Source organism: Cheilinus undulatus, linkage group 18 (assembly GCF_018320785.1).
Source record: "Cheilinus undulatus linkage group 18, ASM1832078v1, whole genome shotgun sequence".
In the NCBI taxonomy this organism is placed as follows: domain Eukaryota; kingdom Metazoa; phylum Chordata; class Actinopteri; order Labriformes; family Labridae; genus Cheilinus; species Cheilinus undulatus.
Window position 1 is genome coordinate 6,359,957 of NC_054882.1, and position 144,179 is coordinate 6,504,135.

At 38.9% G+C, this 144,179-nt stretch overlaps 4 protein-coding genes across 5 annotated transcripts; 2 read left to right on the forward strand and 2 right to left on the reverse strand.

Annotated features, from left to right (window-relative positions):
- The first annotated feature begins 283 nt into the window (after window positions 1–283).
- On the forward strand, window positions 284–54,047 carry rab11fip5a (RAB11 family interacting protein 5a (class I)). Of its 2 annotated transcripts, none has more exons than XM_041813491.1 (6): window positions 284–1,004; window positions 29,820–30,331; window positions 31,121–31,724; window positions 37,887–41,351; window positions 46,902–47,046; window positions 48,480–54,047. In XM_041813491.1, exons 1-6 carry the CDS (start codon window positions 628–630, stop codon window positions 48,735–48,737), a joined length of 5,361 nt encoding a protein of 1,786 aa, XP_041669425.1. In that variant the 5' UTR covers window positions 284–627; the 3' UTR covers window positions 48,738–54,047. The 2 variants fall into 2 exon arrangements, with proteins under 2 accessions (XP_041669425.1, XP_041669427.1); XM_041813493.1 differs by having other exon boundaries at window positions 38,160–41,351.
- Window positions 54,048–57,961: 3,914 nt separating this feature from the next.
- Window positions 57,962–87,295, forward strand: sfxn5a (sideroflexin 5a). The gene is made up of 14 exons (XM_041812993.1): window positions 57,962–58,116; window positions 62,624–62,692; window positions 65,661–65,738; window positions 67,422–67,448; window positions 68,440–68,494; window positions 68,971–68,996; window positions 69,187–69,240; window positions 70,178–70,234; window positions 71,123–71,188; window positions 72,092–72,182; window positions 76,526–76,641; window positions 76,775–76,860; window positions 81,962–82,079; window positions 84,176–87,295. The coding sequence occupies exons 1-14, from the start codon at window positions 58,069–58,071 to the stop codon at window positions 84,251–84,253; spliced, it is 969 nt and encodes a 322-aa protein (XP_041668927.1). The 5' UTR covers window positions 57,962–58,068; the 3' UTR covers window positions 84,254–87,295.
- A 6,383-nt stretch (window positions 87,296–93,678) lies between these two features.
- emx1 (empty spiracles homeobox 1) lies at window positions 93,679–104,993 on the reverse strand. Its single transcript, XM_041812178.1, has 4 exons — window positions 104,815–104,993; window positions 100,351–100,680; window positions 98,244–98,428; window positions 93,679–95,184 (listed from the first exon to the last, which is right to left on the reverse strand). The coding sequence occupies exons 1-4, from the start codon at window positions 104,864–104,866 to the stop codon at window positions 95,017–95,019; spliced, it is 735 nt and encodes a 244-aa protein (XP_041668112.1). The 5' UTR covers window positions 104,867–104,993; the 3' UTR covers window positions 93,679–95,016.
- Window positions 104,994–119,011: 14,018 nt separating this feature from the next.
- On the reverse strand, window positions 119,012–120,014 carry noto (notochord homeobox). The gene is made up of 3 exons (XM_041813518.1): window positions 119,624–120,014; window positions 119,332–119,519; window positions 119,012–119,218 (listed from the first exon to the last, which is right to left on the reverse strand). The coding sequence occupies exons 1-3, from the start codon at window positions 120,012–120,014 to the stop codon at window positions 119,012–119,014; spliced, it is 786 nt and encodes a 261-aa protein (XP_041669452.1).
- Window positions 120,015–144,179: the final 24,165 nt, after the last annotated feature.

A 144,179-nucleotide genomic window follows, 5' to 3' on the forward strand; every position in this document is an offset into this window, starting at 1 on the left:
GTCACTTGCTGTAATTGTTTTAGTTAAATATAGAAGGGCCTCATTTTAGTCTTTGCCTGGGGCCTCAAAATGACTAAAACCACCCCTGCAGGCTACATGGCTTTCTCCAAGGCTGTGTTTGTGGCTGGTAGTATTACAGAGGCCTTCATCAGGGTATCTGCAGTGTAGACGGTCACAGCAGCCGAAATAGACGAGTTTGACATTCTTTCAGAGGAGTGGAGTTATTTGTATGAGTAATAACAGCAGGAGGAGTATCACACCCCACATTCCTGCACACTCGTGCTGTGGTGTTTGCGCGGACTGCCCATGTGTTGTGTCGGATCTGAACTTCCTCGTCCTGCAGAAGAAGGAGGATAGAGGCGTGACGTCGCTGCCCGCAGAGAGGCCCGTAGCACGGCGGGAGGAGAGAGGCAGAGAGAGGCTGCTGCAGAGCGCAGGAGCAAGCCAGGACAACGAGCCACCGGCAGACAGGGAAACTTTACCGAGACGGAGCACACAGCCATAATGCGGAGCTGATGTGACCGAACAACAGCCAGAGGAAGCAGGGAGGAAGCGGCGGACACCAGCACTACCTCTCCACGGTAGCCTCGCCTCGTCGCGGCAGTCTGTCTGTCTGGAGGTGGGGACATGTCCTCGCTAACCGTGGAGGAGGACCAGAAATGGTTACCGACACACGTCCAGGTGACGGTGATGAGAGGCAGAGGCTTACGGGGCAAGGGCAAACACGGCACCAGCGACGTGTACACCATCATCCAGCTGGGGAAGGAGAAATACTCGACCGGCGTGGTGGAGAAGACCACCGAGCCGGAGTGGAGGGAGGAGTGCTCGTTTGAGCTGCAGCCCGGCGTGCTGGAGAGCGGCGGGCGGTGCGACTATCCATCCGGGAGCAACGAGCTGGTCCTCACCGTCATGCACCGAGCACTTATCGGGCCGGACGTGTTCCTCGGACAGGCGGTCATCCATCTGGATAAGCTGTTTCATGAGACCAGATGTGTGAAGAACGAGTAAGTTCATCTCCATAAACATGTCAAATGTGTTTGTGTGACTGGCGTCACTCTGCAGATCTCCTAAAATCTGCACGCACATGCCTCATCTTCCACTACTTTCTCAGTTTTCCCATGCTCATTGAACTCATCAGGGTGTTTCTCCGCTATGCAGCCTGCTTTTGTCCAGTCTGAGTTTGTTCCTCAGATATAAACACAGCTGTCAAATCTGTAGTGCTACATCAGGGCCCTGCAGACACACCCTCCCTCCTCCCTCAGACACCAAACTAGGGCTGGGTAGTCCACTTTTTAGGATGCATCTGGATGTTTTTATAGGAGACGTAGTAGGGCTGGGACAATATGCTCCATTAAGATTCTTAGGGTGACGATTCAATTTATGTTACAGCTTCAAGTGCAACGATTCAAAAGTACCAACCTCCGTTTAAAACCAGAAATTAGTCAAATCAAACAAAAAGAGAGAGTTTACCATGAGAGATATTTCCATAAACAATGCACATCACTTCAAAGTTGGTCTTTCTTAGCATCTATCAACACTCAGCTGTGACATCCAGTAATCTTCTTCTGGAAATTCACTTCCTTTTTGATTGTCTGACAGGCATCTGTAATCTCTGTTACCTGCATGACAAATCCCATCCCCTCTAGGATATGATTGGTTGCCAGGAGCGATGACATCACTATAAAACAAATATGTCAGACAAACCAGCTGAATAAACTAGGGATCTGGGCTGATCCCGATTACAAATAATTCATGAGACTGATATTTTATATTTAGAAACAATTTGGTATAATTTACTATGATAAACAATATGTGCCAAATATGACACATGCATGATCAGAAAATTAAAGCAGAATAAAGAGTGTAGCACTACCTCTGTCGACACAAGAAATGGCAGAGTAGCAGCAAGAAAACAAATGCCATACAGTCATTGTGTCTGTAGCACTCAGTTCTCAGTGTTGATTGGCTACCTGTGAACTGCTTTGCCAATTAGTAAGCATTGTAGGCGGGGCAATAGTAAAAACAAAGCCAGAGAAGAAGACTTACCTCATAGCATAGCCAAAGTAGCTCACTTTAAAAAAAAATTTTTTCAGCAATAGTTAAAATGTTGATACAGGTTATGAGCCAAACACTCAAGGCCTCAATAATCAGTTGAACCTTTGAATAAACATTAAAAAATGCTTTAAATAAGACTTGTGGTGTAGTAGTTTTCTTTTAAGGTCCCATATGCTGCTGATTTCAATTTTCCCTCACCAGAAACAACTATGCTAGTTAGCTATCAAACAGGGATTTACTCAGTAGCTCTCTGCTATAAACACTAGGGCTGGACTGATCATCAGCCTGACTGATTATTGAGGCCGATGTTTGGCATTTGGCCAATTATCTAACCTGACACGCCAGATGGATTTGTTTCACACATCCATCTGGGAAAGCTTCAGTATGAAACGTTTGAGAAAAGGCAGAGGCTTTGAAAAAAACTTGGAGTGTGATTGGATGAACGTTCTATCTGTCACATCTCTACGGGCCAATCAGAGCAACAAAACACGTGACATAGCTGCCATCGAGTTCCACGTGCGCGGCTAGTGAGGAATAACGCGAAACATGGCAACTATAGACATGTAAGTACTCGACTTCTGTCATTTTTGAAAAGAAAACAACCCACTTTTGTTCCTTGTTCTTCTTTTAATGTCCTTTCTCCAAATGAAAGGCACCAAATGTGTCATGCCTCTTATTTAAAGTTACACCTTAACTCCTAAGTTTTATTCACATCTTTTTAAGCTATTAGGCTTTTTAAGACCCTGTAAAGTGAAAATAAATCCGTATTTATGTTTGTTGTATGATAGATCACTGTGTTATGAACCCCTAGGTCAAATTTCAGTCACATAAAGCATCTCCAAGTTTATAAAATTAAGCTTCAAATCCTGAAAAATGCAGTAAAATCTGCTCCAGGCTGGTGTGGGCGTGTCTGTTGAATGAGCTGAAACCACGCTCACTCAGGACACGGGTAGTCTGCAGCATTAACCCCCTCACTTATGGTGTCATACTTGGAAAAATATTTTCCCCTAAAAACATGAACCGATAAACAAAACATGCATAACTATAACTTTGCAATGAAACATTAACATTATAGAATGGTACAAGAGTACAGGACTGAATTCCTTTGCACAAAATGAACCAGAAGTCCCTGCTTCCTTCCACAATATTGTAGTGTTAGAGGGGCGGGGTCATTCTCTACTTTGGGCTCATGACATTGTGAGTCCACATATTGGCCCCGCCCACATGAAACCAAGCCAGGAAAGAGATGAAATGGCCTGAATCCAGAATTCAGTGTCATGTAGATCCCAGAGTTTTCACATGTTTACAGCCACCACATTCCAACATTTCTGAAGTGTTAAGACAAAAACTTTGGATCTCACAGGGTCTTTAAGATTACAAGACAATATATTTTACCTACTGCCTTTTACCAGTTTTTCTCTCTAAAAAGTATTGATGCAGGCACTGTCTAGGCACCTAAATAGACAAAAAAATATTGATTTAGTACCAGTATTGGAAAAAAACCCAAACAATACCCACTTGTACTAATAACAACATGTACTGATAAAAATATACCTGCAGTTGGCTGGATTCAAACATCATAATTCACTTTCTGTGGATGGTTGCTGATGATTTAGTCTTTCCTTCAAAACCTAATGATCATCATATAAGCTTATAAGTCAGGTCCCTTTACTTACAGTAAGACAGTTCTATAAAGTGGGATGTGTACAGATATGATATCAGGATGCACAGTGTTGGATTTTTGGGCAATATTTGATATTTTGATGTAAAAGTCCATCAACTTGCTGATGGCTTTATAAGCTGAAGCAAAGCAAGAGCAAAGCCTTTTGTATAGTCAGTCACTTATCCAATATTTCATGCCACTTTTATTTCAATATAGAAATATTGGCCTCCTTATTATTTTTTGCCAGCATCTGGTTTTAATGTGATACTACTAGCAAACAGTGACTGTATCACATCAGACAGCTGCTGGTTAAATGAACTATGACCAGAAACAGCAGTCATGTCTGACGACTGCTGAGGCGCTAAGAAATTTCACTTCCTTTAACTTTAGAATTTATAACTTTTACCAAACATTTTTATGTAAATGAACAGTTAAATTATCTATTAAACTGTGTATTGCCAAATAAGATAGGTAGCATGAAGCAATGCTAAATCTATCAGCCTGTTAATGGCATTTTCCATGTTGTATTAGCATTCAGCTAACAAGCGAAGATGTACATCCTGTTCCCTCCTTGCATTTCCTTTAAATAATTTCCAGTGACTCTGGAAAAGTATTTTTTTCTTGAAGTGTTCAACCCTTACTGCTGATATATACAGCCGATATACTGGCTTTTAATAAAGATATACGTTTTTATATTTGCCTAAATCAGTTATTAACTTTTTAAGCTATTATCTGCTGAAACAATATCACACTTACGATATCATGCACCCTTAAAAACAACTCAGTACTGGTTATTTTCCTTCAGCCCTGGATGGACCAAGTCATTTATTTATTATGTGGTTTAGTCCGAGACACTGATCAGAGAGAATGCAGAGTTGTAGCTTTATTTAAGACCCGAAAGACTCAGAGCTTTGAGAAGACAAGGTGTGCATTGTGTCCTTTACTGCCATTTGGTCAACCAATATCACATCACACTTATTTCCTCTATAAAAATACTGATTTTAAAATAATCCAGTCAATATATGCAGTACCTTGCTGCCTTTTCCTACCACTCTAACAGCTCACCACCATACACACCAGTGAAGCTGAAGGCTCCCCCCTTCTAGAAACTTCCTCCACTCCTACAGAGCCGCCTCCACTCTAGATGCTTGTTGTGTTTCTGTTGTTGTAGGTATGTGAATGTTGTTGCCCACTCTGAGGCCTGACGTATGGACAAGAGGGGGGGGATTAATGCCTGTCCCAATTCCAGGGATTATCTAACGGATTCATGATCCCAGAGCTCGGAAGTATTTTTAGCATAACATGTTGTTTTAAAAACCCCACCCATAGGAGAACAATCTTGATATGAGGACGTGATTGAAAGTTTGATGTTGTATATCAAACAGCTTAAGCATTAGCAAAGCCTAAAGGACTCTACCATCCTCACTTTTCTGTTATTTTTAATCAGAATATCATTTTTATGATGCTAGGAGAGGAGTGTGTTGATGCTCTGACTTTCCCTTGTTGATTCAGAGCTCTGTTGTTCATGATGTCCTACATTCACTACAATAACTCTGAGACAACAAGTCTGAAAATGTTAGCTTTCAAAATAAACAATATAAACTATGATTTTACTGCTGTTAACTCAAACATCTCCCCTGGCAGCAATGCATCATAGTTAAATGAGGCACCTAACAGTGGAGATACTAGACTTTTGTTCCTGACACATGCTTCAGCAAATTAAATTACCCTGTTTTATTTTCAATATCTGCAGAATTTAGCACATGCAAAAATAGTTTTGGATTCATAGATGCAAACAGCATCATGTAGATGTTATAGGAAGCTTTCATCAACCTGTCATGAGTTGTGATGATTCATTGTTTACATCCTCCCACATAGACATTAGTTACTGTATTAAAGGACAACAGTCTAGTAGAGAATTACTTAAATGCTCAATCAAAAATAGGGATGTGCCCATCCTATTCTGACTCGGATAGCTACATCAGGCATCAGTGACAATGGACCGTCCATGTGGATGGTCTGTACAGCTCAGTTCTGTGCTGTTCTGTGTTTATAGTAGACATGTGAGTGTGCTACGTCTTAGTTTTCTGTGCACATTTATATGGCCAGTGGTTCCCAAATGATGTGCCTTGAGGCAATTGTAGGTGTGCTATGGTTGTTTTTACAGCCATACTTTATTACTACAACCACTCAAAAACTTTGACAAATGTTTAAGAGGCTATTTTGCATTGATATGAACATGGCTTGATCTCAAGTTGCCTTGGGCAAAGAAACTTTGAAAACCTCTGAGTTTGGCAGAGCAAACATAGCATAGAGGATGCTAACAACAGAGGCTAAGCAGTCTGTGAATATTTCACACTTGATAATACCGCAAACAATATCTGCAAAACTAATATTTTTAAACAAACAATAAAGAAACGCAGTAGCGACCTTTTTTGGCTCTACAGCAAATACAAGGGAAACTTCCAGTGATAGTTTGACAGAAACATCCGGAACTATGGGGGAGTTTGTCAGCATGTAAATACTTTCTAAGGTTACTCTATCTGGCTTCAGTAAAAACGTCTCAACAGCGTACATTTAGAACCTATAACCTTTATGCATGCCTGGAGTGTAGTGAAGGGCTACAAGGTAGAAACTGTGATAGACCACTCAGCAGCAACCTTATTTTCCTACTGCCATTAAATGCCCCCATGTGATGCAAGCAAGCGTCAGCAGCAGAAGCAGCTTAATTACACTGATTCCTTTCATTGACCTTACACATATTTGAAGGCCAAAAGTCTATGTGAAAAGGCATGGCAAAGGTAATTTTTTTTTTTGGTTGCCATGAAACAGGAAGTAGTTTATGGCCTCTTTCACTTGCATTGGACTGGGCGAGGAACAACGAAAGAGGTAGATGACAAGGTACCAGGAGAGTTGGTACACTTGCTGACTCTGAATTGTGTTTCTCTGTAAAGTGAGTCATGACTGACCATTTGTTGACTTGATTCTGATGATTTCCACCATTTGTTGGGGGACAGAAGTTTAGTTTTTACGATGAAGTCATATAGCTGACATGACTCTCTGTCCCATATCCAGGTGGGGTTGCATTCACATCTCATCCCAACCATTTCGGAGTCCACTTGAACCACGCCTGAGACCACCTCCCCAAGAGGTCCTAGTGCCATGGTGCAGTTCATTTGCATTCACATTGACCAAAACAAACTGGACTTCAGGCTGAAGTGTACTCGGATCCAGGACTGGGCCCCTAGTGTAAAATCCACCTTAATATACATAGGCAAATTGGCAAAAATCTAACACTGGGCATTCCTAGAATTAAATATTAAATGGAGTCAGGATGAAGTCAGAGATACGATGCAATGTCTATTGCTCATATGCAGTTACGACATGGTGCAGCATATACAGTACATAATTCTTGGTCTCATCCTTACAGTAAGGAATGGATTTTTGCTGATACCGGACATACCAATGTTTGCAAATTGTTGATTTTAGTACCAGTATTTGTTGTTGTTCAGACCTAAAACTTTAGTACTTAAAACAAACTTAAAAGTTCAAGGAAGAACAAAGAGAAAGTTGGCTTAAGTTGACAAAGATCTGCTGGTCCTAATGAAAACTTAAAGACCCTGTAAAGTAAAATCCAAACTTTATGTCTTAACACTCTAAATATGTTGGAATATGGTTGCTGTAAACATGTGAAAACACTGAGATCTACATGTGACTGAATTTTGGATTTAGACCCTTAGAAAGTTTTCACCTCTCCTGGCTTGGTTTAATTTTAGCGGGGCAAATATGTGGACTGGTGATGTCATCAGCCCACAGTAGGGAATGACCCCGCCCCTCTAACACATCAATATAAAATCACAGAGCAGTTCATCTCTTTACAGTCTGTTGTTAGCTGATGTACCTGTCTTTACTGAAAGTTAACAGTCAGTTAAATGCTGTTTTCCTGTTCATTGTGAGGTAAATTTGCCAAATCTATCAGCCAGAAAACTGACTTTGTCTCTTCTTTGGCACAGAGCCAGGCAGCTGCCCTCCGATCATAAGGTCACCGTAAGATCAAGGGGCGGGTTGAGTGTTTTCCTCCATTCAGATTGTAGCATTTTTTAAATCTGAGAGGATCGTATTTCTCTAAGTGGGCGTGGCTTCAGCTCATTCAACAGACATGCCCACACCATCCTGGAGCAGATTTTACTGCCTCATTTTTCATGATTTTGAAGCTTAATTTTATAAACCAAGTGATTTTTTAATTTGACTGAAATTTGGCTTGGGGGTTCATAACACAGTGGTCAGCCATACAGCAAACCTAAATACAGATTTATTTTCACTTTACAGGCTCTTTAATAAACTTACTGCCAAGATATTGGTTTTAAATATCAGCAGAAATTTTCATATTGCTGATACAATAATGAACCTTTTCAGCTAATATCTGCTGATGCAGGTATCATGCTGATAATTTTGTGCATCCCTACTAAAAAAATTCAACTCACAATGATGTGACCTCCTGCTGTAGCAGCCTTAAACTCCTCTGGGATCACACACCAGACAAAGGCAGCAACTTTCCGAGGTTTACACTTGATCTGCAGACGTACAACAACCCATATTTTTATTCTTTTAACGTTTCAATGTAAATACAGTTTCTTAATTCAAGTATCACCTTACTTCTGCTGAAGCAAATAAATTAAATCTAAAAGCCTTCAAGTGAAGTCATTAACATTTATAAACATGCCTTTAAAAGCAGGACCTAATTTTTCACTACTAGATGATTCATGCAGAAACTCTGGTTGTTAACTTACCAGACTCTGTCATGCATGTGTAAGCAGCTGGCTAGGTTAAGCTTATAGAAAACTCAGTGCATAAGCATTTTGTGCATGTGCTCAGGTAAGCCGTCTAATCACCTTGATTATTCCAGGCATGCAGCCGCACAGCTACGGGATTTTTCCCTTTCCATCAGAGAGTTTAATTTATTGATCACTGCTGGGATTTGAGGGGAATTTAAACAAAAACAACAAAATAATCTCTTAAAATAAATCACCAAGCTCAGGTTGAATACAAGCAGCAATTATCAGATTTGGCTGAGTAATTAAAAATGCATTACTTGTGTTTATATTAGGTTTCTATTGTGTTTTCATGTGGATGTTTCCTTATGTAAAACCAGTCTAGTATACTCAGAGCCTCCCTCTTTATTCTGACTCCCTGTTGACTGAGCACACGTTGAATATTTTGACCTGATAATGAGCTCAAATCTTCCTCCTTTTATGTTTCTGTTTAGGTTCTTTATTATAAAAGACAGCCAGCGGCCCTGCCTCAGTCTCACCCTCAGACAGAGCTGTGAGTGTGAGTTGAAAGGAGAACCAGCCTCCTCCTGTTGGAGCTGGTCACTTGAAGGTTAGAGTCGGCTAGTGATGTTGACGTGTCAGCAGTTTGGTATCTTGGTACATTCAGTGTGTCTGTGTGGTATTTGGTGGATCTGGGCTGGTCAATAGCAACATGTCTCACGGTCAACTCTGCTTACACATGTTGACCTTTAAAGAAGAAGACTAGGGGAGCTTGTGTTCAGTTTACCTCGGATAGTTCTGGCATTATGTTGAATAATCAAATCCACTATGATTTTAATGCATTTGGCTTGGATATGACTCTAAAACTACTTTTTAAGGTTTATTTAAAGATCACATCTTTTAGTTTCACTTTCACAGTCCTGCATTAGACTTACTTATCCTCATATCCAGTCACAGTCTGTATTTGATTGAGGTTTAGGCTTTGACTTGGTCACTCCAGAACACTCCCCTTGTTTTCTTTTAACCATTTCTGGCTCGCTTTGGCTGTATGCTTTGTTTCATCTTCTTGCTGAAAAATTAATCTTCTCCCGTAGTAGTTCTATTGCAGACTGAATAAGATTTACCCCCACAATTTTCCTGTATTTTGCCACATTCATTTTACCCTCTACCTTCACAAGCCTCCCAGGGTCAGCTGCTGAGAAGCATCCCCACAGCATGATGCTGCCACCACCGTGCTTCACAGTGGGGATGGTGTGGGGAACATTCTTCTGCTTGACCATGGAGTCTCCCACGGTCCTTTTGGTGAACTCTAGTCCAGATTTAATCTGAGTTTTCTCTTTGCCACTCTCCCATAAAGCTCTGACTGGTAAAGAACCTGGCCAACAGTTGTTGTCTGCAGAGTCTCTCTCATCTCAGCTGCTGAAGCTTGGTACTCCTTCAGAGTAGTCATAGTTGTCTTAGTGTCCTCTCTCACTTGTCTCCTTGCACGCTCACTCAGTTTGTGAGGACGGTCTGATCTAGGCAGATTTACACATGTGCCATATTCCTTCATTTGTTGATGATGGATTTAACTGAACTCTGGGGGATGTTCAGTGCCTTGAAATTTTTTGTATCCATCCCATGAATTATACTTTTCAATTACCTTTTCTTGGAGTTGCTTGGAGTGTTCTTTTGTTTTCATGGTGTAATGGTAGCCAGGAAAACTGATAACAAGTGACTGGACTTTCCAGACTCAGGTGTCTTTATACTGCAGTCACTGAGACACATTCACTGCACTCAGGTGATCCCTATTTCACTAATTGTGAGACTAATAGCTCCAATTTGCTGGATCTCTGTTGAATTAGGTCAGTCACTTTAAAGCTGGTGAGTATTTATGCAGTCACTTGTTTTAACATGCATATTTGTACATAATTGATTAATAATACTTTTGTAAAAATCTCTTTACATTTTGACATAGAATGTTTTTTGGTCTAAAAGCCAAATTATACTGACCATGATGGATTTATAAAATGAGTAAATCATCTGACGGGGTGAATACTTTTTATAGGCGCTTTAGGTCTGTCCCAAATGCATAAGCCCTTTAAGCGCTGATATACACGTCCTCTGGTTGATTTCTAGATTTGTGCAGGGTTGCAGTCCTTGGTCAAGTTCAGGATGATTCATACTTTTGGGTCCTTCCAGGTAGCACCCTTGAATTTAAAGCTGTTCATCCAAGGTTGTTGTTTTGTCTAAGGTCAGCTCCATTTGCATGCTGATAAGGCCCAGAGGTAGAGATGAATGTTGGCTGTAAAATCTGATAATTAGGTCGCACAAAAAAAGAGTGAATGCAATCAATAAGCTTCTCAGATAAGATGGAAGGAAGTAAAAAAAAAACAGGTGCCATTTTCAACTAATCACAAGCAAGGCATGGAAAAGGAAATTATGTTTTATGTATTTTTGCAGAGGTGGAGGGCCAAGGAAAGTGCTAGAGCTCCGTTTCTTTACAGTTTCTGATATTTATTAAGGGGAGGTGGAGGTTTCACAGTGATGTAGTGCACTGGGTCATTACAGTAAATGGAGATGTGCAAGGTCAAAACAAGCTCTTTTCTTCTGGACCTTTGACTGGTTTTATTCTCTCTTGGACTCATAAGTCTCCATACAGCATTCCTCTGAATCATCATGTTCCAGTCACACTCAGTAGAACTAGAGGAAGAAGTTTAAATTAGATAGAAGATGAGCTGTTATATTCAGAAGATGATTTTTTTCCACATACTCGACAAACAATAATGATTCAACTAGAGAGGCAACGATAGAGGTGCAGACTGAAGTAACAACACTTTAGCACAGGTTTTTTTGTATCTTTAAAGATATTTTTTGTTTTTTCTGTATGCCTTAAAGAGGAGGAAAACAGACAGAGTCAGAAACAGGGATGAGGGAGCCACAGGCTTGACCCAACGGGCATGACCCAACCACCAGGCCATCTGTGCCGAAGATTTTTTGTCTTTTTTTGAATTGAGTACTCCACTCAATTAAACGACACTCTTCGGGCATTTTTTACTAAACAGATGACAGACGTTTTGCTTCATTCAAAAATTTCTTATAAAAAGGGAGACATCCACTTAAAAACCACTTCCGTGTTCATGCTGGAAGCGGTCCGAGAATGTGCATGTGCTCTTTAATTCTTGGATGCATATGCGCTCTGTCATTGCTTCCAACGTGAACATGGAAGTGCACTTTGAAATGCTTTTCTTCGTCATTATGAGAAATGAATGAATGAGAACAGAACGTTGGTTTTCTGTTTGGTAAATATGCCATATGATGTGTAGTTTTTATTCAACAAAGTCCTCTGATTCAAAACTAGAAGTAGTTTTGAGGAGGAGGCTGTGGAGGTGGGCGGTGCTGAGCAGCACTGGTGCCTGTTTGCTGGAAATGCCAAGTGTCGGGGGTTTCCAGGTTACAGAGGTGAGTTTTGGCAATTGAACTCGCAACCTATGGCAGCCTCAATGAGAAGACACGTCCCAGCTTCTGTAAACCTAAATGACCACATTAGATCTAATATAGAAATGGTCACTTTTTATATTGATATAGATACGTTATGTGGACAAAAGTATCCGGACACCTGACCATTATGCCATCCAGTCCATGCACTTTAATATGGAGTTGTGCCCCCCCCCGCTTTTGCAGATATAACAGCCTCCACAATCTCTCACACATCTCATAATCTCTGTTCCAGTTCATCCCTAAGGTGCTGGAGGTTGAGGTCAGGGCTCCATGTGGGCCTGTCACCACACCAAACTCATCAACCATGTCTTTATAGTCTTATTTTTATGCACTGGGGCAGTCATGTTGGATTAGAAAAATGACCATCCCCAAACTGTTGCCACAAAGTTGGAACACAGCACCATGTGACTGAGTTGCAGTTGTTCCTAATCTCTTCCACTTTCTAATATCACTTACAGTTGGCTGTGGAATATCCAGCTGGGATAAAATTTTACGAACTGTCAAATTGCAAAGGTGACATCCATCACAGCACAATGCTTGAAGTCTCTGAGCTCTTCAGAACAACCAAGTTAGGATCACAGATGTTTGTAAATGGAGACTGCATGGCTAGGTGATGATCTGATCCACCTGTGGCAGCAGGTCTGTTTGAAACACCTGAATTCAATAATCAACAGGAGTGGCCAAATACTTTTGTCCATATAAGTTTTTCACTACAGCTAACAAAGCTGTCTTTGATTATGTGAGTGGCTTTTTTTCTGGTGACTGGTGGTCCAAACAAACAGTCAGTTTCCAGAAATTGAATCTTCTTACAAACACAGGAAACAAATAAAACCCTGCAAAGAACCATTTTAAGCATATTTATCACAGTTAAGCTGGAACAACAGCAGTGCAAAAACAACATTATAAAAGCTTCACTGTAAACATCCAAACCTTTATTTATTCTCTAAAGAACAGTGATGTTTCCCTCATTTCCATTGCCATCTGCACACATTTCTAATCTGTATTTATTCAGCAGTTTTGTTATTAAATAAAGGCAGATAAAACATTAACTGACAGGATGGCATGATGTTGTGGTTTTGCGTGTTGAGCTATCAGGGCCGAGCAGATTCCTGGAAAGGTGGGCGTCTGGTGAATTCCCCTGCAGGGTCTTTCAGGCGGAAACTACAGAAACCCTGCCAGATTATCACACCATGGACAAAAAAGGAAGACACCCACATTATCCACTAAAGACATTAATTTGTGAAGCTTTTACTGAATGTTACAGCTTGTCATGCACATTTTCCCCTCATAATGAACTTCCTCCCTGAGAGAGTGTTGGAATTCTCTGCAGATCAGGATTCTGGTTTTATGATTCACGTGTGTCATCTTTGGTATTTTCTGACCACTCCTTTGTGCTCCACAGCTGTCAGTGTTAGCTCTCTTTGTTGTGTTGTGTATCTGTAGGAGGAGAAGCTCTGATGCCGTTTCAGTGTTTCTGAAGCAGGCTGAAGAGCTGAACCTCCATCTGCTGAATAAGGCAGAAAGAGTGAGTGTGATGTACATCCAGAAAAATCCTCCTAAGAGCTGACAGAAGCTGCTGCTGCAGAGAGAGCATATAGTCTAATGGACATTTGATGTTACGTAACAGTGCGACCTGATAAGTCATCCTGGATAATGCAAACGCACGTCAGCTGGTTGGTTGGAGACTTTTTCACTGGAGATTTATCAGATTAACTTCAGGGAAACAAACAAAGCAGGACCCCTGTCTTTTACTCACATAGATTCTCTTTTACTTTAGAGGCTTTGCAGTTGCAGCATAATCTCCCATCATGCAGGATCAGTAAAGCTAAGGCGTGAAGACACTCAGATGACTTTATGTTCAAGGTAAGGAAACCTAATAGGTGTTATCACCTGAGGAGAAGACAAAGAAGGATCTAGGTCACTGTGACAACCTCATAAAGTCTCTTTTGTTTCTGTAGGAGTTCAGGTCAGGTCAGAGCTGAGAGTGAGGGAAATAGCAAACATGCTAATGTAAACAGAGAGACAAGGCTAAGTAAGAAAAAATACTTTCCTTTACATTGGTACATTCTGTGGTAATTCAACCAAGACTGTAACAGTCGCCTATTTCTAAATCTCAGTTACGAGTAAAATAAACAATAATGATTACAGGGAGCCAATATCTGCACATGCATCGCTTTAAACCCTTAGAGGTCCACGGCTATTTTGCCAATTTTGTTAATACTTTTGTTTGGACACTCAGGAATGTGCACAATGCTTTTTAAAGAAATTACAAAATGCTTCAATAAATTATAAAAAATTACAGTACCAATCCTGTACAGTATGGTCCACTGTCCCCTATGTATCAAATACATTTTTATATATCAAATGCAAATGATCATATTTCCTGTTTTACTTGGCCTATTGACATCTATGGAAGCCCATTGCTGGCACTTAAAAAAGAAAAATGTGAAAGTTAGGGGAAAAAAAAGAATCATGAGTTATTATTAGGTGAAATTATGAGATAAAAAGTCATAAGTATAAAATACAAATAATATAAAAATATATATATACGAGATAAAAAGTCAAAATTATGAGACTAAAAATCATAAATATGAAATAAAAATTCAAAATTATGAGATAAAAAAATCATACATATGGGATAAAAAGTCATAAATATAAGATAAACAGTAAAAGTTATGAGTTAAAAAAATTATAAATGTGAAATAAAGAGTCAAAATTATGAGTTAAAAAGTAAAAAAAGTAAAAATCATGGATTCAAAACTCCCATCAAAACGTGCCAGCAGTCTCCTGTATCTCCAACATGCATGGCAGCTTTGAAAGCCATGGATTTGGAGCTTACTTTATTATCACTATTTTAACAGTTCTTTTGCATAATCAGCCCTAGAGTCTTTTGAAAACTATTCTAGAAAATCAATCAGGATTTGTTAAAGTAGGGCCATCAAATTATCACATTTTTTAACCATGGTTCCTCTCAGAATTTCTATAGTTAATTGTGATTAATCTGCCTTCTTTGTTGTGGTTTGAGATTTAACCATGAAGGGGAACTTGTTCTGGATTGAAAAGGAAATATGGGAATTAGTGCTGCACAGTTTGGTGATAATGTGCAATTAGGATATAATCCATAAATCGTGTCAGGAGTTTACTTTTGTGGTTTCCAAGGAACATGCAGAGAATAATAGTCGTTTTGAAGGGTGTACTTCTCAACTCTCAACATACTACTAGTAGTAGCATAAAATATACAGTAGGTTTTTACTGTACTGCCTTCAAAATAAAGTAGTAGTATAAAAATACAAGTTTTTTTTCTTTTTAAAGAAATAAAGATAGGTCTACAAAGTACAATAGCAGAATTGTTGTAAACTTTTTCTGCTGGCATTTTAGTAAACCTTTTAAATACTTAATACTGACATAATTGCAGCCTTTTATACAGTTATGTAATGACACAGCCTGACATTGCAGTTGCAGTTAGTTTAATTGTCCAGCACTAAAGGGAACAGTTAGATGTTTGATAACATGAGGCTCAGATGACTCCTGACTCGTCCACTGAGCTTTCTGTGAGTTCCTTAAGTGAAATGAGTCATGGAGGAGCAGTGGTGACTTATTTTACATCACTGTGGCTGCAGGGAGACACTGACACACTAAGACAAAGTGTGCTGAAAGGGACTATAGAGCGTGCAATTAATGCAATTTAAAAAATAATGCACCAGTTATGAGTCTAAACTGTATCACAATTAATGCACTAATTCTGACAGCTCTATTTCAAGAATACAAGTCATCTAATACAGAAGTAGATCTGATGTGACAGAGCTGAAGGAAGCATGAATACAGAGTTCAAAAATAATCTTTTGCAGAGCTGAAACTGTCCTTGACATTCACTCTGTGTTACAATAACTCAGTCCTGCAGAACTCATTTTAAAGTTGCAGCTTTGTAGCCGACAGCATTCTCAGGATGTTTGTAGCTGCTGCAACAGCTTCACTCTGTGGCGATTCTTTAACTCATTAACTCAGGTTTACTTTTAAATTAAAGGTAAACCGCACACTCCAGTAGCTTTTAAATGAGGAGGATGTTTTCATAAATGAGCAGTCAGGTATTTTAATGAGGATATTCATTTTCTTACACATAGAAGACACCTTTTAAGTGATTCATTTATACTGCACTTTTTTGAGTTAAGCTCTTCTTTGCATGAAGCTAAATCAGCACTTGCTTGTGTTTTAAAGTGGTGTTTTACATTTGAATACTTCTATTTCCAGCTGTCAGTCAAGTGTGTGTAAAGTTGACTGAGTCTTAATTTTCTATTATTGTTCTCTGATGTTTCTCTCATCAGTCCTGTGTGTCTCCAGGATACGGAACTGAGCTGTGTGAAAGTATTGGCAGAAAAGTTGGTTTTGAGGTTAGGGCTCATCTCGTCCAGATGTGGAATGTGGTCTGAGACTCACAGCCAGTCTGCTACGACTGCTGATGAGGCAGAAATCCAGACCATGTCACCGGCCAAACCCACAGAGCTCCTGAAGGGTCTGTGGACTGCTGTCGATAAGAGATGAAACGAAAAGTTTGTGTTTGATGATTGAAACAAAGTTACAGCACTAACAAGCCGTAAATCCTCCCAGAGCTGTCAGCTGACTGTGGACTCGAGGTTTTACAGTTCGCTCAGTAATATTTGCTCTGATTGGACACTATTAGTGACTGTAGGATTGATGATGAAAGAATCAGTAGTTAGTGAGAGACCACTCTCAGATTTTTCAGTATGGTTTTTAAGATTGATCATGGGGTTTTGGCCTTTATTCAAGGGAAAAATCAGAGGATGGAGGGAGCCTGGGCTGCTTGCTTTGGGGACTACAGCCTCTGTACATGGGCCATGTGAACTAACCCCTAGACCATTAGTTCTCAACCTTGGGGTCGGGACCCCATTGGGGGTCGCGAGAGACTGAGAGGGAGTGACCAGATGCCTTAAAAAAAAATCTAAGAGGATTTTATAAATTACACTGTTGCCACTTTACACCAATTTTCCCAAATTTTAACCCTTTTTCATCACTTTACAACACAAATTTTGCCAATTTTAGCACATTTTTGCCACTTAAAACCCATTTGTGTCAATTTTATTCCCTTTCCACCACCTTTTTCTGCCTGTTTTTGTCACTTCTAAACCAGTTCTTGCCACTTCATTTCTATTGTTGCCTAATTTTTGACACTATTAACCCCTTTTTACACCCCTTTTTGCCTATTTCAACCACAGTCATCCCATTTTTCATCTGTTAATATCAATTTTTCATCCCAGTCCACCTAATTTCCCCCTATTTTTTGAACTTTAAAGCCTTTCAGTCACAATTTAATCCCCTTTTACCACTTTATGTGCCATATTTACCATTTTAATCAATTTTTGGTTATTTTTTTTTACCACTTTTATCTAATTTTTGCCACTTTTAACCCATTTATGTCCTTTTAAAATCAAATTTCAACACCTTTTCCACAATTTTTTGCCATTATTAACTAATTTAAGCAATTTTTCACCCACTTTAAATGTTAGTAACAAAAATTATTTTCATTTTAAGAAGGCCATTTACTACACAAATGAATAGATAGAGATACTTGTTTCCTTAAGAAGAGTGGTTATTATTTAGGTCAAATATAAAACATGGTTTTCACAGCTTAGCTTCACAATAATCCATGATTTTGCTGACCTCCATGGGCCCCCAGTTTGGTTCCAGAAACCTTCCCTTTTATCCCTCCTAATGGGCAGCCTTGTTTCCATATGACTATTCTTGATTGTGCATGGCTGTTCAACAACCTTCAGGTACAGTGGGGGTCCCTGGTCTGTGGCACCTTTATTTTGGGGGTTAAAAAGGTTGAGAACCCCTACCCTAGACCACCAGTGCCCCGGCTCTCTGAATTTTGATATCTGTTCAGTAAGAATTCAAACTTCAGGAGAACAAATGTCATTGTTTTTCCTAAATTGAATGTACTATGGACTGTTTCTTTGGTGTGATATTTGCTCTGAATATTTACTCTGCAGAATAGCACGCCAAAAAAATTGCAAGAATTATTTTTTAACTTTTTTATTGCATCAGCTGTAAGAACCTGCGTGCTTAAAAAGGAACTTTTATTGCTGGCAACACTCACCCTCAGCCAATGATAGTTTGCGTAGACTTTAGGTTTTTTTTTCAATAGCTTAAATTTTCCTTAATTCAAGGAAATATCACCAAGAGACATGAAAATAAAGTCAAGGAATCCTGTCTCAGAGCACAGGAGCTCTAGGCCTCAAAAGTGTATCCTAGAAAGGTGAGTCGGGTTTAGAGATGAGTATCAAAAAATAGTGATGACGTAGAATGCATGCGACACCTACAGATCGAATTTTAACACAGGTATTGATGCTTCATTTTGATGCCCTGCCACCCAAAAAAAGGCAAGAAATACGTTATGGAATTTTAAGATTTATGTGTCAAGTTCCACTGGTTTCCTTTTTATATCCCATCTTTTACTGGCACCTTATAAAAGTATTTTTGGTGCCCAGACCGCTTTTGTGTTCCCACTGACTTTCAACACACCTTTTTTCCCCCTCAGCATTGGCAGCATTGAGTAAGGTGGGCACTACAGATAGACATTGGTTGCTGATATCTGTTAAAGGTCACATATTTTACGCCTTATGAAAAGTTTATATTGATCTCAGAGGTCTCCAAAACATGCCTGTGAAGTTTGTTGCTGAAGAAACACTCCACTTTTGGATTTTTGCATGTCTAAAAGCCCCTCTGTTTCAGCCCTGCTCAGTTAGCTGTTTCTGTGTCTGTGGCTTTAAATGTTAATGAGCTGTCTGACTGCCAGTTGGACGTTATTGTGGAGTATGCTTGGCCCGGTTTAGCTGGTTACCGGTATACAGAAGTACGTCATACCCTGGTCAGTTGCAAATGACAGTACAGTGTTTTCCATCCATTTACATACAGAAAAAATCTGGAAAGTGTTTTTATTTGATGTTTAGGGATTTTTATAGCTAACTACCCACATGACATCATGAGGGGACAAAAACTGTTTTTTTTTCTGGGGGGGGGGGGTCTGATTTTTGTGGTGATTGTGGACAGGCCAGGGGCACATATTTTTGTCAGAAAAGCATTAAAGAGTAACCTGACAAGTCCGATTGATTTGTTTCACACATCCATCTGGAAAACCTTCAATACTAAGCATTTGGGAAAGGGCAGAGGATTTGAAAAAAACTCAGAGTGTGATTGGATGAACGTTTTGTCTGTCACATCTTTACGGGCCAATCATGGCAACAAAACACGTGACATAGCCACAACCGAGGTGCGTGTGCACAGCTACCGGGGAATAACGCGAACCATGGTAACTGTGGACATGTCAGTACACGACTTTTGTCTTTTTTGAAAAGAAAACAACTCACTGTTGTTCTTTGTTCTTCATTTAACAAAGAAATTTTGTCAAGGTCTGATAAAATTGGCGCTTTAGCAGCATCCATGCTAATCTCTTCCGCCATAGTTGCACCGGCCTCTTGTTGCTGCTCAAGACTTCGCCGCACCTGAAAGTACTGCCCCTTGTTGCTGATTGGTCCTGTCACTTTCTAACCGGGCCCAAATGGTTGGGAGCCTTGCAAGAAGGATTCACCAGTGAGAAACAAGGAAACGGGCGTATCCATCTGCTTTGCAAGGTTAATGAAAAAGTGTGTTTTGCATAATATGTGACCCTTCATGCAACATCATCTGCTGATGGCTGATGTTTGTCAGCAGGGCAGATATCAAATAATGTTAAACTGATGCATCAATGCGTACCTAAATATTTAGGTAGCATTATTAAATTTGAAGTAAACACAGGATACTTGAGCCCTACCGAAAGGATAAGTGCTCTGAAATCCCTAAGCCATTAATAACCCCCCAGAAGTCAACTTTGCAGACCAAAAACACAGTCAAGTGTGTTAGAATTGCTGTGCTTCTTTATTTTCCTGAAAATATTAGCTGAGAGGTTCTTGACTACTTGATTGTTTAGTGGTGCTGTTATGCTGGAGCTATTAATTTTACTTGGATCGCAACTTTTAAACGATAAAAACAGGACTGGCTGAATTCTGCAACTGCAATCCTCCCAAATGTCATCTTTGTGACCGTACACTACTGGAGTGTTGTCCGACTGATTCTGACAGTGAGCCATGAAACCCCTGACCAGTAAATCCTTGAATTACAAATCATCTCATGGTGTTAGCGGTCTGGTGGATTACAGTTGCATTGTTGCTCGGAGGATAAATCCTTTTTACTTGGGCGACCCTCTGGTTCTTCCTTTACAACCACCATCCTTTTAAATGTTTATTAAACTGTATTAAACCACTTTTTAGTGCCAGTCAGCAGCTGTAGGCGTGCTCTAACAATGATAGTAAAAGATTACACCAGCTGAAATCCACATATTAGCATTGTTATGTTAGCTTTAGGCTCACTGCTCTGCTCTACAGCCTCAGCTTTTCTGTTTTCACTGTTTTAAGCCTGTTGAAGATGTTTCTAAAGTCAAAGCTGTCGAGCCTCACAGCTATGTTTGGCTCCTCTGGTAGAATAAAAGAAATATCTCAGCCCGATTGAACTTTAAATACAATAGCCTGTGTTCAATGCATCGAGTGCCCTGCTAAGTCCCACGGTCGACACAGATCCTTTGCCCTTGGCTCCATTTTTATTTCAGAGAGTCTCTTCTGTCTGGCTGTGATACCACCGAGCACACAGAGCTCCACAGAGACCCAGCACAGGCAGGAGAAAATGGGTTGATAGCCTACTTGTCTTGTAATTTCAGGCCTGTCCTGCCTTGCAGGGAGGTTTCTGGGGATTGATTTGTTCCAAGTTGAAGCCTGGAGTAAGACGACGGCTCTTCTGTCTTCCCCTCCGTGGATGGGGGGGGAAGAGGCGGGGGCGATGGTGTCACGCTGGGACGGGTGGAGTGTTGTGATTTCCTGTTTTTGTAAGATGGGGAAGCTGATAGGTTTGGTGTTATGCTCTGCAGCTCAGGAATGGGACTGTTTACAAAAAAATGACTCCTACGAAGACCAAAACACAGGCCGAACTTTGGGATATGAGGACTGTTGTTGCACACAAGTGTTTTAGGTATTTATAACCCAAAAAAGCCTCCCAATATCAGAGCAGTGGTGTTGAACTATCAGTGTGGGCTGATGCTGTAGGGAAACTGGGTCCTCTTCTCTAACAGACTGCTCTGCCTGACTGCGTGGGTTTAATATGTAGGCTGCTGTGTTGCAATTTCTGTATTTAGGCCTCATGTCCGTAACATTTAGATTTTGTTGCTGTCAGGCTTTTTAAAGAGTCACATGACCAACGATCGCAGGTGCATCCATGTAAAGAGGAACTTTTTGGCATAGTCTTTAAAACAAAAATGAGTTTCAGCACAACAGAAATAGCTTTACAGATGGTTTTAGTCAGCAGAAGATTGTTTTCTCCTTCAAAAAGTTAATTTAGTCAAGAATCAAGTCATGCAAATGTAAATATAGATGCAGATCTGCAGGTTTTCTCTTCGAGTAAATGCTTTGGAGAAGCTTGTTTCTCATAAATAGCATCCTAAATTATAAACTTAGTGTGTTCCACACTATGGTAATAATAGTAGCCGATGGTGTTTTGCAGAAGAAAGCCCTGGTTCTGTGTTGGAATGTGAACCCCACCTTGGCTGAAGGGAGTTGGCTGCAGAATCAGGAGGAGGATTGATACTATTGTTGGAGCATCGCTGTGAAACTCGAATCCACACCTAAGAGGCGTTTAAGGCCTCAGCGCTGATATACAGTTTTAGACACATGAGAACTCAAGAATGTCAACGGCAAACAGAAAAATGAAGACAGGATGGAGGGAAGTTGTCAGAATGTGCAGAACTTTGCTCTTTTTAACACCATGAAGCATTTAAAAAGATATAGTCCTGTTCAAAAAGCACCAAGGCTTTGAAAACACTGCATATCTTTGGGTGTATTTTAACCCAAAGCTGCTGCAAATGAAAGACAAAGTAGGGGTGGTCCTTTTAGATCGACAGATTCACTGTCCAAGCTACAAGATGAGAGGTAACGTTGATATAGGGATGAGATTTGCAGTTGTGGGTCCGTGCATTGTGTAGATTTTGAAGTTGACCGGATGCTTTTCAATTCTTGTTCCTGTTTGGGTCCATCTGCTCTATGTAGACTGACGTGTCTCTGCTGACGGTAGACCGCATTATCGGTCTGGTATCCGTATCATTAAATATAAAAAATTCTGCCGATATTTTTACATCCAATATTTTGCCTGTGTAGTTCAGCATATATCGACTGTAAGTTTTGTCCATATAATAAATTAGTGGATTTTTAAGCTGAACCAACACACCTATGTTAGTTGAGGTTTTTTCTTTCTTTATCCTCATTCTTTAAAGTTTAAAGTGTTTTTTAAGGACTAAAGTTTGTTTCCTTGGTCATCCTCAAACCTTAAAGTGTATCCAAAAGGGCTGAAATTTCTTGTCCGAAAGGCATTTTTAAATATCGGTATTGATATCAACTCAAATGAATTTGTAGATATCGGCATGTCTAATATCAGGCATCTCTATTTGGTGGGTATCTGGAGCAAAATAACACTTAAGGCACATGCTGTAGAACAGCGATACTCAACGTGTAGCTATTTTATGTCTTGATTTGAAATATTATTTCCCCGGAAAAACTTAAAAAAGGGAAACTTTGACCTCAGAAATTAATCACATTAATCAGTTTGTTACCCAGACTTTTACAGGAGGCTTAAATTTTCAAACATAATTTTACATAACTTTTTTCCCATTTTTGCCACTTTTATCCAATTTTTGCAACTTTTCACCATTTTTTCACATATTTTTGCCCATTTATGCTACCTTTTGCCATTAAATACCACTTGTTCCTATTTTTTGCCCATTTTTTCAACTTCTTTAAGCCACTTTTATCCCATTTTTCCCCCTTTTCACAATTTTTTCACACTTTTTTTTGCCAATTTAAGCTACCTTTTGCCATTAAATACCACTTGTTTCCTACTTTTTTGCCCTATTTTTCCACTCTTGACTGCTTTTTACCCATTTTAGTCACGTTTCTTTCATTTTTTTTGCCAAGTTTTTGCCAATTTTGGACCATTTTTGCCACCTATAACTTATTTTTATTGCTAATCTAAGCTGTTTTTGCCACTTTTCACCACTTAGATTGTGGCTCTTATAAAGGCATTTTTCGACAATTTGGCTCTTTGGTTGAGCAGGGTTGAGTAACACTGCTGTAGAAATACAGAGATTAAACAGAAAAGGAGTTCACTTTCAGACAGTGTAAATCAAATTTAAGAGTTACACACCGTCATTCTTGGATGCATTTTTCTGATCTTTAACCCTTTAGAACAACATCAGGCACTCAAATCTTGCACACTAAGTCTGATGAATTTATTTATCCATTTATTGCGAACATTTCAAGGCAGAATGGTCTCATTCTGTGAAGAAAAAAGCAGTTTATTCTGTGTCTCTTTCACTCCTTGACAAGGAAAACCTCTTGGTCTATCCACTCCTGACAGAGATCCTCAGAAAGCTTATTTGTGCAGCTTGTGCATCACAGCTCTGTGCCAAGTTTAAGTGAGAGCACGCTATTTCTCAGTTCAGCTGTTTTGTTCTGTGACTTTGAGTACAAATTTTATCTCTGATGTTTAGTGGTTGATATCCGCACTACATGGGCAAATAACGGTGTTTAAAGAGACATTTCGGTGTGAGGAGAGAGAGAAATGGAGCTGCAGCTGCTGCTCTAAATAGTCAATCACCCTTTAAATACACTTGGATGGATGTGTAAACCCCACACAGTTATATTGACCATGACTTTTTTTAATATAAAATCAATTAGGGTAAAACATCCAAGGGGTGAGCTGTTTTTTACAAGCACTGTAGTTAGAGATGAAGATTATTCTACCATTTGCACCACCGATTTCAACATTGTGTTAACATTTTTGTTAAATATTAATATTAAATCAGTTTGGGAGCACTGGTCGGTGCTTTTTTGCACACTTGAAGAATAAATGTGTCCTGCTGCAGTATACAGCTATGCTATGATTGCATGCTTCTCCCATTACAGCTGGAGTCTTATTTCTTCAAGCTGATGGTTAAAGGTGATGCATTTTAGTTTGATTTGGTGCTGATGCCATTTGAGCTCATGCCCCCAAGATATCACATAGGCCTATACTTAAGCCAGTTTTGCATCGCCATAATTTAAAATAATGTCACATCAGGGAGCCAATGAGACTTGATTGCAATATTGATGAACTGAAGTGGGTTTATTGGCCAAGTACGCTTACAAGTATGCTTGTTCAGTTATTATGCATTGAATTTCAAAATAAAACCTTGGTAAATAATTGACATTTTAGACTGAAATATGTACAATAAGACATTTTATCAAATATATACAAGTCCATGTGCACTAGTGGTAGGAGTACAAAGGGTGCAAGGATGCTAAACAACATGGTCAGAAAATATAAATATGCAATGATGTGGAAGAATGACATAAGGTAGATAAGAAAGCTTACATTAATTAGTGCAAATGTGCTTATGAGTTTTCTTCAAGTATGTAAGTAGCAACATAGCAGTGTTTCCCAAACTTTTTCTGCAGGGCGCCTCTTTGGTAGATGAAAATATACTCTGGAAAATCTCCATGTGAAGGGCTGTGTAGTCCTAACACTTTACCTTGGCCCTCCACTCGATCAGGAACTCCTGATACCTCAGTGTGAGTGTGCAGAACCAAGGTTTAGGCCTAAGCAGCAGGGTCAAGACAAGAGGTGTGTTTGGACTGAGCCTTAATGTGACGTCACATTTAGTCTGAATGGTGTGGAAGTATGCGGCTTCAGACATCGCCTAGCTTACTCACAGCTTGATTAACAGGATTTACTTTAACGCTATGCTCTTGTCACATAGATTTGGATGTAAATACAGAACATAATACCAGATTATATTTAGACTCATGTAGCTGGAGTGTCATTAATGCCAGAGTCTTTGTTAGTCTGTGAATGAAACCTGGATTAGCTGATGAAAACAGCTTTTATTTCCCACGTCTGCTCCTGTGGCTCGTTTCCACTGTTGTGTATTTATGTGAGACGTAATGTTTGTTGTCTCTGCAGAGCTATAAAAAGCAGCAGCAGCACTCCTTGCTCCTCTTTGTGCTCCGGGCTCCACCTGCTTGTTATTTGGAACGAGTCCGTCTGCTAATTGTTTTCTCATGCATTCTTGTCGGATGTTGCTGCGTTTTTCAGGGCTGAACTGGAGGTCAGCAGCAGGATGATGAAGATGGTGATGATGATTACATAACAGCCTGCACTCTGGATTCAATGACTGGTGTTTTTCTTTCCTGCAGTCCACAGCCATGCTGTTTTTAAGGAGCAGGAAGCATTCCCAAACAGGACCTGTGAATGAGGTCACTGGGTTTACTCTACTGTTGGTTATTTACCTCGTGTTGAGCGTCAGTCCTATCTGTCATCACCGCTGAATGGACTGTACTCTGAGACAACACTTTAACCAAATATTTGCTGTTTTACTGACAATGGTTGTACTTTTCTCTCTCATTTTAAAACTGTAGTAATGTAGTAATGTTTAAGTCACTCTAGCAGCCTGGCTGTTCTTATAAAGGCAGTAAATAAAAGTTTATCAGTTCAGTTTTGGTTAGAAATTAAAAACCTTTTTATCTGTTTTATTGCAGTAAAAGTTGGTACATATAAAGATGATCACAATACCAGAATTTTAAGCTTGTGTTTAAGGATCTTTTTAACAGGCCACAGCACATGTTTCAACTTTAGGTTTGACTATCTCAGGTGAGCTCGGACCGAGAAAAGCAGTCAGGACTTCTGGATGTTGTTGGGTGCTTATGTGTCTGTCTGAGTGAGTGATCTACTTTTAGAGCCATACATACAGAGTTGTGCTTTGGGCGGATTTTAGTTGTACTGACAGGTGTCAGTAATGGCTGCTTCTACTGCAGTAAATACCTCGGATACAGCTTTAGCACTGCGTCCATTTTACTAGAACTGGAGCACGTTTCTGTATGAAATAAAGAATAAAAACAACCCTAAAAGTTTTTCATGATGGGAAACATGTTTTTGCTCTTTGGCATTAGTGTGATAATTAGAGGTTACTTGTGTGAATGCTTGTATACAGTGGCTGCTAGTGGAGTGATTAGCTCAGAAGTAGCCACAGCAGCACTTTTGTCAGAACTAGTCTACATTCTTTATTAAAACAAGCGCAGAGAGCAACTCTGAAAGCTTTCCATGACAGAAAGGGTGTTTTCGCTCTTCTGACAACCTGCTTCAGTGTGGGTTTGTGAGAGTTACAGGCACAGGGTTAGTTGTTGCAACTAACTACTACTACAAGGCCTGCTAGTAGAGTGATTAGCTTGGACTTATTTACTTATTTACTGATTTATTTTTGGGCTTTTTAGTGCCTTTGTTTGACAGAAGAGGAGAGTGGATAGAGTCTGAAATGGGACAAGAGTGGGGAGAGACTTGTGGCAAAGGGCCACAGGCCAGATTCGAACCTGGGCTGCACTGGTACATGGGTCGTGCCTTAGATCACTAGGCTATCTAGGCACTGACCATATGCTAGGTTTTAACCCAGTCTTGTTGATATATGGCTTTCCCTTTGCATCATCTTACCTCACATTTGTAGATGTGATGACGTACTGTAGTCATCACAGCATAATGCTGGTTTTTAATGCTGCACTGCCTGAGGGGTCAAAGGTGACAAGCATCCAATGCTAGTTTCAGCCTAGCCCCTTACGTGCAGAGGTTTCTGAAGATGCTCTAAATCTTTTGGTGATATTATGAACTGTAGATGGTGAAATCTTTAAATTTCTTGTGGTTGGATATTTAGGAATGTTGTTCATAACCTGTTGGACTGTTTGCCAGTGCAGTCTTTGTCTGCTTTGTTTTCTTAATTCATTCTGAAATTAAGTAGATTAGAAAGGGAAAAAACAGACGCTGTAAGGATGAGAAATAGAGAAGTACATTTGGCCAAATCAAACCAACATGTTTTGCAACATGTAGTTCTTTATCAGGACTTACTTGTTGAAATATTTATGAAATAGTGGGTGTTTTCATGATCCAGTGAAGTCTAGTGTGGCAGATGTGACCCAGCCTCTTGTTGTGTACATGAACAATAAAGAGAAGGTCTGCGGTGGATGTGTGAATGTGAAAATAGCCCAGCAGCAGGAAATGAACCAAATAAAGCAGATCTCAGTTTCAGTCCTCCTCTGTTGGCTGATAGCTGAAGCACCGAGTGTCAGAAACAAATGTTAACTGGGGATTTTTTCTCATTCATATGAAGTCTTTAAACCGGACATAAAACAGCAGATGAGACTTTCCCATGAGTCATGGCGTGGTTGAACTCATTGGTGCTGTTCCGCCCGCTGTTACAGAGCATTTTTAAGAACTGCTGCAGTGTTTCTGCTCAGTGAAGGAGTTTACAGTTAGGTCACTCAGAGTCTGTCTATAGATGGAGGCTGGTCTCTGTTAAATTAGGAGTTAGCATTGTATTATGTCTTTGTTCCTGATCACTGGGTCGTAAACAAAGGCCTCCCAAAGGTGTTATGGGACGTCTGGCCACACACAGATACAATGTGTGACATGAAGATGACAGATTAGTGCCATTCACAACAACAATGCATGCATTTACATTATTTAAGTTTACTAGTCCATGCTCAAGTAAATGGTGTTTATTTAAGCTGTTCTGTGGTGGAGATTTGACACAGAAATCCACCAATAAGGCCTTAGAATAAACTAACAGAAAACTCATAGTCAGAATTGTGTTTTATATTGAATTTATTCATTCTATATTTGTTGGAGAAAGTGTTAAGTTGATGAAAAATTCCCTAGGAAATGCTCTGTCATTGTGCTCTGTACAGCTGTTGCAATGTAAATTAAAACATTTGATTAAATTTTAAGGATGCACGATAATGGATTCTTACAGATCTGTGATATGCTGGTATTTCCAAATTCATTTTAGCTAATACTGATATGGATACTGATGTAAAAGACCTAACACTTCAGTCTTTAGAAGACCCCTTATACTTTAAAGATGAACAAAAGAAAAAGACTTCAGCTGATGCAGGTCTGTCTTTCCTGCCCAGAACTCCACAAATTTACTTGTGCATATGATCAGTATTTACTGCAGATACATGAGTTGTAGATATCAATAGAAATGTTCGTAATGGCTGATAAGATAAATGACTTTAAAGGTGCGGTGTGTAATATTTAGCCTTACCTCCAATTTCCATTTATAGCAGCTGCGCTGCAATCCGCCAGCGAATTATACCACGGAGCTAATCACTCCCTGTCTGCTGAATCAGTACAGTTCCACTGCACATGCTCGAGTCTGGCAGCGTCACGTCCCTGAAGCACCACTCTGCACTCCGTGTCTATTCCTGCCAATCAGAAAGCTACAAACAGGAAGTCTATAGTGTAGAGTACCTGGTACTTTTAAAAATACTACACATGCATGAACTCCGATCATAATCATCACTATATCAACATTACATCTCATCCTGCAGCGAGAGCAAAAGGTCATGAGGAGGTCAGTGGGTCACAGAGCCAGAACAGTGCCATTGATGAAGAAAAGTTAACTTTTGAAGTTAAAAGCCCAAGAATTTTACATAAAACCATTCATCCTTTTACGCAAACCTTTAACCTTTCAACTCCTTAATGTACTCACCCATGACAGAAGCAATAAAATTATGGAATCATGCTGGAATGAACGACAAATCAACATGTCAACAATAATATGTTGACATACTATTCCAGCATGAACCTGCAGTTCGCCCATGATCCCTGCCCTCTGGTCAGGGTTGCACTTCGTTGCACAGCACTCAAGACATGCTTTCAGTGTGCAAGGTCGCTCACCTTCAGTTGGGGCAAAACCGTGGTGCTGACGGGCAGTTGTATGTGGAAATTGAGGGTTCACATTTAGTGGCATAAACTTGGTAAAAATGGGAGATAATATTAATTAGTAGGCCTGTCTAAATTTGTGTTTAATGTCCTAAATAAATAAAATTGCTTTATTATTATTTGGTCACTTCTGTGGTTTTTAGAACCATGCAAGATGCTAAAATCAAAGATGGCGGAAACCTATGAAGGAGACCCTCCCCAAGTATGAATATTTATTCTAAATCAGTAAAGATAAAATAATTTTTTATATTCAGGTGATTAAACACCAGTTTAGAGAGACATATAAATATTATGTTCTGTTTTTTATCAACTTTTTTTTTTTTTTTTTTTTTTAACTAAACACTACTAGGTTAAATATTACACGCTACACCTTTGAGCTGATATTTGCAGATACTAATGTAATGCTGATAATGTCTTGCATCCCTAATCAGTATAAATAACTTTTTCCTACTAAGAAGTTCAGTCCAGTAGGAAAAGTCGAGCATACAAATGAAAAAAACCAAACAGGGTAGGCTTTATATTGGGAGGTCTTGAAGTGGCTCAGATGTGCTTTTGGTTGTCATTTACTAAAACTGACCACACGATGAAACGACAGATTTTGGGGGCTGGTGGGTCCTGAAACTTTAGACGGATCCGCTATAATCTTTCTGAAAATATGCGGTCTGACCTTGGCGTAAATGCAGCAAAACGGATTCATGTTAACAAACGTTGACCTTTCTGTCATCTTCTTTAGCTCTCTTACTTTTCAAACTAACTGCAGTACATGCTGTGACTCCTTCTGCTCCTCACTCAAATTAAAGTGAGAGCTGTTTTGCAGAACCTACAGATAAAACCAGCATATGGCACAGTAGCAGTTTAATCTTGATTATCTTGTTTTTTCTGTAATTGAAGCTAGATCAATGACCTTGCCATGATGTACTGTGTTAATCTCATGTGCTGTTGTGTTTCAGGTGGTACAGGCTCAACTCTAAAACAGGGAAGAAGGAGAAAGAGCGAGGAGACATCCAGGTCACTGTCCAGTTCACCAGAAACAACCTGACTGCGAGCATGTATGACCTCGTCATGAAGGACAAGAGCGCCTCCACCTTCACTAAACTAAAGGAGCGAATGAGAGGGAAGAGGAGATCCAGCGACGAGGACTCCTCCTCGGCCGTCCTGCCCGGTGGTTACGGGTCTCTCTACCGGATGAGGCATCGGCTGCCTAGCGACGGGGGAGGGGAGGAGGATTACGAGGATGACGAGGGGGGAGAAGTGCGGAGGAGCAAGATGAGGACCTTCTTCTTAAGAGGGAAACTGAGGAAATCATCAGACACTCGCTCCAGCACATCACTGGGCTCAGAGAGCAGCGAGTCTTCATCTAGAGGGGGGAGTCTCAGCCCCACAGCCGGGATCAGTGTGGTGGTCTCTGATCTCTCTAATTCGCCCAGTAACAGCAGCAACCTGACCGCCGACAACAGCCCAGGTGAGAGGGACCGGTTCAGAGGTCCTGTTATAAGTGTGGCTTTAACTTACTTATTATCCATTGGTTTAAAGTTATAGTCAAGTTTTTGCCAGTGTTTCATTTTGTCAACTAAAATCTGCTCACAATTATTTGTCAGTTCCTTTTTTCAATTTCAGGAAGGAGAAGCTATAGAAGCTATAAACAGATCTTTGATCATGGAATTTGTGCCAAATCTTCATTTCGTCTCCAAGTACTTCCTATCACATGACATTGTTGAATTTCTGAACCCTTTTAGTGACAAACCCTTACAAGAAAATGTCATTTTCCTGTGAGATTCTCCCAGTATTTCAAATGTGTCCTTCCGCTGCGCACTGATATCCTCTGATCAGCTGTGTGGGTCTGCGGATTTCTACAGGAATAATAACACCACACCAAGCAAAAAAAAATCATAATATGAGCAATTTCGAGATGATGATTTACTGTGGATACGAGAGGATATTTGTATGAACCGGAGTACACCCAAGAAGAATTTATACAGATGGAGAGTCTGAAAAACTTCATTTAAAGTTTTGAGCAAGAAAGATCTGGAGTTACCTGTCGGTGTAGGTGTGGAACATGCAAACCCATGCCCATAATAATAATTATTATTACTGTTATTTATATACTCTGCTTTGGCAACAAAGGTCTAAACAGTTCATGACATTAAGCATTTCTTTAACCTTTTGAACCTTTAATTAATGAAAACTACTTTCCAATGATTTTTTTTACCAAAATCACACAAATTAAGGTCTTTTCTTCCATTTTTTGCAGAGCACACGGCAAACACGTCGCCCAAGTCGTCCTCTCTCCAATGTGAGTTTGGTGATGAGGCCGGTGAGATCACCATCGCAGTGCCTCAACACACTGTGTGCGTTAACGGAAGCCATGCTTACGACGTCCAGCCCCTGGACCCAGGCTCAGGAAAACCTGTGGATTCTTTAGGCCTGGGACTGCTGCAGAAGTCTTTGCCTCTGTCCATGTCCCTGCAGAACCTTAGCCCACACACGTCTTCTTCGACCCTCCCCAAAGGCCCCGTGGGAGACGGCCGCCGCTGGTCCTTCGACAAGCCCGGCGAGGAGGAGAAGGCTGCCATAGCGGCGGCTCTGGAGAAAAGTGGCCCCATGCTGCCAGATGAAGAGGAACAGTTGGGACAGGCTGTGCTGCACAAAGAAGCTGCGTCCTCCTCCTCCTCGTCTACGGCGGAGTTGGAGAGTCAGGGGAAAAAGCAGAGGAGGAACTTGTTCTCTCACGGGAGGAGCGAGTCAGCGGGGAAAGGGCAGAGTCAGGCCAAGGATGAGTCTGAACACGCACCCGCCGCCACTGAGGAGAAACACAGGGGATGGTTTGGATCGAAGGACTCGCACAGCAAACCCAGGTGAGACACAAACGCTGAGGTATCACAGAGAAGACAGTGACAGGTTCATTTGTTACATCAAACAGGTGATGAATTAATATTTCAGTATGAATATGGATCAAGCCATGAAGGTCAGGAGCATGCTGAGAATTTACACCTAATCCCTGCATCGTTATTAATATAATCAGGTTCCCATTGACCTGTATATTTCCACTATATTTACATATTCGAGCTGCAGAATTAACACAGAAAAGAAGGGATGCCTTGATTATGTTTACCACTGACACTGATCATCTATGAGTAAGATTAGACACAGGAAGAGACATGGTTACAAAAAGTTAAATAACTTTTGAGCCATAAGTCATAGCAACTTACTCCCCCCTCCCCCTGGAAGCCCTCCTTTTGCCATTCTAATGACGCTATCCATGCCTTCAGCACCCTTACTAAGGATTTTCTAGCTAACCTGGAACTTGAGTGACTTTCTAAGGCATTTAAAGCATAAATCCAAACCAGTAACTCTGATATTGAACATCCTTTTTATCCATTTTTCGATCATTTCTGTTGCTAGCAACTGCAGGATAAAGGCTAGCAAGCTAGCTCAAGGACACAACATAATATTACAGTATGATGTGTTTAATGTGTAAAATTTGGGAATATTTGCAACATCATGTAGTCAGAATCTAGATTGTGATGCTAATTTCTGGTTATAATTATAGCAACCAGTGGAATTTTAAAAAACAGGTAACTTATTTACCAGTGCCTTAAATTGGAAAAATCCAAGATGGCAGACTCATTATAAGGGACTCCCCCTATGTATGAATTAAATATTATTCTACAATGATAAAAAAAAATTGTATACAGGTGAGTAAACACCAATTAAGATAGGCATATTTATTTATTTATTACATGAACAGTGGCTCACTTTAGGTTCGTAGCTTTAGCTTCAGCTAACATAGCTACACTAGTTACTTGGGTAACATTACTACATAGACTTAAGCCCATGTAGCTACATTAGCTTTAGATTTAGCAATGTAAACTTTAGCAAGTGTAACTTATGAAGTATTAGCAAAGAAAGCTAATGTCTCTTCTTTAGCTTTACCTTTTGCTACGTAGCTTTTTTATATCAATAAAATATGAGTTTATGAAATTTACAAAACTGTAAAAGGTATACAGTCCTCCGCTATGTAAGCTATGTAGCTATGTAACTTATGTAGCTTTGTAGCCTTAGCCTTAGCTACAGATGCATAACAGTATCCTAACCCTTACCCTAACGCTAACCAGAAGTTTCTTCCAATTTTATACTGAAAGTTTTAGCATGTGACAGATGCAGTGTCTCACAGTAGTGGTCTGCAAGAGGGGGTGTCTGAGAGCTGTGGTTTTTCACCAGACTATCTTGGGTAACTGGAATTTGAAAGATTAAAGTGTAAGTGAACCCTCGGCTAAGAGCTAACTCTGCTTGCCTCCGTAGTTCAAAAAATGCGCAGCGAGTGAGCAATTTGGTACTGAGAGGAGAGAGGGGAAAAGGACAGGGGTTTTCCAGATGAGGCGGGAGTGACTGTCATATCTGCTTGTCAGAGAGAGACACAGACAGAGTTCCACAGCACTGCTGCCTCATAGCGATCTTTGGAGGCGTTTTCCCACTCCCCCCATGGGAGTGGTCTCTGAATGGGAAAGTCAGTTAGAGGCAGTAACGCTGTACTTTTTATATAGAGTTTTTGATGTAGAAAACGACTGATGGTCGGTTTCTACATCACATGTGCCCCACCTTTTTGAGAAAAGATTTTTCAAGGCAGATGTCCATTTGAGCTAATTAAAAGCCATAAAATGCAGATTTTTATCAGTTTGGTGCAAATTTCAGAAATAACAGCAGTACTAATGTGTTTTATTATTGTTTAATCAGATACTCAAGTGTACAGATGAAAAAAAAAGTTGAAGTGTTCACTTCCTCTTCAATCACAATAAAATTTAGAAATCCTAAAATCATCTGTCCCAGTTTTAAAAAACCTCACATGGATCTGTACTGCTTTCTTGGAGCAGAAGCATGTTGTTGACTGAATAAGGATGACTTTTGTGCTCCTTTTTTTCTGGTAACACTTCCACCTTTTGGAGGTCTCAGTGCACTACAATGCTAAGTAGACAGACCTCTAAACCATCTGATAAATCAAAACAAAACTGTGGTTGTATTTGGATCAGTTGATGTCACTCATTGATGATTGGTATCAGAAGCAAGAAACAGGATCTGGGCATCCCTGGAGCCACCAGTTGATTACCCGATACTTTAAAGAGCTTTCAGAACTGATCAGAAGTTTCTTTAAACTGTTGATATTGAAGGACCTTTATTAATTAATATTAATATGATATCACCTGTTTGGAAGTGAAAATGAATATCAATTTGAAATAGGAGCAAATGCTGGAAACACACCCAGTCACAGGAGGATAAAGTTTCTAAATCAGTATTCAGAGCAGCAGCATTATGTTAAACAGTTTTCTCAGTATTGTTTACTTTTTCACGTCCTGTGTACCAGCATGCTCCCAGCTCTGTACACAGCTCAGTCTCTGGTTACAGCAGGGATCTGCAATGCAGATGGAGCGAGCTGCTCTTTCCAAATTATCAAGCTGAAGCTTCATGCACACATAATATGGCTCGGTAATAATGTTGATTTCACTGGGAAGATGATAATGAGAACAGGAACGATTGTTTTTCTCTTACAGGTTTTGTGTAAGTATGTGTTTTGAGTGTGTGTTTATAGGTGTGGATCTTGTGTTTGCATTTAAAATATTTGTGGGCAGGGAGAAGAAAATCCCCATCTAATTTTTATTTCCTCTTTAACACGAGCCGCTCTGAAGTGGGTGATTTATTTTGGGGTGTTACTTTCTTCACTGCACTTTCTCTTAAACTGCTCCCTGTTGCATTGCTTTGTCACTGTTTTATAATGTTATTCCTTAATGCAGGCTTAAAAAGACACTTTAATTTTAGTTTTATCAGTTAAATCATACTAAAACAGGAACAGTACAATCAAATCCCCATGTAAACAAAATATTGGCCTGATAAGCACATGCTGATTGAAGGGAGGTCAGCGATTCTGGGTCATAGTACACTCTATACCTCTCTGCCAGCTCTCTAACTACACATTTTCACAACCTACACATCCACATGTGTTTGGATCCATGGGGAAAAGTGCCAAGTTGGCTCCGGTAGCACCAAGTAATCACTACACACCGCTGCATCAACTTTTCTTACATAACTCATCCGGGGCCAAAGAAACCACAGAGGATAAGCAGAGAAGGATGTTTATGGATGGATTATTGATAGACTGTGGAGATATGAAGCACGTGCAGCCGTTTTTAACAGATGATGTTTACTGACTTTTACTGATTATAAAGTAGTCCCCTTTAAACCTACTGTGTCAACATGTTGAAATACTGTCCTGTTTTGTTCCTAGTGGAAAAATCTGCAGCTTAAAGACATTATTGTGTCCACTAATGGTTTTATTTTTTGTGCTGGCAGCACTCACAACCTCAGTTTTAGTGTCTCATATTGGTATGGCTCTTTGTTACGGTTCTTTGTTAGTTCCTGAACTGAACCAACAAACCCCTGGATCTGGTCTGGTGTGGTATCAGTAGGGTTATCACTGATGTTCACCAGTGGTGGAACCAGAGGGTGGCCTATAGGGGCTAAAGCCCTGAATGTTTGATCTGAGCCCACATCTTGCAGACTGATAAACGTTTATTTTTACACAGCAATATGATTGATAGATACAAAAAGAAATGTATGATAATACAACCATTTTAAACCCATCATGGAAACATTATTCTTGTAGCCATACAGTGTTCACTTTCTTGACTAAAACTATGACTGAAAATGTTAGACAGATGCTGTTTTTCAAAAAGGAACACTATACTAAGACTAGCTAAAAATAGATCTTTGGTGATAATAGCTATCAAGAAAAGTTAGTCCTGTGTTTGTCAAGGAGACTTATACAAGACTAGAGTGTAGTTTTTGTCAGACATTCAAATCCCTGATATTTCTCTACTCTGGGTAAATCCATAAAATTACAACACATCTGTAGCTTTTCTGCCTATCACCTGTAGAAGGCAGGGTTTCTGGTTTAGCAGAGTGCCTAGCACACAAAGGTATGATTCAGCACCTGATTCAAGCAAAGAGAATAAATGTTTTGAATGTGTTGTCACTTTTTATCGGCTAAAGCTGGACCAGAATGTTTTTCAGTTTTACTTGATTAAAACTAGACTAAAACAATAATGAGTTAAAGTAGCTAAAATGTGCCTAAATCCAATAATTTCTATGAGACAAACCTTCAATTTCCACATGCAATGTCTGTGCTGTGACCCGCTTACAAATTGCACAGCAGAGCAAGTCACTCCCTTTCTGGCCAATCTTTGCAAATTTACTGCCCGAGCTCTAGGGCATCCCAGAAATGCCACTCCACTTCTCTTTGCTGTATACATGTGCCATGTCTGTCCACTTAGAGCTGGTCAATCCAAACAATCAATCCAAAAGTGCAAAAGTATCTGGACAACTTCAAAGTACAACACGACGCATGGGCTCATGTCAGTATATATATACAAATAATATATGTACAAAACAATCCGCTGCTGGCTAGAGATTTCTGTATGAACTCATAGTTCTCCTGTGATCTCATCTGTCTAGTCTCTTAACTCCTCAGGGCCGCACAGCATTGCACAGGGCTCTCAACATGCTTCTAATGTGCGAGGTCGCTCACATTAAGTCGTAGCAAAACCGCTGCACGTCATAACGCAGTGCAGCCGGTGTATGTGGAAATTGGTGGTAAGACTTAAACCAAAAGTAACCAAACTAAAATCAACCATTTCTTTGAACTACTTAATCGTATACACATGCACACTGAAGTATAAATAAGACCTTTACTGGTGTCCCAAATATTGACATTTTTTACACTCTGTCCTACCTTTATCATGTGACTTTAGAAGAGAAATATCAGAGATTTTCAGCAGACTTGTAAAGTATTTATCTTCGACACATACTATGTATCCATAATGGTGACAGAAGAAATGACAGGTTGACTAGTTTCACACATACAACTCACCTGGGTATTCAGGAGTTTTGTGCAAGTGTGCATAAGAGTGTTGAGTCAATTATAGAAGAAATGAGGAGAAAATAAAAGTGATTAATAAAATAAGAGAGATATTGGTGAAAGGATGATAAGATATTGCATTCACATGAGTATAATTTTTCCTTTTTCTTCTGGGGCTCTCATGCAGGTCATCCAAGGAGGCAAACATTGTTCGGCTGTGCAGTTTAATGTGGTTTTATTTCAGTTTTGATTTTGAACATTGAGGGGAGAGGAGACTTCAGAGTGAGCTGGGATTTTTGGGTACTGCCTGGTGTACGAAAAACTTGATCTGAAAGAAAAATAAATGAAAATTTAAAAAAAGCTCATTTTTTTAAAATGTGATTGTGATGTGCATCCATTGCATTCTGTTTCAAAAGTTGATTTTTCATCTTTTTTTATTTGGGGGTGCAGGGAGTAAAAAAACAGCTGAAGCCCAGGATGCTAAGCTCCAAAAACACTAAACTGCATTGGCTTTTGTTTTAAAAAATGGTGCTGCCAGTACAAAAACAATTTTAATGGGACCTAATGTTGATTTCAAGATTTTATCTGTGGTTTTAGCTGCAGCATGCATTACTATGCACACAAATAAATGATTAAAATTTCTTTAGTTTTAGACTCTCTTTACATTTCTTAATTGTTAGAAAAAGACTGTGATGTGTCAAGGTAATGAACCTGAAGAGTTGTATTCCCTTACAATAGTTTTTTAACTGTTTGACCTTTTTCTTTAAGTAGCTTTAATGTTTTCATTTCGTCAAGGTCTACCTCTTTCCTTGCTGAATTAACTCCAAGGTGAACATGTCTGTACCTAGTTGCACTGACCCCCAGTGGCCAAACAAACAGTTGCTACAGGTTGAAGCTTTTTTCAGCCTAATAAAGCAACTTTTAAAAATCAGATTTCATATGCAACATATCTGCCCAATTTAAATGTAAAAAGGTCCTATAAGGGCAGAAAGGGGCTAAAATTTGAGTGAAAATTATGCAATTAAGTTGTGATTTTTGATTGAAACTGGCAGTAGGGCTTTAGCTCATCTCTGTCACTAATCACAAGGACTGTGTGTCCTTCCTTTCACAGCCTGGTGGTGTCACCTAAACTAGAGCCCAGCACTGACCCACACCCACCACCCCTCCCAGCTAGACCCCATCCCCCGGGTCCCCCCATAGATCCAGCCTCTCTGGTTACTTCACTACATCACACTAACCCCTTCTGTCACTCACAGTCCGCCTCACCTCCCATGTCCCCGTGTAATCCTTTCTTTCCTCTCGTCCAGCACAACCCTTTTTTCGAAGACATGCTAACCGCTAATCCCCTAAAATCTTCGCTGCCTCCTCTGCCCTATCTTTCCAGTTCCAGGCCCCCCATAAGTCAGCTTTTTCCGACTAACCCGCAGGACTCGGTGGCTGGTACGGATCCAAAGAGCAAAGTGATGGCGAAAGTTGAGAAACGGCCTCTTCCTCCGCTCCCAACAGAAGGGGAGAAACCTTTAAACAAGAAGTCAGCCAACCCTTTTACGGCTGCAGGAGAGCTGGATTCAGAGTGGGACGAATCCTTTGAAGCGTTTGCAGCTGGCAGGCTGCAGTCTCCTGAGGATCTGACCACAGATTGCAAAACACAGCAGAACACTCCCAGTGACCATCCACTGGAACGCTGCAATAATAAAGGAGCACTGCTTCCCATAACGGATGCTGATCAAAACACAAATGTGAATGAAGTGCTTCATCATCAACCTTGCACAGAATTTGTATTCGAAGCACATAAAGCCATCCACCAGGTGGCAAACACTAACACTTATCACTTTGACACATTTGCACAATTCCTCGAAACAATCCCAGAGCACACAAGCTTCGAGAGTGAAAACCTAACTTTAAATACTCCTGATAACTCACCGAAACTGGCTGTTTGCACTGAGACTAATGAAGCTAACACCACTACTAACACAGCTGATTTAACAAACACTAGTTTGCATCCAATTCTCTGTCATGCCTCGTCAGTGAAGGCCGTCAGCAGCTCCCCAGACCCCAGCTCTTCAGGCCTCGGCAGTTCAGCAGAAGAGGATTTCCTCTCCTGTATCTCGTCTTACTCAGACAAATTCTCAGCGTCGTCCTCCTCTGAGGAAGCTGAGGCACAAAACCTCGAAAGCAGCATCCTTAGCTTTGGGAAATCCTCTGAGTCAGCAGTGTTGAAGCCTTTAAAGCCCTCAGAGTCTGAAGATGACATTGCTGACAGGTCTGGTGATCTGTCTTTAGTTGAAGTTGCCCAGAAGACTATTATTCAGGACATGGATGGTAATACAACCAAAGATATGATTGGTTTGGACAGGTTATTGGAGCCACATTCCCCTGTCACTGCAAACCAGACTGAGAGGGAAGATAGCGAGGCATCCAAATTCCCAGAGCAAAAATCCAACATCACTTTACAGTCCGACAATGAAAACATAGAGAAACTGTTTAGTGATTTAAATGAGGATGTCCCAAATCTCTTGCATGATCCTCCTGACCTTCTTCACATAAAGACATCAATGACTCCAGATCAAGATCTACGCTCAACCCAACCAACGGTACACATCATAACCTCCTCCCCGGCTCTGAGTTCCTCAGATCCAACCATTGAGAGCACCTCTTCGGAAGGCCGGGATGCTAACCAGCGATCTCCCATACCCTTTGGCCTCCTTGGTGATCTCCTAAACACTAGTAGCATAGCACCAAGTCCAAGTAAAAGCTTTGACGAAACGCTGTTGCACACGCCGATGTCCAATAACAGCAGCGGCAGCTTTCTCCAAAGCCTTTATGTCAGCACCGACTCTCAGGCCTACCAAACCTGCATGTCTGGCCCATCACCAAAGAACTCCAGCAGGTCGGAAACAAATGAGACTCTAGACTCTTTGAATTTGACGCTCTGTGGGGAGCTGAATGAAAGTCAGGTGACTGTTGGAGGTTTTTCAGTTCTCCAAAGGGAGTCAACTAATGCATGCAAGCCAACTTGCAAAGAAATGAGCCAGCAGAGGCAATCCAGAGAGGGAATCAGTCAAGGGAATGAAGCGCAAGAAGAAATCAGCCAGGAAAAAGACCGATTTGGAAGAGATTTTAGCCACAAGAACCAACCTTTGGGAGAAATCAGTCAAGACAACCAAAAGAACCAATCATTAGAAGAAGAAACCAGCCAAAGGAACCCATCTAGCAAAGAAATCCTACAAGAGAACCAATCCATAGAAGAAATCATACATTATAGGGAAGAAATCAGGCACAGCAACCAATCTAAAGGAGAATCAAGCCAGGAGAACCAATATAGAGAAGAAACCTGCCAGAAAAAACAATCTAGCAAAGAAATACCTCAAGAGAACCAGTCTTACAGAGAGACCATCCAGTACGGTAAAGAAATTTGCCACCTTACCCAATCACGAGGACAAACGACCATGAGAGACCAATCCAAAGAAGAAATCATCCAAGAGAACCAATCTATGGTACAAATAAGCCAAGACAACCAATATAGAGAGCAAATCTGCCAAATGAACCAACCTATAGGAAGCCACATCAGCCAACAGAACCAATCAGGAGAAAGCCAAATCAGCCAAAAGGGCTCATCCGGCAAAGAAATCAGCCAAGGTGACCAATCCAGAAAAGAAATCAGCCAAAACATCCAATTCAGTGGAGAAATCTACCAATTGGACCAATCTAGAGAAGAAACCAGCAAGAAAATCCAATCTAGAGAAGAAATTTGCCAAAAGAACCAACCTAGAGGGGAAGAAATCAGCCAACACTTCCAGTGTAGCAAAGAAATTTGTCAGAGGAACCACAGTAGAGGTCAAGAAAATAGCCATAAGAACCAATCTGGCAAAGAAATCAACCAAAAGAACCAATCTATTGAAGAAATTGGCCAACAGACTCTGTTTGGTGAAGCAATCTGCCAGTTGGACCAATCTAGAGGAGAAACCAACCAGAAGAACCATGATGATGGTGAAATCTGCCAAAAGAACCGGTCACCTAGTGAAGAATTCTTTCAAGAGGACCAGTTTTACAAATCCTTCCCTACAACATTGGACAAGACAGCAACTCATAACTCAACTTTTACTATGAGAGATGACTTTGGTTTGGATGTTTTCCCTGCAATATGCACAGACTGTAACATAAGTAATAATCTGAGACAGCACACTGTAGAAGGTGGGGAAAGTCAGCAAGTCATATTTGCTGATGCATTCTTGAACTGCCCTCAAGCACAAGGTGCTACGCTACATCGCTCCCACTCTGAGGGCACCCTGACCCCCGCCTTTGAAGAGCTCCTCCTGCCCTCCTTTGGGAGCGATCCTGGTGCGATACAGGACTCCTCTTCATCTCGCTCCAGCCCTGAACTCCCTTCTTTGACCTCCTTTCCTCCCTCTTTAACTCCTGAACGTAGTATCTCCCCAGTAGCGTTCTCTTCCCTCCCTTTTCTTGCTGATGCCGCGGCGAGTTCACCTCCCAGCGCGGCAAGAGGTGCAGCACAAGAGCCATTACTTCAGGGGACCAATCAGCAGCAGCAGGCAGGCGATCTTGAGGAGAACAGGTGAGGCTGCACATGCTCAGTGTGTGGTGAAAAGGTGGAGGGAAGCACTTTTCTCTACTTTCAGGGATTTCTATCCTGTCGTCTCCTCAGTCTCTCTGTGACGCTCTGCTTCCGCCTGCATTCTTCTGTGGCTCCAACTCTTCAGGGGTTTGTTTTTTTGTGGTGTGACTTTCTCCATACACACATAAACAGAAATGCACACATGCTAGGGCTGGGCAATATCAACCAAATATCTCATCTCTGTATTCTGTATTAAAGCTGAATGGTGATTCACAATGTATATCCTGGTATTTTATTCTAAAAAGAAATACCATGTGGCTATTACAGTACCAGAATTTTAAACTTTGATATAAATCTGGTAAAAATCAATTAATGTCCATAAAGCTTATTAAAATATACTTCTACTTTGACTCTGGTGTGTTTACAAAGCTATCAGCCAGAAAACCTCCACTGAAAATAGCTGCAGGTTTTTGGTTATATATTTACTGATACATCCTCTTATCTTATCTGTTCCCACTTCCCTTTACTCTACTTCACAAAATCCTGCACTGTTTGCCCTAAAGACCTATGACTTGAAATTTTCACATTTCCAAAGCAATACTGAGATCCGTCTTTCACTGCGATACTGCAAAATTAACAATGCCGTTACATCTCTGATATACAGTATGCAAAACTTTAAGACCTCATAATGATGCATACATTCATAAAATAACAAATTAGCCATTATTACAAACTACAGAAACTAAATAATCATCAGTCAATTTTAAACCAAAGGAGATCAAAATTTAAAGCCATGTTTACGAGCCAAAGATTTCGTCCATTGGAAGCAAAGCTTTGTCGATTTTTGCATGGTCATTTACGTGACAACTGTGTTTTGGTACCTGAAAAAGGAACGTTTTTCTTCAGGTTAATTTTTAAAACAACACTTCTTTCATTCTCAGCAACTGGCAAAAGAGAACTGCCACTCTGAAAACACACAAGCACAGTACGGTTCCAGTCAACAAGCCCTCAAAAGTAAGAAGACTAAAACAAAAATGGTGGTTCTGTTTGTGTTGCTCTTGGAGTATCAACCCAATGTCATTATAACCTTGCAAAGCAGATGGCCCGTTTCCTTGTTTCTCACTGGTGAATCCATATTGCAAAGCTCCCATTTGAACTGTTTGGGCCTAGTTAGAAAGTGACAGGACCAATCAACGATGAGGGGCAGTACTTTCGGGCGCGGTGGAGTCGTGATGTAGACAAGCAGCAACAAGAGGTCGGTGCCGTTATGGCTGAAGACATTAGCGAGGATGTTGCTAAAGCGCCAGTTTTATTAGAACTTGATGACATTTCTTAGTTAAAAGAAGAACAAAGAACAGCGTTGAGTTGTTTTCTTTTCAGAAACGACAAAGTCATGTACTGACATGTCTACAGTCTCCATGGCTCCTGTTATGCAGCTCTATATGGAGTTTACTCCTTGGTTGCGGCTACGACGTCACGTGTTTTGTTGCTCTGATTGGCCCGTAAGGATGTGACGGACAGAACGTTCATCCAATCATCCCCCAAGTTTTTTTTCAAAGGCTCTGCCCTTTCCCAGAGGTTTTATATCGAAGGTTTTCCAGATGGATGTGTGAAACGACGTGTCAGGTTATACTCATCATCCATCCACAGAAATGTTTCCATGTCAGCCATGTCTGCCTTTTTTATACCTTTACTCCCTGGCCTGATGTGTAAAACCAAAAATGGAAAAACGCCATTTTCAGTGGATCGTTTCTGTGTAAACGTGGTCTTAACTGCACAAATAAATATCAGTCATCCCTTCAGTCAAACTTTATTTATATAGCACCTTTCAAACAAATTCAATAGCAGGGTTTAACAAAAGTGACGAAAAGGTAAAATGGTAATAAAGATTTAGAGACTAATGCACACAAAAAGTAATTCACTAAAATAATCAAAAAGATGATTAAAAGAGACAGAGATAAAAGACAAAGCAGTAAAGGGAAAAAAATATGAAATAAAAATCACTGTAATTAGCATAAAAAACATTAAAAATAATAATAATAAATAATAAAACAATGATAAACGATTTAAAAGATATAAAAGAAAGCCTATAAAACTGGACATAAAAAAAACAGATCATCATGAATAGAGTTAAATAAAAGCCAAAAACCCTAAAATTAAGATTTAAAATGTTTTAAGATAACTAGAATGAATAGAAAAATGATTTTGAAAGCACGTATAGTCATAAAATTATAAAGTACTACATTAAAACCAGAAGGAATAAATAAGATTTCAGCTTGCGTTTAAAAGTTTTGATATTCTCAGCTCCTCTCAGATCCTCTGGCAGGCTGTTCCACCGTCTTAGAGCGTAAAAGCGGAAAGAGGATTCTCCATACTTTTTAGTTCTACTCTCTGGAACAGCCAAAAGAGAAATACCAGAGGATCTGAGCATCAGTCTGGGCTCATAGACTAAAACCATCTCTGAAAGGTGGTCTGGAGTTAGGCCATGTAGAGCTTTATAAACATAAATAAATAATTTTAAAATCAATACTAATAGGCAACCAGTGCAAGGACTTTGAGATAGCTGTTGTATAGCTAATATTTAGCTGATACACCAGCAACAATCACTCACTTAGCAAACTGCAGGCAAACTGCTGCACACTGTCCAAATGTTGCCAACATGTTTGTGCAGTTTTTGATCATTAAAACAATCAGTTAGCCAATATTGGGTCTCTGGGACTCCTACTTCGTTTGTTGTGGTTTCAGTGTCATTTAACATTTACTTAAAATGTTTTTACTCCTAAATTAAGTGAAAAATCTCCATTTGGACAATGTTTCAAACAGATTATCTCGTGGTCCATAGGCGTGCTACTGCCAGTGTCTCAGACTATAACCCTGGGTTTGGTGTGACGGCTATTCTTTTTCCAAGTCAGCATCAACATAAACTATCTTAGTTTAAATTATATTGTCTCACCCTATATCTATTATGAAAACATGCCATTAAAAGTCTGAATATTTCCCAGCCCTAACACAAACACAGCCTTCTGGTGTTAACAGGACTCCTCTGCAGGTGTCTCGTGTGTCCTGCCTCGTCTGTAACAGGAGGGAAAACAGAGCCTCGGGCCAATTAGCAGTTATTATTTTGCCCTGATTCCTACCACACCCCCCTCCCCTCCTAATACACCCCCCCTCCCCACAGGGCCAGCTCGAGTTCTCACACACACACACTCATTTGTGGAGATCTCAGCCTCTAACCCGCCTGTAACTGAAGGTGTTGTTGTGTCATTTCCTTTTCACCTCGAGGTAATAACACATTTAACACAATCCTTCATGTCTGATTGCACCAGTGTCTGCAATTAAGACTTTCAGTTTTGATCTAATTTAATTTTAATTTTCACCAGCATTTCCTTTAATGAGGACTCTTAACACGTGTCTAACCCTCTCTTCCCCTCATCGCTGAGATGAACGGTTTCTGGGATCTTTAACATCCATGTTTGGTGTCATTCTGGAGGTCTAGAGGAAGATCTCAAAGTGTAAACAATTATTTTTTACTTTGGCTAAAGAAAGAATAATGTGACTAGTGTGTTGATGGTGTAAATTAAAGTCACAGCAGTCAGTAATGAAGGAGGTCTGATGAAACAGATTTCCTTCGTAATGTAGGTCACTGACACAGGAAGCTGTCTTTCCTGTGTCATTGTTGTTTGTCTTAAGGTGTTTTAAAGGTTAGCAGAATAATTAAACTTAACTCTGTTAATGCAGAAGCTTTTTAGCCCACATAGTTGAGATGATGCATGTTTAAAATCTGTGATAATGAAATAATGAAAAAAGGTTAACAGTTGAGAGGTCAAAATAATAAGGTGATCAAAATACATTTTCTGTGTTTAGTTAAGAATATATCATTATGAAATCTCACTTTGCAGTTAGAAATGTATGCAGAATTAACTTTTACTCAAGTTTGAATTGTTCCATATTTTGTTTAAAAGTTCAGGTCATGATGCAGCATTATTCTAATTTAAGACTGTTTAGATTTGCTTTGATTGGGCATTCTGTAAAACAGTGATTCCCAACCTTTTTCCCTACGACCCCCCCTTACATGTATCTGAGAGAAGCAGAGCCTAGATGATAGTAATATTTCTTTAACCTGATATTTGTGTAAAATACCAGTTTAAAGTTTTTTTTTTTTTTTTGGCAGCTGAAATGTTATGCATTACATAATCATGCAATCGTTCAAGTGCCATTTTTAATAGTCCAAAAAAAAACCCAACTTTCTTCATTTTTGCAGATTTTTTTTATTAGATATGAGAAATAGATGAAAATGATCACTCCTTTCAATAAAACAAGTCATATTCAATTTGCAATACAAGTCACAGTTTAGATATTTTAGAATTGTTCAGCCCTAGTTTGATCTAGTATTGTGTTGGTTGGAATATAGAGCTTTATTGCTTGTTTTTTGGGAAACACATGAGATGAGGAGCTTGAGAAATAATTGCATATCAAATTGCAATATTGGGGAAAAAATGCAATTAGATTATATTTCCAAATCATTCAACCCTAGTACACATGAATTCTAACTGTTTTCATTGACAAAATTCCAACATAACAAGCCATAATACATTTTTTGACAACAGATCTATCCAGTACAACAACATTATATAAGGGCCACTCTTGAAAAATAAGAATAAAGAGGATTGTAATTTTCATAAAACCTTGAAAGTCTCAAGTTTAAAAACTTGATAATTTAGGAGAAAAAAATGAAACTTTTAACTCTGAAAATTGTAAATTAAAAAAATTGTACAAAAATTGTACATGAACAAAAAAAATTAGAATCTTTTAAGGTCATACAGTCAAAGAGTCAAAAATCCAACCAATATTTTCAGAATTACTTGTTGGGAATGTAAATGTAGGATTTTAAAAACTTGAAAGTTTTGAGTTTCTGTCATCAAAATTTAAGACTTTTTAAAGTATGAAATTGCAAGTTGTTCTTGTTAATATCCAGCTTTTAAACTCTGAATCTCTGAGTTTGTGTTCTTGTAAGTTAACAACTTTATAATCTCTAAAAAAATTCATTTTCTTCCCTGAAAATGTTTACTGTTTTGCTCTAAAATTAACACATTCTCTTCACTTTTAATCTTTATCTTTCTAATCAGTATTAAAAAAAATACATACATCTAATTTTGACAGTGTCAGAGCAGACAGGGTCCCACGCCTTCCCTGAGATCACTGGCGCCCCACCTAGGGGTGCCTGGCAGCAGGTTGGGAACCAATGCTGTAAAATAAAGTAAAGGCTAGAATATGTAAGCTTCTACATTTCATCAGTCATTAAAATATCTTCCTCTTGGTGTCTTTGATATAAAACAGAGAAATGAACATTAGATATATATTCAGGTCCTCTCAGTTAAAAGCCTTACACAGTTAAACCAAAAAAAACCCTCCAGACCTCCAGGATAGCCGTAACATGGAGCTGTTACAGTCTAAAAATCTTCTTCATGAAACCCTGAACAGCCACAGGGTAGTTGTCCTGATAAATGGGAAATGTGATCTTATTTGTGTGTCGTTTGTCGTCCCGTCCAGCCCCCACCCAGTGAAGCCCCTGACGACTGCCATGCTGACTGAGGAGAAGCGGACGGAGAGCCGGTCTGTGCTGGAGAAGCTGAAGTCCACCATCCATCCAGGGAGGAGCAGCCAGATCAGCGAGCAGGAGATGGAGAGGAAGAAGGTGCATGAGCTGTTTGAATGATTTAAAAAAACAACAACACTGCCCTACAGAGGCAAATGACAGCCAGTGTGGGTTTGTATGTGTAGGGTGGAATTATTTAATGTTTGAATAGTTGCTTAAAGATGCTGGTTCACCTTAAACAAACACTTTTTTTTTAAAGTTTGTCTTATTTCTCCTCCCTGTTTACATGTAAAAAAGCACAAATGCTCAATGTTATGAAAGAGTAAGCCAGGGTATCTGAACTTTTTCCACTGAGGGCTAGATACAGAAATATAGAAGGATGTCGGTACCATAAGGTAGAGTTTATGAAAGTTTTTAAAAACCAATAAAAGTAGGTTAAGATATGCTTAGTGATTGAGTATGCCTAAATCGACCACTTTGTCAAGAAAGATGCCTGATTTGCAGCTATAAATTTTTCTTTATTAGCATTATTATTAGCCATTATTTAGCACTTATTGCTGGTCATTGAGTTTTTTCCTATGCCAATAAGGAAAGCCTGAGGCAGGGAGAGAAGCAGCAAGAAATCTCAGAGCAGAGCAGGCAAAAATGACAACAGAAGGGCAATGATTAAGTCAGAAGCAGAATGAAGGAGGAGCTGGGGTAGAGGAGGGTTACAAGAGCAGTATAGATAAGGCAGCATAAGAGCGATTGGCTAACAGTGTACTTGCAGAAAATCAGCTAGATGTCAGCTGATCTCAATTATGGCCGTGCCTGAACTACCATGCTCGATTTAATGGCGGAAAAGGCAAATAGACAATCATTTCCAGGTTTCTGGGGATGCCAGTCAGATTTCAGGGGGCCCTGTTTGGCCCAGGCTACCACTAGCTCCGTCCCTGGAATATTATTAATCAGGGAGTTAGAAAACAAGATATTAGTATCATTTTGGTTGCGAGTTTCTTAATTTAATCACAAAAAAACATCAATAAATTCTTCTTGACATGATGTTTGTTTACAGAATTAGCATGGTAGCACAGCCTAGTACTAAAAGAACAATTCAATCAGGCACAAGCATCAAGCTCAAATGTGGGCCTTATTTAATGTAATTTCTAAAGTCTACTGCGGGCCAATCACAACTGGACTGTGGGCCAGAGTTTGGACATCCCTGATGTAAGCTATCTTCCTATGTGATGACTTTTATTGCATTCTTTTAAGTCCACAGTATGCAGTTTCTGTGCAGCTCTTTTTCTATGAACACTGCTAGCATTAACACGGTTGTTGAGCTCTCAGCCTGCAGTGATTGCTTTGAAGCACACAGACACTCTCCACCTTCACTGTCACCTAATGTCTTTAGCTGAAGAGTATTTACAGTCAAACCAGCATATTTACTTATTGGTCTACAAACTTTGCAAAGCTGATAGATAAGGTAGATTTCGTGGATGTCCTCAAACAGGTTTATGGTCTAAGACCTGACTTTGTATCCTCTCTTTGCTCAGTCTCTGACAGAAGGCGCGGGCTCGTACTACCACCTGACCCACAGCGAACTGGTCGCCCTGCTGGTGCAGCGGGAGGCGGAGCTGGAGAGGCAGAAGGCCGAATATGAGCGTCAGAAAATCCTGCTGGCTAAACGCGAGGTGGAGCTGAAGAAGCTGAAGCCGCAGGTCAGAGATCTGGAGGACTACATAGACACGTTGCTGGTGCGAATCATGGAGCAGAAACCTACTCTCCTGCAAGTGCGCTCCAAGCTAAAGTGACGAACGGAGGAGGAAGGGTTTGCAGTTCAGTCCGCATCTGTTCACTCTAACCTCCACAACAGCTCTTTAGTCTTTTCACTGCTATGCTGTCCTTTTTGATACAAATATCTAGGCACTGAGAGATGTCGAGGAGAGGGTTCCAGCCGGCATGCTTTACTGTGCTGCGACGCGTCCTCGTCGATAGGTTCGGTTTCTGAATGTAGCGGGTCCTCAGGTTGTTTTCAGGTTCACACAGACGGTTGGTTTTTAGTTCACAGAGGAGTGAAACCCACATGCTTCCACTTTGGGATCCTGATTGTAGAAAAATGATTCCTCCTTTTCACCTCACCTGTCACTTCTATCACCTTATCACAAAAAAAGAGAGAAATGGTGGAGTCGATCCATAAAACATGCACTTTTCTGAAAGTGTTGCCATCTACTAGGAGGAGCGCTAACACGTTTAGGGGGCACTGTTTATGCCTGTCTCAGTACAAATTACCTTCTTTAAATCTGTTTTCATCTGCCACAGCATAACATGAGAATTGAAGATTTTATACCTTCAAGGCAGCCTTTGGTTTCACCTCAGTTCACTGCAGAATGAAACTCATCGTGCAGATACTTGAAACTGGATCCAAACAGCCGTTGATCATTGTGAATATTTGCATGCTTTTGTTTCAGTTTCATAGTGGTGTTATGGAAGGAGGAATGCAGAGACCATGCACTGCAAAAAGGCACATTATCCAAGATGTATATTCAGCTGGCAGAAAGTGGGTCTTTGACAAGATAGAGGGGCCCTCTGCCATGTGTTGTTTTATTTTTCATTGAATTTAAAGGCTATTCATTCAGCTAATATAATGATCGTCTGGTCTACTAAACATCTGGAAGCTGTCACAAAAATTTGACTCCTCAGATTGACTGTTTAGTCCAACAAAAGTTTCAAAATCCAGAATTCCTTGGTGCGCTATATTGTAGGAAATAAAGCAGCTGCAAAGTCTCTGGAAAACTGGAAAGCAATGCAGTAGTTGGAACAACAGATGCATAACCAAAAGAGGCCTTAATCTGATTACTTTCAAAGTGATTTAATCTGAAATTTAAAGCAAGAAAAAAAATATAAATTTGTGCATCTTGTTGTTTCAGCAGAAGCTCTCAGGCTTCAGATTTCCGAGCATCAAAGATCTGCCCAAAAGGAAGTTTTCAAAAGATTCCAATCTCAGAACGGCTGCATTACACACCTCTAACACATCCCCGACACCATTATAAATAAACAAACACTGCTCACTGCAGTGAAACTCAAGTATGCTTCAAGTTTCTACAAGTGTGTTTTCATGGTTCATGGAGCAGGTCGACTTTTCTGGAAGCACCTTTATTTGTTTAGCTTTGCAGAGTGGTATAAGCAGATAAATAACACTTTAAAGCCTGAAATATAAATATTGAAATGGGGTTTGGAAGCATTAAGCCTGGCATAAAGCTGTAAAAGACTACCATGGCTCAATCTAAAGCCCTTGTAGTAATAATACAGATGATTTTACAGGAAAAGAGGACAGCCATGGGTCATTTTAGTGCTATGAATGTGTGTTTTGGGTTGACAGCAGCTAAGTACAGCAACTTCCTGGAGTCTTGGTTAACCCCATGCATCTCATCCCATTGTACTAAAGTGAAGCCAAAACACCCTCCATTTGACATTTACATTGATAGCCAGAGATGGCCAGTAGACTTGGCTGTAGTTTTAACTTGCCCCCTCTTTTCCTAACTGAAATAGAAATGCTAATCTGGTCCACACAGCGCTTCAGGAGCCTCTTTTGTCATTAGAGCTGTCAACCATGCAGGTATTCCTCTTTCTATGCCCCCCTTTACAGCACACATTAAATAATTAAAATCAAGCTTATCTAAAAAGTGAACACTGGCATAAATCAACATTATAAGAACTTACTATAAAGACAGAAAGGTGAGGTGTGTTTTGATTTTATTGTTTGGCCCAGGTTCTATCTGGAGTCGAAGCTCTTGGTCTTTACTGCAGGCATAGGCATGACCTTAAAACAATGTGCTCACGACTGGTGCAGTATGCATTAAATCATTCTTTTTTCCTTTGTTTTATAATATTAACAATGTGCCAGTCCAACTTAACTCTTGGGCAGTTTAATTTTGGACTCTGTACAGCCTTACCAGGACCTCACCGTAATAGACCACAGGTTCCACAATTAGGCCGCTATTTTTTTAAATCGCAATTAATCATGATTTATTGTCGCTTTCAACACACTTGGGTTAAGCCACGCCAGTGTGTCCCTGCAGCCACAGTGATGTAAAATAAGTCCAGCACTGCTCCTTAATGTCTCATTTCACTTTAAAAAAAACAGACAGCCACAGTTGACAAGTCAGAAGTCATCTAAACCATGTGTTAGCAAACATTTGCTGTCCCCTTCCGCTTCAATCAATAACAAGTTTCTTTCTCTGTAGTTCAGTTCATATCATAATCTTAGATCTGCCTGTGTAAGCAAGCCTGTATCCCAACAGGAAGTCATTTACCTTCAGTGTTAGACAGTAGAAAAAATCCAAAATGACACAGTAACAGTTTAAGATGCATTTTAAATGTAATAAAATAGGTGTAATTAACTACAGAAATTATGGAATTAATTGCAGTTAAAAATGTTGATCTTTGTACAGCCCTGCTGGAAATGAAAGGACAAGAAAAGGAGGTGCATGTGACACAAAAATGTACTGTTAACAAAAATGAGGGGCCTAGTCATTTCTGCGGATGGGTTTTTTTTGGGTTAATTTGCTTAACCTGCTGCTGCAACCCAGCCCAAGATGAACAGAAAAATAGAGATGTCACTGAATGCAGCTGTTAGCTAAGAAAGTTGCACATAAACCAACCACAACAATGCATCTAAGTGCTTATACGTGTATGCCAGGGTTGGTTATAAACTTTTTGCCTACCTGCCACTGTGGCTTTGACAATCTACCAGCAAGCCAGCCAATTTATTTTAACAGTCAATATAATGTAATATAATTCAGTGGTTCTTGACTGGTTGAGTCACGGGACTCCCCATCAACTCCTCAAGGAGAATTGTGACCTAAATTTTTGAGATTTTTTTTAATTAGATGTATCTAATAAAAGACAGTAGAGCTTGGACCTAAGACAGCAGTTTTTTTCCAAGGGACACATCTGTGAGCAACTGAAAAGGGCGTTTCACAGCCCACTTTTGGGTCCCGGCCCATGAGTTGAGAACCACTGATATAATGTAGAATGCAAAGCTTTTAGTTGTCAAGGTTAAAGGCTATTCAATAAAGTGAAAGGTTTCTATGGCATATTCCTACATAATAAGCATGCAACTTGCAAAACTTAAACATTTTGTGCACAATCCCTGCAACCTCACATCAGAATTCAGGCCTTGTTTAGATATCTGCAACACTACTCTGAGTCAAACCATTGGAGCTCACAGCTGACTGTAAACATTTGGCACAGGGAAGAGAAGGCAGGGCTCTTTGGTTGGTGAGCGAGTCGCTCTGCTCAGTTCTTATCGTGAAGTCTGCAGGAATAAGCAGAAAACCAGGACTCAGTTTCTGCCGTTTACTGTCACAAGATCATTCTCATATGCTACTTTTATTTACCTTCTCCAGATGCAGATAGGTTGACCAAATTCTCCTGACGCTGCTCAAAAATACCTGCATGGCTGGTGGCAGGTGCTTTCCCACCCTAAAATACATGGATATTTACCAATTATCATAGTGCAGACAGGCTAACCATATTCATGTTTCCAGTCGTAATGCTAAACTGGATTAAGACTCCTATTTAGCTGAGAGGTTTGACGGTGTTTCGATGGATAATAGACCATGCTTTGACTTGAATTATCTGTACCAGTGGCTGCTTCGAACTTGAGAAAACATCTGAGAAAATCCTTGGGTATTAGAGGGAAAATATCTGATTTAATTGGCAACACCTTTGCAGATTGTGCATGTTCTGGATTGACTCCACAAATGTTCCCCTCTGAATATCGAGTGCTCTGACTAGTTATTTAAACTACAAACCAAATGAACAGTGTGAGAGTTCAGCCTCGTCACGTGCACATCACTGGGAACTGATTGTAGCTTCTGAATGTTCAAAAGTGTTCTTAGCCAGCAAGTGAATGGTTTATTTTCTACGATCGATGATGACTGCTGTTTATCTTTTGCTTGTTCCTTCCTTTTTTCCTCCCTCGTCCCCTTTTCCTTTTCTTCTTTCTGTTTCTATGGGCATGTCTTGAAATTACCCATGATGCTCAGCCTAATAAGCTAACTGATACTTGTGTGGGTCACGGTGTTAATCAGGTGAAGACAGTTATCACTCAGTATCAAGATCAGTGCATCACAGCTTCTCTGATCTCATGCTTCTGCCTTCCCCTGTGCGTTTGTTATCAACACGACTCCGGCGTGGAGAAAAATGCCTGCGACATGCCGGTACTTGACTCCCCCTCTCCCTCAGTGTTCGTGTGTCACATCCGCTTCTGCTCGAGCACGCATATCGCTACTGCTTTCAGGTGTTACAAAGGGATATATACCGCGTTTTACAGCATATATGCCGTATTGAAATGCCAAACGCTGCCTTATTTTTGTTTGTTTTAGAAAAATCTAGCACTTCATTTGACTTGTCAAGGCTCAAGGCAGGTTTTGAGAAAGAAAAGCCATCTATTCACTTTCTTACATTTCTTTTCTATATTGTTTAAATCACTGCACAAGAATAAAGTGTATGCATACCAATAGAAAACGAGCAGTCATGCCAAAAAAGAAGCCTTGAAACTTAATCTAAGGAGCAGATGGATGCACCATAAAGTATTCTGATATGAAGCCACTTTTAACAGCATTCGTGGATGTTCTTGCACTACTTAACCGTCAGAACATAGCCCTACTGTACCTGTTTGTCGATAGCGGTATAGTTAGATCTACTTTACACCGTACTGCACTTTCTAATCGCTCTGTGATTTAAGCACTTGGCCTCCTTCGACACCACAACAGTGATTCTCCAGTGAGCTTGAAGCATACAAGAAAAAAAAAACATCCCAAAAACAATCGTGTCATCTCAGTTCTGCTGATCGCAATACAAAGTGCATAGATGACCGTAGAGACATAATTTCAATGTGACTCGGCACTTACAAGAGTAAATAAATGTCCTCTTCCATGTCTTCCATTTTGAAGGTTTATTTTTATTTAAGTTTAAACCAATTGTGTTTTGTCCTCGATTGTGTAGCCGGTGGAATGTGCTTAAGGTAGTATGTAAGATTGGAAAGTTTACAATTCGTGATGCAATTCTGTTTCACAAATTTTGTATATTTAATAAAGAATATTTTGTGTTTCTTGCTCACCGTATGTTTGGTTGTAAATCTTTATTTGGGGTGTTTGCATAAATGTTTTGCCTCTTACAGCTCCATTATAGCTCTAGCTTCATTTAGCGCCTGGTTTAAAGTTTATTTAATAACTGGATTTGTGCTGAGAAATGAAAAAACTCATTAAACTACCTGCTTTATTCATATAGCACAAAAGCATTAGAGTGGAATTTTAAAAAGAAATGAAATGAAATTAGATATGAATGTTAAATATGAGAGAACAAAATGGAATATGTACAATTAGAGTTACATTGCAGATAACAGCACAGCAATATGTCATATATTGGCCCTGAATGCAACAAAGGAAGATGATTGCTGTGCAGAGTGCCCAGCCAAAAAGGGTTAGGGTTAGGCCCAGGGGCACGGCACGCCCCGCCAGAGCAAACTATCTGTCCTGCACTGCACCATGTAATGATATTGAAGAATGTGGAAAAATAAAATAAATAGCATGATATAAAGTGCATATGCTGGCTTCTACTGACCCAAATTCCAAAAAAGTTGGGACACTGGTTAAATGTGAAAAAACTGAAAACTTCCGAGTTGCAAATCCTTTTCACCCTATATTTAGTTGTATATAGCAGTATTTTCCGACTATTTTTCCTTAGCACTCCCCCTACATGCACCTAAGAAAAGCAGAGCCCCCCCAGGACCCAAGACAGAAGAAAAAGTGACACACTGCCACCAAAAATCAACACAGATTTTAATTGTTTCACTGATGAAACCCTAATAAAGGCCTATGCATGCTTTTCTTATCAAAAGACTTTGTATGAACAACTTAATCACTGCTTTATCATGATTTAGTTAATATTTGCAAATCTAATTTGTAGCCTCAGAGCAGACAAAGCCTCACACCCCCCTAAGATCTTTGGTGTCCCCCTGGGAGGGGTCCCGGACCCCAGGTTGGGACTCCTGATATAAAACATGATATTCAATGCTCAAACTGCTGAAGTGCATTCTTTGTTTGGAAATTTACTCATACCCTTATTTTGATGCCTGCAACATGCTCCAAAAAAGTTGGGATATGGACAAGAAAAGATTAGCAAAGTTGCTCAACCACTGTGCAACCACTAAGAGCAAGATTACTGAAAGTGCAATTACAAGGACTGTAGAGACTTCCCCATCTACAGCCCATGATATCATCCAAATGTTCACAGAATATGGAGAAACCTCTGTGTATAAGGGGCAAGGCCAAAAAATATTTAATGACCCCCTTAGGCAAGACTGCATTAAAAATTGTCATCATTCTGTGATGGATATTACAGTCTGGGTGCAAGAACACGTCAGGAAAACCAGTGTCAGTTAACACAGTATGCCACTGCATCTACAAGTGTAAGTTAAGACCCTAACATGCAAAGAGAAAGCCATATGTCAATGACATCCAGAACCACTGCAGACTTCTCTGAGCTCATGTGAGGTGGACTAACCTAAAGTGGGAAAGTGTGCTGTGGTCTGACAAGTACACATTTAAAATGCTTTTGGAGGAAGAGGAGGAGAAGGACCATCCAGACTGATAACAACACAAAGTTCAAAAGTCTGCATCTGTGTTGGTGCGTGGGTGTATTAGTGCCCATGGCATGGGTTACTTGCACATCTGAGAAGTAACCATCAATATTGAGAGGTAAATATAAGTTTTGGAGCAACATGTGCTTCCAGTTTGACACCATATTTTTCAAAAATGTCGCTGTACCCACAGATAGACAATGCTGAGACATCTTGCATAAGTTACAACTATATGACAGTGCATTAAAAGAGACAAGATGAGCCTGTATGCAGTCTAGACCTGTCTCCTATTGAACAGGTATTGCACATTGTTATGTACAACATATGACAACAGAAACCCTTTATGCTTGACATAGAATGGCAAGTACTTGCAATAGTAAATATGTTTATTGTTGAGGACACAACGTCTGCATTTGCAACAAATTTAAAATATGCAGTGTGTAGAAACATTTAACCACCAGCCCTCTATGAATAGCTACCATATATCTGGTGATGTCTTATTTATCATAGTTTCAATACACTGCCACCGATAGTTTTTTTTATAATATGCAGCATCAATAAACCTCTACTGCCATCATTGTTTGAATAATAGTGTAGTATAGTGTCATAAGCTGGTGAAATATGAAATATAACTAAGAACCACTTTCGCAACTGTGGCACAGGGAAAGTGGATTGTATGCAGGATCAAACTGTCAATGTCTGGGCAATAAATATAAAGTTTATTTTGTAATTTGAAAACTTTTCTTGCATACAAAATGACCTTTTACGGTTTCTCTTTGTGATTTCTGAGTTGCGGTTAAAAAAAAAAAAAAATCTTTCTGCATGCCCACCCAAGTGTCTAGTAACCTTTCTACCAAGGTTATAATAGATCTTTGTTTTTCTATTAGTTTTTATTTTTATTTTGTTTTCACTTTCTGTGTTCAATTTTAGTTTAGTTTTAATTAGTTTGTGCTGCTCCTTTGTTAGTTTTGCTTCAATTTTACAAAAATGCTTTATTTAGTTTAGTTTTTATTAGTTTTAGTGTTTTTTTTTTTAGATGCATATCAGGGCTGAGTGAACATCATACATTTTTAAAAACATATTCAAACAGGCTACTCATCACTTATCATTTTATTCATTTAAAGATTATGTTTAAATACAACCCCAGACATAAAACTAACACTGTGTAAAGTCTTAACCAACCAATTCAGGCAAATTTAAACTCCCCAGACTTGTGTGTAGGTGCCAGTCAGTCTGGTTGTGTCCAAGACTAAAACTAAGGGTATTTTGTCTCCATTTGTTATTTTAGTTAGTTTTGTAAGCGCAGTATACAATTTTAGTTCATTTTCATATTTTTGGTAAAGCTTAGTTTTTATTTAGTTTCAGTTAACTAAAATGATTTTCAAATTTTAGTTTTCGTTGTGTAGTTAGTTTTAGTTAACTATAATAACCTTGCTTTTTGTAATGCTCCACACCAAGTCCAAAACTAGCCCACCTCTTCTATCAATATGAAGGCAACATAAATACTGAAATATTCTAAATAATAACACTTATCAAACTTAATCTTTTAGCTTCCCTAAATACAACACAGTAAAGAAAATGAATAACTATGTGAAATTGTAAAATTATGCAAAGCAATATAAATTACCTCAGTTGTGTTATGCCAAATCTCATACCTGTATAGCCGTTGGATCCCAGGTGAAATCCCCTTTTATGTGCTATAAACTCTCATTTGGCTGTCTGTGAATTAATCACACATGTGAGGTCCAGAGGGAAATGTCTGAGAATCTGTCAATCTGTGATATTTACACATGCAAAAGTGTGTAAAAATATTAATTAACATGAAATATGCTACACATGACATGATCAAATGACCTGCTGGAGTCTTTCCATGAATTATGCTCAATGGCTCTAAGCATATTGATACTCATTTTACATTATAAAACTCCACATTCTTGTAAGAGGCATAAATAGTAAATGTAGGATCCTTGTTTTGACATAATTAACTATAATTATAATGCATCTGTGTGCTGTAAATACATTAATTCAACCACTGAATAATAAAAAGATTATTTCATTAAAAATGTCAGAGTAATGTGTTTAGTCCCGTCACTATACATCCGTACCACTACAGTGTTGACATTACTCAATAACACCACTAGGGGGCTATGTTATACACTTAAATCTCTCCTTCCTTTATTCATCCCACAAACACTGAAACACAAAATGTCAAACTCTTTTCATTATCTGATGCATTCAGTCTTGTGCAAAATATTTTCTCTCTCCTGACTTTCCTTTAATATATATGGAAACAAACAAGTTTTCCTGGGAAGTGTAGTGTGCCCCAAAAGTTCATTCACAACTTGAACCCGGAAGAACTACATTACCCATGGTGCAACACCTCAACACTGAAGAATCCTTGCAGCTGCAGCACCATAAAGTGTTGTTAAAAACAGTTGAGTTAGCCCCGCAGAGAAGTTAAAGGCTGGTGTAAATCTGTGCACGTTTGCAGCAGCATGTCAGAATATCCGACATTCCAGCTTGGCAAGTCTCGTTTCGACCAGGTACTTTTATTTTTCACTTCACTGAATTGTACTCTACTAATTCAAGCATGAGGGAGCTGTTGACATTTGGCCCATATAGACAAGGCATATGGATATTTGGTCACCTGCTTTCACCTCCGTTAACAGCAATGGTTGAGCTAATTTAACGTCATTTTTGGTTTCCTGTTATCTGTTAAATTGCTACGATTCCTCAATGCCAGCATTTAGTGGAGCATTAACAGTTTTAGATGTACAGCTGTCCTGTGACCAACAAGCGATCCATTAACCGAGAAAAGCTTCCATGGATTGATTTAAAAATAAAGTAATGGGATTGTACTCCAGACTTTTAATTTACCCCTGAAGTGTGTCAAACTTCGATTATTTTGACTTTCTGACTTACGCAGGATTACGTAGACGTTGTAAAACTTGCGCAAACTTACGTAAGATTTAAATCTCCAACGGTTAACTCAGGCCAACGGTTAAGTTTGATAAGCAAACATCAACCACTGCCTTCCTCTGAGGTTATAACCTGACTCAGGTGTGTCAGCTCTTTTAAAATGTGTTGACCAAATATACAGGTGAGCTGATTTACAAATATAACATAAGTCAGTTAAGAAGCTAACTTGAATGCAAAACGTTAAGCTAGCTAAATTCCAGTGCTAAAAATCTCCGCTTTGCTACCGTTACTGCGAGCCTAGTCGACAGCATGTAGAGTTAAAATCCATATTTGCTTATCAGTGCCACAAGGAAATCAATTGCCAGTTGGAATTAAAACTAATCAGCACAGGAATAAATTCATTTTTATAGGTCAAGTAACACTTCGGCTTGTTGAACTGCATTAATTATTAAGTTATCTTCATTTACATAATACCCATGAGGACAGCATTATTCCCCCCTCCCCATTAAAATGTTTTTTTTTTTAAAGTATTTTCCAAGTGCTTTTAAACAGAGTACAGAATTTTCAACACCGCTTTTCCAAACCTCCCAGTTTTATTTTAGATGCTGATATTATTGCACTTTTCACACAGACACAAAATTATTTTAGAAAAAACTACCAGGGTCTAAATTATGAGCCCCCCTGATGCTAATAGTCACTTGTGTCTCCTTTTTTTCTTTACAAAAGCCTGCAGTCGTTTGTTGTTCTTTTCAACAAGTCTCTAAAGAAATCCCAGTCCATTCTTCTCTCAGGCTCCTCCAGATTTGGTGGTCTACTGGTATGGACCTTGGTCCTCAGTTAACCTCACAGATTTCCAATGGCGTTCACTTTGGTCTCCTGGAGGTAGTTCTTCACCTGGAGCCAGGGATGTCAGGGATGCATGATATTGGATTTCTGTCTATATATGATATGCTGATATTTACAGATTTATTTTAGCCCAAACCAATATCAATAACTATATTTAGATACGCTTTTTGGACAATACATTTCTTGCCTTTTGGACACCATTTAAGGTTTGAAGATGACCAAGGAAACAAGCTTTAGTCCTTGAAAAATACTAAAAAGTTTAAAGAACGAGGATAAATAAAGAAAAAGACCTCAACTGACACAGGTCTGTTGGTTCAGCCTGAAACTCCACTAATTTATTAGTAGGCTATATATGGACAAAATTTACATTCGATGTATGCTGAAATACACAGGCAAAATATCGGATGTAAATATAATTTTGATATCTGCCTAAACTGATATTTGCCTTTTTTAGCTAATATGTGCCGATACAGATACTAGACTGATAATATCGTGCACCCTCATGTATGTTTTAGGTTATTGTCATGTTGGAAGACAAAATAATGACTCTGACACAGTTTTGCTGCTGACTGCTTGAGGTTTTCTTTCGAAATCTTCACATATCCTTTCTTCATGATTCCTTCCACCTTTATGAGATTCCCAGTTCCAGATGAACGAAGCATCCCCAGCATAATCCTCCCACTGCTGTGTTCACTGTGAGGATGGAGTTATATGGGTTATACGCCTCTCCAGTGCTTGTCCAGTATGCAGAATCTTGTTCAGGTTGTCCTTGGCGTACTTCAGTCTGGCTTGAAGGCGTCTCTTCTGCAGGAGTGGTGTTTCTGCAGCCTGGTCGGCTCTGAGGATTGTCTTCCTTGAAGTTACAATTCCTGATTTGCTAAGTCCTTCTCTAGTGTCTTGGTAGTTGTTCTGGGGTCTTTAGACACATCCCTCACTAGTTTTCTTTCCAGAGTCTTTGAAATCTTTCTCTTCCTACCTCTGCCAGGCTTGTTCTGGACCGTGTGGCTCTCTTTGAATTTCTTGATGATACTTTAACTCCAGCACTTGACACTTGAAAATAGTTTCTTTTTCAGGCTCATAATGTCGAAGTAAGTGTAGCCTAGTACAGTGGTTACCAACCTGGGGTCCTGGACCTCCTAGGGGGGAGGCGCCAAAGATCTCAGGGCGGGCGCCAGGCTTTGTCTGCTCTGAGGTTGTCAAAATTAGACTTCCAAATATTGAGTAAAATCACTTAATAAACAGTTTGGACTTTTGGTAAGAGAAACCTGTGAAGAGCCACTTTCTTAGAGTTTTATCAGTAAAACATTTAAATGGATGTTGCTTTCTGGCAACAATATGACACTTTAATTTTTTTGTTCGGGTCTTGGAGGGTCTCAGCTTGACTTTGAAACAAGTCTTCAAAACAGGGGCCTCCAATGAAAAATGGTTGGGAACCACTGACCTACTAAAGGAATTTAAGAATTGACTGCCTTTACACTAAATCAAGGATGTCAAACTCAATCATAGAAGGGGTTGGATTCTGAATTAAGGTCTAACCTGAGGGCCTAACAGGGTCCACATTTAACTATCAACCTAATTTTTTGCCAGTAATGAATTATGGGGAAAAAAGTTAGCAATAATAGTAAATGATTTTGAGATTTAAAAAGTCCAAATGATAAGTTAAAAGGCTCAAAATCTGAGACAAAAAGTCCAAATTATTTTTTCAAAAGGTCAAAAATTGAAATTAGATGTTAAAAGAATGCTTTTAATAGGTAAATATAAAAAAAGAAAGTCACAATCATGTTTTTAAGGCAAAAATCTGCCTTAAAATTGAAAATGGTGCACCTAAAAGGTCAAAATATGATATCAACGTTGAAATAATCAATTGAAAAGGTCAAAATATTAGATAAAAAGTCAAAATAATCAATTGAAAAGGTCAAAATGTGAGGTAAAAAGTGAAAACAATAAATTTACATTTTAAAATATGAGATAAACGGTCAAAATTGTAAGTTGAAATGGTCAAAATATGAGACAAAAAGTGAAAATAATATATTGAAAATGGTCAAAATATGAAATAAAAGTCCAAATATTTTATTTAAGTAATAATTGTGCAATGCAAAATTGAAAATATGAAATGAAAACACAAAGGAATTTGTTTTCCCACGTCTTTTGATCTAGTTATTTTTACTCTTTATTTTTTCCCATTGTTATGACTTAGGGATGTTTCATATCATCAAGGTTAAGTTTACATTTACTGGAGGAAATCTGCAGACCTCATGCTATAGGGCCAGTTATAATAAGAACATTATTTGACCGTGTAACTGCACCACGGACTGGATTTGGTCCCCGGGCCTTGAGTTTGACACTCCTGCACTACATGGAAAAGGAAATCTTGCCTGGATAATGCTTACCACTGACTTCAGTGGAACTAAAGAAATATTAATGTCCATTCTCAGCGGTATATAGTGTCTATCAGACAATGATATACAATGATTGAAAAGGATTACAAGATTGAATATAATCTGACAGACTGGAAAAGTTATTGTTACACCAGTTGGGTTATTTTTTATCCTTGAAATAAGGTAAGATAAGTTCTCTTTTGTAGTGGTGTCAGCTGAATTTAACAGACTCAAAATCTGCCCCCTTATGCCGTGTTTATATGAACTGTCCATATGCTCAGGAAGTCACCAGGCGCAGCAGCGAGTCAGATAGCAGATTCTCATCCAAATTAGCAGTTAGAGTAATTAAAGTGAAGTTAGAGAGGGAATGGTGCCACTCAGAGCCAAACGGTGCGCTGCTGTATCTACTAAATTATTCCTTATGCTCAGTGCTGAATAAATGATTGAAAGGTATTTTTGGCACAGTCATTATGGAAAGTAATCTCAAATGGTGTGAGTGGATTGGAGTCTGTAAAAGATGCAGATATGAAACAGTTTGTCTGTCGTATTAATGAGGAGGCTCCACCTGTTGTGTTACAACAGCTGGCATGTTGCAATGTGACTGCGTACAGACTAACAGCTGGAACCCTTCTGCTTAAAGAACTAACTCAGAATCTAATTTAGCTGCCTGTATCTGAGTAAAAGTTATTTTTTAAATTGGATATTGGATTAAAAGTAGGATTTTAGGACTTTTAACTTCTTTTGCTTTGAAAACAACAAACTTTAAAAACACCACAAGTTGTCTGATATTTATTAATGTTTGATATAAAAGAGTATTCACATTTAATAAAAATGAAATTGATCTTTTTCCACTTAATTACCTTGTCTTTAAATACCATTTTGTTTAATGCTTTTTCTTCTTTTCTAGAACACATTTCTTGGTCGGTTCAGGCACTTCCTGGATGTGATTGACCCAAGCACGCTCTTAGTGACAGAGGTAAACAAACTTTTTTTTATTACATTGAACTGGTACTGCTTTTTAGGGAATGGTTAGTGAGGCACAGACATCATTGCTGCACAGGACTCTGGTCCATGAATTCAGACTTGCAGATCAAGGCGTTTTGGACACACTGATATTTTTGGGGTTGTATAGACCAGTGGTCCTCAGCTGGTCTGGTCTCAGGATCCAGCATAGTCTCTTTAATGAAAAATCGAGTCCCAAATTTCTTAAGATTTCTGCCATTCAAGTTTATTTGGACAAATATTTCACCTTGTACTTTAGGTGGAGCAAAATATGTGTTAACATATGGAATAAAACATTCATGCAAAAAAAGGACAATCCTTGCAAAGGGGAAATATGTGTCTGCATTTTATTCTGTTTTGTTTCATGTCATAATAGCATCCTCATTTTGGTTGTTTTCTAGAGCTCACAAGAAGCCAGCTTTGTTATTCAAAGTTGATGAAATAGGTTTAGATCTATAGAAAGCAACCCAAATTTTCTCCTTTTCACCTTACAATGATCATGTCAGCTTGGAGCCGCATACATCAGACTTTCTGCCATATTTTTTTTTCCAGTACACACTAGGGGCCTGTTGAAAACATCTCTGTGACCCAGTACCTGGTCCTGACCCACCAGTTAAAGATCACTGATTCAGGCAATGCATTATCAGGAATTAGCAATCATTTTTGGCATTTGAATACCAACCTACTGCACTTCTCACTGCATTCCCAATCGTGGATAGACAATTGATAAAGCCATGCCTTTCTTTTACTTGTAGAATATGGCGGACAGTGCAGTTGTAGAGATGGTCTTTAATGTGTGCCTGAACATGTTATTTCTGTACAGCCAATTCAGTCCGGATGAAGGCATTCTAGACCACCTCTGTATGCAGTCTGTTTTCATTGAGGTGAATCCACACAAAATACTAAGGATTACCACTTGATTTCTGAATGCCTGAAATGGATTTAAATCCCTGTTAATGCATTGTTTAGCCCACAGACCCCAACAGCTGTTCAGATAGACAAAGGCTGAAGAGCGTGTAGCCCGTAGCTAAAGCTTGCAATACAAAATGGTGGCAAACACAAATGAAATAAAATGCTTGAAAATGTTTCGTACATTGCAATGAAACCAACATTATTTTTGGCCCACTTTTACCTTAAACTCACAAAATTAAGTGGAGAAACTATACTCATCTGTTATGCTTTATAGCCTTCTTCAAATGTGTCCTGTTTGAAGGGGCAATACACTCTGAAATCACTGGAGGCGAATGGCACTACTATCATCAAGTACCTTTTACAACCCAACTTAAAAAATACCAAAATGCCCCTTTAAATAGGATCTTAGTCTTGAATAAATTTAAAGATGCGTCACAACCGATGTTATATATTTAGGTCTAGTGCTTAAATATTGTTAAGGAACTTTTTTCCTTCAAAGTCTCTGAAAATAACTCAGAAAATGCTAAAATACTTACAGGGTGCAGAAGTCTTGCACTGATAAAGAGAGATAAGAGGTGCTGAGAGCAGAGGTGGGTAGACCAAGCAAAAGCCAGCCTCAGAAAGATGATAAAGACCGCTATAAGGGTCAAAGTGATGCAGCACTGACAGGAACATGAATAAAAAGCACTCAGCGGGAAAGCACCAGCTTTCTTTGTTTTGTTTTGGATGCAGATTAGCCTTTCCAAATTAAACTTGCAGATAAAACTGACCCATTTGTTCTATGGAGAGAAAGAATTAGGATATAAACTATCAAGCTTATTTTTTATCAAACAAAGAAATGTTAGTTATGATTAATTTTTATTTGACTTTTGTTTAACCCAGAATTAATCTTGTCTTTTGTTGTCCATCAATAAAAAGGGAAACAAATGAGAAAACAAAAACTGGACAGGCTCTAAATTTGTCCTGGTTATTTAAATTCTTGAGATTTTTTAAACCTTTATAAACATTTTAAAACTTTTAAACAGCAGAGTGTCTTTGGTGCCGCTCTTCCGTCCCAGTGTTTGCTCAGGTTTTAGTTGTGTTGTGGTAATTTTGCTCATGGAGTCATCAGAGCTCGGCTGCTCTGGGTAATGAAGCTGTTAGCGGGCTCTTTGGTGACAGTAATAGCGGCAGTAGCTCCTGGGATGTGATGAGGTGTGGACATGTGGGGTAGCTGAAAGGGTGAAGGGTGTGCGCTCTCGTGCACTGGCACATACACACTATAAAACACACTTTGCATCCTGCTGGGCCAGGCATAGCCTCGACTTGCCCTTAATGATGAGAGTGGAAGAGGGATGGTAGAGATTTGTCGTAGATCTCACACACACATGGTCTCTTACACACATACACGCAGATGGCACGCTCATTAGAACAAATTGGGCCACATGATCTGGTATTTTGCTCAGAATTAGACAATGATCACACCACAGAAAGCTGCTCATTACCTTTTAGGGAACTCATTTGTCAACTGGAAATCAGCATGGAAGTTTTAGTGAAACACAATTATCGCACACTGAGCTGTGTAGCTTACACAGAGAAAGAAGGAGGCATCTGAAAGTGGACCAAGCAGCTTGAAAAGGGGACTGATTTAACATTTTACAGACTTAGATATACTGTATGTATTTTGTATGTTAACAGTTTGAATCAACGGTTAATCTATAGTTTAATAATGCTGGGAATAATTAAGGTTAATGGTTTCTTGTTGAAGATGACTTGATGGTGTTTCATTTTAGATGACCTAATGAAAAATTAAGTCACCATAGCAGTGCTGAATTAAATATTTTTGTTTCTTATCAAGAAAGAAGCTAAATAATCCCATTTTTGGTCTCATTTTAAGAGTTTTAAGCTGTTTTAAAAGCTATTTGCACAGCGGTTGTAATTTTCTACGCCAGAATAACTGTTGAAATAAAATTCCATTATCTGTCGCAAAGAATTCTGGGTAGAGTCAGATTTGCAACATTTCAGTAACTTTTGTTGTCTATTTTTGATAGAAACGGCTGCAGGAATGTGTGAAGCTTCTCGACCAATTCAAACAAGGAAGTCTGCCTCCAGGAGTCACAGATGCTCAGGTAAAAGCTCAGAAACTTGGCCACAGAGTACCTGCTAATCATTAAGATGTTTTTGAAAGGCTTCAAATTCGATTTTTAGAAATTAAGGCCATGCATTGTCCTTAGAAGTCATGTTTTTCTTTTGAGTGATCTCAAATTTGACATTGTACTTGGTATGAGACATGTTTGGATACTTTTCAACCACATAGGGGCTAGAGGAAGGAGAAGGAGATGGGAAAATGCAAGTTCAAGGAAACTTGGCTTACAGGATGAAAAATAAAGAAACTGAATGGTGAAGGCAAGCAATGAGTAGAGGTGACTTAGGGAAAAGGACATTTGAGGTGATGATAATCAAAGCCGTGGAGTCTCACAGAAAAACAGAAAAGCACAGGTACTACACACTAAACATTACATCCTTTTTCTGTGTTTTAAGCTTAAAGGAGTCTTAAATATGATTTTCAAAAGCATGCAGTAACCCTGTGGTTAACAGTTGCCTCTACATTAAGAAATTTAAACCAAGTAAGAGAGCATATCTGATCTCATTATGCCACTTTTATGTTTTTTCACTAGGCTATGGAGATGTTTTATACAAGTAAGCCTCCTGTCAGAACTTGCATACTCTGAACCCTGTGTATCATGGAGCTCTGGTTCATCTCTAATTTTATAGCCCTCATCACTGTTTATTGCATGATTTTATTGGATGGTCTTTGTCTTCACATTGACTAAAACACTGGCATTTTCAGTTCACACAGTATTTCTTGGTCTACTTCTTTCATACCCTCTGACCTACTTCAGTCAGAAGAGCACAGGCTTTTATTGTCTCCAACCTCATGATCTTTTCTAACTGTCCACTCCAAAGGTCAGAAGTGAACTGGGGGGATAAGTGTTTACTGCTCTCTTTGCTTGGAATGAATAACAAAAAGAGCTGAAACTTAATGAGCTGGTCTCAATCAACGCTTTTAAGAGGAAGTTTAATGACTTGTAATCAGACATGTCTGACTGCAGATGTTCTGCCTGGTATTCTAAAAATTGTAGTTTAATTCTGACCAATATTTGCAAATTCAATTATAGAACTTTATAAACTAGGGCTGTAAATGCAATAAATGTTCAAAACCTGATAAATCTCAGAGTTTAGATAATCGATCCCCCCACCCCCTGTCTAGTTTGAAATTCCACTATTTTGCATTTGAAACTGTTTTTTTTTTTTTTTTTTTTTCCCATTTTGGATTTTTGTGCTGTTTTAGTAATTATTTTATTTCCTGTCTGGACTCAGAGCTGCTTTTATTTTGAAGGAAAAGAAGGAACTTTAAGTAGGTCAAAGATCATGGCATGACCTTCACCATTGAAAAAGGAGCTTGATTTGGGTTCAAAATGACTATCAGAAACTTGAAGAAGTTTTTTTTTTTTTTTTTTTTTTTGCTTGTTAAATGAAGGTTTTATTGAAAGATAGAAAATGTAAGAATCTAGTGTTACACAAAAAGTGTTGCTTGAAGAGAGAGACACTGATCAGAAAAAACAATATTTTACACAGTAGGATATAAAAACCATGTGTATCCTCAGATCTTAGAATTAAGAATAGCAATCATAATGCATCTAGCTGCATATAAAACAACGGACATCACAATCAGTAGCAATGTTTGTTGGACAGTTCAGTATTTTTGATTATTTTTTTCTCATTCAAGTCATTCTGTTTTGTCTCTACAGCTTTGGCAAGCTCAAAAAGTAAAGCAGGTAAGATGTCCTTTTTATCTCTTTCTCACACATTGGAGCCTCTTTGCTATCTTTATTATCTGCATGTTGTGTTATGGGTCAGTGAATTGGCAAACACTCTTTGTGCTGTCCTGTTTACACTGTAGACATCAAGCACAGTGGATAAAACAGGAAAATGAAACATTAGAAAGTTTATTAAGATGACAAAGATAGTGATCAAACATTGACTCTGATGTTAATCAGCTGAGTGCCAACTTCCACAGATATCTGACTGTCAGTGAACTGCAGGTGCTGCTGATTAAACCAGCAGAAAATTATTTACAGGCACAGGAAATTAGTCACAGCAATAGCTTATTTTAGGGCTTTATAAAGTTGTTAATGATTGAATAACATTTTTGTATTGAAATAATTGGTTATGTTTTAATTATTTCTAAATACAGCGTGCTCTGTTAATCTGTGGAAAATTCAGCATGGTCATGAACTGAAACAGCCTCATCACCACCTCTGAAAATAAATCATTTGTTATTTGAAATCTATGTGTTAGAACATACATGAAATTATAAAAACTTGTCTGAATTATGAAGAGAAATTGTTTGCGCAGCATGGCTGCACATAAAGGTTGGAAAAAGAGTCATTTTGTGGGACTAGGTATACCTTACAGAGCCAAGTTCCCATATCCAGATATGACAGTGCCCTCATACTTTGCATGTTAAAGGCTGTCTTCAAAGGCTAAATCAGCTTATCTTATCAAAAATGAAGCAGTATGGAAAGATTTCCATCTCTTCTATCTTATGGTGCAGGGCTGCTGCACTAAAGGGATACTGTAGGTTTTTTTTTTTGGTTTTGTAAATTTCTCACTGTATATATTCTAATTATATTCCAGTTAAACTAAAAACTTTTTAGAAGTTTCATACCTACTGTAAAACTTTATCCTGACTCACTCGAACTGAACAAACCCAGATCATTCAGTTCTCATTATGTTTTTATGCTGCTCATTATGCTCTTTTTACAGGCCATCATCCACCCTGACACAGGGGAGAAGATCCTCATGCCCTTTCGGATGTCAGGTACAGTAGCTCGGTGTGGAAGTCTTTGGGGGAAGAGGGATCTAGGGGCTTGTTATGTGGTCCAGCACGGAGGCGTCGTTCTCCCCAGGAACCGTCAAGACTCAACAGGGCTCTTCAGGTTGTCTGGGAAAGGTCACGCTCAGCTGGGTGCTGATTAAAACCTCTCTCCCACAGTGACTGAGACGTTCTCGAGGCCTCTGAGGGAGCAAACATAAGTATTTTGGTCCAGTCTGAAAGCACCTTTTTGTACAGCCACTTTAGAGTGTCAGAGCAAGAGAACAAATGAGGGAGGAGGGATACACTCCAACTATTAACTTGTCCATCCTAACAACATGAGCTTGTCAAATCTTGTATTAATGAGCCCCAAAACCCTCCATCAAACCTTTATAGATTAACACTGCAATATGAGAAATAGATTTTATTTAAAAATAAAAGAAGAGTTCTGTGATGGTAAAACTAACTCCCTCTCTTTGCAGGTTTTATCCCATTTGGCACACCAGTGGTACGTTATTTTTTTCTTTACATTTATTTATAACTGTAAATTAGTTTTGAAAAGCCAGTATGTTTATTTTACTGAGCTAGAAGTGTAATTTATAATTACAAAGACATTTATAATTATATGTACCTGTTTTTTAATTTTCACATCTGTTTGTAGTCTGTAGATAGTTTTTACTTTTCTTGTTCTTGTGCAGGTTGTTGGCCTCCTTCTCCCAAATCAAACATTGGTGTCGACCATTTTTTGGCAGGTAAATAGATTCTGTAATAATTTCACTGCCATATAAGATGCAGTCTGTTTTTCGGGGGTCCCTGTGGGGGGAACAAGTGTTAAAACGGTCTTTCTGTGTTGGGATTTCTATTGCATTTAGTCCACAACAAGTAGTTTCTGTGCAGTCGTCTCGCTTTTTTAGTACTATTTATTTTCAACATGGAGAGTTTGTAATCCTGCTACTTTTACAGTAATCAAGCTCTCGGCCTACAATAACACTGATAGTTGTGAAGTAAAGACCCACAGTCTACAAGTCTGGCTGCCCACTTATTTCAGTCACTCTTTGTCTTAAACTGAAGAGCCCTTTCAATTAAACCAGACATTTACAACCTTTATTTACTTTACAGTGTACAGTTGTCTTTGAATGCAGCTTTATGGCCAAACAAGGGAGATAAGATTTTGACAGTGCATATCTCAGCATGTTGTCTTATATATTTGGTTTTACAGTCACGATTTCTTTTGCTTCATTGATTTAATTCAACAGGTATTTATTGATAGAGCGGTTGTTCCCAGATGATGAGCTTTGAGGCAAATCTAGATGTAACCTGGGAATTTTTACAACCATACATTTTTACTACAACTACACAACAACTAAGGATATTGTAATATGTATTAAAGAGGCTATTTTGCATGGATATGAATATAATGCACCTTGAGATTTTGGCTTTTGTTAGGTATGCCTTGAGAAAAAGTTTGGAAACCAGTGAGACAGAGATGACACAGGTAGGACACTACTTTATACTGAGAGTTTCCACCTGCAGCCCTGGCTAGATGTTGTAAAAAACAGAACAATGTGATGGTGCAAAAAGTGCAAACACATATTTTTTTAAAGGCCCAGTAACTTTCATTTGTTTTCAATATCTAAATAATAAATAACAAAGTCCTTTCCTTTCCTGTGACTTTCTCCTCTGTCGTAGTGGTTAAACCAGAGTCACAATGCCTGTGTTAACTACTGCAACCGCAACGCCTCAAAGGTAAAGTATCAGCAGTAAAGTGGCATAATCACACTGAGTACGTTTACATGTAGAGTTAAGCTACAGTCAAAGGTTCATTAGGTCATTTAACTGGACTACTGACTTTGTTTCAGTCTGAAAGCACCAAGAAGAAATTGATTTATTAGCAAAGTATTTTCATCACCAATGTGGTTGGGGAAGTATGACCCCTTTTAGCTTCAGTTAGTATTGGGCCTTCTTCTGGTTGACTGTGCTAACAGGTTAGCAAATATCAAACTGGTTTTTTGTAAAACAGTGAAAAACAGCTTTACAGCTCTGTACTAAAACCTATGCTTTATTGAATGCAAATGCAATGAATGCTTTCACTAGTTTATGGTGATTAAGGGCAGACAGCAACTCAACCTCTGATAGGCTATGCATTTATGATGTTGGAATAGTGGTTGAACAATATAAGCTTTTGAGGGCCACCACTTTTATAGATTATTAGACATTCACAAGACAGATAACCCATATCAGGAACCAGTATGCATTTACTTTAAAAATGAGCAATTAGTAAGAAGTTTCAGTAATTTCAATATTAGATTTACAGGCTGTCATAGGGCGTAAATGTATCATCCAAAATACATGATAAAATATGCTTTAGAAAACAGAAGTAAAATTGCATTTTGCAGTAACAGTGAGGAGTGAAATCATAGCCAATGCCTGGTCCAGTTTGGGGCTGACTGAGGTGTATAAACGGAAGAGTAAATCCAACTTAGGCCACATTTCTGACTGTGTTTGTGCCACTTTGAGAAATAAATTTGAAACATTTTCAATGGGACCAACATGTTTACGTCTTAAAATGTGTTATTATGTCAGTTGCAGGTGCATGAAATTCTTGTGTTATGTTTTCATCTACTTCTCATGTAGCCTGCCCCAGTTTCCAAATTTGTCCAGGGATATGTCGGAGCGGTGACCAGTGCTGTCTCCATTGCTGTGAGTTCCCATAATTATCTTGTTTGTTTGTTTTTTAAATCAGCGGGTAGACATAAATATGAACGCATTGTTGGACTTCAGGCAACTGAAAAACATACGAGAGGTTCCTTTCCAAATGAAACCTTTCTAATGGTAATGTCTTAGATAATTTATTTAGAGGTTTCCCTAGTCTCCATGTTATTCGAAGTAAAAGATTAACAATTTGATTTACAATTTAGATTGACCACAGAACATGGTGTATTTAATATGTCGTCACCCTTATATAACCACTTTCACATACCCAAAGCAGTTTAACCTCTGTTCTACCTTTATGTCATCAAAGACTTAAATGTCAAAAGAGTATAATAGACGTTCACACACCTGCCTGACACGGCTCTTAGTGTGGACACTGGGCTCAAAGCGAGCCAATTACTAGTCCTGCTGGGTGCCCATCCGGCTGCTGCCCTCAGGCATGACAACGGCAACAAGCACAGAAAAAAATCACAGGGTGCCTGGAGGGTGGAACAACGGGCGGGGAGGGGGGCAGGAGCCCTCCAATTAAACGTCTGCTCTGGTGATGACCCCCCGCCGGGCCTGGGAGAGCTGGGGGCTGAAGTGGTGATGGTGTGCTGTGAGCTCATAGCCCTTTGACTACAACCTTCCCTGTCGTCTGTTCAGTAAAGTACAATATTTAATGGTTAATGCAAAGACAAATATTTGATCTCTTTTCCCCATAAGGCATTTACTACTTAGTGTGATTGTTTTTATTATGCCATGATTTTCTCCTCTGGGACCATATTTAATAATGCTTTGCCTATTTTAGGTTATTAATGAATATCCAGGTGCATTTTATGTATATCAATGGCTTTTTGAAAACTTCTGACACTATTGCTGATTGTCTGAATGTGTGTGTCTGGCTTGCAGGTTGGGTTGAACGTGTTAATCAAGAAAGCAAGCCGCTTCAGCCCAACTACCAGGCTTTTGGTGCAGAGGTTCATCCCTTTCCCAGCAGTAGGTGAGTTACTTCATGTGAATCACTTCATGAGAAAGACGATGATTAAGCCATGCTCTATGGGAAAATATGCTTTTAAATTGTAACTGAATATTCAGCAAATATGTTTGGGTGAAACCATAAACAAGTCTTAATCAGAAAGTTCACAACTAGAGTATGAAATGCTTTAGAAAGCTGGTTATATTTGTAACTGCATGTTTTTATATATTGTATTCTGATGTTGGAGCCACTATTTACAAGATCCAGACAGCCTCAGTGGAGTCCCATTTCACAACTGACTATTTTATGAGCAGTTCTGATTAATTGCATCTGCATTTTAATAGTTTTTGGAAACATGGCTGAACGATTTGGGGAAAAAAATCGAATGCAATATTTTTCTCCCCCAATATTACAATTGCAATTTTTCAAGCATGCAATTATTTTTGAAGTTCCTCATCTTATGTACTTTTTAAAAAACACATGCCATAAATCATTCTATATTACAACCGACACAATATAGGATAAATTAAACATAAACTGTTTATTTCATTTCATCCTATATGTTAGGATGAAACTAGATGATGCATGTATCTTTTTTGGAAACTATACTAGAAAAAAATGATGCTTCAATGTGTGCATGATGTAAAGAAAATAACATCTCTGCTGCAAAAGTGTATTAAACTGATATTTTGACATTCATTTTAGGTCAAGGAAACATTGAACTTCCTACAATTCAAAATTCCAGCAGGCTATATAAGGCTGAAGGCTATTAGGCTACAGGTTCATTTAAAAAAATTAGACTATCATGAAAATGTTCAAGATTTTTTGTCACTCATTTTAGAAAGTGAAACCCATTTATTATATAGACTCATTACATATTGAGTGAAATATTTCAAGCCTTTATTTCTTGATATGTTGATGATTATGGCTTACAGAAATAAAAACCCAAAATTCAGTGTCTCAGAAAATTAGAATATTGGAAAGTCATGGTGTCACACCCTAATCAGCTAAGTTTCTTGAGCCTTGAAATGGCCCCTCAGTCTGAGTCATTAGGCTACACAATCATGGGGAAGGCTGCAGACTTGACAGATGTCCAGAAGACAGTCATTGACACCCTCCACGAGGAGGATGAGCCACAAAAGGTCATTGCTAAAGAAGCTGGTAGTTCACAGTGCGCTGTATCCAAGCATATTCATAGAAAGTTGAGTGGACTGAAAAAGTGTGGTAGGAAAAGGTGCACCAGCATAAGGGAGAACCGCAGCCTAGAGAGGAAACAAAATCCATTCAAGAATTTGGGGGAGTTTCACAAGGAGTGGACTGAGGCTGGAGTCAGCACATCAGGAGCCACTATGCACATACCAATCCTAGACATGGGCTACAAATATGGCATTCCTCGTGTCAAGCCACTGCTGAACCAGAGACAACGTCAGAAGCGTCTTACCTTGGCCGTGGAGAAAAAGAACTGGACTGTTGCTCAGTGGTCCAAAGTCCTCTTTTCAGGTGAAAGTACATTTTGCATGTCATTTGGAAATCAAAGTCCGAGAGTCTGGAGGAGAGGCACAAAATCCACGTTCCACGTGGACGTTGCTTGAAGTCAGGTGTGAAGTTTCCACAGTCAGTGATGATTTGGGCTGCCATGGCATCTGCTGGTGTTGGTCCACTGAGTTTTCTGAAGTCCACAGTCAACGCAGCCATCCACCAGGACATTTTAAAGCACTTCATGCTTCCTTGGAAATGCTGATTTCATTTTCCAGCAGTATTTGGCACCTGCCCACACTGCCAAAGGTACCAAAAGCTGGTTCAATGACCATGGTGTTGTGCTTGATTGGCCAGCATACTGGCCTGACCTGAACCCCATAGAGAATCTATGGGATATTGTCAAGAGGAAGATGAGAGACACCAGACCCAACAATGCAGATGACCTAATGGCCGCTATCAAAGCAACCTGGGCTTCCATTACACCTGAGCAGTGTGAACAGGCTGATCGCCTCCATGCCATGCTGCATTAATGCAGTAATTCATGCAAAAGGAGGCCCAACCGAGTACTGAAGGCATATAATGAACATACTTTTTAGAAGCCTGACATTTCTGTTTAAAATATCCTTTTTTATTGGTTTTATGTAATATTCTAATTTTCTGAGACAATGAATATTGGGTTTTCATTATCTGTACGCCATAATCATCAACATTTCAAGAAATTCAGGCTTGAAATAGTTCACTGTATGTGTAACAAGTCTATATAATATATGGGTTTCACTTTCTGAAATGAGTGTGAAGTGAGTGTGAAGTTTATAAGTGAGCCACAACTGAACCTATCAGATCTTCATACTTTACTGCTGCAGTGTAAAACAAACTCTGTTCTTTATTCTTTTCTCATCATCTAAATTCTGAGTTTCAGCTTCTTTAATCACCGACGCTTGTTTTAATTTTTTTTATTTTAGTTGTTAATGCATTTTGTCTGCATGTGTCTTGAACTGTGAACAATTTTTGTTGTTATCTTACCTTTGGAACACAGAAGGTCCTGTCTTCACAACAAATTAACCTTTTGTTTAAAATACCTTGAGCTTTGAAACCTTGAAACCATGCAATGTTTTTTTTTGTTTGTTTTTCTCAATATACAACATTAAAAATTAAAATCTGTGAACAATGAAGCTGATATATTATGCAAGCATACCTAACAACATAGTGCAGTGATGGTGCAAACGATTAAACAATAAAACATGCTTATAGATTATGTATATGTTTTTTAATAGGCCTATTTGATTGTGGTAAATAGATTTGACTATATTAACATTTGAAACAGTGTTCCTATAATGGCAGTATTATGTTATTGTGATAGCATTATCTCAGGCTAAGTGGTGTTAAAGAGTAGAATCTTCTTATTCAAGCTGCTCTGTTTCCATTCTAAATTGCCGTACACGGGCCAAGCACAGCAGAGTTATTAGTCCTATTTTTCTCCTCACGGTCCGTCTTTCTCTGCAGGGTCAGACGTGTTTCAAGCTCCGTTTATCTGACATATGTGGAGCCACAAAGCTGATTTCATGCCACTTTCCCGCAAACACGCAGTCGCACCCAGGGGTATAGACTCGTGTCCCAGAATGCCCCGGGCTGCTGGCTCATAATTAAATTGTTTGCCAGCCCTCCCCCTCTAACCATGGTGGCTCTTTCAATTAAATCAACAGGTTTCTACAGCGCAGCCTTTGCCTGGTAATTGGCTGCTCGTTAGAACTCTGCTGCCGCAAACAAATTGGATAATTACCCCCAAAGTGGCGTCTATGTCAAGGCCTCATTTACCTGATTTCTGTTTGTGCATTGTTGTTGCTGCTGTTGTTGTGCCAGGCCCATATAAAAGGTAATTAAAATGGCTAATTGAAGCGAGCCAAAGTAAAGTGCTGTTTGATTTTTCACCCGCTTGATTTTGTTTGCTTACTTACGGCTGGATTTATTTGTAATAACCTAATCAAGCGGCTGCCTGTCATTCATTTAGCCTATGAAGGCCTTAACTGCCGGCAGAAATTTACGGGGATAATTAAATTGTTGTCTTTTGGAAATATTTGTCATTATTTGTGATATTTAGGAAGTTAATTACGTGGAAAGTTCTTGGATTAATTTCCATGAATGTACCACTAGTTATTAGATGACAATTAAAATTTTTAAATCATCATTATTTCAAATAATTACCAAATATAGCCACGTATTTCACCATAATTTGTGTACAATGTAACTGTTAATAAAGGCATCAGGTAATTAGAAAATTAAATTGATTGTTGCAGACAGTTTTTTGAAAATTAGACTCATTTTCTGTATTTCTGTCATTCCTTGCCAATGTCCCTCTATCTGTCCCTCTGTTAATTGCTCTGGATTTTAAAAAAAAAACATCCCTTGTAGGTAAAACCAGCTATTTGTTCAGACAATTGAATTGCCGTCACAAAGTGACCTGTCAGCCCTGCAGGCCTCGGTAAAGATAACTCTGAATGCTGTTGTCTTAAATTAAAAAGGCTCGCGGCTCCGCCACTTAACTCTCTAAAATGAGTTTTTCTTATTCCTATTAGAGTCAAGGAGACAGGTCCGTCCATATTAACATACATTTGTGTTCATTTTGACATTCGTGAATACATTTCAGGGTAGCAACACTGATGTTTGTCCAACTGCCATTCTCACTTGTCTATGATAATGGCAAATTCATTGCTGCTCAAGTCACAGTCACAAAGAAGCAGAGCTAAGTGCTCATTTTCTGTGACAAAATATATGACAGCAGTGACTACATATAGGCTGCTCCGACAGAGGTCTTATGTCTCTTAAATATGTTTAATATTTGAGGGTTCTTTTTGTAAACTTTAACTATTAACTTTCCTGCATCTTTTCAGCAAGTGCAAACGTCTGTAATGTGGTTCTCATGAGACACTCGGAGCTGTCAGAGGGCATCAGTGTGCTTGACGACAATGGGAACGTGTTGGGAACGTCAAAAGTGGCTGCCAGGCATGTATGTTATTTACTTCTGTCACTAAATTATCTGATGTGAGTTCTGCAGATGTAGATTGTGACTTCAAAATGATGTCATGTTTGTTAGTACAATCCTGGCTTTATTTTTTTCTTCCTTTTATTTGTTCTGATAGGCTCTTCTAGAAACAGCTCTGACCAGAGTGGTCCTACCCATGCCGATTCTCGTTCTCCCTCCTATGATCATGGCTGCACTGGAAAAGTAAGAGACTTCTTTATTGCTAACTTTAATGAGTTTTTCTGTTTTTGTATATGTTTTGGCTTCTTTACAATAAATTTTAGTTTATGGATGGTAAACACATTTCACTCATTCTTGTCCTTCCATTCAAATCCTGGTTTACACCTGGTTATTATTAGATATGCAAAGAGATGAGACGTCAGGGGATGGGCTATAAGGCTTGTTGAATCAGCTAAGGCAGAAGGTGTACGGTATGGCCACTGAGAGAGATGGCCATGAAAATGCATTTCTGATATGTTTGGATGTCAGCAAATACATTTGACCAATGATACCTTCACCCACAGTTATTAGTCTCACTCAGAGTACACACAGTATGTCTGTAGATATTCTCAGAGACTTGCAGCCACCCCATGCTACCTTTCAAACCAATCACAGGCCTGCAGTCTTCATCATAGCACGTTTGTTTAGTTACATGTTTGTGGTGCACATCAGGCCATATGTGTACTCAAGAGATGTGCTTCCACCAGGTGGTCCAGTTTGATTGATTGGGGTTTGGTCAACCCCCAAATAGTTTGCGTTTCCACAAACATCTGTATGTCTGTACCGTCTGAACTTCTACATTTGAGGCTTTCTGCCCTAAACATATTAATTTCTGCTGAACATGTCTTAAGACTTAGCTCGCATATTTGCTCACATTTTTATGATTTCATGTATTTCTGAAAGGATCAGTTTCCTATGGATATGTCCTAGATTAAATGTTTTTAAATCAGCTGCCGAATTGTGAGAATAAACTTCAAACCTATAAGTATAAAGCAATAGAAGAGTGCTGAATCCTCAGATTTGCTGCTGCAGTCATTGAACCTTTTCCCTCAATGGGATTCAGTGTTGTGTGATAAGACCATAATGATGTCTTAATGATGCAATGTGTTTATACGGACGTCCCGTGATCGATGGCCTCACTGTGCCTGCGGTGTGTCGAGGAATGCAGCCATCTCTGTAAATCCTTGACAGCACTTGTCCCGACTGCTCCGAGCAGGCGGGCTCAGGCAGCAAGGCCCACTGCCCAGGTGTGTTTGGGATTCCTGGCAGCTGGATGACTGAATGGGAGAGAGAAGAAGGGAGAGAGTGGGAGGGAGAGGGAGGCTGTGAGGTGGACTGTGGGTGCAGGTGAGAAGTGCTCAGCTTTCCTCTCCGTCAGCTCGCCCTCAGTGGGTCTCAATGGAGCGAGAACAAGGGGACAGAGACGGATCCCTGTGCGGCCCCTCAGTGATGGATGGAGCTGCTGAGAGCAGATTTAGGGCAGTGACAGCAGCTTCTGTCCTCCGTGCACTTCAGTTAGTGAGGCTACAGACGGAGCAAGTGCATACAGAATATTTATCTATGTCCTAAGCTTTGCCTGCCTACTGGAAAGTCTTTATTTTAAACCAGATACCCAAAAATTACTGTGGAACAGCGACTTTGAGATCACAAGAAACATTTTCTGTCAGTCTTAATGGCAATATAGAATGTATGTTTTGACCAAACCAGCAAACTTTAAATCAGACATGCTTAAGCATTTATCACACTGATGCGGAATAAATCTTCTCTAGGTCAGCAGTTAGATGTGCCTAATGCCAGCTTTAAATTGGTAGAACAAAACAGATAAACATCTGTAACTGGTGTCTGTTCATGCCCACATTACTTACTGATAGCTGATGTTTATGAAAACGGACAATATCTGCTTATACTGATTTTAATCCAATGCAAGTAGTCTATAACCTGGCACGCCAGATGGATGTGTTTCACACACACATACCAGTGAGAAACATGGAAACGGGCGTATCCATCTGCTTTGCATTTCAGCTCCAGCACAGCTTCAGCAGAAGGCTGTTCAGCAGGAGTCTGGTTGTGCTCAGGTGTCTGCCTGTTAGAGGAAGTTTTTCCTTGCTATTGTAACTTTCTAGATATTGCTTAGTTCTGTGCTTGTGGTGATTAATGTTGGGTGTTCATATATAATATAATAGAGTACAGTCTAGACCTGCCCTTTTTGAAAGTGTCCTGAGATAACTAGAGCTGCCCTTTGCATTGGACATGGTTAATTTACCTCAAACCAGCTGATTGCAGTGTACCACATTTGCACGTCTGTAGCAGTGATTTAAAGTTATGCTTAGGATTTGCTTAATGATTGAAGAAAAATGGCTGTTGAGGTGTAACACCTATTAATCATCATTTTTATTTAATGTCTTTAATGTGATACATGACTGATACATCAGTGACACCAAAAAAGGCTGATCGCTTCTGAATGAGGGACAAGTCCTGAGGTCAGTATTATATGCTGCTGATCTTGGGGCCTTCAGTTAGCACTGCATAAAAAAAAGGCATGATTCTCTACTGGAAACCACTGCTTGGGCCCAGGAACACTTCCAGAAATTATCGTTTGTCGACACAGATTGCTGTGCCATCCACAAATGCAAGTTATAGCTGTATCATGCAAAGTAGAAGCCATATGTGAACATGATCCAGAAATATCACCTTCTTCTCTGAACCTAAGCTTGATTAAAACTGGCCGAGGCAACATGGAAAACTGTTCTGTGGTCAGATGAATCCAAATTTGAAATTCTTTTTAGAAACCATGGACGTCGTGTCCTAGGGACTGAAAAAACAGAGGGAACATTCAGCTTGTTATTAGTGCACAGTTCTAAAGCCTACATCTCTGATGGTATGGGGTTGCATACCCTGCTCTAACAAAGGTGTCTGGTTTTTTTTCTACCTTGTATTTTTTTAAATGGTATTTTCCAGCATCCTTGTAATAGTTGAACTTTTTCCAGATGTAGTTTTCTCCATATTTTTGTTTCACATTATTGTTCTGCATGGTACTGTATTCCAATAAAAAGGCAGAGTAGCATCTTTATGAAAAAGAAAACACAGTACTCTGGTAAAAAAAAAAAAAAAAAAAAAAATATATATATATATATATATATATATATATAGCATATTTAGTGGACAGAAAGTCTGCAGGGTACTTTATATTTCACAAGGACATCTGACAAACTCCTGAACTATGTAAGCCAGTGAAAAAAATCTTCATCAAAAACACATGCAGTATCTAAATAATAGCTCCATCAGCTGCAGACAAACAAACACCTTCTGGCTTTTATTTAATTCTGTCACATTTTCAGGCTCATAATCACCCCCACCTCCTTCATGAGGTGTTTGATTAGTGTAGAAATTAGAAACCTGATTCTCAGTTTAATTGTTCCTGATCTCATAGCTCTGTATACAAGGTGCAGCAAGCTCTGCAAGATGAGAAAAAAACTGCCTAAACAATGCCCTAAAGCATGATATCTATGACAAGTTTATGTCTGACACATTTTGTGTCGCCCTAGACTCATATTTAGCATCTGGAACTCTCACTGTGAGTTATTTTTTGATCTAATATTATGCATCTAGAAGCATTACTTCTTTGATTTCCTTTGTAAATTAGAGAGGAGTTTTCTGTCATAGTCATTCGCCAGCTCAGTGTTTCTGTCAGACACAACACAAGTCAGCAGGGAGATTAAATTAATTGGTCTTCTCGAGGCTCGTGGAGGCTCAGTCGGGGTGTCGGAGGTTCATGTAAACAGCTAAACCTGGCTAAGACCTAGACCAGGATATGGACACCGGCCAGGTCATTCATTGCATGTCGACACAGCCTGCACCACACGAAACTACGTCATTAAACATCCACCTGATTTGAAGGTTTTTCTCAAAAAGTATCACTTACATAGCTCACAACTTTCCTCTCATTACTCTTTATAATCTACTTTTGATACGAGTATCTGCACATTTGTACGTCTGTGTCTGTGTGCATGAAGCCTAATTAAACCATGGCAGCCATATGTGTTAATGAGCTCCCTCATTAGGCAGTAGCTCTCCTCGTTAGGGGGAGAGGCGTCGCTGGTGGAGGAGATACGGAGCGGCTCTTTCTCAAGCTCCCGCTGAGTTCACTGTCCCGCACACCCAAGAGAGGATTATCCTACCGAGGGCAGCCGGGAGGGAAGAGAAATACGGGCTGAGATGAGAAAATGTATTTCTGGAGTCAGATGCTGAAAAATTCCTCAAATAGTTTGTGTGATAAGTTTGAGGAATTGCAGCTTTTGCAGTTGATGAAATATATTTGAAAGTGTTGCATTTCAGTTTAGAGGGACTCTGCATGAAAAAGTTGTTAAAGTTCATCTAACGATTAAATTTATATTGAATCCGCAATCACATTGTTTTATTTAAGGCTGTCAAGATTGCAATTAATTAAGTGCATCAATTTTGTTTTTAATCAAAATTAGTCACATGATTTATTGCATCTTTGAACACACTTTGGCTAAACTTAGCATCTCCCTGCAGCCACAGTGATATGAAATAAGTCCACAACTCCTCCTTAATGTCTCCTTTCACTTTAAAAACTCACAGACAGCTCAGTGGACAGGTCAGAAGTCATCTGCACATCGTGTTAAACATTTAACTTTCTACTGTCCTGTTTTTTTTCCTTTTCAATCCATAACAAGTTCCTTTTTCCGTGTTTAAGTCCATGTCATAGTCTTTAATCTAACCAGTTTAGTCAGTTTAGTTAGTTAAAGGCAGATGAACAATTTCAAATGCAAAATAGTGAAATTTCAAAATGCCATAAAAGGATAGGGTTAATTGCAATTACCTGCAAAATTTCTGACATGAATTACAAAGTCTTCAAAGCTTCTAAACTTTCAGTGAGCTAGCAAACTTAATTCATAGGGAAAATGTAACTTTTTCTTTCTAAATATCAGTCTGGTTATAAATGTTTAAGGTGCATTTCAGTGTTTTTAATATAAAATGGTTTGCTTGCAATCAGTTAACCTTTATTTGTATGCCACCAATTCATAATCAAAGTTGTCTAAAGAAACTTTGCAAAGAGGGCATTTCTAATTCATTCATTCATTCTTCATTATATCTAAAGATCCAACATTAATCTGCCATAAGCACTACACTAAGCAACATTAAGCAAAGTTACAGGCAAAAACTTTGAGCAGAACAGACTCATGTTAAAACAAAGCCGAAAAACATCCTCTGTTTATCTAGACTGCAAGTCATGATTTTAACTTGAAGGTGAATAAGCTCTGTTTCCTATATCTTCCTCCAGGCTCCCTCTGCTGCAGAGACAGCGGAGACTGGTCCTGCCCATCCACAGCCTGGTCTGCCTTGCTGCCTTTGGTCTGGCTCTGCCCCTCGCCATCAGTCTGTTTCCACAGATGTCCCAGGTTGGTTTTTCTAATAACTTTCCCCCTTAGTCTTTATATCAATACATCAGCCTAGTTCAGTCCTGTAGGGTTTACTTTACAACACAATGATAGTGTTTAATCCAATCCTAAAGTTATAACTAGTACTAACTGAATGACTAAAATTTAAAAGTTCAAGCACTAACAAAGTGCAGACCAGTTTGGAGAGTTTACTAAGCCAGTAATAACCTGCACCTTTTGCAGCAGTATGCTGTTGATGGGTGTAGCCCACCTAGCTTGAAGCTTCTCAACTTCTCTTCGGAGTACTTTTGGGTATCGTTGGCAAGACTGTGTGTCGAATGCTGACGTGCTCAGGAGAGCGGGGATGGGAAGGGTCAGCTGACAGGCACCTGGCGCACTTTCCCGGGCCTCATCTAGCTTACTGCATACTTGGTGACCAGGACTTGGTGGGCTGGTCTAGATGCTGGAGGCAGCCGCATATTGGAGGGGGCAGCTGGGAGGATACCTGGGGATAGGGCATGAGCCTGGCGCAGGCCTGGGGGATGGCCATCAGGAGGCCAGAGCAGTTCAGGACCAAAGTGCTGAACCAGCATTTGCTCCCATACCTGCGTCGAACTGTCTGTCCCAGTTACAACTGAATCTGTAATTTGGTTTTCATTTCTCTGGAAGGCTGCTTAACAAATTTAGTTATAAAGATTTCATGACAGCAAAACAAACTAGTTAATCCTCAAGGACCCTTGGCAATGGCCAAAAAACACCAAGCCGCTACTTTATTCAAAATGGTGGATTTCCTGTTGGAGATGGAGGTGGGACCCAAGAGGCTTTTTTGTAGATCTCCCCAAATTGCATCAACACACAAAATTTCAAAAATCTAGGACAAAGTCAAAGGAGGTGGAGTTAACTTTGAAAATTAGGAGGGGGAGCTATTTAGGAAATTCCAAACATCCTTAGTGGAGCCTCATAAAATTTCCAATTTTTCACCAGATTTGATGCACATGCCAAAATTCAGGCCTTTTTACATGTTTAGACACCTAAATCTCCAATTGAATGTGAAATATAAAAATCAGAATAACACAGAAGTGTCCTCTAAAATCAAATTATATCCTCATACTGGTTCAGTTCTTGGGCCTGAATAAATGTTTATCAAGCTCATCTTATTGTGACCTTACTCAAAGAAACAACGTGGTTTTTCCTTTGCCTCCTGTCTAATTCTGCTTTTCTCATGCCTGCCATGAGTCAATGACTGATTTTGATGACTGGGGTCTTTTGACCTCTTTAACATTCCCCATTGAGCTTTTCAGAGTCTCTCTCTCCTAATGAGGCGTAGCCCTCTGAGATGTAACCCACTCTGTTGTGATCTGCCCAGAGCTTCCATTGGCTCCATTCATCGCTGCCATCCTGGCTAACAGGCTGAGCTCTAACTTGAGCCTTTTTACCTCCATTTTGTGTCATTCTGCTCATTAAATGGCTGATTTTATTTTTCACTTCATCCCTCTCTTTGTCTTCTCTCTGCCAATTGACTTCCTGACACGAGCCAAGCGGCTCTGGCTTAAAAATGTTTAGGATTTAATTACCACTGAAATATCTCAGACAGCCATATGGCAAAAAACTTCAGACATATGTGCCGCAAACAGTCCTGTGAAAAGCGCGCCTGTTTTTCTTTCACAAGTCGTTTTTTTTGCACTTTCACAAGAAAAGCAGAAGAAAAAAATCTCCCCAAAAAGCAACATGAATGCCCTGTTCCCCCGGACCCCCTGCCTACTCAATTTGTCCCACTTCCCCGTTTCACACCTACCAAGATGTCTGATTAGGTTTCTGCCTCCAACACCAACAGCCATCTGTCTCTAGTTCAAATATTAGGAGATGCAAACCTCAAATTAGACTTCAATCTGCCAAATTGGCTCTTTTTACACATTAGCAGTAGATGAGAACATTTGAAGCTTTTAAGAATTATTTACTTAGAAATGAAACCGTTTCGATTCTTGAAGTAGCAGCTAATCTATACAATGATAGATCAATCTACAGCAGACAAATACAGCATGTTACCATAGTTTACTTAAGAGAGATTATCTCAGTTTTGTCCCGTTGACCTTCTCATTTTGCTTTGATTCCCACAGATCAGTGTGACTGAGCTGGAGCCAGAGATCGCCATGGCAACTGATTGTAAGATTGTGACTTACAATAAAGGCCTGTGAGTGATCACATGATGCCAGGACCTCGCTGCTCATCACAGTGCAGACCTCCTGAAGCTGCCAGAGAAAGGAAGTATGATGAACGTGACTGTGAACAGCTAGCATATGTTTACTGAAAAGATGAGTTAATCATGATTGTCATTTCGTTTACTACATTAAAATCATAACGGGGATGACATACTTTATATTCATTATCTATACGCAATCACTGTTATGAAAAGGACACTTTCCAAAGAAGGACCACCAAATAACTGAGGCACTTAATGGATTTATAGATGACTTGAATTGTTCTGTATCATATATGTGTTAGTGTTACATTATTGGCTCTCCTTATCTCTAATGTCTTAGGACTGTTTATTCACACTCAGTTTTCCACTGCAGATACCGTCTGCTCATTTATGATGGGCTTTTAGCTGAATGTTAGAAGCCCTTTTTCACCATGACCTTCTTACATTTTCTTCATGATTTCTAGACCGTAGTCCTGATATTTTTCAGGAGCTTGCCTTTCACACGTGGCCTTAAAGTGGGAGCTTGTCTATCTCTGCATTTTCACAGCTGAAAACTCTTTGTTGGGGTTGCTGTTGGTTAGCTCATAAAAGAAGAGAAAGGATGTCACTACATGATAGAGGATGTTTTTGCAGTATAAAGACGTTAGTAGACAACTGAGGCAAACCATCCTGAAGCTCACTTGTCCCTCCTCCCCAGTCCCCTGCTGGCCCACTTTCATAATGCTCCAAGCTCAACTGAGCCTGAGCATGGATATGCCATCCATATGGCACATGGAATTTACATGACACGCACTCTCACACAGCCAGCCCAGTGGTGAAATACATAGACAATACAACTGTTATTTTATTTACGTTGTGACGTATTTTAAGTCGTTTTGGTCTGATATGGCTCTTGAACACTCAGACATTGTGTATAAGCAACCGTACCGAGCCAAAGCACATCTTTCTTCCATCCCTGCCAGAGCCAAGGAAGAGTGCCATGCTGGAAAGTGGTACAAAGGACTTCGAATATATAGAAAAATGGACTTTATGGCTCATATATGCTTGGGTACAGTACGGACCACCTAATGTGAGGGTACCCTTAGCTTTATGTAAAAGATGACATTACCTCACACACAGATTCTACATGAAAATGTGAAGTGTTTCGGTTTAAATCTGTACCCTGAGGCGAGCAGGCTTTGTTGTATTCAGACAAAATGCTCCATGTGCAAAACAGTGAACAGAGAAATCATTATGACATACAAGCTCCTGTTGACAGGACTCTTATGATGCTAAATTTTAAACAGACATCACCACAAAAGTGCAGCTCATGATCCATTATAGATTAAACATCAGAATCAGAAATAATCAATGCAGCCTCCATTCGACATACAAAAAAGACAATTTAAGATATTTTCTTCTACTCTGACAAAACTTGTATTACTTTCTACAAATCTGCATCATGATGCTATTTTAGCCAACCATATTCCCCTTGATTGTTAGTAAATCATGTTTACATTTATTTTAATTAAACTGGCAGCTTTTTTTCACATACATAAATACTTCACGGAAAATGAAGCCTGGCCAGGAAGTCATTTAACACTCACCACTGACTTAACCGTCAATACAGAGCAATTCATGCCCTATTACTAGAGGTACATACCGTCTATCAGACATTGATGGATAATAATAGCTAATGGGTACCAAGTATTTCGCCATACCTGAGAAAGCTGAGCAGATTCTATCATTTTTGGTCACACGTGCAATCAATAAGTCAAGGCAAGACAACTTTATTTAAGTAGCACATTCATATTTGTATGATTCAGAGTGCTTCACAGAGTTAAACAAAAACAATGTCCAAAAATGTCAGTCAGGAGGCTGAAATTATGGTTATCATTTCTTGTCTTAACATTACAAAAACACTAGCAGGAGCTTTGTGCAGCTCAAAAATAATCCATCATGATCTTAATCTTCTTGTTTAGTTGCATATGAATTTGTATAGCAGGGACCATTCATACTGCAAAGGCATTGCCTATTACTACTCAGCTTATCTATAGAGTAGTGGGCAGTGGGTGGTTGCTGCCATCCTTTTGTATTTTCTCTGCTTCCTTGGAAGCTCATCTAATGGTAAACATAGAAAGGAATGAGATACTATGACATTTTAGCAACTTGTAAATCTAAGTTCAGTCCACCGGAGCTGTTCTGTGTGGTGTAAAAGAGGCCAGAGTGACCTTGTATGTGAGATAGCATGGTTTTGTGCCTTTAATTCTCCTCTTTCTCTAGAAAAAATTGCAATCAACCAAAGATTTTTTACAAAACGTGTAAAAATAAATGGTGTAGATGAAGTTGGACAAATGTAGGATTGTTTGGATTGTATGTAATTAAACTGTGAATGCAATCAAGATGGTTTAACTCTGAACTTGTTTTATCTGTGTGATATTAAATTGTTTTGATTATTTTGTAAGGATTCTGTTTAGTAAAGGGTAAAACTACAGGTGTATACATGAAAGAAAGATTGCAGAACATTGAGGCATGCCTCTTTAATCTGGGTAGTCGTCTGTTGCACAATTTCAGCAAGTGTTAATGAAACCATACATTTCAACCAGTATGTAAACTAGAGATGCACCAATGCTGAAACGTGGTGCTCATTTCATCATGTCTTTTGGTATCCCTAATGTAAACTGCTTGGTAGTACCCTTTATTATAGAAAGAATGTTGAAGTGAACTGTGAACTGTCAAGATCAATGTGTCTTCTGAAATCATGCACTGACTCGATGTTTTCTGTTTGTTTTATCACCACAAAAGCTGTTAATGAAACTCTCATTCAGGAGGTCAAAACTCTTTCATACTGTGCTCATGTTTTGTTTGTTTGATGCCAGGTAAATGACTTAACAAGTTCAGCTGTAGAAGATAATCCAACAGATAATCCAGCAAAGGCTGGATGACTTCTGTATTTACACACAAATTTAAAAACCACTGTCAGGATATCTACTGTGAAATTCTGCTCTGTCTCTGTGTTTGTATTTGTTCTTGATTGATATAAACCTTCTGTCTTCAAGTGTTATCTTTTTCATGATCTGTGTCATTAGTATGTTTGTTGCATCGTTGCCGGGGTAACGCAGCACGGCAGGCAGGTTATTCGACAAGAAGCCACATGCAGGACTGGTGAAGGATGCTGGTGGAAGTTGTGACACCTAACCAAGGTGAGACAAATAAAACTTAAACTTTAATACATCAAACATGCCGTAGTCCAAAGAAAACATCAGATATTTTTGTGTTTATCCATTTTTGGCTATCTTATCTCACACTCTTAGAATTATTTTTGGTTCTAAAAGAAGAAAAGTCTCTGCCTGCTCTCCTTTTCCTGGGACTAAAACTCAACCATGTCAGTCTTATTCAGCTAATCCGTCATTTTTCAGTCAATCCATACCAATGCGATTAATGATTGTTTTGGAAATCTATCTTTAGTTTGTACAAATTCTTGAAGAAGTAGACTAACATAAGATGGTTTGTGTTTTCCAGGTTATGGATTATGCACTTTTTGTGCAAATTTTGGTCGGGAAACAATTTTTAAAAATTTAACCTTTGGTTCTGTAGAATAACTCTTACCTTGCTCAGCCTTTGATCAGGGCTGTCATTGTCAGCATGTTAACTGTGCTGCTCTTAAAGATCTTAATTTGCAAATTTGCTTTAATCATGTGCTGTTTTGTCCTTCGTGGTGCACCGTAGTTAGGCCACCATAGCAGGGCAGCAGTTGGATGTTCTTTACTGTGGCATTTTCTTGTTTCTAAAGTGATTGAAAAAAGGAAACCAATGCTTCTTTAAATGTCTTATTTCACTTTAGAAAAACTCGTAGACCGCTGTGGAAAAAAAAAAAGTAATCTGTACCTTGTCATATCAAATGGTGCAGTTGTTATTGCTCCTGTTGGCTGTTTTCATTTACTTTTTAATCAATTACAAGTTTGTTTTCTGAAGAAATCCAAAATTAGACATATTCATGTAAGGTGTAACTATGTTACTGAATTTCATGTTCAAGCAAGTCTAACAAGAAGTCAGAGACCTTTAGTTGCTCAGTTAAAACAGGAATCCTTCTTCTGGCATTTGAAGTCCCAGAGGAACAGAGACTGTATGAACTTGGTGAGAATGGAGATGATGAGAATGAAGCTTTTTTAATGAAAGGTTAAGAACAACTTTGAAGGAAATGTATATATGTTCAAAACCTTAAAATATTTTAGAGCTCTAATGATGACAGGATGGCGTAGCTTCTCACTCTCTGGTTTTATATGTCAGTTCCTTTTGGAGAAAAGGCCTGGTGAAAACATCATAATTGTCTAATTATCATTTCTGTCAGTCGTGTACTCCTGTTGTCTGCTCTCTTCATGTTAATAACAGTGGTTTTTAAGCTTTTTTGGGCTGGGCATATTGAGCTCCATTCACCAACCGTTCTTATCATAGAAATTAGTCTTAAAACCCACTTTTGCAATTTTCAAGAAGATTCTGAAACATCACTGAAATGCACTTATCTGTGATTTTGTTCTTAACTTAGAACCACATCTATCAATCAATCAATCATTTTTTTGTATAGCACTTTTCATACAAAACAATGTTGCACAAAGTGCTTTACACACAAAATACAAAAGAAAAAATATACCTCTCCACCCTACCTCATCCCTCCCTCCCCAGCCCTTTACCTTCATCCCTATCCTGTAATCCAAAAGTAAATCACAATGTGCATTGAGTAGACTATACAAGCTCAAATACATTTACCAAGTCGATTTTATATCATGAGCAATGGATTCAGTAAGATCAGGAACATGTGTACTGAGGAAACGCCATCTTAAAATTCAAAATGAGGAAACATTAGATGTTAGGTTAAAATGTAAAAACAAAGTAACATAAAATGAAATTGAGAATTAATATAAAATAAAATGAAAGCAGAACAAAAAGATACTAGGACAAGAATAAAAGCACTAAAATAGCTCAATAAAATTGTATAAAATAAGTCTAATACACAAAGAGAACATGATAGATTATGATAAGAGGATAAACTAATAAAAGAAATTCCTGACATTAAAACTAGAGATAGAGCGATAAATGCTAAAACACTCAAACAAAATTAAGTTGATGTAAAATTTAGTTCAAGGCCAGACTAAAAAGGTATGTCTTGAGTTTGCTTCTAAAAACACTCCAGAGCAGATTTAAATGCTGATATGACCATAAGAAAATAATTTTGCATCTAACAGCACAGAAATATGCTGCATTCAGAGACACCATTACACAGAGTTTTGAGCTATATTTAACTTGATTTTTTAAAATTAACTTTACACTTTTATATTATAAAATGATGTGCTCAAATTTGTGACTTAAATATAATAAACTTTTAATTTAACCATGCAATATTTGGTTGCAAAATTTTAATTTATGAACATAAACTTAGCATGTTAAGAATTTTCTTGATTGAGCTCTAAAACACCACCTTCATTCATGGGTAGAGAAATGTGTTGAAATTATTTTCCATCATTTAACAGCATCCATTTTTAAAAGAAAAAATTATATTCACTTCAAAAAAGTACCCCCCTTACAATACAGTGTGATGCGTGTCATATGTGGTGACAGTGGTATTTTAGCGGTTGATATCATCTTGATTTCAAGTATGTAAATAAATTGTCCTTTTTAGGTTTAATTCAGAGCAACACTATTTCCACGTTTAAATTAAGTATTTCTTTTGTCAGGAGTCCACTATAAGATTATTTTTATGGTTTATTTTAGTTTGGACATCACTGATTTCTCGCTAATTCTCTTCTTGCTCTTGTGTGCCTTCTGTGTTTGCACACTGCCCCTCAGTATCATGTCCTTATATGGTCATAAAAGAACATTTACATATGCTAATTAGGAAAAATGTGCACAAGCTTCCAGCTTTTGAGCATACATCAATTTATAAAAATGTCATGAATCTGATGTAGGTTTCTCTTGGGAATTTTCTTAAGAACAAATCTAAGAAAAATCTTGAGAGGATTTTGGTAAATGAGGCACATTTTTCATGCAAAGACCAGTTTTAAAATCCCTTAGCTACATTACACTCCTTGAGTTCCTCTGAGTTTTGAAATGCCAAGTAATTGACTTTTAAACACACAATAAAAAATGTAATTAATCATGATACATTTTGAAATGTTTAGAGACGATTTAAAAATAATCAGCCATACTTTTAATTAATATAACTGTGTTCTTTGAAATGTAATGAGCGAAGGATAACCCTCAATAGTTGTAGTCTCAAAGAATTCAAAGTGAAACGTCTTAGATAATTTACTTATTTATTTATTTATTAGATGGATGGATATCATATCTGCTTTTTGTCACAACATATGATCCAAATTTCTCAAAAGACCTTTGATATTTATACATGACTGTTTTCAGTGTTAAAAATGATGACAATTAAAATCCTTTTTCACTTATTAGGTCGTGTTTTGAAATTCTGTGCGCTTACAAATGCAAAGTGACAACTGAGACTACACTGAATTATTTATCACTCAGAATGCAACAATAGAGCACGTGTTATTTGTAGTGTGAGCTTAAAAACAGAAATCTGCAGTCAGTCTACATAAACCTGGTAATCAAACATTAGTAACTGAACCAGTGGCTGTGTTTCAGACTAGTTTTAACACCTTTGTTGTTGCTGCAGAAGCAACAGAGATCTTCTTTCCCCACCGTCAGCGCTCCGCTCCTCAGGAGAGACTCGTGTTTTTCACTCTGAATTCCTGCTCTCACCCTGAACTCTCCTCCATGCTGACTCAGGCTGCAGGAGATGAGGCGTTTAGGGAGACGGGTGTGATATTCCCCTTAATTATTTTCCTTTAAGACAAATGAGAAGTGCGTCTCTAGATAATCAGGCTGACCTTTTACCTAACAGAGCTGCGATTTCACCTCAGCCACAGACGTTTATAGTGCTTTGACTGTCAAAGTAAGCTTCCTTACTGCTTTAAACACACCTTTGATGGTGTTTATTTAAAGAATAAAGGAATGTTGAAACTCTTTTAACATGAATTTGCACCTGCAGTGAGTATAGGATATCCTGGAGACCCAAAACAAGGCATGTGGCCCCTTTTTCTAACTGCAGATGTCTGACGTCTTCTTTCTATAAAGGTGAGCCTGCTGCAGTGTATTCCCCTCTTTCCTGGCTGTCTCTCTGTTTCTGAGCTTTCAAAACAAGACATGAGGGTCAGACGTCAGCCTCAGGGTCATTAGAGGGGGGATCCCTTCCGTTTCTTTTGACAGGTGATTACTGAGTCATTTGTTGAAAGAACGGCTGCACAATAGTAACTACTTTACCCTTTTTTTTTAACAGGTTGCACCTTCTGGATAGGAGCAATTTCAGCGTCTCCCTTTCTGCTGGAATTCAGAGGACGTACCGGCTGACAGGTAACACACCTGACACCTGTGCAACTGTCCTGCAACATTCCTCACACCACAGAGAGCTTCCAAAAGGTCTTGTTAACATATTTTTGCGGTGTCTTTAAATTTTGCCTCACTTTAGTGGAAATAATTTTATTTTACTCGTTTTAAAGCTCCTGAAATAAAGAAATTCTTCGTGTGCTGGGAGAGTTGGAGAGTCTGCAGGATTTCTTTCAATCAAACACTGCAGCAGCATGTTTCACACTGATTTACACATGTGAGAATGTAATAATGAGTGAAATGTGCAGCTGAAAGGAAAGCCTGTACCCTTCATCCTGGCATAGGTGGTTTTAACATTAGGCAAAGGTAGGCCCTGCCTCGCAGCAAGGGGTCGATATATAGTCGCAAAGGATACTTCCTTCTGCAGAAGTGCTGGCTTGAGCTTTCAGTATTTTGACTTAGCATTGGAATATAATGAACAGGTCTATCAAAAATAGTTAGAATACTGTGTAAATCTTCACCATTTAGTTCGAAAAGTGAATATTTTCCTATATATTCCAGATTCAGCACACATAAATTGAAAAATTACAGGCTTTTTAAAAAAATCCAGTACCTTAAAATCTCAGAAAACTGCATCAGATCAATCAGAAAAAAGATTTACAATGCAAAAACGTCAGCTTTCTGAGACGCTTTCTGTCAGCCGTTGGCTCTGCTGAGAGCTGCTGATCCACTGTCCTCGTCTATCAAATAAGGGCACAAAAAGCCCAAAATAAACCTTTAAAAAATAAAAAGCAGTATAATGACTGCACTCATATGGAACCAGCTCAGTTTTGAGGAGTCAGACCTAGAGCAATGCAAAATAACTTGATTTTGGTACATGGCTGTAGCTGTTATCTAGGCCACTGGTTCCCAACATGGGGTCCAGGGCCCTCACACCATACAACTGGAAAGTTGTCAAGGTTAGACTTGCACATATTGACTAAATTCCAGTTACTAAATAGTTTATTCAAAGGTGTTTTGGTAAGAAAAACGTGAATCTCTCTTCTTCGTAATGTTATCAAAGAAAGAATTCAAGTAGAAGTTGATTTCTTTACAGAATTATAACCCCCTTTTATTCATGTGTGTGTTGGGGTGGCTCAGCATTTTTTAGATGTAAGTAGAGGGGCCTCAGAAGAAAAAAGATTGGGAACCACGGCTTTAAGGCTCATTTATGCTCTATGCATATAAAATAGATCTGTGCATTTCGAACTGAACAACCGTCATTGCCCTCGTATGGATGTACGTCTACCATGCTGGAGTGGACATTGAAAAACAAATCCACAAGAGGTCACCGTCTCTCACAGAGCTACTTTGATGCTGCTCCATACGTCCATAAACTAAGGAGAGAGTAGTTCATCCTCTGCTCAGCTGTGCTCTTGTAGCTGACCCTCTTTGCACACAGCTGAGCTATCATTGGGATGTTTGTATTTACAAACCACTCACTCATTTTTCAGTGATATTTCCTCAGAAAACTTGATTAAGTTCCACGTTAAGGCAACATGACAAATTCAGTTAATCATCTGAAATTCACCTACAATGGTGTTTAAATAATAAATATGACCCTGATTGAGCAGCCCTCGGACGGTCCCTGGGTCCAATCCTGACACACCAGATAGACTGTGTTACATATCCATGGCGTTGGATGTATTTCACATCCTTTCACATCCATAGAGGGTGCTTTTTGTTGCTGCTTTTTTTTTAATAAAAAAATGTTCAGTTCTGATTAAACTGCCACTGTAGCTGCATCCACACTAATCTCTTTACTGGCCGCCATTGTTTACAGGCTTGCAGTTGCTTCAGCTAAACCACACCCATAGCTATCACCTCGTTCTCCTAAAAGACACTAAGTGGTTTGGCTTTTGTCTGACCAAGAGAAAGCATTTCAGCTTGAAGCTTTGGAAGATGGACCTGCTTGAGGACAGACATGGAATCTGTTCCAGTTCGATGGTTTTGCAAAGTTACAAGGTCCAAAACTCTCAAGATGGTCAAAAATGTCCTCATGTCCAAGCAAATCATAGATTTGCAGGCTGTAGAAAATTCAAATAAATGAATTACAGGACTCATTTTTGATAAAATAGCATGCAATAAATAAAAAATAAAATTATTTGTGGGAGAACAACTAATACAATGAGAGCATTTTTTAAATGCTACACCAGTGTAGAGTAATGTTAAATTATCAAGTTGCAGCCACTTTGAGTTATGTTGTTATTCTTTTTTGAGGTAATGAGTAACTTGACAATTGCATATGTGCGTTCATTCACATTAAAAGTTTAGCTCTGTTATGTAGTTTTTATTCAATGAGAAAAAATGCTGCAAAAATAAATGTTCACTAGCCAAAACTGGAGAAATAGCCTCACATTAATCTACACTAACACTGCATCTTGACTGATTTACAAATTAAGAACCTGAATCGTACAGAATGTTTCATGAGAGAAATAGCTTTTGTTTTTATTTCTAAAGCATCTTCTTTCAATTACATGTTCTGCTTGAAAAGTATGTCTTCACATGTTTATAGGACACACAACACTTGATGAAATCTGCAGGAATTCAACAACTGAACACGTCATCCATCACATCTCCTCTGAAAAATGTGGCATAGCAGAAGAAGGAGCTGTGAAGTCGCTTTCATTATGCGGCACAACTCGCCCCTGACAGCAGAGGTCTCTGCGGCTTCTCATCTGTCCCCGAGTCATGCACAGCTGCTCGTGAATCGCCTTTTCTGTGGAGACTCTTCATTAGGAACCATAACAGAGCGCTGGAATGGCTCCGAAAACAAAACCGTTCAGCGAGTGACAAATTAGGATCTTCAGTGACACATGGTCCACTTCCTGCTTTGTTCTTCTGGTTTGTTCTCCTGCTCGCCGAGCAGATTCAAAGAGTGCGACATGTTCCCGTCATTGAGGAGAAATTTAAATTAACACGGTACACAGGTGGCAATGAGGGTGTGGTGAGCAATGAGGTGTTAATGACAAAAGCAGGTGGTAGAAACAGCTCTAATGAAACAAATAGCTTCATTCAAAACAACCTTTAAGAGTACAATTTAAAAAACAAACAAGCACAATGATAAGGGTGATGTTTCTCTTCTTCTTTGGTCACACACCAAAGATCTTTAAATAGTGGAAGGATCTCTCCTCCTCCTGAAGATGAGTTTTTAAATAAGATGTGATTTTCTTTTTTTCCAGTCTCAGAGCACCATGATGAAGAGATGTGCAGTGATCACATATGTCTTTCTCTAATGTGTCTAATTATACTTATAATAATATTACATAATAAATAGTGTTGGTCCTTTTGATGCGTCTGCAGTGGACACAGAGTTTATGGCAGCATTGTTTGGAGACTCAGCCGACGCTTTTAGTCCTCTGAGGTCACATCTATGTCCTCGGAGCTGGCCTGCTTGGTGGCGATCCTCCATCTGTTGATGTGGTGGTTTCCCTTCTTCTTCTGCTGGCTGTCTGGTCCCTCCTCCTCCAGCTTCTGACGCTTGTACTTGGTCCGCCTGTTCTGGAACCACACCTTCACCTGGACAGAAGAATGCACAGGTAAATGACCATGATAAATTACATTAAAGGAATATTAAACCATGCATACCCTCCTAAGATCTTAGCTGTCAAACTTGATCATAAAGCCAAAACATTCCAGTAATAATTTCCCCAAATATTCCATCTAGTTCCCCCCAAATTTCAAAGCAAATTCCCCTTATTTTTTTCAAGTTGTCCCAAAAGTTCTAAATACATGCAAAATCATATGTCAAAGACAGGGATTTTACCCAAAATATCCCAACAAATTGCTTAAGGTAAATAAAATTCTAGAGAATTTCAAAGACACCACCCCCCAAAAAATTCCCACCCTGATTAACAAACACTAACAAATAAATATCCCCAAGTTTTATTGAAAATACCCCAAAATTTCAAAGCAAATTTTCCCAAATATTCTGAATAAATAACCTGAAATTTCCATGTAATTCTTGAACATTTTAACCTGTAAACACCTTTAAATTTCTTAGAAAATTCCCCCATTCATACAAAAAAAATCCCTTTAATTTTCTTTAAAAAATCTTGAAAAGACATCTCCTTAAATTCTCCCATCAAATTAAAAAAGAAAAGATTTCTCAAATTTTCATGACAATGCCATTAAATTTCAATGCCATTAAATTTCAATGCACATTTTCCCCAAAACTTCTTATAAAACTCTCCCAAATATACATTTCCCTAAAAAATTCCTTGAAAATACTTGGAAAAATACCAGCAAATCCCTCAAAATATCTCAAAATATTCTCTCAAAATGCCTGAAAAATTTCACATGAAATTCTCCCAACATTTCAAAATAACTTTAACTTTAATGGATTCTCAGACAATTAACCTATCTAAAAAATTGTAATAGCAGAAGTCCCTTCAATGTTGTTGGAAAGCCAAAATGTAAGGTCCTCATATGTACATGCAGGGACTTAGGAGGTTAATTTACCAACAAACAGCTTGTTCTATTAAAATGCAAATACAAAAAAAATACATTTCCTTAAGTCCAAGGTAAAACCTCGGGATATTTATGGTTCTCTCTAATGCCAACCATGCAAAGATTTTCTGCAAATAACATTGCAAAACAGGCTCAACGCTTTACAGGCAAAATGCTGGCAATTTATTGTCAAACAGGCAGTGTTTTAATGTTTTAGGACTTTTGGCAGGTTATTTCAGCACTGATTCAAGTTTTTTAACCTGATTTTAGTGACCTTTGCTTGACAAAGTCAAATAAGATGAAAAATGACTTTCACACTTAACGCCATGAGGTCTGCTCTGTTTAAACTGAAAGGAATGTATGCTGCTCTCCTTTTCTTTTATTGCATACCTCTGAAACCTTCACCTTTTTCTTTAATTTCACCAGAGCATGAACCTCTAACAAATAAAGCTATTTGTCTAAACAGTCTCCCTAAAACTGCTTCTCTCTTCATAATATAAACCTCACGTTTAGGCTTCCATACTGAAGTTTCTCCTTTTTATGTTTCATCTTAGCATCCTCTGTGCTAATGAAACAACAAATTCAGCCAAGGAAAACAACCCAACACATAACCTCTCAGTCTCTTAGCTTTTATAACTGAGCACTGCATTAATAGACAGGAAAGGTCAGCATGCTAAAAAGCTTCCCAAGTGTCACCAGTGTGACCTTGGAAAGTTGAGCTTGGCAGATGTATATATGTCCAGGCTGCATCTTTAAAATAGTAACACTTATATTAGCTTCCTCCTCATAACTCTTGTGAAGCCTCAGGGTTATTACACATAAAGAAAAAACTATTTTCACACAAATTCTGAGCCACAATATGTGGTGCTAGTTCTCAGATATTGGTCCTATTTTTGGTCACTGTAATTAGTGGATTGCACTGCCACACAAAAGTTGTAGGATTAATTGCATTGCAGTTTGACTACTCATTTATCAGCTAAGGAATCTGTTGAGTAGTAATGGACTTTACATAAAAATTGACTTCATCTGAATGTTTATACAGAGGCAACAAATATCTATCATTCAGACTTTTGTTTTAATGCTGTTAAAGCAGCACTTTGACACAATCAAACACATAATCCACTGTTTATTAAGATTCAAGTCACCATCATTATTAGCATAATGCAACGCATGTTCAATCCAAAGTATTGTATTGACTGACAAAGCAGCAGCAGCGTTTATCCATATTGCTGATTAAGAAAAATACCTTTAATATTGCCTTTAAGGCCTAATTGACCTCCAGATATGCATTCATTAAACTTAACCATCAACAATATTTACAGATCCTAATCCCTAAGCATTAATGAGTTTGATATCATTTAATAAACAATTTAATGAGTGAGGTTAAGCCAAGCCTCAAGTAGCAAGGGGGAGTACTGTATTAAAAAACACTGGAGTTTGAAAGCTAATGATGCAATTATAAGATCTGCAATGGCTGCATTCTCAGCTACTTCTTACTTTTTACTATTTATAACTATGAATATACCATCTAAACCTTTAATTTTATATTATATACCAGCTTAATATAAACTGTTGTCACCAAAATGATCTTAAAAATCCAATTCAGTCTACTATTTCACCCACTTAATGCTTATAAATTAATTAAAAGAATAAATTTGTAATTCATATACGTATTCGCGTGGGCTTTGTATAACTTCTGATACCATGTCATGACCAACGGCTGCATTCTCGGTTAAATTTCTAGCCTAGCATAGCCTGCAATTTAGGGAATAAATTTAGCCTACCTAAATTCCACTTAATCTTGTATACTAAAATAAATATGTATAATATTACGTATATATTATCCCTCAAAAAAATAAATGTAAAAATAAATTTGTTTCGGCCTCATACGTTGCAACAGGCTTACATTTACGCTAACTTTTCATACAGTTGAAATGTTTTGTTCTGATCTCGCGATATTTGACTGTTAGGAAAATTTTAACCGTTGGAATCTGACTGGAAAAAAAAAAAGTTAAATTAATGGTAAACGTAAAAAAAGGGACATATTTGGACAAGCGTTTGCGTTTCAAGGTAAGGTAAATTAAACTTGTGTTGAATAAAATTTCCAAATAAAGCATTTATGAACGTACCTGTGTTTCAGATAAACTCAAGCCGTTGGCCAGCTGCTTCCTCTCGGCTCCGACGACGTAGTGGTTCTTCTCGAAGGCTCTCTCCAGGCGGAGGAGCTGCGAGGGAGAGAAGGCCGTCCGGATGCGTTTGGGTTTTCTGGCAAAAGGACCGTGAAGCAGCAGGCTGTCCTGGGACACGTCGTTACCTGATAGCGGATTAGAGGAGAGGCGACACAGGCCATTAAGGTAAGGTTAATAATACGACACATGATTCCTACAGTGTAGGCTTGCTGTTTTTGTTTGTTTGTTTGTTTTTTTTGTTTGTTTTTTTCCGAACATGTAAAAAAACACTGTAGCCTTTTAATATCAGTGTTTAAACATTGTTAAAAGGTAAAAAACGTCGGATTAATTGCAAACGTTGTTGCTAAATAATATTAATAATTATCGTTATTATTATAGCAGCTAAATTACATTATTATTATTTCATTCTTAAATTACCTATAGTCCTTGAAAGCATAAAAGTGACGTATTTAAAGGCCTGAAATTATACCATTTAATTTACGTTAAATATTTCCTCTGAAATGATTGTTTAGAATTTTTTTCCATCAATTTTAAGTGATGAGTTTTATTATCTTGATCAAAGCGTCCGTTGTTTCCACTGTAAATTAATTTTCTGCTGCTTTTCTTTCAATATACAGCCTAATGTAATTTTTAAAGCATAAATATTTGCACTACCTATGCAAACGGAGAACCTGTCAGATCCTTTCACTGTATAAAAACGATGCAAATGCAAGGAAGGAAGACTAGTTTTACATGTCTTTAATATAAAATTATTAAAATACAATCCATTATTGGTACAAAGAATACCTTGTCAAACAATACGATGCAAAAGCCTGCAGAAATATTTTTTATTTCCTGTGAGTCTTGGTTGAACTATCACTACTAATTGATGCTTAATTAATTGGCTTAAAATACATGACATCGAGCCAACAATAATCATGACTGATTCTAACATGCATTAACTAGAATTAACTATTTTGTTTACTTAAAGTTACACTAAATAAATAAGCATGTTTAATGGTGATCTGGTGTCTCTTACAGTTAATTTCAGTTAATTGACGGTCATCTTAATTGGCATTCAGTCTGACACACCTCCCACTGATTTTCCCAGGATGGTGGTCAAATAGAAAATAAAAGTATTGTTAAGATAAGATTTTATTTTGCTACAAACCGATTTTAATGACCCTCCTTTTATTTTCTAAATGTTTAATGTTTTCCTCTTTTTGTCCTCAGATTAAGTACAACCAGAGGGGAATTAAGAATGGTGTAAATAATGAGGTATTAATTAATTAACCTTTACTGAAATAAGACTATTAATTCTGCATTTTTTTTCATGGACATTATTTATTAAGCAACATGCTGATTTTATTTTAAAATAACTTAATGATTGAATCTTTAAAAATGCAATAAAAATAGTCATGAAGCTGCGTTTACATTTAGTCTCATGCATTACAAATACGCGCACAATTACGCAGAGGTGTTCATGGTGAATAAATCCTCTTTCCATTAGACTGAAAATATCCTCCTGGATTTTATCTCCTCTGTCCTTACAGCCTGGCCACATTTTTTTTAGAATGAAATGAAAAAGGTTCTGTAGCCTAAAGGGCGAGTATTGTTGTAAGGAAAACCTCAGAGCTTATCTTCTCTCGGCTGTGGCTGTGAGAGTGTAGCTGCAGGGCGAATGAGAGTGGAAATATGAGAGCAGCCTTCCCAGCACCCTGTGGCCTTGTCGTTTATTTTATCTGTGGATGCAATTTAGTGTTGAACTCGATCTTTTCAGTGTTGGCTGTTTTATCGGGGTCTAAAGTCTGGTGTAAGTTTATTTCCTGCCACTGGAAAAAGGAGCTGCGATTTACGCACGGGTCTGCAGCGTCATATTCTGTTGAATTGTGCGCAAAACCATGCACAAATACGCTGTTTCTTTATTATTTTATGCATTTAATTGAGTTTTAGTGGCTTTAAATTAAATACAGTGCAGTTGCAGAAGAGTACGACTTTACACGAGGCGTTAAAGTGAACTGTTTTCTCCATATTTTAATGGCCTGATTGCATCGAAAATTTCTCTCACCTTGAAATCTGTGCCCAAAAAATCTGTTCCGTAGCACCCACGGGTAGAAGTTGAGTGGATCTCTGTGTTGCGTCCCGAAGAAGTGCGGATGCTGGAGGTGTGATCCACCGAGCTGGTGAGGGGCCACGGTGAGGGAGGGGTGGCTCACAGTCTCTGGGAACACCAGGTCTGGGGTCTGGTACAGGGGTCTGGCCTGCGGAGCCTGGTAACTGTTCATTAAAGCATCTGTCGTCGGGTTGGAGTAACTAAGAGCCGTGGGACGGATGGGATCCTCGGGAGTTAGAGGGTTCTCTTTGGCGACCAGAGACTCTATGGTGAAGCAGCGCTTCCCTGCAGACGAAAACATCATGCTTTCACAGAAGAAGAAACCAAAAACTCAGGGAAAGTGATCAATCTCTGTCCTCCCTCTTGTTGGAACAGAAAACCTCCCTCTCAGAGAAGCGTCATGACCAAAGATGGAGGCTTTTCTTTGCTGCTACAAAACTCAACAGAGCTGCAAATTGCTGTGATCCATGGAGTCTCTGCGCACTCGGAGACTTTCTGTGCACAAGTGCGCACCGAGAAAAAGCGCCTCCAACCTTCAGAGCGCGCGACTCTGCGCACGGAGGGAGCTGATTGGACCACAGCACCTGCCAATAAGTCCCCTTAAGTACCTGCTTCATAGATCACAGGGGAGCTTAGTTACAGAGGCACGCTGAGAAAACATGTGTGCTCCAATTAATGCCTCATTGTGCGCTGTTCAGTCCTAATATCACGCTTTTCTGTGAGGAAACAATCTGCCAGAGGGGGGAGAAACCGGCTCCATTGTGGGTTCAGTCAGACTGGAAGTCTATTGAAGTAACAAGATGGAAGTATTTATGTCAAGAATGTGAAGCTTGAGCTTTTCCCTGTACGTTTTAGTGTTTTAATTACACTTTAAAGGACAGTGATAAACAATAAAAAGCCAAAGCTGCACATTAGGGGAGACTGGGGCTTTTCTAACATCTCTTCCCTCATTGCTTATAAAAATAGAAATGCATTTTTTTATGTTTCAGTAGAAGAAACACATAGCTATAGGTTTGGGATTTTAAAGATGCATTTTCAAGCAAGATAGTGGGCAAGACAATATTGTCTATCATTGTTTACATTGTATTAAAATAAAGTTAGAAATTTCTTCAGGCTTTGGACATTTCTAGGTGCAACATTGAATAAACTGACTCTAACAATAAAACCCCTCCCATTAAATACACTCATTGACCTCAAAATAGTTGATTTAAAATATTATGTCAAATGTGGAATGATCATTTTGTTTATTTAACTTACAAGAATTTCCAGTTTTTTAGTATTTCAAGTAACAATCAGATGATATTGATACTGTTTATCACAGCAACAAAATCAGAAGCCCTAAGCACCCACTGCTGGGCTGTTCAATGTTATAATAAAATTTGCTGCTGTGCTCCTGTATAATGTTAAAAGTGCATCAATATGTTGGCAAAGTTGGGAAAAGTGAAACCTTTGCAAGTTTAACTCACTTTTCCCAACTTTGCCAACGCATTTGATTAATTTAGGCAGTGCTGTCTGTCTGGTTTGGTTAAAAATGACAAAGTCAGTTTTTGTACTCCAATCGGGGCGGTGTCAAAACCTTTTGGTATTTCTTTACCTAGAAATATATCAAGATACATATATTTATAAATCACTGTTCAGCTAAAAATGTTGGATGTTGTTGGTCTGTATTCCTTTGTCCAAGTTTTCAACCTTTTAAGCCCAAAATTACAGAGCCCCAGGCATACCATGGTCAAAAAAAAAATGAAATTGTATCCATGGTTTAGCTATAATGTGTGCACGAAACACTAATCAATAATACTAATATCATTCCTGGACAGCTGGGTATAAGCACATCGAGCGCACCTTCTGTATAAGGTAGTAGAGAGGCTAAAGCTACAGGATGGACAGGGATAGTATGATTGAAATTTATTTTAGGCTGCGAATGAGCAGCATAGACATTCTGAAAAGCCTGGGATTGCAAGGAACCATTTCTACAGAGAGGCATTTAAACAGAATATGTAGAATATTGAGAGCCAGTTGCTTTACTGGTGGAGGTACAGGAGAGGAAGGTGTACTCGATTTGCTTACCCAGCTGTCCAGGAATGATATTAATATTATTAATTTGTATTTCGTGTGCACATTATACCTACTTTGTGGCCACAAAGTAGTATTTCATGTGCACATTATAACTATATTATGGCCTCAATTTAATGTTTTTTTTTGACCATGTCATGTCTTGGGCTCCGTACAAAACACCTAAGATCAAGCCAAAATCTCAAGGCACACCACGTCCATTCAGAATAGCCTCTTTAAAACAGGTTACAGTGACTAAAGTTTTTTATAGGTGCAACAGTAAGGAATGGTTGTACTATTAACACTTGCCTCCATTTGAGAACAGCTGCCTTTGCCTCTTCCAAAGGTGCATTTAGCACCTATATTTGACTTAAAGCATAAGTCTATTTCCATCAGTCCAGTTAAATACATCAAAGTGTTGGCGGGCATTATTACAGAAAAAACACAACACAACTATGCACAACTATATGAACTAAAAGCAGAGATTAAATTCATCCCAGTTCTGCAGTTTTTCCAACATTTTCACTCAAAATATGTTTCAGTGCTGGTTTGAATTAATTTAGATTTTAAGTGTTCCATAAATTCTGAGCAATGCATGACTGTGTTTGCAGAAAGCCTAGTAGCTGCTTATATTTAAATCATTTCTTTAAAATAAAATGTGTATTTTATTCAAATCCACTGATCAGTCTGAGTGAACGCAATCACGCGATGACACTGTGCCTGAGTGGAAATCACCATATTAGAATTTTATTTGGTAAAAATGTTGAATAATGACATTAAATTTAGTAAACATTACATTCACAGTACCTATCAGCAAACAATGTAAACTATGACTGTTTATTTTTAATAACTGTTGCAGTTGCCACCATGATAAAATCTCTTATTCCTTTTCCTAGAAACTGTCAGCATATTTTATTCCTGTTAACCCTCTAGAACCCAGCGTAGCGCCGGCACTACAATTAACATATTCATTTTTGATTGGCAGTAGATTTGAAACCAGATAAGATAGATTGATCGATCTTTTTTGCATATTAATCTGGGGAGTTACACTAACATTTCACACATTCACCATGTTTCCGTGCACTTATTCACTGCAGTGATGGGTTTGTAAAAATACACAATAAAGCACACACAACAAAAATCTTAATAAACAAGACCACGTGTTCCTCGATTCTAAGTTTCAACTCAGTAAAAACAATTTTCTTTTATTTCAAATGCACTTTTTATGGATGACCATGTTTTTTTTTACATAAAATATGTGTGTTCATAGTTATCTAGCACACTTAGAAATTTGATTGCACTTTTGTAAATACTTTGTTTTTGCAAAATGTGCACTGTTTATTTTCCTTTTTTTTTACAGTTACAAAATTGAATGTAACTCAAAAAGCAAGTTATGTACAGACTCCAAATACTTTTTTAAATTTACAAATTTGAGGGATACAGCTGTGCAATTTCTGTATTTTGAAATATATTTGGAAAAAAATAAATGATTTTCTTTTTTTTTTTTTTTTTTAGGTTTATTGCACTTTTAAGCTATTTATTGTAGTAGTTAAGACATAAGTTAATACATATTATTAAAACTTGGGATATAAGGGTTATAATGATGTTAAACAAATAAAAAAAAGTCCCAAAAAAGGCACTACAGTATGTAAAAATCTAAGAATATGTCCTGGCTGTCTTGCACAATAGGTTTTAAAGGGTTCATTTGAATGATTTATTTCAAACGTGTAAATAAAGAGAAAAGCAAATTGATCACACAGCTGCAGGAGAGACTAAAAATACATTTAGAAAAAAAATTAAAGAGTTAATTTATAATGAGTGGCCTGGAGATTCTATAGATCTAAACTCACTGTTGTTTGAACTTTTAAAATATTGGGCATCTCATTGAAAAATCCAAACCTGAAAAAAAGTTCAGTTTCAAACCTCTGCCATGGTGACGTGATCCTGCTCTGCTGCAGTAGGAAGAGAGACTCCTACTGAGCATGTGCAGACTAAGTGTAATCACTGTCCTTACAGTGTGGAGTAGGTTTAGACTGGACCTTGTTACAGCTGACTCCGGCCTCCCCTACTGCCATCAGTGCCTTTTAAAAACAAAATTAGTTTTTGAATGAGTTTTATTTTGTTTTATAGAGCTATTCTGCTCATTTCTCAGCTGGTGACAGCCCAGAGTAGAACCATTTACAACTAATATTGATGATTTTGAATAAAAACAGTGGGTTCATAGTAGGTTAACTTGAACATATATGCCTTTTCTACCTCCCTTTAAAGCAAATGTAAAAATTGCATTGTTTATTTCTACTTGTACTGTGTAGGTCATTTTTTAAGTGTGCAGATCCTGTTTGAAATGTGGATTTAAAAAAGACTTACCCTCCATTGTAGACTTCTTAAACATAATTAATGCAAAATAAATGGAAAACATCTGTCCTCAGTCTGTCTTCATTGTTATCTGTATCATGGCACGGGTTATTGAGGCGCGAAAGAAAAACTCCCCTTAAGGTTTTTAAAGGCTTCGTTTTTGATAAAACATGATAAAAGCAGGTAATGTTTGGCTTTTTGTGGAGCTTGTGGCCGTTTTAGAGCGCAAAAACTAAGAAAAGGGCGCTTGGTTTCTGTCTCACATCCAGAGAATAGCATGCTTTTACGCACAGTCTGCTTGGCTCTGTCCTCTGCGCCCTGGCTCCTCTACCACTACAGGTTAATAATTCTCCTCTTAATTCGCTCGTTTGTGCGGAGGCTGCATTAGAAAATCATTACCGATGGAAATGATGAGGTAAAACACGCTGTTGATTAGGCGTTTAGAGCTAAAGGCTCCTAAAGACGGCGACAGAGACTTCTGGAAACCCCCCCGTCTTTTTACGCACCAGCAATAGTGTGAGAAAAACCTGCAAAAGTTAGAGCATACAGATAAAAATCTACAGTTGTTGAGCCCTGGGCTCTTTACAGTTTATCCGGAAATATTTTTCCTCTGTTTGATCACGCGAAAGAGACGCTGTTGAATAAAAAACCGGCCTGTGATGATCTTTCACATCCTGTTAAAGTTTTTAAGTGCAGAGCTGAATTGATTGCCAAAACGTTCCAGTCAAAGGTGGCTGTGGAGTTAACGTGATTCATTCATATATCTTCTGTTTCTGTTAGGCTGACATAAGATGTTAAAAATCCTCCATATTAACAAGTAAATGAACGTTAAGCCTGTTAAACAACCTCTTCCAGCTCTCAGCCTGCACACAGCCACACAACTGTGCGTCTACAAACCGTGTTTTTACGCACAGCGCAGCAGCAGGAGACTGGTGAGTCTGGCCGAACAGCGCTGTGCAGTTTAATGATGAAACCCTGCGGGGCCTTTACGCACTGACCCGGATCGCTGCTGGTTAATAGATGGCCAAATCGCTCTGCATTAACAAAAACAAAGCGGAGCAGTGTACCGTTGTTCCGTACCCGCTGTTGACCCCCCCCCGGCTCAACAAACCGAGCAGAGCCTCAAATCTCACACGGAAATGTCTTTGACTGTGAAATTCTTCTACATGGGTTAGGACTGTAGGTGAAACAGTCATCGTGCATTCCTTTTAAAGGGATCAGGAAGTGCTCTGATTGGGTTTAAGATATTTACAATGTCTTTAGATTAAATATTAATAATAACAGGAGGAGAGCTGGATTTTAGCTGGGCCAATTAAGTAAACAGAGAATAATTAACAAAAATAAGACAAGCAAGCAGATCTTAATTTCATCTGTGCCAAAATGCAAAATAACGCGCAATTATCTTCCCACAATAGCGTCATTAAAATGGAGTTGGTGTTAATTTGACCAAACTGCTGCATATTTCCCCACTACTGTTAGAGAATGCCTTGCAAAGTAAATTATATAACCACCGTTTACACCTCATTCAGCTCCATCTAAAACAATTCACTGGCACTCCATCTGTGTTGCAGCGTTACATGTTTTATTAAACAGGAGAGAAAATAGCCTCCAGTTCAAGAAACCGTCCACTTTTTACTGGTAGGCATGCATAGCTTTCAGTAAGTCTCTAGTGTTCTGATATTGTGAATAAAGAGGATTTTAATTGTAAAAAAAACTGAAGAAATAATCTGTTAATGCAGTATTTAAAATATAGATTTTTTTTTTTTTACAATGTAAGAATCTTCAATTTATGTAAGTGCAAAATGATCAATGTTATTAAAGCTTTTTCTGTTGTTAAATCACTTTTAAATCACAAATCCTAGGAAATAATAGTGGCATTAAAATATTTTAACAGTTATTTATCAATTAAAAATGTTAGCGTGTTAGGGGTACGATTGAAAAAGGCAAGAGGGAGACTGATGCTCAATGTAATACACATGCTGCCCTCTAGTGGTCAACTACCTGAACAAGCTGCTGTAGTAACTGACAACGTCACTTAGAAAAATGATCAGAGTTCAAACTTTTGCAGGAGTAGCCTGCATGAATATAATATTTCTAATCAAAGTAATAACTGATGAAAGTTTGCTGTAAAAATAAAATAAAGTTGGTAATAGCTAGTGTTGGACTGGGAAGAAGATTTTCTCTCATATCATTTGGTTCAATCTGGCCCAAACAGGTTACAGAAACCATCCCAATGACTTAATAAAACAACTGTTGAACTTATTTTGATCATCATTTTTTAGCAGACTTCTTCTGTGCTAAAATCTGTTGATGGAGATTTAAGGAACATGCTGTCAAATATGATGAAGCTGTCTTCACTGTCATCTATACTCAGAGCCTACAGTGATACAGTATTTAGAAACCCTGGCCTGCTCTGTGAGAATTGCAACTTAAAACAACACAACTAGACCACACAACAACCTACAACACAACACTGTGAGCAACCGTACTCAGAATAAAATAGAATAGCCTTTATTATCATCACACCATGTATAACAAAATTACAGAGAGCTGCTCCTCTCACAGTGCAAACAAACAATGTGACATACAAATAGTGCAATATTACAAAAAGAAAAAGTTCAATGTAACAAGTAATTGTGCAATATGAGACAGTGCGAGATTAGATTTGGTGGTTTTAAAAAAGAGTAAAACATTAGTATAAGAGTCAGGCCTGCTCACAGACTTGGCTGGGCCCCTGACAACCTGAGAGAATGAGTGATTTATTTATCTGTCAGTGCTAGCATCCTGGCTAAAGGTTACATAATTATGTTGCTGTAAAGTGTGTCATGCTGTGATTAGGCTGCTGATTTTGACATTAATTGTGCCACTTTTTAACCACTTCAAACCTCCTTTCTGCTCAGTTTTGCCATTTGTCATTAATTTTGCACAATTTTCACACAATATTTGGTCTTTTTTACCACTCTAAATCAATTTTTGCACCACTTCAACAACTGTGTCATTGTCATTTTTCTGCCCCTTTTCCCACTTTAAACAAATTATTGCCACTTTAGAATCCCATTTCACAACTTTTTCTACCAATTTATGCCACTTATAACCTCCTATTTTTTGTTCCTTAATATGTCTATTTTTGCCACTTTTATCCATGTTTGCCTCTTGTAACTCTGTTTTTGCTACTTTAAATTCCATATTTGCCTATTTCTGCCCATTTTTGCCTTTGTTAACCCATTTAACCCACTTCTGCTACTTTTAAATCCCATTTTACGTTGTTTTTTTTTTTTGGCCATTTTTGCCTCTTAAAAAACCTTTCACTTTAGTTTCAAGAAAAAAGGTTTAACATTTTTAAGGTTTTATATCATAGCATAGAGAAGTAATGTTAGATGTTGCTTTGATGATAGTAGTTATTAGTGATGTAACAAAAAGAACATATATGGTTATTACAGTTAATTTCACAATGGACCATGATTTTGGGCCCCTAATTTGGCAGGGCCTCAGAAAGCTCTCCCCTTTTACTACAGGCAGCTTTGCTTAGAGTTATAAACGCCTGTGATGCAAACACCAGGTGCTCTGTGAAGCTGGTGTGCAGACAGTTTGTTGACCAATGCTGCCATCTAGTGGCTCTGTGGAATCACACGTTTATAACTTTAAAATATCCTGCAGATTTATTGAGACCTTTGACCTCTGTGGGTTTAGTTCCGTGTCTAAGACATCTTAATCCCCAATGTTTCAGATGGATAGACGTTAAATTTATAGGTTAATGTGAAACTTACTGATAAAACTAAGATTAACTCGTGAAAAAGTGAACAGTAATGCTTGATTGTTGATGAAACAGAATTATGTGCACACTTGAGGTGGCTGAAAATAAGTCAGCTTTATTTTCACTGCTCACAACTGCGCCGTTATAGACTTTCTGAATATTTTTGAGGTACAGATTACCCTCTTAAGAATGACAATGCTGTAAGAATAAATTCCCTCTAGGAGATGACCCCCAAAAGTCAAGTAACTGAATAATCCAGATTAGGAATATCCTTCAGTTCCTACTGGCTTTAAACTGCATTAATGACCGTGTAGATCCAGATGTGCTCTCCTGTTGTTGATTGGACATCAGATCGAGTCTCAGCAGCTGCAGCTGGCCTCTCTCCCTCTCTCTCTCCCTCCTCCCTCCTTCATTAATAAACTAATTGGCCATTTTGTTTCGCATTAGCGTTGTGTGTTCAGCTAATCTGTCCCACTTAAATACTTGGAAAATTTCACCCCATTATAACGAGATGGGAAAAGTAGCACGTCGCTGCGTTTGTGCCACCTGCGTGAGAAGTGCTGTCGTTTAGCCACCTGTACTGAGACCCCGCTCCTCCGCCGGCTCCCCCCATCAGCATAAACAAACACACCACGATTAACACGACGTGGAGAAAAGATACGTGGCCATAACACGCCATTTATCTGGATCTAATCATCTTTATCTGGTGTTTTATCGTTAAAAGGACGAATTTAACCCTTTATTGTTATTCTGATTGAGTGGCATCAATTTCAACCGATATCAAACGTGAAAAAAGTGCATTTCTAAGCCTCTTCAACCAGACACGATTACAGTTTCACGTTTAAGAGGTATAGAAACGTTTTGGTTTTGATCTTGTGGGTGAAAACGCCAAAATATCACAGATGTGTACAAAGAGAGCTGATAAATTATGTCCCATTTTGCGCTTCGTGCGTAAATTACGCGCCTTGGATAATTACGCGTACTTTGGGAACCCGTGTCTTCCTGTTTCGCCCTCCCAGAGCGTTTTTATTTTCTGACCGGCTTCACGGTGTTTTCTGTGGCTGGCCAGGAACTGCTGTTTCCTGAGAGTCAGTCCTCCAAACAGCGCTTCTCCTCAGGAGAGCTCTCCTCTCCTCACTGCCCGTGTCAGAAGCCATTGTGCGCCTCAAATGCGACCCTTTCACCGCGAGACAAAGAGCAGCTCCGACTTCAAACGCTCGTAATGAAAGCTAATGACTATTAGATGGAGTAGAAGGGCCCTCGGCTTTGCAAATAAAATGCAAAGCAGGATTTTTTTTTCTTTTTTACAATCGCCTACCCTAAAACGAGCGTTGGTCAAATGAAGTGCACTCACTTATATTGAAGGTGGAGGTTATTGCTTTCCATGAGAACTTTCACACCTCAGAGCTCAGCTGAGACCAAGGTTTACAGTCAAAGACGAGAAAAAAACTGTCTTTATATAAGATGAGCCTGAAGGTGAGAAAAGACAATGAAGAAACACCTAATAATGAGAATGAGACCGTTAGATATGATATTCTAACAGTCATTTCATGCAAATCAGCTTAGTGAACTGATCTGGAAACATAATGGAAAAAAGACAAGGAAATAGTCTTTATCTTGTATTTGGATATTCCCTTATTTTGAGGTCTTTTTTGCTGCATGCCTTGTCTTTTGGAACTCTTGGTTTTATAAAGGCATTGGCACTTTAGATTAATGAATGATGCTCTATAAATAAAATTACCTTGAGTAATTTTGGGGGAAAACTCACCAGTTAATGCAGTGGTTCTCATCTGCTGTTTCATTTCTCCTCCTTTCCAACAAATTGCAACCAGATTTTCTTAACATTTTCAGTCTTAACCAACAAGTTTTTAATTGAAAAATGGGGCAGTTTGGACTTGAGATGGAATTAAAGAACAATGATGGAGACACGTCTTTCAGAATAAAAGCACATTGTGGATTATTTTGCAAGCACAAATTTACAACCCACAGAAAATGGCTTTGTGACTCACTTTTAGGGCCTGACCCACCATTTGAGAACCAAGGAATTGAAGGATGCATGGAGCTTTATGAACTGACCTGAGTTTATATAATAACTTCTCTGATTTCATCTTTGATTTGATGATCAATCACTTTCCCTTTACCTACATGTTAAACCAAAAAATAATAAAAGTTTGTTCAACTATATCTGATTGAGAGTTAAATGTGGCGAGGAAGCACGGTCTAGTGCAGGGGTGTTAAACTCGATCACAGAAGGGGCCGGATTCTGAATTAAGGTCTGACCTGAGGGCGTAACAGGGTCCACATTTAACTGTCAGCCTATATAAATAATAAATCATAATAAATTCCTCATAATAAATTATGAGGAAAAAAGTTAGCAATGATGACAAATAACTTTGAGATTTAAGAAGTCAAAATGATAGTTAAGGCTCAAATTCTGAGATAAAAAGTCAAAATTATTTATTCAAAAGGTCAAAACACAAACGTAGATGTTAAAATAGTGCTTTTAATATGCAAATATATTAAAATAAGAAAGTCAAAATTATTATTTTTAAGGCAAAAATGTGGCTAAAAATTGAAAATGGTGCACCTAAAAGGTCAAAATATGATATCGAGGTTGAAATGATAAATTGAAAAGGTCAAAATATGAGATAAAAAGTCAAAATAATCAATTGAAAAGGTAAAAATATGAGATAAAAAGTCAAAATAATCAATTGAAAAGGTCAAAATATGAGATAAAAAGTCAAAATAATCAATTGAAAACGTCAAAATGTGAGATAAAAAGTGAAAATAATAAATTGGCAGTTTAAGATATGAGATAGAAAGTCAAAATCATAAATTGAAAAGGTCAAAATATTAGATAAAGTCAAAATTGTAAGTCGAAAAGGTCAAAATATGAGACAAAAAGTGAAAATAATACATTGAAAATGGTCAAAATATGAGACAAAAAGTCCAAATAATAGATTGAAGTCATAATTGGGCAATGCAAAATTGAAAATATGAAATGAAAGCACAAATGAATTTGTTTTCCCACAGGATATTTGACATCATCAAGGTTACGTTTACATTTTTATGCTGCAGGAAATCTGCAGACCTTGTATTTTAGGGCCAGTTACAATAAGAATATGATATGATCTTGCGGGCCGGGTGTAACTGTGCCACAGGTCGGATCTGGCCCCGGGCCTTGGGTTTGACACCCTTGGTCTAGGGTATTCATTCCCAAAGTCGGGTCCGGTACCCCTGGGGGAGCTGCGAGACACTTAGGAGGGGTCGCAGGACAAAAACACAATGAGAAATCTGAAATGATTTATAGTGGTTTATTTTATCCTTTATTTAAAATATCCTTAAAATGAGTTCATTTTAACATAAAACATAGATATCAAGTGAGATTTGTGCTTAAATTTATGTAATGTGTACCAAAACTCCAAAAAATTGTACATGATGCTTAGTCAACATTGTAGTCTTTAATGTCTCCAAGTATGGTGGGGGTCCCAGCCTGAAAAGTCTAGGGTGCCATTTTGGCACGTAGCAAGGTTGCCTCTTGTCGTGCCGTGGATATTCCAAGGGCTTGAAAACTGCTGGCAGTCTCCAGGCTCCTGCACTCTTGTATGATGGTTGAAATACATTATCTTATCATCAATAAGCCTTCCTATTGCAGCTCCCCTGAAATGATTATCAAGAGAAACATTTCAGAAACCAGATAATGTTTTTTGAGCATTTTTGTCCAACATACTGCTGATGAACACAGTCAAAAGAGCGGAAGACCCCCACCACCCCTGCTGTCTGGTATGATGTCATACTAAGGGAAACTCTAGAGCAACTTAAGGTGTGTTATGCAGTTTAAAAAAAGCAGTAAGAAGGAAAAATAAGACCTTAGAATAAAAAATATATTTTAAAAGCACACCCAACAACCTTTGATTTAGTATTTCATCAAATTTAAGTCATTTTATGCTGCTTAGAATTAAAAAAAATACTCTGAAGTTCACAAAAAATATTGGAAACACACGTCTAAGCAAAAGAATCAGATGCAGCCAAACAGTTTTTTAGTGAGCCTCTATTTTCTTTACCTACAGGAGCTACAACCTGATGCGTTAGGGATGTTTCCTTTTCCATGCAGTGCATTAATCCTGCATAAGAGTGGGAAACAGTAAAGTCCAACTGGACAACAAACACAAAGACTGATTGTCTAGGAGATGAAGACGTTACAGTTTTCTTTGATAAGCAGCTTCATTTCAAACCCCGTAGAGAGTCTTAAGAGACACAGCCTGCTCCGGCATGTTTAAGGTGCTCTGTACTAATTGGGCCGTCGAGCCCACTGACCCCTGCCCCCCTCCCTCCCTCCTGATTTTCCCAGGCCTCTCGCTGCTCCTTTCTTTTCCTCAATGGGATTACGCCGGGCTGTGGAGAGAGCTCTGATTCCCAGCTGATCACATCAGAAACCGCTCTCCGGGGTTTTTACAGAAATTCTGCTCCTTTAGTGACGCTGCAGCTCTAATCAGGACGGGGGGTGGAGGACAGGAGAGTGAGATGGAGAGAGATCAGCCCTGTTACTGTTTATTAAACTTCTCTTTGATAAACTAACTCCAACCTCTGTCACACTTTCAGTGCAGTTATGCTAGCTCGCTGCTCACCAATGAATCTGACTCTGCTCGAGCTTTCTGCCTCTAAAAGGAAGTTTTTATTGTCATTCTGCTTGAGTCTTCCTGTTTCTTTGAAATGCTTTGCACCTGCTCCACTCTCAAAAATATCATTTTGTAGAACTGCAAAAATCAACCAACTATTTAGGCATGATTCGTACTGCTAATTACAAGCAAATCAGGCTTTATTTTGTTGCTTGTCATGTCTTAAAATAACATGTTTATTTGGTCTTGTGAGGTGAGAGAGGTTTATAATAAGTTTACTTTTTTTTTTGCTTGAAATTAGACAAAACTTCTGGCCAAGATCTGAGTTTCTGGAGTGATTGACTGTAGGGATGCATAGTATTATCAGCATGATAGCAGCATTGGCAGACATGAATCTTTCCGCCCGATGTTTACACCCAATTTATGTATTTATAATGTAAATACTGGCCGTGTGTGTGAATAAGTTTGTGAAGTCTTTGTTCATCCTTATTATTTAGAGCAGGGGTCATCAACTCCATTTGTACAAGGGACAGATTTTTCTTAACAGAAGCTGTGAGGGCTGAACATTGAAATTACTTACAGTAAAATCAATATATTGATCTGAAAAACATCTTCTTGTAAAGATATTATGTACTTTAATAGAACTTTTGGCCTTTTGAGATCAGCCTCTGTCACCTATACTGCAACCAGCCACAAGGGGGCGATTGAAATATTTAACCACATGTTTCTGCAACCCTCATTACTGAGTTTGATTCTAATATGATATGTCATGATTGCCCAAAACCACATTGAAGACACAGATCTTCAGTTTAGATCCTCAGAAAGAGAAACTGCACCCTCAAAGAGACTTTGGTGGAAAATTGATGTGAAAAACCAACAGCTTTAATCAGGATAAGACTGTTAGGCATATGTTTACCATGCCAATAACATACCTCCTCTATCAATAAAGGCATAAGAAAAATAGATCTTTAGAAATATTACATTCTATCTCTCTTAAATTTTTTGAATTTGATGATCTTCCGTGGGCCGGATAGGAAGTTGTGGGGGGGCCTGATGTGGCCCCCCAGGCCACCAGTTGTATTCTAATGGTATGGCGTGTAAAACTGGGAATATTAGTGCCATCTGTCAGTCAGATTTAGACTGCAATGCTCATGTCTGGTGGTAGATGTGGCAAACAGTGGAATTTAAATCAGCGCAAAGTTTAAATAGTCTCTTCTGTGGTAATGATGCTTAGATAGATCTATAATATGATGTATTCTAACCAAGTTTGTTCTGCTAAATGCTGCTAAATATTACACATTGTACCTTTAAGGACTGAAGTTTTAGGGCTGAACTACATTTGTAAACATGTTGGGTGCTAAGGATTCATCACAGGGCCTGATTTCCCACAGCCTGAGACTCGTTGGGGGGTTGGGATGGCCAAGCTGGATAGCACCTCTTCACACCTCTGGTAATACGCCTGGAGACGACTGGTGTTTTTCAGGCCCTTGGGACATCCACAGCATGACCAGGGGCTCGTGGGAACCCTACTATTCGCCCAGGCAACACCCTTGGTGGTGCCTACCTGCCACATACACTCCTGACTCCGCCCTAAAGGTGTGAACTTTATGTTTTCAACAGATTATGTTCCCGTGCCCCTGGAAACATGCAAGGACATCCAGAGCATGACCAGGGGTGTGTCAATCCTCTGTCCCACCTGATGGTGCCCTCAGGTAGCTTACTCACCACATCTATGGCTTACTCCAGCCTCAACTTTTGGCCCAAACATACCTAAAAGTTCTGCCCAATACTGTATCAATATCAGTGTACACTAAAATGAATTTGAGCACATGGATCGAGTTGGAGTTTATTCTGGCTGAACACCAACATTTGTTGGACTGTAGTCAGTCTCTTCTCCAGTCGTCCTCAGAAAAATCTTCAGAGTACAGGAGTTTCAAAAAGAGCTTAGAGTTGGTGAAAGAACATTTTCAGATGCTTTAACTGATATCCTGATTTAAACCTATTGTTTACTTTACAAAGACGAGTTATCCACAGGACGACACTTTCAGGTTGACCCCTTATTAGCTGCTCTGATGGACTCATTTGCTACATCCCAATCCTCTCTGCTTGTGTCCTCTGTCCTGTTTCATCCTTCATGTCTGCCAGGCAGGCTTCGGCAGACAGCATGAGCCCCCTCCCACCTGGGAGGAGAGACGAGGGGTCTGAATGGAGCAGAGACAGGACACCTGCCGGCGGTGGGTGGGCATGTGTGAGCCGGGTCCTTTGAGCAGCAGTGAGAACAGGCGTACCTACCGTTTAAACAGATTAAAGAGCGAGACCCCGGCTCTCTATTCCCCGAGACAGACTGACCCCTACCACCCCGGGTTACAGAGATCCCAGCTAATCCCAGAGCTGGTTATTTATTTGCTTAGCTCAAAACAGAGGGGAACCCGAGATCGTCCAGGACTTCAAACCTGAGAGGAAATGTCTCTGTCGTCTTTAAACTGGGCTCAGAGACAAGGAGTCAGGGGGATGATGAGGGTTTCATAGGGATTTATTTAGAGGAGTCAGGCCTGATGCTCACCTTTCTCAGCAGCCATGAAGTTACATTGAAAACTGAAAAAAACTCACATATGATAAAGATATATTATTATGAAATCCTATTTTAAAAAGCTAAAATATAAAAGATAAATCATTTTAAAAAGAATTTAGAAGATCTTAAATTGAAATTATGAATTATGCATCATCTTTGATTAGTCAGAATTTTGCAGAGGTTTCCAATGAGAGTTAATCCTTTTGCAGGTAGCAGTGACGTAGTGGTCCTTTTATATTAAAGCAAAATAAAAGTCTAAGTCCTTCTAACACCCTGGTTTCAGGCTTGTATTTGGTTTCTGAAGCCCATCTTTGGTACTTGATTCATGGCAACTCTCTCAAATCAGTGTTAATTCTGACAACTAAAACTATGACTCCAAATGTGGGTCGGCCATCTTTATTCCAGACTGAGTTTACTCTAGACTAACTCTAGAAGCTAGAAGCTAGACTTTAGAAAATAAGTTAAGTTCCCATCAAGGAGACTAAAACTACTCTGAAAGTCCAACTACTTTCGGACTTTCAAAATCTATTTCATTTCCCATTTGTTTGAGTGCTTTAAATGTAGATTAATTTCACAATTTTACCCATTACATTGGTTAACAGATGATTAATATTTGACTGAAAGTAAAGGTTAAAATGTCAGGACTTTTACTGACTATAATCTTTTTTAATTTGGCGACTAAAGCTATAAAGCAGGGGTCATCAACTACTTTTAAGGGCCATTTTTATACAGGCACTTATAGGGCCAAACTTTCAAATAAACTAAATATATAACTGAAATGGTCTAATTAACATATTTTGTTTAAATGTTTTATTTTCTTTCGAATGTACTCAGTTTTCGGTGAGACCAGTCTCTATATCACAGCCGACCACAAGGGGGGATTGAGATATTTTAGCTGAACATTTCTACGACTGTCATGCTGACACTGGGTTAAGTGGGAAAACCCAAGCAGGAAAATTGCACTCTCAAAACACCTGAAACCAAAACAGTAGTTTTTCCTCAAGAATGGACTGATGAATATGTGTTAATGTATGCATTGTATTTGCTAGTAATGGCTGACAGGTGGATTTCTATAAAATGGATGAAACATGAAGTTATTTACGATAAGATTTTTCAATCTCAGTAGTTTTTTTTTTTACTTCTTTTAAAAGTTTTATGGCAGGAGTGTCCAAACATTTTCCTCTTAGGGCCACATGTTGAAATTTATAAGAATGGTGGGGCCACTTTACCGTAACTTGAGGATATTAAAGTTATAAACCTGTCTAATGTAGATGAAGATATTCTTAGTGGCTGAGTGTGCTCACATGGCTAGTTAGTGGTTGACAAAATAAATAGCCAATCAATTTAAGGATTTTGGAGAGGCCAGTCAGATTTTAGGGGGACCTGGTTTGCCCTGGCTCCCACTGGCTACACATCTGAAACAATATCGATGCCGCTATGTAGTGGGGTAATTAATGAGGGCATTATAAATCAAGATAACATTAGTTCTTTGGTTACCAATATGTTTACCATTCACATTTTGGTCTTAGTGAGTCAGAAATTAATAAAAACATTGATAAATTCTTCTCGTCAAAATGTTTGTTTACAGAATTAGCATAGTGGCACTGCCTTGTGCTGAAACTAAGAAGTACGATGCAGTCAAGCAAAAGCTTCATGTTCTGATTTCATTTTATGTTCAAAATTTGCTGCAGGCCAATCAAAAGTGGCCCAAACCCTGTTGTATGGAGTTTATTTTAAAAATGCACCAACATATGTTTTTCTTCTGCACATGTCCTGAATTTGATCATGTTCCGGGGGGCCAGATAGGAAGATATGGGCGGTCTGATGTGGCCTCAAGGCCACCAGTTGATGATCACTAATCTAAAGGTTAACAGTGAGTAAGATGTAACCAAAATTAAAATCTAAAGACTGAGACTGAGACTAAACATAAAATAGCTGCCAAATTGATACTGTCTCTAACTAACTTAAACTAGAGAGAGTTAGAGCTGAAGTGCTTAAAAATATCTAATAATGCCTGACTTGTATTCCTCTAAAAACCAAAAAGGATGAGTTACAAAAATACCCTCTTCTCCTGTGCCCATACAGACGTATTATTCCAACCAAACTGGGTTTTGCACGGTGGCTCTTCGACGCTGGAGCTCACTGTCAAAACTTCCCATAGTGCTGTGGGACTAGTCAGATGGAACAGTTGGGGTCCCTGTAGCGGCCATGTGGTAGGGAAGGTATTGGCATTACCTGGAGCATGCATGTACAAATGCAGAGCCTGGGTTTGTTAAAGATGCAGTGCTACTGAGGACCATGTAGTAGATTATGTAGTTTATCAGTAGCACATAGGGGTATAATTGACATTAGGTGTCCCTCCACTGAGGGCTTATCTTTTCAATAAGGCACAAGTATATTTTATTTAACTGTGACCAGTAAATGTGACTTGAATCAACCATAGCCATCATGGCTTCCCACCAAAACCAGTTAAGAAAAAAATCCATCATTGTCTTGGAAATGCATGCAAGGTATCCTTGCATATTTACTTATTATAGTTTGGTTTTAACCCCTACATTGCTGCAAATCTTCAGCATTTGTCTTAAAATTAAAAAAGATACTGTTTATTTGGAAAACTCTAGGCTGAATCTATCAGTAACTACAAAACTTGGGTTAACTACACTTTTAGATCTAATACTTATTATTGTAAAGAGGTTTTATTTAGCAAGAGTTTATCTCTGAAATCCACTTTTGGATGGTTCTGTATTGTTAGGGTGGGATTTGATCTTTTTTTATTTGACAATCTGAAGACAACACCAGATTTGAATTCAAATGCCACTAAATCCTAATAACTGACTAAAAAAGTGTGATGTCAAGCAGTCCTAACTGAGTAATGCCAGCTTTAAACCACAGAAACTTAAGCCCAAACGTGTTGGATCAAATGACCAAATTTTGCCCAGGATCTCCCATTATAGCAAAGACAAAAATGTCCCTTTTTACCAAACCAAAACAAGAACAAATTAAACCAAACTACCGGTATCCCCTTATACTTCTGTGTAGCTGTCAAGAAAAAGATGGAATGAAACAGACACAGCTTTTCTGTATTGTCATAAAATATATTTCTGAATATTTCATTCAAATATACAAAACCAGGAAGTGACTCATCAAAGAGCAATAGCTGTAGAAAATTAAATATATAACTATACATCTATTAAATAAGTTGGAGGCACAGGCCTCCTTTCTCAGCAGTATGTACAAAAGTCTTTAGAAGTCCGTTTTTAAAGATCAGCAGTGATCAGTGGAGTCATCAGACACATCAATGTCCACATCCAGATCAGAGAACTCCTCATCCTCATCTCCTTCATCTCCATGACCCTGAGATCCGGGACTCTTTGGTGGAGCAGCCAGACCCAGTTTGGCCAGCTTCGCCTGCTGCTGCTCCAGGCTCTGCTTGCGCCATTTGATGCGTCTGTTCTGGAACCAAACCTTAACCTGGAGATAAAGAATACAAGTACATTTTAGGAAACTGTCGTAAAAACATGTATGTGGATGATTCTGAGAATAAAGTTCTAGTGTCTGGTGATTTAAGAGGCACATTTTCTTACCTGAGCCTCAGTGAGCTGCAGAGCTGACGCCAGGAGGAACCTCTCTGATCCCACCATGTACTGCTGCCGGGCGAACTCCTTCTCTAACCGGGAGAGCTGCTCGCTGGTGAAGCTTGTGCGCATGCGTTTTGACTTTCCACCTTTGGTTTTGAAGGAGTGAAGCCCTGCGTTGACTTTGGACATAGAACCTACAAAAAAGACATGACGCATTTAGTACAATTGCAACTTGGATGAGTTTTCCACATTTTGGTCGATTTAGCGGCGCTATTTGCATAAAAGCCACTTAATTTACCTTGTGCGTAAAATGCTCCACGACACGACGTCTGGTAGGTGAAAGGCGGGCAGCAGTACACAGAGTATCCAGGCTGCGTGTGCACCGCTGAGTGCATCATGCTCGGGGAGTAGACGTAAGGTGCTGTGGGGATCGGTAGGCTGACGTGTCCAGGGAGAGACAGAACCGGAGCAGCTGGTGGATATTTCTCCCCACAGTGAGTGGGACTCGCCCTGCAGCTCGATGACTCCTCCGGCTTGGCGAGCAGAGCATCGATGGTGAAAGATTTTCCACTCTGAGGCTTCGGTGAAGGCGCGCACTGGCTGCTCTGGTACTGCGGGTAGAGCGATGCTGCTGCGTAATTACGCACGGAGTATCCATAAGTCCCAATTGGTCTGTTCGGCACCTGCATCCTGTCCTGTTTGTTGAAAAAGTTAAAAATAAAATAAAGGAGGTCTTGATCGGTGGTGTTGCTCCAAGTGCAGCAGGAGAGTGAATGCTGCTGCTCAGCTGAGGGCCTTCATTTATACCCCATCCGGACGCAGAGGTGTCAACAGCCCCCCATCGGTCCTTTGTCTTTCTAAGTAGCAGATGAGAGAAACGAACATCCCGACAACGTATCCAATTAATTGGAGGAGTAGTACAAGCTGGGATTGTCAAACATCCTCAGCCTTTGAATGACAAGGCTTTTGAAGAGCAGAGGGGGGAGGGAGCGCCACAGATTTACTGGCCTACAAATTCTTGCATGGATCTTAAGTCCAAATGTAATCATTACCGCTGGGAGAGCCTTGATGTTACCAAATCATCTTATTTGGAGCCTTTTAAGTCCTGGCTGGCCGACAGATGCTTTAAGCTGCGTAACAAGTCGCTTTGTTGTCAAAGGATGACTGAAAATGTTACAATTTGGACTCAATCTGCTTCTCTTTTTCATCTCTGATCCCAAACTTTCCAACCTAGTTCATAACACGTTAATTAATTCACTACTTTTTAGTTTCCTGCTTTAATTTTGGAGCATTTCAGGCTTTTATTTTCTCAACTAGCTGCAAACGGAGATTCGCTCCTTTGCGCAAACAGTCCATCATCTTTTTCCTGTATAAAATCAATGCCCTCTATTTCCAAAGTGTGCCTTTTAGCAGCAGCGGTGTCGCTCTTAAAATGGAATAAGTGCCGTGCGTAATTGAGGCGTCAGATTCAGCGGGTAGGGTGTTTTTGGTGACAGGGTGGGTGCTGCTGCTTTAACCAAACTGCAACTGCACTAATCCACAGGTTGATCCATACTTTGATTATTGCAGGGCAGACTGGGAAAAGGCAACGACTCTTGCAACAATCAAAGTCGATCCAAAGCCCCAAACATGAAGGGGGATTAAAGTATGATTGTTTATAACCTTCTTTATTTGATCCATTAGCGGCTTGGAGATGGATCACTCCGCGGCGTCTTTAAAGGAAGTGATTTGCTTTCTTCCTCTTCATCCTCGTCTCTTTCAACTTGGATTATTGCCAGCTCTGCAAACTTTGCGGCCTCATTTCCATCATTTGAAGGTGGCGCAGAGTTTCAGCGGAGCTTTAAGTAACTGTTAAAACACATTTAAACACCGAGGCGAAGCGCTGCTTCCCTTTGACCTCAGCCGCTCTTATTTATTCTGCTTCTCTGACACTAGAATGTCTAATGAAGAGCGCAAACACAGACTTTCTCCTCCCGGTCTGAACAATGAGATGGCAGCTTCTGGTGTCTCTGAGAGGGGACCACCCACCCCCACCAAAACCACCGAGCTGACCAGTCATTACAGTCTGACCAATGACGAGATAAAAGATGTTCCTGAGGTGAAGCTGTCAGACAAATACAAGAAATAAAGTATGGGCCATAAGTTTGACACCCCTGTCCTGGACCCCTGATATATTTGGCAGTTTTTATATTTTTAATGACCAAATTACAGGCAGACTCCAACATGCCGTCTTAATTGTATAACATATTGAAACATCTCCATATTTTGGGGTTTTGTTCTCTTGAATATGGGGTTCTCAATATTATCTATATCAGTGGTTCTCAAATGGTGTGGCTTGAGCCAAGTCTTGGAGGACTTTTTTCCAACTATACATAATTATTACAAATGTACAATAATAAAAAACAGAGCAGAACAGACATAAATGACAACAGAATGACACTGATGAAGTCAGAGATAGAATAAAAGAGGAGCTGGGGTGGAGGAAAGTTGTAAAAAGCAGCTGGCAAAGCTTAGACAGGCTTTAGATTTGGCAGTATGAGCACCAATAACATACCTCGAGTGCATCAGCTTGTTATCAGCTGACGAGGACTTTCGTTAGATCAGCTGATCTCAATTATATGGTGGTGCTTAATTCCATGGCCTGCCTGAACTGTACGCTCAATTTACTGCAACATGTAAGAGGCTGTTTTGTAAAGATGTGGTTGTGGCATGCCTTTGGCAAAGAAAGATTAGAAGCCACAGATCTATATGATATCAGTATCTACAGATATGTATGTTTCTGCAAATATTTACAGCCAACATTTGACTGTAAAAATCTGCCTGTATCAGCTGTAAATATTGGACGTATGAACAAATAAGTTAGTGGAGTTTTAGGCTGGACCGACAGACCTACGTCTGCTCAATTCTTTATTCATCGTCATTTCTGATGCTTCAAAGTCTGTTGTGAGGACTGAAATGTGTCCATCCTCCAACTTTAAATTTTGTGTTTTAAGGACTGAAGTTTTCGGTCTGAACTGCATTTACATACAGTATCTGTGTCAGTAATGGCTGAAATAACTTTTCAGTTTCAGCATGTCAGATTTTGGCATAAATCCAATTATGATGCACCCCTACTTGAATATCCTGTGTTTTTAAAGAGCAGTTGTGCAGGGTTGGACAGGGCTGTGATGGTGTGATGGAGTCCATCATTCCTGGGGCTAATGTTGCTCATACTCATCCCAACTTTTCAATATTATGCAACATCTACAATATAAAATGTCCAAAAGCATCCTTTGAACGTCCCACAGCACAATTGTTCACTATTAACCCCTTAAAGCCTGTTGTATCATATTTGATACTTACTTTTATGTAACCTCTATCTAATCAATATGATCATAAATTACTAAAAAAAACTTCTGAATACAATCTGAAAAATGATTAAAAAAAATGCCCTCAAGTGGATTATCAGTTACCAAAAACACCTAATGCATCAAACGAGATACAAAAAATATGTTTGTTAAATATTATGGAAATTTTTATTTTTATTTTTTTTAGATTTCAGTAGCAAGTGAAATAAACATTTCAGTTTGTTCAGGCTTTAATGGGTTAAAAATGAGAATTTTGTGCTTCTGACTTGTATTTATGTTACTGTGGTATAATAGCACAATATCAAAATCTAAGATATTGGTATAATGCCAGACCAGTTTATACTGATAATATTTCCCCTTTCTGATCTCAAAAATGTAAAATAAGAGAAGTATATATCAAAATTTATAAAGCATTGATTAATTGAAACAAACAAAAATGGCCAAAAAGTCACAGAAGGTGAAGAAGTATTGAATAATTTTCTTGCGTTCTATTTGATTCTGCTCTTGATTGGGGAATATTTCAAAATAAGAGGCTGAAAAACAACAATGACTTTACAATTTGTATCAATTTCTCTAAAAATAAGACTTTTTTCTCAAATTAAAGGGGAGAAGGGTATGATCACACAGGATGAGGCTGACATGTGCCACAATAAACAAAAAGAGCTGGTTTATCATTGTAACATACATTTATCAGTGTTATATTCACTAGAAACTCACATTTAAAAAACATACTGTATCAAAAAAGTATGTAATCATAAGTCCTTTGTGTCTAGGTTACTATACAGACAAAACAGTAGAAGCTATTCTTACAAATTATCTCATTCCTGTGATACCATTGAAAAGATAAAGGCAAAAATCTTGCTGCTTTTTTCTACAACTTTTTGAGAGATTTAATTTTTTAAAGTCTGTCGTTCTCATAACAGGACACAGCTACTCTTCTAAATGTGCAGTTTTAGTCTTGTAAACATCTGTACACAGCTGGCAGACATTTTCCTGTATTATTTTCAATGAATCCTTAAATCTCTCACATGCACGCCTTTAACTTTTGCAGTAAACTGAAAATAGGAATCGTGTCAGCATGTAAGTGACAGGCAGCACATTCTAGTTGGTTGTATTTCTGCATCGTTCCAAAGCCACAGTTTGCCGTGTACACTAACTTTCCTCAGGAAGAGTCACAGCGGGATCGTAAGCGCTGAAAAAAGCAATGAGTCTCTACTTTGCATGTCAGCAGCCACAGATACTGAAGTGCTGATGAGGAGTTTGGAGGCTCATTTAGTGAAGGGTGGCCTGTAGAGCCATTAGAGAGCAGCTCTGCAGCCTCTTTCTCCTCTCAGGACGTGACTATGAATGGAGACAAAGCTGCGTGTATTCCTTGTCTGGCTCCAATACACAAGCAGGACGTGCTGCCTTCACTGCCGCAGCTCTGTCATTAGAGGACAAGGAGGTTTCACTTACAGCAGAGAGGGGGGATCTGGCTGAAAATGGCAACAAGATTTCCTCCTCTGAGGTTAATTAGAGCCAGGAATGAGGAGAATTAGGAGAGATAAGAAAGTTTGGATTTACATTTCAAGACCTGAGCTGAAAAATCACAAATAAAGACAAGATTTAGAGTCAGATTTTAAGAAAACTACAGGAGTTAGAAGCTAGAGAAAGATTTTTAACACAATTTTAGGCTAAAGCTTGAAATTTCTTTACAAGTTTGTCCACACGCCTGGCCAGTATACTCTTTCCTACTTCTAAATTCAAACATCCAAGGTGCAATAAGAGATTACAGCCATTACCAGGTATCATTTAGCCCATAAAAAGTCCCAGAAATGCCCATGAAAAGTTAAAAAGCACAAAGTGATACTTTACAATGTTTTGGTCTATACAAAGCACAGCCCCAAGTTCCAAAATGTTCAGTTCTTAGACACAAAAACAGTAAATAATATTTTTTAAACTGGAAGAGTTTCTTTTAATTGGATTTATTTAATCTGTTATTTAATTTTTTTGTGAATTAAATGTCTGTTTCAAATTCAAACAATGAGGGTAATCAAGCTCTGATTATTGAAAATATTCTGCCTGAAAATCGTGTTAATGTGATGGAATGCACTGGCCTCAAAACTACATAAAGATCATATAAGATTAATAAAAATGAGGTAAATCTGTCTTTTTGCCCTTTGACACATCACTACTTCCAAATTCAAACAATTATGCTTGCATAATGGGGAAAAGAAATGATTATTGGGTAATATCAAGTCTATAAAATGTCCAAAAATGCCATTCACAAGTTACATGGTACAGTTTTTGTCAATAAAGATTAGAAATGTTCAAATATTAAATGCTTGGGATTTGTATTTAAGTTGCTGTGGTTTGCTAGTGTGGCATCAGAATATTAAAATTTGGTTTTATGACAGCCCTGACTTATTCTACATGCTTAGACCTTTAAGATTCCACCTAAGCCATTGGTTCCCAACCTGAGGTCTGGGCACCCCTAAAGGAGGCACCACAGACCTCTGGGGGAGTGTGAGCCTCTTGGGGCTTTTCCACCACAGCCTGAGCTAATCGTTTTTCTAGAGCTGATGACGCAGAGTTTTAGATTGATGACAGTAGACAGCTAGTTTTTTTTGCAGGAGTTGGCCATTGTTTTGACTTCAGAGTTTCTTCTTATTATTATTTTGGTAATCCAGCAGGTATTCCAAAGCTTGGTGCAGTGGTTGCCACTTGTCTTGAGGTGTTTCTGAATAATGACGGTCTGTGATGTCACCATGGTGCTCTTGTAGGCGGGGCGAGCACGCTCGGACCTATCTAAATGGGTCTTTATCTGGTTAAATCAAGGTTAAATAAATCTCCAGAGCAGGACCATTCTGGGCGTGGCTTGGCGTAGCTTGTGCGGTCAAACTGGTGATGGAAAGGTAAATCAGCATAGCTTGGTTTGGATTGGATTGCCGGAGCGGAATCAGTCTGCTGTGACGTCAGAATCAGATGAGCATTGTCATATTTTTTAAAACCATGAATAGACCCATAACGTCCGACAGCAGATCAGATCCACTACAAAAATAAAGAGTATCTGTTCATTTAAAGTTCTCCCCGTGCATGCGTGGGTTCTCTCTGGGTACTCCAGCTTCCTCCCACCATCAAAGACGTGCTCGTTAGGTTAATTGGTGACTCTAAATTGCCCGTAGGTGTGAGTGTGAGCGTACCTGGTTGTCTGTCAGCCATGTGATCGACTGGCAACTACTGGTTGTGGTGATGATAATGTGATTAGTAAAAGTATAAAGTGATTCGGCTCTTAACTGCAGGCCTTGTGCAAGAAATCAGCTTCATCTGGTGGAATTTTCTTCCACATAACAAGTTTTTTGACTTTATAGTCTAATTTTTTTGTCTCAATTTAATCTGTAACTTTCTGCAAACGGATTGTTTGCATGTAAATTTATAGCTGTTAAAACTTGAAAATGTTCATTTTTCCCTCTTATAGTTTTTCTGAGTGGCCCTAATTGTAATAATGGATATTTCATGTGTAATATTCCAGGTTTGTCCTGCAGGGCTTAGTTTTTTCAGTACAAGTAGGGGGGCCCTAGAGAATCAAGGTTGGGAACGACTGCCCCAAGTGTTCACAAAAATGCCAGTATAACCATCAAAAATAAGTGCAAACACTCTGTTTATCAAACTTTAAATAGCATTGATAGAATCGGACAAAAGTGTAATTTCTTCAAGAAACCACTATTACTGTCAATAAGATGATGACAAATAAAGCAATTTAAAAATAAATAATTGTCTCCAGGACCAGTTCTGACAACTGATCAATAACCTTTCAGTAGTATTAACAAGCTTAAAAAATTTCGGTATCTTAAATTTTTTTTTAATACTTAAAGCTGAACACAGCTTAAAAAGAAAAAATTATGGGAAAGAACCACAAAGTATTTTATAGTTGTGTTGCAGCACTTGAAACACCCTGAAGGTTTCCTGAGAGAGGTCTCCTTGGTATCAGGGAAGTTCTCCTAAACATTATTTAACTGTCACTTCAGTCTGACGCTCTATTTGTGGGTTTCATCTGTTGCTATCTTAATGAAGTAATTGTTTTCTTTGTAGTATTACACATTTTAATGCTTTTCTAAATGGACTCATAGTGAGTATTTTTAAGGACCAAAGTCAAGCTCTGCTAACAAAGGTAGCCTCATATTTACAGAGCTTTAAGACTTATCACATTTATGACAGAAGACCAGAGAATCAGAGCGATAGTAAAAGAGAAACCTCGTCTTCTTCCAGCTCCGTTCACACATGATTGAATGAAACAAAAGCATGGAGAAACACTGTCATCATTATTATGATTGAGGTGAAAGGGGGAGCGTTTTCTCACCTGCTCGACACTTTTAACACGCTCTGTAAGCTCAAGTCTTTCCTGTCCACGCACATCTACAGCTAATGACTTTATGAAGCCGTTTACAGAACGATCCACAACGACCTCTGAGGGTCATTACTGAGACCTGCTGCTCGGCCCTCACCTTGACTATGAAAGGGGTCCAGAGGGGGACAGGTACGCTCCGTCTGGCTCCAATACACATCCAGACCCTGATCTACATGAGTTTTCACATGATGGAGAGCTTATTCCTCTTACTTTTACTCTGTATTGGATTCTTTTTAAACAATTAAAAAGATGAGTAAAAGTTCAAAGAAAAGCTACATAATCACAGTAACATGAGTAAATGCAATACAACTTTATATCTCCAGCATTTATCCTTGAGAAAGACAACTAGTAGCAGTGTTTTCAGTCAAGGATAAACTGCCGGGATACTTTATCAGTCATATTCTGGGCCATTGTACTAACTTTGACTGCTATGTGAAGAACAAAAGCTGAACTTTCAAATACAGGAAATGGTGGCTGGACTCTAGGGTAGTAGACATTGGCTTAAAATGTGTTTTTTGAATGTAAAAAAGGGGGTAAGAGTGAATAAATAGTATCAAAATAGATTTTAGTGATCTGCAAACTCCCTCAGGATTATACAGCAAGGCTTAAGCTTCCCAAAAAGCCCCTAAATGTCTTCATATCAAGCAACTTAAACGGTAGTCAGGTAGATCTCTAGTTAGATCAAGTATGACCCCTGGAACAGGCCCACCATGCCCCAGTTTTGGCTAAATTATTCAAAATGGCAGATTTCCTATCGGAGAAAGTAGCATGGTCCCAATAGTTTTTTTGTACATCTCCCCAAGCTGAATCTACACAACAAACTTCATAAATCTCAGTAAAACTGCCTTTTGTCAGTGTTATGTAAAAGCACTAATGGTAGCGCTATTGAGGCATTTCCTTGGGGACATTTTTGAAAACTTTATCAACCTCTCATTTTTCTCGAGTTTCAGGTGTGTGCCAATTTTCACGCAAATCGGTGCACGTCTAATGCCCCAAAAACGGGTGAGAGTGGGGAAAAACCGAAACACCTACTATTGCAATTGGATTAATTTGCAGAAAAATGCATGGAAATAAATGACTGCACAGATGACAAGCACATATTTTTTATTTTTGCTGAGTTTAAGTTCCTTGTTACTTGAAAAGAGAGCCTTCAAAATATTTTTTTCTCTTACTATGATTGTTTTTAGCTAAATGGCTTACATTGATCTTTGCCTGGAACATCATAACTACTGAAACCCCTATTTTTGAGTCATTCACACACTCAGTAGTCAGGGCTTTATATAAATGATATATTACATTTTTAGGGCAGAAATAAAACCAATATTGTTTCACGATAAATATCTACATGTTGGAAATATTCTGTTATAGTAGAATTTAGTATGTGAATCTGTTTGGGCATGTTCAGGTCTTGCCAAAGCATGTCTCTAGATGGGTCTCTGAGTGCTAACAATCAACAACCCTCAAAGGGTTCAGATTTCAACTGAGGCCTGCAGTCCAGTCTTCAGTCATATGCAAATGTGTAAGTGTAACGGCTAGTTATGCTTGAATTTAAATACATTATTAACATTAAGATATTTTGTTAATATGAAGCTCATTGATGTTTGTTGTAGCCTTTTTACAACTGCTGGTGGATTTAAGTCACATCAAAAAACATCAGCCATGATGTTTTTTTCTGGATCACCATGGAACAGGAAGTAGTTTCTTACAGAGTCTTTAACTGTAGTCATGATGATTATTGGTTAGCTGTGGAACAGGGAGTAGTTTTTCCAAAACTCTTTAACTGTAGTCATGATGATTTTTGGTTCGCCATGGAACGGGAAGTAGTTTTTTCCAGCTTTGTCAGCTCTCTATAAACTGTTAAAGTATTTATATTTGGACCAATATCCCCCCTCTGAGGGCTTAATTCAAGAACTCCCTCATACCAATCTTCTCCTTTGCACATTTAAAAGTGTTTTGCCAAGATTCACGTTTTTACCAGCGTTTTAAGACTCTGGAAAAAAAAAAAAAAACTACTTCCTGTTCAATTGTGAACCAAAAACCATCATGTTAGTTTTTTGATGTGACTTGAGGTTAAGCTGACCTGAACCCAATGATTTTTGTAAAAACATGACACCAAACAATGACATCAACTTTACTTTTTCCAGTTTCACATTACAGTTGTGGGGAGTTTATGCAATTTTGAGAGGTTGTGGTTGTGTTTTTTTTCCTGTATATTCCCACAATTGTAAACATTTGCAGCATGTAGGCAGCTGCTATTATGTTTGTGGGATTTTTACATGAAAGGCTGCAGATTTGTACTACGTTTATGGGAATTATTACATTAGCAGGTGTCACATGCATCTTCACATCAGTCTGAGGTCAAAGTATGATAGCTGAAACTCTCCATCCTCTCTCTCTGACTCTCCATGAGAGGCTAAATTAGCACACAATCAGCTAACTGGTTAAATGTGAAATGAACTGACTAATTCCAGCACCGGCGCTGCCTGTTTTGCATGTCACTATGCAGATTCTGCGTGTTTTTCATTTACACGTGTGACAGAGGGGAGGACCTCCCGTCAGCTGCAGCTGAGCAGCCATTAGCATCGACGCTGTGACGTGCTACTGTACGAGCTGCTCTCTGAGCCAACAGCAGCCATTCAGACCACAAAGTCCTCCATCCACTCCCAGAAATGAGCATCCATGTCATTACCAACTTAATGAGGGATTAACTCTCTCTCCATGAACGGTTTCTGTTGACCCACACGATGGGCCCGTCCTGGGAACGGAGAGGTGTGTATTCGACCTGTCTGACACTCCACACAGGCCGCTGCAGGCCTTCAAACATGAGGCAGAGTTATGGGCAGTTTAGGGTATCAGATGAGGTTTGAGTTAGTATTTACATCTATAATAAGAGGCCTTATTCGTGGTTTAGTACAAGACAGAACAATTAACCTGGTCAATCCATGCAAAAACACAGATCTGAACAGGTGTCATTGCCTGATTTTCTTGTCAAAATTGTGTCGTTTCACTTATTTTAAACCACATTCATCTTACAGGTCGAGATAAAAATCCTATTTAAACATATAACAAGCAAAATCCTGCATAGATTGTGAAAATTGCACCCTATAAAATAACAATATGTGGCTTTCCTACCTAAAAATTGTAGTTTTGAGTCTAAAGTGTTGTGAAGAAGTAGTCCCCCCTTCCTGATTTCCTATTTTTTGGCATATTTGTCCATGTAGTTTTTAAATTATTGTTTCATTTATTAAGGGAAAAAGGTCATCCAAATCTTCCTGGTTCTATGTGAAAAAGTCATTACCCCTAAACCCTAATAACAGGTTGTTCTATCCTTGAAACTGCATGGCAGCGTTTGTGATGACTGGTGGTGAGTCTTTGGGTGCTTCTCACTACAAAGTTTTGTCCATCCTCGCCTCCTCTCTCCTCGACTGACCTGGAAATCGTTCTCCCTCCGACATGATGAAGGATCTTCCAATTCCTTAAATGCACCTGGAGGAGGCGAGGATCGAGGAAGGAAACAGCTCCAGGAGGAGTGTTGAGCGTTCATATCACTGTGGAGGAGTTTTGGCCCACTCTGCTTTGCAGAATTTTTAAAATTTAGCCACATTGGAAGGATTTGCAGCCTGAACATGCTGTTTAAGGCCATGTCACAGCATTGGACATGGACATTCCCCTTCAGGATTTTCTGGTAGAAAACAGAATTCATGGTTCCATCAATCACAGCAAGTGGTCCTGAAGCAGCAAAGCAGCCCCAGACCATCACACTGCCACCACCATGTATTTTGATGAAATACTGTATTATTTTTACACCAGATGTAACACACACTTTCCAGAAATTTCTACTTTTGTCTCGTCAGCCCACAGAATGTTTTCCCAAAAGTCTTGGGGATCATTGAGATGTTTTTTTTTGGCAAATGTTAGACGAGCCTTTGTATTCCTTTTGGTCAGCAGTAGTTTTGGCATTGAAACTCTCCCATGATGCCAATTTTTGCCCAGTGTCTCTCTTATTGTTGAGTCATGAACTCTGACCTTAACTGAGTCGAGTGAGTCCTGAAGGTCTTTAGATGTTGTTCTAGGTTCTTTTGTTTCCACCTGCATGAGTCATCGTTGCACTCTTGGAGTAATTTTGGTTGACTGACCACTCCTGGGAAGGTTCACCATTGTTCCAAGTTTTCTCCATTTGTGGATAATGGCTCTCGCAGTGGTTGCTGGAGTCCCAAAGCCTAAGAAATGTCTGTGTAACCCTTTCCAGACTGATAGATGTCAGTGACTTTGTTTCATCTGGTCTTGAATTTCTTTAGATGGTGCCATGATGTGTTGCTTTTTGAGATCTTTTAGTCTACTTCACTTTGTCAGACAGGTTCTCTTTAAGTTATTTCTGGATTCAGCAGGTCCAGCAGTTATCAGGCCTGAGTGTAAATTAACTTGGCTTTCCCAAAACTGTAGTTAATCACAGTTAATTCATGATTTAAAAAGGGAGAGCAATAACTCTTTACATGGGGTCAAGTCAGTTTGGACGGCTGGTTTTCTTTAGTAAATTTAGTCGTCATTTAAAGGGACAGTGTACAATATTGAGCATAAATGCACTGTAACAGGTTCTTTTAGAGGTTCATGCAGTCTTTAAGCTCAGGTCTCATGCTTTGCTCTTGACTTTGCACTTAGTTTGACTGAAGTGGTGCTTCTATTTTGGATCTTTTTGCAGGTTTATCATCCATTTCATTTTCACCCTGACCAGCAGTAATGTGCATCCTCTCTTCATTACTGAGGTTTTGGTGTGAATTTGGACCTCCAGTTCTCCATGCTTGTCCACTAATCATCTTTGACTATTGGGCTTACATAAGGGTAGTGCATGCAGACTGTATTGATATAAATGCTAGAACTAGTTTATCTATCAGAGGGAAAATCAATACTTGGAAGTTTGGCAGGGTATTAAAATTTTCTTAGAAAACTCTCCTTAAGCCTGCCAAAACTTTGCATACGTTTTCTGAAAGGCTATTTTTTATGTTTTTCCTCATTAGAATGAAAAATTAAGTTCCATTCCTCTCAGTCTGTCCCTCTTTTTACTGGTTAAACATCTTAAGACGTAGACTTAATGGCATGTTTTTGCATTTCAAGCAGAAAACGATCCTTTAATTTTCCATGCAACATGCTGACTTAAGGGGAGTCAAAGGTCTGCTTGTAGAGAATTAATACTTTCTCACATCTGCATTTAATCTCATTCTAAAATAAATTCCTGATGTTTAACCATAGTAGAGGTGGAGAAACCATCCTTATAAATGTATAAACCTACAGCAGAACTTTCACCTCTGCTCATTTATGAAGCGTCTCAATGAAACCCATCACTGCAGGGTTGTAAAGACCCTCTTCCCAGGTGCTTTGAGGGCTCTGTGGAGACCCCCCCTCCTGTCCCCTTTAATGGAGGTGAGAATTGGCGGGTTGGACTTTAACACTTGACCTCTGTTTACTCTTCCTGTGGCTCGTCCATAAAGCGCTGCCTTCGGCTCTGAGCTGCATTGAAAGAAGACAGAGAGCAGTGAGCGCTGCGGGCTGAATGCTCTGCTGCTCCTCAGCTGTGATTATGAGGACAGGTCATTTCCTCCCTCACAGTGTCTGTTTGCTTATATTACTGACACACTTCCTCGACCCCCCACATACACCTCCTCGGGCCTTTTATAGGAAAATGATCACAGTCCTGCAGATTTACCAGCTTCAGCGTGGTTTCTATTGGGCTGTCACCATATCAAAGATTTAACTTTGATACACTTCTAGTGATGTGCTCTCTCTTGCCTTTTAGTTAAAGCTTTCAGTACTGTTCAAAACTATTAATCATTACAAGTAACACAAATATTAAAAGTAATGCAAAATGACTAACCCTGTGTTATATGCATTCTTTAGTGCTTTAAGTCAATTAAAAATCAAATTGATCAAAATTAACTGCATTTACAGTGCCTCTAAAAAGTATTCACCCACTTGGATGTTGAACCCCTTTATTGATTTTATAAATCAGTTGTGGTCACTATAATTTGCCCTTTTTTTGTAAATAAAAAAATCCTCTTTAACATCAAAGTGAAAACAGATTTCTGCTAAGTAATTTCAAACAAAAATGTATGGGGTAAAATAAGTGACTGCATAAATATTCACCCATTTAAAGTGACTGACCTAATTCAACAGAGGTAAAGTTAACTGGTGCTAGTAGTTTAATAGTAGGGATCAGCTGAGTGCAGTCAATGTGTCTCAAGTGATTGTAGTACAAAAACACCTGTGTCTGGGAAAAAATGACAAAATAAACAACAACGAAAAGATGAAAAAATGATGATTAAAAAGATGAGGAAAAATGACTGAAAAAGAGAAAAAAAATGACTAAAAGGCAAAAGATGATGATTAAAGATGGAAAAAATGCCCAAAAAGGGGAAAAAAAGACAAAAAAAAAATAAAAATAAAAAGATGGAAAAGGGGGGAAAATGATGACAAAAACGACAAAAAAAAGACAAAAAAATGATCATAAAAAGAAAAAAATGACCCAAAAAAGGGGGGGGGGGGGGTGATGACAAAAATAACAAAGATGAAAAAAAGATGATTTAAAGACAGAAAAAGTTACCCAAAAAAGGGGGAAAAATATGACAAAAATGAGGGAAAAAGGGGGAAGTTATAACAAAAATAACGAAAATAGATGAAAATATGACAAGGAAAATGAAGAAAAACAACTGACGAAAAACTGGTTAATCAGTATTCCTGGTTACCATTACACCACAACACTTCAAAAGAACATTCCAAGCAACTCCAAGGAATATTGCACATGTGTAAATCTGCCTAGATCGGGCCATCTTCACAAACTGAGAGAGCGTGGAGACTAGTGAGAGAGACCACCAAGTCCCCTTGACTACTCTGAAGGAGCTACAAACTTCAGCAGCTGAGATGGGAGAGACTCTGCAGACAACAACTGTTGGCTGGGTTCTTCAGCAGTCAAAGCTTTATGAGAGTGGCAAAGAAAAAGACACCGTTGAAGAAAACTCTGATTAAGTCTGGAATAGAGTTCACCTAAAGGCCCATGGGAGACTTGATGGTCAAGTGGAATAGAGGTCATTGGTTGGATGAGACCAAAATGGAGCTTTTTGGCCATCAGACAAGACGTCAAACACACCATCCCCACTGTGATGCATGGTGGTGGCAGCATTATGCTGTGGGGATGCTTCTCAGCAGCCAGCCCTGTAGCTCTGTAAAGGTGGAGGGTAAAATTAATGTGGCAAAATATAGGAAAATCCCAAAGGAAATTCTTTTTCAGTCTGCAAGAGAACTACGGCTTGGGAGAAGATTAATTTTCCAGGAAGACAATGACCCTAAGCATACAGTGAAAGTTGCGCAGAAATGGTTTAAAGACAACAAGCTGAATGTTCTGGAGCAACAGAGTCAAAGCCCAGACCTCAATCCAACAGAGAGTTTGTGGCTGGACTTGAGAAGGGCTGTTCACACCTGATCCCCGTGCAACCTGACAGAACTTGAGAAGTTTTGCAAAAGAAGAATGGAGTAAAATTTCAGTGTCCAGACGTGCAAGCCTGATGAGGCTTTGAAGTTGCAGGAATCACTCCCCTGATTCTTCACTGTGCTCCACGTCATCTCTATAGTGCTTTAATTCAGAGCCCCAGGCATTGGGATTTAAATTCTGTGCATTTAATACTTGTCTGGCTATGGAAGGATACACATGCACAGGATAGGAAAAATTCAAGCAGGAGTCCTCTACATCAGCTGTTCTAGCTCAGAGGTTTACGAGGGTCCCACCTTGCTTGTCATCTTTTGTGTCTCTTGTTGTAACTGGTGATGTGAACAGAGGACAATCAGAGGCTGGGACAGCACTTCAAAGCGGCCGTCTCCTTGGAGAAAGTCCAAACAAAGACACATATTGTGACTGTGACTGTGTGCGCTGCAGTAATTAGAGCAGACAGCCCACCTAAAGGAACATTACACCTCACTTCCACCTCTAATACAAAGAGTGAAAGGCCCTGCAGCTTATTTAGTGGTTTTTACACAGAGCTGAGTGAACACTTCAAACAGGACCACACACAGCCTCACAGGTACACCGCACACCTCATGACTCTCTGCTGACATCTAGTGGACCAGAGGGGGAAAAAAGATCTCAATTTTTCTCTGACAGTATGAAGACTTCAAGAAAATCAGCATTTATCTAAAGCAGAAAAGCTCATAGTCATCAATGTGAAGATTAAACAATATTATTGTTTGCCACTAATGATATTTTTAAGAGTTGCTCTTTTATTTTTGGAGCCTGACTGCTCCATGTTGCACAGTTTGATCTGCTTAAAATAGCTACAACATATTCATGCAGTTGGAGAACAATCTAAAGGTGCAGAGTGGTGTGCTTTTAAAACATCTGTATAATTTCTGCTATTTAAGAAGCATACGAGACATCCTCAACATTAGATTTGGCTTTTTGAGGTCAGTCAGGAGGTGAGCTGGGGGGGGTAGTTAGAGGGAGGGAGCTTTAACAACAATGCTGCCCCCATGTGGCCGAATTACAACTTAACAGGCCCTATGTCTCCTGTTTATTAGATTTCATGTTCACTCGTAAAAGAATGATAATGCCATTTAGCTGTGCAAACAGGATGTAGGATAATTCCACACCACTGAAAGTCCTCTCTCTGTTCACTTTAAAAAGACTGGATGGAGGAAGTGAGTAGATTGGCAAATTAAAAGTGTCATAGATTTTCTTTAGTAAAACTAAAATTGCTTTTCTTTAACCGTGCCTTTGTCCATTTTGGCACAATTTCATATTCCTCTCGTTACTACTTCATGAGTTTTCAAGCCTCAGGCATGATCTTTGGCAATCTTTTGTATTTTTATGGCATTTAGAAAAATATGTCTTAACTTTTACCCCATGTCTATAATGCACTGTGTAAATAATCCTGACGTTTGTGTCCCCAGCTTCCATTTTGGTCCCATCTACTTCCATCATAATTGGATTTTTTGATCCTGGGGCCATAGGAACATAAAAAATGCAGCCACTAAATGCTGGGAAGTTTTCTTTAGTATTTTTGTGAAAGTTGTTGTTTTCACTTTTTTCCACCAGATGGCGCCGTTTTCTCTATTGTAGTCTATGGGGGAGAACATTGACTTTTTAGATTAATGTCTCATCTTGTTTACCCCCCTTACCCACCCGCCAAAAAACTATTTTTATTATCATACATTATTTCATGAAATGAACCAGTTTGTTGGCTTTGCATGCAGTGAGATGACAAAACCTGGAAAATAAGGGGTTAAGATTTTATAAACGTATGCATTTTTAATATTTTTTATGAGGAGATTGCCTAATTTAAAAAAATCATTTTAAAAAGTCTGAAAAATATTAATGTGTTAATTTCTATAGCCTCATGTCTGAAATGAGCTACTTTGGTCCAAAGGGAGACAAACAGGTGTAAAATTAAAGGGATGCATGAAGGTTAAATCCTCTCAGGTAAAACGTGACTGATTGAAAGAGTACGTTTGATACCTGAATGTTATACAGTCTGTTCTTTCCTTAAACCTCTTAGGAGTCTACACACTCGCTGATTCATCTGAATTATGTGACCAATTTAAGAAAGACACAGCAGCACTGAGTCTCCGGTTTAACTTGTGTCAAAAGTGCTGATTTAAACTATAAATCAGTATTTAAAGGCCTTGTAGGCCAAGTAAAACTATTTATGATAAGTAATTTACACCATGCTTTTCCCTGAATGTTCTGTATAACTTTGTTGATTGCTAAATGTGTACACAAGTTTTTGAAATTTAAAATTCATATTTTCATTGTAAGTTATAAAAGTGGTTCATTTAACATGTTTGAGGTTTTCATGTAAAAAAATCAAACTTTTTTAAACTCAGCTTTGTTTTTGTGTGATTTCAGGTCCATTGTGTTAAAACAGTATGTCAAATGAAAATATAACTAAACTCACACATGTGAGGTTGTGCTAAAACAGGATACCAAGTTAGGGAAGATAAACAGTGAAATAACAAGGTAAAATTAAAAGTAATTAAAAAAAGCCAATTATACCTGTGATCCCAGAGAGTTTTAATGTGCCACAAAAAACAGAGAATATGAAAATTATCTCAAACTGAAAGGCAATCTAGTGCACAGAATGAACCTGAAAATGAGAAACAGGACAAATCCCTGTTAATCTGAATAATCTGGTTCATTTCATGAACACATAGTCAAGAATATCCGCGTAGATTTACAGGACTCTGGGATCTTACACAAGGTAGTCGTAACTGCCCCCATTTTTGTAGTCCATGTGCACTTGTAGTTCTATTTTGGATTGGCTTCACCCTGCAGTTTTACAAATGCCCAGCAGGTGGCAGCACATAACAATCAAACTCTTGCTCCAGGCTATCAGCAGCTGTAAACCTGATACTGACTTACAAGTGGAGGGAAAGCAGAGTTTTAATTTATTTCTGTATTTAGCATTTTTCTGATAATTGTAAATGTATCAAAAGTTTATTCAAAATTGTAACGTAATAAGTTAAGTTAATGAGAAATACAACGATAATGGCAGCAAATACTGTAATTAAAGGCTCCTGGTTGAAGGCATAACAGTTTTCATTGATCAGTCTTTAATTCAGGACATTCAAATGTTGTAGAATTATTTACATTTTGAGGTAGCCTGCAGGACAATAATACAAGCAATATCATTTTAACCAAGCATTTGTGTTTGAAGGCTACAGACAGTTGTTCCATTTAAATAGACTACCTATGATGTAAAAAAAATGGGGAAAAAGCGTGATAATTTAAATCAGATCCCCTCTGAAACTCTTCATTTGTCCACTGAGAGCAGCTGTAGAAGGCACAAGAGAAGGGCGCCAATAACACCACATACACTTAAAAGTAGTACCAAAATTTCTACTTATTTGTGTCCCATAGTTGATGGAAAGATTGGAACTTTACGTGATGCCATGAAGTTTTATTTTTTTAAGCACAGTACAATGCTTATCCTGAATTATAGTTGAAGAAGCAAAATTACTGATAAAAAAGAAACTTTAGAAGTACAAGCACACAAAAATCTAAGCTTCTCAATGAAAGTAACATGAGCAAACATATTTAGTTTCTTTCAGTCCTTGATTCTAGGCCCAGCTGACCTGCACTGTGCTGAAGCACGCTTGTCCTCTCATGCACACTGCTCCAAACCCAACCAGGCTCCCTCATAATATGACTTTGCTTAGGATTGATTGCCACCTCCTCTGTCTGTGCCATGCCCAAGAAAGTGTACCAAGCTTGAGTGCTGTATGTGGAGACTCACACTAGTCAAACAAACTGGACTTTGAGGCTACAGTTAGCTCAGGCATGATGTGGATTTCCTAGTGTGAGTGTGTTCTTACATGTCGCAGCAGAAACGGAGACTCACCAGACCAGTTTTCCTCGGTCTTTTATTGTCCAATTTGGGTGAGCCTGTGTGAACTGTAGGCTCAGTTTCCTGTCATTAGCTGACAGAAGTGGACCTCAGTGTGTTCTTCTGCTGCTGTAGTCCAGCATGCTGTGCACACCTGAGTTACTGTTACCTTTCTATCTCGTTTTGTTAACCCTGGAGATGCTTGTGCATGAAAATTGCAGCAGATCACCAGTTTGTAAAATGCTCAAACCAGCCTGTCCTGCACCAACAACCATTCAAAGTCACCTAAATCACTTTTCTTCCCCTGTCTGATGCTCAGTTTGAACTTCAGCTCATCATCTTTACCATATCTACCTGCATCAGTTGCTTCCATGTGATTAGCTGATTAGATCCTTTCTTTAACAAGCAGCTTAACAAGTGTGCCTAACAAAGTGATCAGTACGTTTTTATTGGTAAATAGCAAAGGTATTCTGGTGTTTCGAGTTTAATAATGTTCCTGCGTTTTAGTGAAAAAGTTTGTTTGGGGAGCAAATATGGCAGAGAAAGTCAATCATTGATGAGAAATCTTCATAACGATCAATTCAAAGACATCGGCAGGCAGGTTCAGTTAACAATCTGCTCTCAGACGTCACCACTGTGCTCCAAGTCTCATCTCGCTTCTCAGGTTTCTCAGCAGAAAAGAAAGCCTTGGCCGGAAGTCCTTTCTCTTTAACCAGCCACTAAAGAGGCCATTAAAGTTTGCAGTCTCTCCCAGAGGCTCAATGCAGTCCTATGGGTTCTAAGATTGTAGTGAAGTGAATAAAGTGAGATAAAAATGTTTTGATCCCACCTAAAATGCTTAAAGAACACAGTCCTGGTTCAGCATCTTAGGCCTGAGTGTGCTGCTGTGTTGCTTTAGTCTATATAGTGATGAGCTGTCATGTTAATGGTTTCTAACTGAGTCAATGAGTCCCAGAGGAAGTGTCCCTGACCTGAAATGCTCCTCTGTGAGACTCTGACAACCTGTGAGTATAAAATAAAACCTGGATGTCCAACCTCTGCGGACGAGAGTGACATCACCATCCAATTAATGGAGCATTAATAAAGAACCAATCAGCTGGGACCTTATCATAAAGTGCTGCTAACCGTTGAGTTTATGAACATTTAATAACGTCACCTTTGATACTTGTTGAACTGATTAACTTTTAATCCCTGACCTCATCAAAGATTCATCAGCTCTGTCTGATCCCTTTTTAAAGTGAGGTCTCTAACAGATGGACGGCCCAACTGCTGCCAGCTGCTCAACATGCAATATGCACGATGTATGGAGCGCACAGACACGTGTGACCGTCAGTCATATTATCAGCCGAACAAAGGAGGAGTCACACCGTAGCACCGCCTGGCTGCATTCAGAGCAGGATGCTGCTCCTTTCTTTGAGTTCATCGGAAACAAAGGGACACAGAAAAGTGATTAACATGAGAATAGACTGCAGGTATAATAGAGTGAGAACTAATTAAAGTTAGTGTATGCATCAATGAAGAGTAAACATGGAGCACATCTTCATATGCACAGTGATTTACATCTACTTTTTTTTATTAGTTTTATGCTTTATTTTTAGGCAAACACAAAAATAACCCAACACTGAACAAACACTTATCAGCAACACCTCCTACATAGTTGTACTGATGGAAGTACAGGTCATATCATCAACATTGAGATACACACCACAATCCATTTTCCTCAATATTGCAGAAATGTATCTGCCCTTAGATTAAGAAAGTCAGTTGGATCCTTCAGACATTGCATTATCATGGATTAATGATCTGTTTTGGGTGCAGATTCCAAGAGACTGCACTTCAGCATGCAGGTCCCTGCATTAAGAATACATCTTTACCATTAACCTGATATCAGAACTCACCTGCCCTTCTCTTCTGCAGACATCATTTCCATGGCTTGGTAACTCTACATGCTGTGTGCAGTGAGCCAGAGGATGAATTAACTAAGCTAAGACGCTAATGGCGCATCTTTAACTGCTTTTCTCCCTCATGTTGTCCTATACATGCTTTTAAAGGACACTGTGAATCACTGTTTGCAGTCCTTAAGTCCTTAAGGAGTCATGATAAGCCGGGTCATGGGAGCCAGCTCCTGTTTGAAAGACAGTTTCCTTTTTTCCATTGTTGTTATTTTACAGATATACAGTAACGTGCAGAACATTTAGGCATGTTTTGGTCTAAAATTGAGGCTGCAGTAAATATATGACTATTCCAGACTTGAGGATAAGGTTGGCATTTCAAACTCTGGGCAGGCTATGATAGCTGTTCCCTCTTTACTTCTGCTACTTAAGCTAGGCTTACTTACTCACATGCTAGATATACAGCACATTCAGAAAGAGCCCCTTCACTTTTTCAATTCATTCAGACTGTTTGCAAAGAAACATTGTAAACTTAGCTCAGGTTCCTCCCATTTTTCTCAGTCTTTGCTGAGATGTTTCTACACCTTGTTTGAAAAGCCCACTTGGAGTTTGCAAAACACTCTAAATGAAGCCAAAGGAGTTTTCATGTGTTTTGCACCGAGGAGAGTCTTCCATCTAGCCACTCTGCCATGAGCACAGATCAGTGGATTTCTGTAGTGATGGTTTTCCTTCTAGACCTTTGTCCCATCTCCACACTGGATCTCTGGAGCCCAGTCAGAGTGACCAAGGTCTTTCTTCTTGATTGCTCAGCTTGACGAGGTGACCAGCTCTTAGAAGAGTCCTGGTTGTGCCAAACTTCTTCCATCTGAGAATCATGGAGGCCACTGTGCTCTTGGCAACCTTCAGTGCATCAGGAATATTTTGTAGCCTTCCCCAGATCTGTGCCTGTCAACAATCCTGTCTCTGAGCTCTGCAGGCAGTTCCTTTAACCTTGGTTTTTGCTCTGATATGCATCGTCAGCTGTGAGGCCCTCTATAGAGAGGTGTGTGCTTTTCCAAATCATGTCCAATCAATCTCATTTACCACAGGTGGACTGTATGTAATTTAAATTGGAAATGTAAACCCATTTTTAACAGTGATCCTTTATTTTCTGGTAATATTAACAATGTGCATGGGCCCACTGAACTCTAAACCATTGAAGCAGTAACGTCAGACTTCATGGTTGAGTCATGACCTGCATGAAAGTCAGGATGCCAGGAACGGTAGGATACCTATGGAATATTTGAACCTGATGATAACATCGCACACATTTTAGCTCCAAAAGGAGATTAACATCAGCCAGGAGACTGGCACCAATATTACTCTTCAAACACAAATGCATTGATATTGATAGGTCATATCTAAGGAGGGTGCATTCTCTGGGCTCTTCAGGAGTCCTTCCTCTTCTGTGAGCAGACCTGTAGACCTACAGTAACAGAACTACCTTTAGAGTAGTCTCAGTGCTTTAAAGAAACTTCTTATCACAGGATTTCCACCAACAGTCTTCCAGATAAGAGGATTATTTAGATAAGTAGTGCAAATTGAGCTGAAGCAGATACACTGCCTAAACATTGTGTTTCTGTTCTTCTTCAGTGAACGTGGGAGGACAAGGCCAACCAATGCAAAGTTTAAAGACACTTTAGGAGCATTTTAAGCTAGCTGCAATAAAGTTTGGTGATTTGTGAGATTTTAGTCCAAAAACTGAGGATTGTTGTCAGTTTTGAGGTGAATGATAACGAAGCAGAGAAAGTTATACAGGAAAAACTGGCATGCAGAGAGTGCTGGGATTGTAGGCTTCTTGATTGTCGGGAGATTTATAAGCTAATCAGACTTTTTTAAGGACATTTGACTTAAGGAATGATCAAAGAACTTTAGCTTGCATGTAACAGAAGTCATGTTTTCTTTGCAACAGTAAATTCAATAGTTTCAGTCTCTTTTAAATAGATTTCTATGACTATAAAGTTGCATGTTCTTGTAATAATGCTGCATCATGATTATGATTATGATTAAAAGCGTATTTTTTACCACGCCAGGGTGTCATGATACTAGATTTTTAAATCCTGACATGATATAGGGCAAGGAAAATTAGTGATACTTGATTTGATATTCCAGCAGTAAAAGTCCTGCAATCACAATATGGTCAATCTCTTGTTTTCAGTCATCCTAAATTGCATGCAGACTCCTGCACACTGTCTACACTGTAGGAGTATACTGGCAAAGTTTTGGTACCATAATTGATTAATTCCTCGCCAACATATAGTCCCTCTGTTGAAGTAGATATACTTTAGATCAGTAAAAATGGAGATTGCGTCCTCTTAAACACTCTGTACTTTAAAAGTATTGAATGTTACACCACACTGACTGTCCTTGTATACATAAACAGTCCCTTTCACAGAGGAATGAAGGGTTTGTTTGCATGGAGACAGTCAGTCAGCCACCTCTTCCCCCACCATTGTTCCCTCTTATTGTCCCCGCTCCTGTTAATGCAGACTCTCCCCTGGTATAGGTCACCCTCCAGGCTCAGCTCAGGTCTAAGAGGAGGAGGAGGAGGAAGAAGGAGAGCACATCTGCTCTCGGAGGAGGCCGACAGATGGACGGCAGCACAGAGGGAGCAGCGCGAGCCTCTGGCCAGGAATTCTGGAGGGAAAGGAGGACAAAAGACCAGGAGGGGACGAAGACGGGAGGCTGAATGACGGGGTCAGAGAAAGGAAGGAGGAGTAGGAGGTTAAAGAGTGCAGTGACATAACTGACAAGGCTTTGAGGATGTTTCCATAGATATAACAATTATTCAGAAGTTTCAAAAAGCACAACAGCTGGGTGACAACCATGGCATATACATAGTCTTAAAGACTGCAGCAACATCTTAGTTCAAGCCTGTTGCACAAAATTTCATTTAAAGTTTGAGGAAATCTTTTGCAGCTTGAGTATTTTGCGCCACTTTATATTCCTAGTTTACCACCTCAAAAAGACAAATATGTCAATAATAATTCCTCCAATTCCAATAATTCCTCTACATAGATATATTTGAGTAATAATTGGGGGTTGTAAAACATTTTCCCTGATAAATATCTGGATGATTTAGCCCTCTCGGTGCTGAGAAAAACAGTTTGCCCTTGATCTTGAAAACTTTCTTAATCCTCCCTTAATTTGGCTGGAAACAAATCATCAGAGGGGAGAGCATGCAATGAAATAATGCACAATAGATAACAGCTGTAAAATGTGGTAGATGTCAATGCATAATCTTGTATTTTTACACTTGAATCTTTAAAGTTAATGCAGGTTATTTTGCATTCGATGACGATACTTGAGTACCAGTATCTGAGTATCATAAAGTAGTCAGGGGTCTTGTGGTAGATCATGCTATTTATCAGTACAGCATGAGTGTCTGCGCTCCAGTGTTTGTTTTTGAATGCATCTAACAGTTTGAAACCTCTAATTATCTGATCTTAATCTCTGCGGCCTCAAAGCTGGAAGCCAAAATCTTGGAAATCAACAGCATCAGCAGCAAAGGCCTCTCCAACAATCCGGCTGAGCTTTTCTCAAAATAAATAGGAACACTGTGGAGGAAAATTTTGACACTTTTCTATTGAAATGCATCATCTTCAAAGAGGTAATGACGTAAAACTGTCTTGTTTGTTTCCACATAAAACGAACAAGAAAATGTGTGGATTGTGAGAAAATCGATATGTACTTGTAGGCTTCGTTTTTAAGGTTTATTGAGAAGGAAGCATGTCAGCTCTCCCCTTGGCCTGCCAATAGCAATGTGAATAGCTTCACCAGCTAGCTTTAACTGTAGGCTACCTTTACCTTACAGATATGAGAGTTG

What these genes read in the sequence shown, in the direction of transcription:
- rab11fip5a (XM_041813491.1), top strand. Translation starts at nt 628, where the DNA reads ATGTCCTCGCTAACCGTGGAGGAGGACCAGAAATGGTTACCGACACAC. An exon ending in GACCGCCGACAACAGCCCAG is followed by an intron (nt 30,332 to 31,120) that starts GTGAGAGGGACC and finishes CATTTTTTGCAG; the next exon opens with AGCACACGGCAAACACGTCG. An exon ending in GGCGATCTTGAGGAGAACAG is followed by an intron (nt 41,352 to 46,901) that starts GTGAGGCTGCAC and finishes CGTCCCGTCCAG; the next exon opens with CCCCCACCCAGTGAAGCCCC.
- sfxn5a (XM_041812993.1), top strand. Translation starts at nt 58,069, where the DNA reads ATGTCAGAATATCCGACATTCCAGCTTGGCAAGTCTCGTTTCGACCAG. An exon ending in GCAAGTCTCGTTTCGACCAG is followed by an intron (nt 58,117 to 62,623) that starts GTACTTTTATTT and finishes CTTCTTTTCTAG; the next exon opens with AACACATTTCTTGGTCGGTT. An exon ending in CAAAAGTGGCTGCCAGGCAT is followed by an intron (nt 76,642 to 76,774) that starts GTATGTTATTTA and finishes TTGTTCTGATAG; the next exon opens with GCTCTTCTAGAAACAGCTCT.
- emx1 (XM_041812178.1), bottom strand. Translation starts at nt 104,866, where the DNA reads ATGTTTTCCATTTATTTTGCATTAATTATGTTTAAGAAGTCTACAATG. An exon ending in TAAGAAGTCTACAATGGAGG is followed by an intron (nt 100,681 to 104,814) that starts GTAAGTCTTTTT and finishes TTTCGTCTGCAG; the next exon opens with GGAAGCGCTGCTTCACCATA. An exon ending in TGAGTTTATCTGAAACACAG is followed by an intron (nt 95,185 to 98,243) that starts GTACGTTCATAA and finishes TCTTCTGTCCAG; the next exon opens with GTGAAGGTGTGGTTCCAGAA.
- noto (XM_041813518.1), bottom strand. Translation starts at nt 120,014, where the DNA reads ATGCAGGTGCCGAACAGACCAATTGGGACTTATGGATACTCCGTGCGT. An exon ending in TGGAGCATTTTACGCACAAG is followed by an intron (nt 119,520 to 119,623) that starts GTAAATTAAGTG and finishes TCTTTTTTGTAG; the next exon opens with GTTCTATGTCCAAAGTCAAC. An exon ending in TGCAGCTCACTGAGGCTCAG is followed by an intron (nt 119,219 to 119,331) that starts GTAAGAAAATGT and finishes CTTTATCTCCAG; the next exon opens with GTTAAGGTTTGGTTCCAGAA.